Source organism: Cornus florida, unplaced genomic scaffold, assembly GCF_030987335.1.
Source record: "Cornus florida cultivar Cherokee Brave unplaced genomic scaffold, ASM3098733v1 CherokeeBrave_3.0.0_Hap2_Chr11, whole genome shotgun sequence".
In the NCBI taxonomy this organism is placed as follows: domain Eukaryota; kingdom Viridiplantae; phylum Streptophyta; class Magnoliopsida; order Cornales; family Cornaceae; genus Cornus; species Cornus florida.
The window spans coordinates 83,983,181-84,124,240 of record NW_026775581.1 but is presented as its reverse complement, the minus strand read 5'-3'; the positions used below and the strand labels follow the sequence as shown (position 1 = coordinate 84,124,240).

Below are 141,060 nucleotides of genomic sequence, written 5' to 3'. Positions count from 1 at the left end.
TGGCCAATTGTTGGGCCTGATATCATTTGGGCAATTAGGGAGTTCTTCACCACTAGCAAATTGCTTAAAGAAGTTAACTCCACATACCTCTCACTTATGCCCAAATCATCTAGCCCTTCAACCCCCCAATGATTTCGGACCTATATCTTGTTGTGCCACCATATACAAATGCATATCAAAACTTCTAGCCAACAAACTCAAGCCTACCTTACCATATATCATTGACCCTGCACAATCAGCATTTATACATGGTAGACAAATTGATGATAATATCATTCTTGCATAAAAGCTACTTAATGGTTACCACAGGCAATCAAACTCACCAAGGGGTGCCCTCAAAATTGACCTCAAGAAGGTCTTTGATCCTGTTTCATGGAATTCCTATTTGACTCCCTCAAACTGTTTGGGTCCCACCTACCTTCTTGAACTGGATACATGCTTGTGTTTCTACCCCCACCTTTACCATCTCAATTAATGGTGAAATTCAATGGGTATTTCAAGAGTTTAAGGGACTAAAGCAAGGTCTTGTCACCATTCCTATTTGTCATTGTAATGCAGTTCTTCTCACTCATTGTAAGCAAAGTTACTCAGGACCTGCCTTTCAAGTGATGTACGACAAATTTTAGTATTTTATTTATTTATTTTTTATTTTTATAGAGTTTTAATTTTAGGTAATTTTCTTTATATTTTTTAGTTTTTTATTATCATTAGGTTACCTTGTGTTTTTTATTTTCCTTTGGGAATTAATTTCCTTTACAATTTTAGGATTTTAATTTTATTATAAAAATATGGACTGTGATAGCAGATAAATTCAATCATTCAATTTTATCAATAATATTTTAATAGCATTGTAATTTTTTTAATTTTGTGGATTCAAAGTTACAACATTGTAGATTCAAGGTATCCTATCTTATGGATTCAAGATAACCCCGTTCCATGTGAACGTCTAATTGCTGCCGCCTCTTACTTCACAAAGAGTTATCCTTAACCCATCTAATTTTTGCTGACGACTTAATGCTCTTCTCACATGGCAGTCTACTCTCACAGTCTCACTACATGCATTAAAGCTTTTTCTTGATACCTTCTCTAGCATTTCTGGGCTTCAAATAAACCAAAACAAGAGCCAAGTATTTCTCTCGGGTGTCAATGAGCAGATGGAAGCTTCCATCCTCAATTTCCTTGGGTTTGAGAAAGGTGCCTTACCGGTAAGATATCTTGGTGTGCCACAACTTACCTCCATGTTGAAGCCAATGACTGCAGAGCTCTGATGACAAAATATCCTCTACAATTTGCCACTGGACTAACAAAAATTTGTCTTTTGCAGGTAGGCTTCATCTCATTAGGGTTGTACTCTTCTCAACACAAATGTATTGGAGCTCCAAATTTATACTACCAATGAGGCAATGAGCATTATACATGAGATGGAAGGCATCTTCAGATCCTTCCTATGGTCCGGTCCAGCACTGTTGTCTCCCTAGAAGAGCAGGTGGGCTTGGCCTTCCAAATCTATCAACCTGGAACGAGATTGCCATCGTAAAGCATTTTTGGAGAATTATTACATCAAAAGAAATTTATAGGTCAATTGGATTCACACATATCTACTAAAAGGTAGAAGCATTTAGGAGGTGAAAATACCTGGTCAATGTTCTTGGAGTTGGAAGAAGATCCTCAGCCTCAGGGAAACAATTCAGCCTCTTGTCAGGCTTGAAATTGGGAATGGAAATAGCTCCAATTTCTGGTTTGACAAATGGTGCCATCTAAGGCCACTAAATCAGCTGGCACTACCTCAACAAATCAATGGTTCACACCATGATGGCAAACCCAAATTGTGCTCATTCAATGTCAATTCCACATGGCCTTTCCCCACTCCATAACTAGCATACTACCACAGTTGCAAAATACCTCCACTCTCCTCACACCAAACCCACATAAATAGGACAAATACACTTGGTGCCCATCTCCCACTGGTGAGTTCTCCATTGCCAAAACAATGAAATACTTCAACCAACATTTGGCCTACTTGCCCTGGACCCACCTGGTATGGACTAAACCACCATACCAAAACTGAATCCCATGATCATCTACTGTTTAATTGCTCATTTGCCAAACCACTATTGACCTATTTGCAATCACGCTGTGGATTCCACATTCATCCATCTTCGTGGTTAGACCTAATTTATTGGGCATCCTACCACTGGAGAGGCAAATCCTAATTTCATAGCAATTCAATCTCAAAGATGAGTCTGGCATCACTGGTCTACAATGTCTGGAATGAATCGTCGAATCTTCAAGAAGAAAACACTTTCTGCAAACTCAATTCTACACCTCACAATTGAATATATCAGATCAAAGCTACATGCATCAACAATCTCTGATACAATGAATAGCAGAAGAATTGTAGAGGAATGGGAACTTCCTGAGTCCGTTATACGGTCGTCGGCGGAACCACCAGATGATCGATGAGGATGAAGAAGCGATGCGGTTGATGATGAATGAACATGATGTAGATGAAAAATAAGAGTCAATGATCTCCATGGTTTCCAGAATGATTATGTTGCCAGTAACGGCCATTTGTTTTGATTTGCTCATTTTGTTGGGTTGCTATGTTTCATGGGCCTAGATGATATCTTGGGCCTCTGGATGCTCTTTTCTCAGCCTATGGCTTATGGGCTATAAGGGCCTCTGTAATTATGTATTTATATATTGAAATTAAAAATTTACCTTTCGAAAAAAAAAAAACTTCTTTAATTCACCCATCAATATATATACCATTAATTATATATACCATTATAATATTATAATAATATGTATCATAATCTAATGGTATATATAATATGTACCATTAAATATTATTTATACTACATTTACATTTCCATTCAGCTTTCAGACCTATATAAATCTTAGTTTTTTCTTGAAATTTATGTGCTAATTTTTTTTTTTCAGAATTATATTATGCATTCATTTCTTAATTTTTATTAATTTTCATTTTTTACAGAATTGTTAAAAGGATTCATCTTCTACCTTTTTTTCCTTTTTTTATTTTTATTTTTTATTATATATACCTACATGTCTATAGTCTTCTTATCTTCTTTTCTTTTTTAAATAAAAAGTATATTCCTTCGATGTGACTAATGTGAACTTGATGATCATTATGACATTATTATGAAATTGTTTAATCCATGCTTTTACAAACAAAATAGAATTATCTTTCAATAAATAAAAGACTGCTTTCAAAACCTTATTTTTTTATCTCCTCAATAGTCTAAGTAAAATGTTTAACATATTAAAAAAATATATATTAGAAGTTTTAATTTCTATGAACAACATCATTTAGGTTTTTTAATAAAAATAATAATAATAATGAGACGCATCTACAAAGTAGATTTTCAAAAAGACCTAATGGGTATATAAGTTAATTTTTATTTTAGTTCCCTTTCAACTAACTTTTGTTAATTAAATCACCCCCTTTTGATAGTTGAGGGGTTTTTTGGCAAAAAAATAAAAAATAAAAATGGGTTTTGTGTAAAACGCAGATAGAAAAGGAAGTTTAATGCAGTTCACCTTATAATATTTAATGTGTATCTGTCAAACTTTTTGAGTTTTCATTTAATTAAAAAAATTGAGTTCTTAAATTTTTGTCCAATTTCACCAAATTCAATAGCATTTATGCAAAATTTGATTGATTTTATGCAAAATTTGATTCAATTTTTGTTAATCAGTAAAAAGTATCAAAACCATTTTTTAAAAAACATTCTGAATGGAATTTTAACAAAATTGACTACTTTGGATACGGAATTTTCAATATAACTACTTTGGATATGAAATTCATGTATAAAGTGGAAAAGTCATCAAGAGTTACCAACTCTTTTAAAAAGTGAAATCTAGAGTTGCAAATAAATCTAAGTTATTATATGATTGTTCAAAATCAATTCGTGTACTGAACTCTAATATAATTTTTAAGATCGTTTCATAAATGAGCCAACCTTGAACTTTAGAGTTTCTCTATAAAAAGAATATTTTGTGTATATAGTTGATGATTTTACAGAAAATTAAGTGAAAAAAAAGGGGTTGCCTTTTTTTGTTTTTTGTTTTTTTTTTTTTTCTAAAAATTAAGTTTAATTTTTTTAAAGTGTTTTAGACAAGTGAAGCAAAGGAAGCCTTCCTCCACATCAATTTTTATTTATCTAGAGTTCATAGGCCAGTCTTCCCAATTTTCTTCTACTTCATTTTGGCTTCAAACATTCCCCATACATCATCTCTCTTCTCTTTACCACTGTCAGTCATATATCTCTTTGTGCTACGGAAAATAAGTTCTATATTATTTTATTCAAGTTGCAATTTTGGTGGCATATGCTCCTCTGCAACAAAAATAAGATTAGATCATCTTTAATGGGTGGTTTAATTAGATCATCTTTAATGGGTGGTTTAAAAGATGCATAATGATGAAGATTTGTATATATATTTATTATACGAATATTTATAAAATTTGTAATATTTTTTAAATCTACAAATTACACATATGTAATTTCAAGATTTGATATATTGTCTTGTGTGAAGTAGACATCCGATCGCCTTCCACACTACACCGGCCCATGGTTAGTGAAGTAGATATCCAATTGCCTTCCACACTACACCGGCCCATGGTTATCTTTGATTAATACCATTAGTTTCCTCCTATATATCAAATATCAAATTGTATAATTGCAATTCATATCACTGTAAACTGACATTTGTTTGTTGGCGGAGTGAATGAAATAGCACATCTAGTTATAAAGTAATTAGAGTAGAGAAATACCCATATAAATGAGCAAAAACAACTCAATTCTCATGATTTTGACATTCTACATGCATTTTTATCAATAACTTTCTTAACATGCAATGCAACACTTATTTTGAATAAAAAATGGGCATTCATATATATATATATATATATATATATACAATTACAAATAAGTTTAATGTGAGAGTTAGATCTTTGTCATTCAATTTATTCTTTGATAAAAATGCATATTAATACAGCATTACTTTTTTACCCAACACAACAAAAATTATTAAAAATAATAATTAAAATGGCGGACTTAAACGTTTTTATTTTATTTTTTTTTATTTTTTTTAAGGTTAATAAGATTGTATTGAACGAGAAAACATTTGACAGATGAAGATAGTTAGCCCAGGCTAACTAAAGAACCAAGCCTATAATACAAGGCCTAAGACCCCAGACCCAGAGGAATCCAAAAGAACCCAAAAAATAGAACAAACAACCCAATGGTTGCCCAAGCCCTTAGGGAGCAAACAGAACCACAGTTATCCCACGCAGGATACAACACTATGCAGTGGCAAGAGGAGATGTCTCATCCACGAATTAGGGGTTATTTGGAGGCTTTGCCAGTAGTCGAATTACAGAGTTAGAGAGATCCCACTCTTCAATGATACGCCTGGAATGTGTTGAATCTTTGAATTTTGAGGACATGAGTTTCAGCCTGATAGTATCAATTGCTTGGTGAAGTATAGCATTTTAGGACAATGATGTCTTCTTAAACACCCTTCTGTTACGCTCCATCCATATGTTGTTCACAAGAGAAGCCAGTGCTAACTTTGCAATTGAGCTGCTGTAGGGACCAATGTTGCATTTCCAGTATTGGGATGCCCATGTGATGAGATTCTGCCATGATGATGGATGAATATAGAACCCACATTTTGCTTGAAAAAATTACCACAAAGGCCTTATGTAGTCACAATTGAAGAATAAGTTATTATGAGTTTCTAACTAGGAGGAGCTGCATAAGGTGCATAGAGTGGCATTGACGTGGGATGTACACCTCCTATTTAATGTAGGTAATCTCTGTTGGATAGCAACCCACAGAGTGAATGAGTGCTTTGGGATGCAATTCTTAGACCAGACTAAGTGAGTCCATGGGAGGCTTGGTAGGTGTTGGTTAATGTGGTTTAGTGTGTGAGCAATCGAGAAAGCTCCAGTTACAAATGGTATCCATTTCACTTTGTCACAGTTCTGTGGGATTGGCACTGGAGTGTTGTTGGCCTGTAGCAATTGGGGAAATAAATCGGTAATGTTATGTGGAAACATTCAGGTGGAATTGGCAATGAATGAGCTCAGTTTTGTTTTGGTGTCAAAGCCAGTATCAATAAGTTGTTGTAGGGTTAGAAGAAGGTGAAGTAGCCCTATGCTGCACCAATTGTCAAACCAGAAATTAGTGATTGCTCCATTACCAATTTCAAGCGTGACAAGAAGCTTGATAGATGACCTTAGGCTGAGAAGTATTCTACAACATATGCTTCTTTAAGCAAGTAGTAATTAATCCATTGGACCTACAACATTTGCTTGGAGCTGATGATATGCCAAAAATGCTTCATAACTGCAACCTCATTCCACATTGCAAGATTAGGTATGCTAAGCCCTCCTGCCCTCTTGGGAAGACAGCAAAGATCCCAAGCAACTTTGCAATCTGTCTTCTTGAAAAAGGGCCCAGACCAAAAGAAGGATCTAAATAAGCTATCTATTTCATGAATGATGGCTATTGGTAAGATGAACTTAGAGCTCCAATAAATTTGAGTTGAGAATAACACAGCTTTGATGAACTGCAATCTGCCAGTAAATGAGAGGTCTTTGCTGGACCAATAAATGATCCTCATGGTGATTTTGTCAATCAAGACTCTACAATCCCTTGCTCTTAACATAATTGTGATAAAAGGGACTCCTAGGTATCTCATAGGGAGCAACCCTTTCTCAAATCCAAGGAGTAACAGTACGTTGGCTTCTAACTGATCACTATACCCTGATTATAAGTTTTATATGATATGCCAGATTTTATGCAAACTGACCAAAGTTGTATAAATGATGCTAGTGTTATCAATTGCTTGATTTGAATAAGTCAAAAAGGGTATCATATTGAATTAAATAATCAGTGAAATGGGCAATTTGAGAACCCTAAAAATAATAAGCAAATTTTAGTTAAGAAGCATTGTGCTTATACCAATGTTGCTCAATTATTTTGTGCTAAGTGGATGTGTAGATCTTTATAAGTTTTAGATACACTGTTTCACAATTTAATCAAACAAAATCTATTTCCATTAGAGATATATATAGATGTTTGCATGCTATATATGCTTGAACTCCAATTTTCTGATCAACCAAACAACAACAACAACAACAACTAAATAATTAAAAAAAAAACATAGAGGCTCTAACAAATAAATGTATATTATGCATCCAAACAAGTTGAATCATCTCCACCGAACATATTATCTATTGTTTTATATTCAAGTTGGACCATTTTCTAAAAATTGTATATTTTGTCTTTGTTATGAGATAGTACAATCATGCAATTTGATAAAATAAATTTTTAATTTTTTTTAAAGCTCCATAGACAGTTCTGACCTAATAAACACACATTTCATCACCGCTGGTTTTTTTTTTTTGAAAGGTTAAATTTGATTTTATTGATATAAGAGGAAAAGATATACAGCCCAATGTGAAAAGGCCCAAGCAAAAAGATACATTGCAGCCCAACAAACTGCCAAGGATTCCAACTATAACAGAGAAATCAAAGCGAGAAAGACAAATTGCCAAACTCCACGATTCAGTGAGAGCAAGGAGATTAAATTCCGCAATCAGCGATTTGGTGGTTCTGCCGACGGACGAATGGGAGGCATGGGAAAGTCCTACTGCTTGGCAATTTGCTCCCCATTAATGGAGTTCAAGATGGGGAAGCTAGCAAACTTGACTCTGACCATATCAAGAGTGTGATAGAGGATAGAGTTCTGTGATAAGGATTTCTTCTTGAAAATCCTCTTGTTACGTTCGTTCCAAACATTATAGACAAAGGAAGAGAGCGCCAATCTAGAAATCAAGCTACTGTGATTGGGATTATCTCCTCTCCAATGGTGCGCGATCCATGAAACAAAGCTAACCCAATTTGGTGGTTGAATGTGGAACCCGCAACGTATTTAAAGAAATGTCCACAAAGGCTTGACACAGAGCAGTTAAAGAATAGGTGGTTGTGGCATTCAAGATCCTCATAACAAAGAACACAGATGGTTAAGTTAATGTGAGAAGTACAATCCTTATCTAAGGTTGGCAATCTCTGCTTGATAGCTACCCAGAGTGTGAAGGAGTGCTTAGGAATGACTGGTTTGAACCATACAAAATGTGTCCATAGTAAGGTAGGTAGATGATGGCTGATGTGTTTCATGGTGTGTGCAATTGAGAATTCACTATTTGGGGATGAGATCCAGCTGAGTTTGTCTTGCTTGTGGGGGGAAGGTAAGGGCAGTAAGTTGTGGTTTAGTAAATGAGGGAGTGCAGTGGTGATGGATGGTGGGAATGACTAGTTTAAGTTGGTGATGAAGAAACTAACTTTGGTAGTGCTATCATGTGGCAATTCAGTAAACTGTTGGGGAGAAATTAGTTAGTAAAGGGGGCCAAGGGAACACCAATTGTCAAACTAGAAATTGGAAGTCTTTCCATCCCCAATTTCTATCTTAATAAGAGTTCGTTAGCCTGAGCTGGAGGATTTTCCTCCAGTTCCATAAACACTGTTGCGGAATTTAGACCTCCCAAATACTCTTTCCCTTGAACAGATAGATGTGTACCCATTGGACCTAAATCATGTCCTTTAATCTAGCAAGATGCCAGAGATGTTTCATGACAGCAACTCTGTTCCAGATGTGTAAGTTTGGCAATCCTAAAACACCAATTTTTTTAGGGAGGCAACAGAACCTCCGAGCAACTTTGGTTTCAAGTTCTTTTGAGAGATGATCTAGACCATAGGAAGGCATTGAAGATGCTTGTTAGCTCTTTGATGATGCTTGATGGTAGGATAAATTTAGAACTCCAATACATTTGGGTGGAAAACAAAATTGCCCTAATAAGCTGCAGTCTCCCTGCAAAGGATAAGTTCCTGCTGGTCTAATGTGCTATTCTTGATGTAACCTTGTCAACTAAGGTTCTGCAGTCAATGGCTCTCAACATAAAAGTGATGAGAGGGATACCCAAATACCTCACATGTAGTTCTCTTTTCTCAAAATGAAGGAAGGAAATGATACTTTGCTCAACAACAGTGCTAACCCTTGAGAAGAAGGTGTTACTTTTGGACTGGTTGATATGTAAACCTGATAGCACTGAAAATGTATCTAAAGCAAGCTTGGGTGTTTTGATTTAGGGAAGGCTTCCATGTGAGAAAAGCATCAAGTCATCTATAAAGATAAGATAGGTGAGTGAAAGCTCTTTACATCTCCAATGGAATTTAAAGGGCCCTTCCTGTGTGATGTTGTTGACAATTGAAGAAAAAACTTGCATTACTAAGATAAACAGAAATATTGACAATGGGTCCCCTTGTCTGAGGCCCTTAATACTCTTGAAGTAACCAGTGAATTCTCCATTGAGAGAGATGGTGAATAATGGTATGGTGATACAGGCTTGTATCTATGAAATAAATAATGGTAGGAAGCCAAACTGTTTTAAGGTATTAAGGAGGAAGTCCTATGAGACAGAGTTAAAGGCTTTTCTAATGTCAATTTTGAGTGCACATCTAGGTGAGTTCCCTTGTCTTTGGTAACCAGTGAGAAGTTCTTGGACCATGAGGATGTTATCTTCAATAACTCTGCTTGGAATGAATGCTGATTGGCTGGGGTCTATTATGTGGGGGATAATGGGTTTAATTTTGTTGGCTAGAAGCTTAGATATACACTTGTATAAGGTAGAGTAATAGGATATTAGCCTGAAGTCATTCATGGATGATGGGTTGGGAATTTTTGGTACCAAGGATATGGATGTTGAGTTAACTTCCTTAAGTAGTTTCCCATTGACAAAAAATTCTTTGATGGCTAAGGTGGCATCGTTCCCAATAACAAACCAAGCTTTCTTAAAAAAAATAGGCATTGTAACCATCAGGTCCAGGTGCCTTGTCATTTCCTTATCACTTGGAATGGAGCAAGGTGGGATGGCATCTGTGGTAGTGTAAATGGAGTGGGGGAGGACATACTTGGGTATGGATGAAGGTTCATACCAAAAAGATTCTAGAAGTGGGAGACAGCTTCTTGTTTGATTGCCAATTCAGTGTCAAGGAGGATGCCAGATGGGGAGAGGAGAAAAGTCACCTTGTTCTTATTGTATCTTGAAGAGAGTGATTTATAAAAGAAGAAGGAGTTAGAATCACCCTCTTCGAGCCATAACACCCTAGATTTCTGCTTGTAGGTGGCTTCCTCAGCTTCCCTTAGACTGGTGTAATGGAGAATGAGTTGTTTTTCTTGGGCTCTTAGGGTAGGATTATTTGGAGCTTTATTAAGGGCAGATTGGCAGTTGGATAATTCATCCTTAGCTGACTTGACCTCTCCTTGTATGGTGCTGATTTTTTGGAGAATTCTAGTTTGAGGGCTTCCTTAAGAAGTTTGAGTTTGGTTGTAACTTGAAACTTGGTGTGACCATGGACATGAGAGCTCCATATGGCTTAGACTAATGGCAGAAATTTCTCACTGCTGCCCAACAATTGAAGAATCTGAAAGGCACCTTCTTCTTGGGCTTAAGGTTACCAAGTGTGATTACCATGGGACAACGATCAGAGATCCCAGGTGGTAAGAATGTGCAGTGGGATAATGGGAAGAAATAATTCCACATATCATTGATAAGGACCCTGTCAAACTTCTTAGAGGTGTTAGAGATACCAGGACTTTTGTTAGACCATGTATGGAAAAAGGCCTAAATAATTGAGATCTTCTAATTTAGCTTTGTAGAGACATTTCCTAAAATCAATAATTGGTTTTGATGTTTTCTTGGAACCGCCAAAATTTTCATCAGCAAATTTGATAACATTGAAGTCTCCTCTTAGGATCCAAGGTTGAGAGGATAAGGTGGAAGAGTGGTTGATAATATCAGCCCAGAGGTTTTCCCTATCCAAAGCATCATTGGCCCCATAGATAAATGAGATAAAGAATGAAGTTCTACAACTCAAGATTGTGGTATGACAGTGAATAACTTGCCTCAAGGAGCTAAGGATCTGAAGGTCGACTGAAGAGGGTTTCTAAAGGACCCAAATTCTGCCTAGTGGTGAGTGCTGGTAATTGTGTGCACAGTTCCAACCATTGGCAACGGAATTATGGACTGAGGTAACATTGTCCAACTGAATCTTAGTTTCAATGATAGCTGCAATGTCTATCGATCTTTCATTGAGAAGATTTTTAACTTTTTTTTGCTTTAAAGGGAAGTTGAGGCCACTTATATTCCAAATGGCTATTGATACCAATTGATATTGCTGAAAAAACTGCCACTTGGGAAAAAGTTCCCTCTTTGAGGAGTATAAAGTTTCTTGGTTGAGATCCTCTTCTTTGGTTTGCCATTGTTTTTGGCCTTCATGCTTGTGAGAACAGTTGGTAGGCTGCAGGTTGAGGCAGTATCAGATTCACTTGTGGAGCCTTCATCAGTGGATGGGAGGAGGTGGTTGGAAAAGTCACAGTTGAGATTGGCTGGGTTAGAGACTATTATGTGGTCAGGGATTACATCATCAAGGTAAGGATTCATTGTGGAGCAATCCATTTTGGATAGATGAAACCTACTAAGGTCAATAGTGAACCTTTCATTAGGCTTAAAATAGTGTGTAATTATGTTTTGTCCATATTGCACTGGTGCTGGGGTCTTTTTTGGTGGGATTTGGTTGGGGTTGGCTTTCAAGACGGAAGACTTCAGCGTAGAGAGTGATCTGCGTGGAAAGTGACCTGTGGTTTCAAACCCACAGGTCTCTTTCTTCTCATTTTTCTTTCCTTCATTTTCTGGCTTCAAACATTTCCCCTATACATCAACTCTATTCTCTCTACTATACATCTCTCTTCTTAATTTTCACATATCTCTTCTTAATTTTTTTCTGGATTTCAAACATTTTCCTTATACATCTCATCTTTCTTCTCTCTAATGTGGAGTCTCTCCTACATCTCTATTTGCCACTTACTTTGCATTAGGAAAATAACATCTAAATTATTTATACAAATTGCAATTCTTGTGCCATATGCTTTACCTAAGGTTAGATCATACTTGATCTTAACGAAGTCAAACAAAAAAAAAAAAATATTATTTGAGAGGGTCGTCATTGAACAACAATAAGATAAAGTTTTTCAAATAATAATAATAATAATAAATTTAAACATTAACTGATAATTTTATTGAGGATATCTACAAAAATTCTTAGACCAATCTTTTCATTTTAAAAACGTTGTATGATACCTTTATCAACTATGCTATTAAATATTTGTTTTTTCAACATGTACAATTAAGTGAGAGAGATAGTTTGATTAGTTGAGGATTCAAAAACATTAAGGGCAGCATAACTAAATACTGGTTTTTCTCAAAATATTAGTGGGGCAACTTGGTTTGGTGGGACCATCTCCAACCTATAAACCAAATCTATATTCTAATTTTATTTTTGTAATTTAAATATATTATATATGTTTCAAAATTATTTTCAGTTTTTCTCATTATCAACCTGTTGACATTTTAAATTAATTCATGAAATTTTAATTCTTTGGAGAATTAATATATTATACACATACATTTGCAATCCCCTTTTGACGGCTTTTACTCTTAAAACTAAATTAAATATATTGAACAACAAATATTAGCAGATCTCTAACCCTAGTTCATAGAATATGCATTTACTAACGTAATTCTTTTGAATTAGTTTCCTCCCCTGTCTTAAATAACAAAATGTAAATTTATAAATGATATATATATATAAGTTGTCTGATATGTAGGATGAATATATAAAACTAACAGGGATAAATTAATCATGTCCCTCCTAAAGTAAGTATGAGTAGAGAAATGCACAAATAAATGAGAAAAAAATAAGTCAATCTTCATGATTTTGACATTATTTATGCATTCTCTTAATAACTTTTCAGACATGCAATAGTTATTTTAGACAATTTATATATATATATATATATATATATGTTGACATGAATACGGGATGCTCAGCATGAAAGTTAGATGTTCAGCATGTGTGGAGGGAAAAAACGCCCTCCAATAAAAAGCGCACACGTCACCACTACCCATATCAACATTCCAAGGACATATAAGGCCCATCATGCTCAAGCCCAAGTTGAGGGTATTTATAGCCCAAGACCATTGTTATTTGTCCTCCAACTTCCATCAAGGCCGAATCAAGAAGTCATCAGCCCAGCTTATGACTATTTAACATCCGGCCTGTTATTCAAGCCCAGCCGGATCAAAATATATTCGGCCCAAGAATGCACAAGTCCTACCATATGAAGGATTTACTGTAGAAGGAAAATTCTATAGGAAGTTCTGTACAAGGCAAGTTCTATGTATGGAAAATTCGACAATGGAAAAAACCCTATTAGAAAAGAATGGTTATATAGAAAGAATTGGAGGGCAAGCAACGCGAGTCCTACCATAATCTTGTAATTTTTTGTATATAAATAGATGCTAAGACCTCCAATAAAGGATCAAGCAATTCTACGCTTCTCTACACACTGTTCTTATTTATTTTTATTGTTTTTGAGTGAGTTGTTTTATTTTTCTCAATCATTATTGGTTGGGCGAAATTTTGCACCTACACTTTGGCGCCGTTTGTGGGAAATGTATAGAAATATACTCCCACTTGTTCTTCAAATTAAATCCTTTAGTCGTGTCTGGAATGTCAAACGGAGAGTCGGCAATGAATCAACAGATAGAATTGATGCAAAAGATGCGAGAAGAGTTCTTGCACCAATTTGAGACACTCCGGCAAGCAAACGATACGAGTGTCGCCCAGATAGCTGCGCTTCAGCAGCAGACTCATACGCTGCACACGGCCATGGCCAGGCTAACGCCACAACCACCACCAGGCGATGCTGCGGCACCACCCCCCACACGGAATTTACCTCCGGTTTACGATCCTCCAGCCAACGAGACACCACCTAACGGGGCTCAACCTAGTGAGGTTCAGCAAAAGCAAGGGACGAGGTCCGAGGCGGTTGCTTCGGATAATCTCCCGCATCGCACACAGGACGAACAGGCCGAGTCCAGCCATAGGCTTACGGTATGGTCCAATGGCGTTCCAGATGGCGCACGTGTGCAAGATGCCTTCGACGAAAAGAAGCTCTTGAGAGTCCAGACACCAGCCGAGATGGCTAGAAAGCACAAGAACTCCTTGGTCAAGACCCCCTTTACTGACGAGGTGTACCTTGTGGAGAGACCGAAGAAGTTCACTATGCCATCCTTCACCCAGTTCGATGGGGCAGGAGACCCCTCTCGGCATCTCGATCATTATGCACAAAAGATGGCACTGGACGATCATAACGATCCGTGGATGTGTAAGGTTTTTCCTACCAATTTAACCGGAGCAGCGTTAGAATGGTTCAGGAATAGGCCACACAAGTCTATCCCTGACTATGAGACCTTGTGCATTATGTTCTTAGCCCAGTATTGCGGAAATAAGAAGCAGAAGAAAAGTATCGCCAGCCTTTTTACCATAAGGCAAAGGAAGGGAGAAACTTTGCAAGATTTTTTATCCAGGTTTAACATGGAGGCCTTGGAGATAGCAGATTGCCATCCTGCCACGGCAATCGAAACATTTAAGTTGGCAATGATCCAGGGAACCAAGTTTCACACATCCTTGGTCAAATATTCCCCCACGGATATGCAGACTTTGAACGCTAGGGCACAAATCTACATTCGGTTGGAGGAAAACGTAGCTCACCGTGCACAGCACGCTACCCTCATCACAGTGGAAAACAAGTCTCGAGAGAAAGCTGCGAGCACAAGGATGCAGAAGGTTCCTCATACCGCCACACAAGTCACCCAAGCGTCTGAGAAAAGGCGAAGGACAGAGGACAGGCTTACCCCTCTCCGTACTACCTTGGCACGCCTATTCCAAGAGAATAAGACGAGGTTCGCGACTCCTCAGCCCATGAAATAACCCTTGGAGCAGAGGGACAAAAGCAAACATTGTGCCTACCATAGAGATATGGGCATACCACCAATGACTGCGGGTCCCTACAGCGACAGGTAGAAAACTTGATAGCGAGAGGAGAATTGGTGGAGTATCTCGCCACGAAGGAGCACGTAAAACCTCGTGAGGTTAACCCTCGACGGGTAGAGGGCGGTCAGGTAAAGGTTATCCATGCTATACACGGAAGGTCAGAGGATGATGAAGAGTTTGAAGAGTTGTACAGATCCAGGCTGAGAGAGGCTCATAAGTTACGAAGATTATCTTCGGTAAACACGGTTGCACCAGGCAGCATCAACATTGGATTCGGTAACAATGATCTTTCTAGAGTCCAGCGCCCGCATAAGGACCTCTTGGTCATCAGCCTCCTGGTAGCGAATTACATGATCAGGAGAGTGCTGATAGATCCGGGAAGTAGCGCCAACATCATTACAAAAACAGCTTTTGATCAGTTGGGGGTTTCACCATCGTCCATCAGGCCAACTTTCGGCCCCCTAATGGGATTTGACGGTACTAAGGTGAATCCGCTTGGGGTGATCGATCTATTCGTTACTGCAGCAAAAAGAACTCTGAAGGAAAACTTCATCGTGACAGAGATTCATCCATCTTATAACCTCATTATGGGGAGAGGTTGGATCCATCGTATGAACGGAGTCCCCTCTACACTTCATCAAGTAATGAGGTGTTTATCCCCGGATGGCAGGGAGGTAATCGACCTCTGGGTGACCAGGTTGCTGCCAAAGAGTGTTACATGCTAACGTTACATGAAGCAAAGAAAGCGTCGAAATCACCTCAGTCAGAGGCGAATCCCAAAGACGCAATCAAATAGCAGTTACAGTATCCTCTGCCCAAGTATCTCAAGGCAGAGGAAGAAGCCGAAGCTGAAGCACCTACCGAGGAGTCCCTCGAAGCTATAGAGGTAGTCCTCGGAGACCCTCAAAAGATCACCTACATTGGCTCATCTTGCATAGCCGAAGAGAAGGAAGCATTGATCAGGGTCATTCGGTGCAATTCGGATGTCTTTGCCTAGGATCACTCGGACATGGTGGGGATCAATCCTACAGTCTCATGCCATAGTCTGAGGGTTAACCCAGAGTTCAGGCCAGTCAAGCAGAGGCACCGACGGTTCGCACCTGAACGGAATTGTATAATAGCCGAGGAAGTAAATAAACTATTACAAGCAGGATTCATTCGAGAGGTGCAATACCCACAATGGCTCTCAAATGTAGTAGTCGTTCAAAAGAAGAATGGAAAATGGAGGGTATGCGTAGATTATACCAACCTTAACAAAGCTTGCCCAAAAGATAGCTTTCCTCTGCCCAAGATTGATCAAATGGTGGATGCTAAGACGGGTTATGAAAGGCTCACATTCCTCGATGCATACTTCGGCTATAATCAGATTCCCATGAATCCTGAAGATGAGGAGAAAACCGCTTTCATCACAGAAATGGGCACTTACTGCTACAAAGTGATGCCCTTCGGTCTAAAGAATGCCGGAGCCACCTACTAGCGACTTGTCAATAAAATTTTCAATAATCTGCTGGGAAATACAGTTGAAGCCTATATCGATGATATGGTGGTCAAAAGTATACGGAAAGAGGACCACCCGAAGCACCTCCAGGAGGTCTTTGATATTTTCAAGAGATATAATATGAAGCTGAACCCCACCAAGTGCTCCTTCGCCATCTCGTCAGGACAGTTTCTTAGGCACGTCGTAAATAAAAGAGGAATAGAAGTAAGCCCAGCTCAGGCAAAGGCACTCATACAGAACCAGGAGCCGAAAACCGGCAGGGAAGTGCAAGTTCTAACCGGCCGAATTGCGGCTCTCAGCCGGTTCATATCCCGATTATCTGATAAGTATAAACCTTTCTTTGATGTTATTCGATCCAAAAACAAAGATATGTGGGGACCTCAGCAGCAGGAAGCTCTCAATCAATTGAAAAGCTACATGACAAAACCCCCAATCCTTTCTGCTCCAACGCCCGGAGACACTCTCATCCTGTACCTGGCAATATCAGCTGTAGCAACAAGTGCAGTGTTGATCAAAGAAGGAGGCAAGGTTCAGCACCCAATCTTTTACACAAGCAAAACGATGACGGATGCCGAGACACGGTACAGCAAGACAGAAAAGGTAATCCTGGCGTTAATTTATGCCAAGAGGAAACTTCGACATTACTTCGAGTCTCACAGCATAGTGATACTTACAAATCACCCTATACGGGCTATCCTAGCTAAACCAGACCTGTCTGGTCGAATTACAAAATGGGCTATTGAGCTTAGCTCTTTTGACATCACCTATGCACCGAAGGTATCTCACAAGGGGCAGTCGGTAGCGGATTTCCTACTAGAGTACGAAGATCAACCTGAGAAATCGACACTTCAAGAGCCATACTGGGAGTTACGAGTTGATGGCTCTTCCAACCGGAAAAGGGCCGGGGCCGGGATTGACATCACAACACTCGAGGGTACCAAGCTGCAGCAGTCAATTTTGCTAGATTTCCCATCTACCAATAACGAGGCCGAGTATGAGGCGATGCTCGTCGGACTTCGGCTAGCTAAACAGCTACAGGTACGATGTTTAAAAGTTTTTAGTGACTCACAGCTTGTGATCAATCAAGTGACAGGGCAATATTCTCCCAAGGAGGAACGTATGAAGTTGTACAAAGATGCTGTAGAGAGTGCTATCCGAAAGTTCGATCAAATCGAGTTCCATCAGGTACCACGAGATGAAAATGCCAAAGCAGATCGATTGGCTGCAGCCGCATCATCTTCAGATGAAGAGTTGGTTCGGCTTGTTCTAATCGATGTTCTCGAAGAGCCCAGCATTAATCCCCAGCAAGAGGTGATGGTGATCCCGGAAGTACCACGCGAGCCCTACTGGATTGATCCAATCGAGGCCTACCTCAAGGAAGGGGTTCTCCCGAATCAGAAAGCTGTGGCAAGGAAGCTCAGGCTTACCGCGGCTAAGTACGCAATCATCAATAACCAGTTGTACCGAAGGTCATTCTCCGGTCCCTATCTCAAGTGTTTAACCCCTACTGAGGCTCTCACAATTCTAAAACAAGTTCATGAAGGAGATTGTGGAAACCACTCCGGAGGAAGATCCCTTGCACATAAAATTCTAACCCAGGGGTATTTTTGGCCATACTTGGCTCGGAATGCCGAGGAATACTCAAGAAGATGTGACAAGTGTCAGCGCCATGGTCCAATAAAGCATCAACCTGCCGAAGGTTTGCACGCCATGGCTAATCCATGGCCGTTCGCCCAATGGGGGATTGATATAGTAGGACCGTTACCCAAAACTATGGAAAAAAAAGAGCATGTGCTTCTGGCTACGAATTACTTCACCAAGTGGGTGGAAGCTGAAGCCTTCTCTAGCGTCACCCACGAAGAAGTAAAGCATTTCATTTGGAGCAACATTATTTGCCGGTTTGGGGTACCAAAAGTCATCGTAATGGACAATGGTAAGAACCTCGATAACAGAAGTACAAGAAAGTTCTTTAGTGAACATGGAATCCTGCAAAAATTGGCTGCAGTTAGTCATCCACAAGGCAATGGGCAAGCTGAAATAACTAACCGCACGATATTCGGGTGCTTAAAGAAAAAATTGGAGAAATTGAAGACAAAGTGGTACGAGAATCTCCCTCAAGTGCTCTGGGCTTATCGAACCACTCCAAGACGGCCCACGGGAGAAAGCCCATTTGCTATGGCATATGGATCCGAAGCTGTCATTTCTACCGAGTCCATAATCCCAACCCTTCGGACATCTTTGGTATTGGAAGGGAACAATGAGCAACAACTCGAACATAGCCTTGATCTTGTGGACGAAAGGAGAGATGCGGCAGTAATTCGGCTCGCGGCATACCAACAGTAGGTGTGTAACAGTTATAACAAACGCGTCAGATTCAGGAGCTTTGTGGTAGGCGATTGGGTTTTGAAGCAGGAGACAGCTCATGTAAAGAAACTGGAACCTAATTGGACCGGACCCTACAGAGTTACCGAAGTAGTGGGGAAATGAGCATATCGTTTGGCCGAAGCTGGCGGACATCCCATTGCGCGTCCTTGGAACGTAATACACCTGAAAAGGTATTTCCATTAGTTAAGTTTGTCAATTTTGCTACAAGTTTTTCACAAATAAGGCTGAATATGTCCACAGTCAGCCACACTTTTCTATGTTTTTGTTTCTTTTTATAAAAATGGGGGGGGGGGGGGGGTCATACGACTCTATGATTACGCAACTTTTATGCGCATGTCAAGTCGCACTATGCGTTATAATCAATGATTTTTACAAAACAAACAAAAACAAACAAAAAACAACAAGCACACAAGACACAATACACATGACTTATGGCCTGTGCTTAAAACTTTCTATCCCACATCGATAAAACAGTATGTGCTACATTCTGTTATATATGGGAATATTCAAATAGTTAATTACGGTGTAAGGAGGGCCCACTGGTATTTAAGGCTGTCAAGCTCAATACCAGAGGCATTCCTTACACCGACTTTTTTGACAAAATTTAGTCTATGTCCCACATCGGATAGAAATAGAAAAGAAATGCGGTTCATATATGCGTGGTCCACAACATTTGGCTGCCAAGAAGGGAGTATCAGTGGAGGCAGGTATCTAAAGTCAACAAATGGAAAACTTCACAGCCACTGTTACTCGCTTTCTTGGCCCCCTATCATTTTTGAGTCATCGGCCTCATGATAAGTGGTTTGAGGAAAAATATAAAACAAACCTCCCCTCAGACTCAGCGCCGGGGAGTAATTCATTCACCTCGGACCTTAAGTGTCCAGTTCGGCACAACCTCCCTTCTGGTTCAGCACCGGGGAATGATTCATTTAAACCTCCCCTCAGACTCAGCGCCGGGGAGTAATTCATTCGCCTCGGACCTTAAGTGTCCGGTTCAGCACAACCTCCCCTCAGGCTCAGCGCCGGGGAGTAATTCATTCGCCTCGGACCTTAAGTGTCCGGTTCGGCACAACCTCCCCTCAGGCTCAGTGCCGCGGAGTAATTCATTCGCCTCGGACCTTAAGTGTCCGGTTCGGCACAACCTCCCCTCAGGCTCAGCGCCGGGGAGTAATTCATTCGCCTCGGACCTTAAGTGTCCGGCTCAGCAAAAACCTCCCATCAGGCTCAGCGTCGGAGAGTAGGTTATTCGCTTCAGACCCTAGGTATCTGGCTCGGCAAAAATCTCGCCTCGGACCATAAGTGTTTGGCTCGGCGACAACCTCACCTCGGACCCTAAGTGTTCGGCTCGGCGAAACCCTCCTCCGGCTCCACGCCAGGGAATGTATAATTCGCCTCGGATCCTAAGTATCCGAGACAGCTTCGGACCCTAAGTGTCCTACTCAGCAATATCCCTCCACACTCAGTGCCGAGGAGTAATTCGCTTTAGACCTCTGGTACCCGGATCATAACTCTTCCTACTAGACTCCAAGTGTTTAATACCCTGTGGATGCAGATATATCCTAAGTTCATCATACTCCACCTCACATCAGGAACACATGAAAAGGAAAGAGTATGTATACGCATACTACATGCAAGTAAAAGGCAAGGGTTCATTTAACAGTTAAATCATTGTCCATATGAATCATCCTGCGATATCAACTAAACTGTTAAAAGGATCTCCTTCCTCCCACAATCCTTGCGTTTTCACGGGTAGCATAAATCCGAAGCATAAAGACAATGTTTAGTGTTTAAACACATTACCAGACAGAGAAATATGAACAGTATTAAGAGCATACAGCAAAAACAAGTCAGGCAATTCTAAAACGAAAAATTATATTTATTATCCCAAAACAGGCTGTTCATAAAAACAAGATACATGGCTCTACTTCCTCTTCGGATCGAAGGGAGTAGATTCAAAAGCATCTACTACATTAGGATTTGAGGTAGGAGGAGTTGAAGCCGCAGGAGCAGGGGAGCTAGGAGTACCCTTCAGGTGTGCCTTCACTATCTCGGCAAAGCGGATTTCAGCTTCTAAAGCCTCTGGCCCTTCATCGTATGGGAAGTGCACCCCCACTTTCTTGTCAAAGGCGTCCGGATCCATCGTCTTAGGGCCTGAGCCCTGATTATAGCCAGACCGGAACGCTTTAGCACTAGCCAGGTGCGCCAGACAAGAGTAGCGCCCCTGCATTTGCTTCCCCGCCTTGAAGCAAGTAGTAAGAGCCTCGGTCAGGCGTTGAACCTCGGCCTGAAGAGAATCCACCTTAGCCTCAGAGGCTGACAACTGCCTCTTATACGCATCCTTGGCTTCAGAAGCTATCTTCAGATTGGTGGAGGCAGTAGTGGCTCTCTTCTCTGCATTATCAAGATCCTTTTCCAACTTCTTGATGGAGAGGGATTGAGCTTCAGCAGTGGCACAGAGGGCCATGGTGTGGTATAGACTCTGTTTAACAGGGAAGCAAATATAAGCATAAATAGAAACATAAGCAAGCAAGAGTAACTTAATTCTGAAAGAGCAATGCAAACCTCTATGGCCCGGACTGGGGCAGAGGGGAGTAGTTGCTCCAACCCCATTTGGCTGATGGCTTCCTCGTCCTTTGGGAGCCACATTCCTCGAGCCACCGCCAGTACAGCTGAAGGGTTTGTAATCACAGAATCCCCTGAGTGCAAGACTGACCTGTCAGCCCTGGTGAAGGAATGAGTCCAAGGAGCCCCAGTCTCGGCTAGAACAAAGGCCCTGACTTCATCTTCAGGTTCGGCCTCTCCAGCCTTTTTCCCTCTGCTTTTAGAAGGGACCTTGCCTTTGCCAGAGGATGAGGGGTTGAGGCGAGATTTCTTCAATGGTGGTCCCTCAACCTCCACTTCATCCTCAGTCGATCCAATGACGACCAAGGGTTGGGCATCTTCGGCTTTCTTTTTTAAAGTCTCAGCCCTATGTATCTCCTCCTCAGTCATGGGGAAACTGTCAAAGGATGGTAGAGACAGATCCATGAGGTCTGCAGCAACGGCACTGGAGGCAATGTCCTTGAGGTTTGAAGAAGTTAGCAGGTCCTCGATAGGCGAAGGGTCACTCCAGACTCGTTCCTCAAGAAAAGAAAGTCTGTTCCTTGCTGCGGAGGATGGGAATGTAGCTGAAAAAACACCAAGAAACTCATAAATACGGCGAAATATTAAGACTTGGCAAGGAAAACAGCCAGAACACTTGGTATGAAGGGAGGTTAAATATTCTATACCTAATTTCCCGAATTTGCGCGGGATAGGGAGCGCAATTAATTGGGACACAAACCATTTTCCTTTAACTACAACCATCCTTTCCTTCCATTTCTTTTCGGATGAAGGGAGGTTCGTGGATATCCTCTGATGAAGGGGAGAAGTAAAAAAGAAGCGACCAGGCTCGGTCCCGTGCTTAGATATATTGTAAGTAAGCAGAAGGTCGGCAAGGGTCAAATCCAGAGCCTCTAATTTTCGGCGCACTAACAGTGCCGAAAAGATGCGAAAGAAATTGGGATTTACCTGAAGGGGGGGCAAGACCTAGCTTATTGAAAACTAAATGATAGAAGGGATGAAGAGGGAATCGGAGGGCGTTAAGGTGCCCTACCGAAAGAAGCAACTCATCCTTCTCAATTCCCTCGCCGGAGGTGAAATCGGCACCCTCGGGATATTCTGCAATTTCTACTCCCTCAGGAATATCAAATTCTTCCATTACCGAAGCAATAGAGAACTTGATGCGGCGAATAGAGATGATTGCTTTCTTCTCTTCATGGGTAAGAACATAATCAGAGCCTGAGGTGGATGTTTCGGTTGGAAAAGAGGAAGTACCTAATGGATTCAACGAAGGGCGATCTGTGAAAACCCTAGGAGGGGGAGCCCTAATGCGAACGGGGGAAGATGAAGGTGTGGATTCAGAATCCCCAAGGTCTACACGTTCGGGAGTAGATGAAGTACTCATAATGAAATATTGAAGAGAAAGATACGAAACTAACCTGACAAAGCGAAGGAAGCGATGGAATGAAGGCGCAGAGGTGCAGCAAGGGCAAATGTAACTCTTGCAAAATCTTGTGTGACGGAGTAATAATGAAAGACCACGAACCGTTTCTGAAGCAAAGTAAAAACCGGTGTCAATTCCCTCTTTAATAGGAGCCGTCACTCAATTAAAAATGAAATTTGGGGCAAAGTGTGGAGGGAAAAAACGCCCTCCAATAAAAAGCGCACACGTCACCACTACCCATATCAACATTCCAAGGACATATAAGGCCCATCATGCTCAAGCCCAAGTTGAGGGTATTTATAGCCCAAGACCATTGTTATTTGTCCTCCAACTTCCATCAAGGCCGAATCAAGAAGTCATCAGCCCAGCTTATGACTATTTAACATCCGGCCTGTTACTCAAGCCCAGCCGGATCAAAATATATTCGGCCCAAGTATGCACAAGTCCTACCATATGAAGGATTTACTGTAGAAGGAAAATTCTATAGAAAGTTCTGTACAAGGCAAGTTCTATGTATGGAAAATTCGATAATGATAAAAACCCTATTAGAAAAGAATGGTTATATAGAAAGAATTGGAGGGCAAGCAACGCGAGTCATACCATAATCTTGCAATTTTTTGTATATAAATAGAGGCTAAGACCTCCAATAAAGGATCAAGCAATTCTACCCTTCTCTACACACTGTTCTTATTTATTTTTATTGTTTTTGAGTGAGTTGTTTTATTTTTCTCAATCATTATTGGTTGGGCGAAATTTTGCACCTACAGCATGAGAGTTAGATATTTATCCTTCACTAGTGTAAAAATACTTTGTTACTCAACACAACAAAATAAATTTGTGAGGAAAATGGAAATATTCATGAAATTTGATTATTTTGAAATTTCATATTGAACTGAACCATCAATTAAATGGACATGCAATTGTCATCACTTTTCATCAATTAAATGGACATGATTGTCATCAATTTTTTCCTTAAGATGGGTACATCGAATAGGCCTTGGGATTTAAAATTGAAAGAAATTTAATTTAAAATTTAAACTAAATTTTTTCAAATTTTAATTATAAGACGCTGATTCAATGTTTTTAAAAAATTTATCCATTTAGGATTTATAAACTCATTCCAACATTTAAGTTGCAAATAATATTAAATAGGTATTGCAAATTCGAACTGCGAAATAATATCATTGGTTTAGTTGTCAATTTTTACAAAACTAGGTGAAAATTTATAATTTCATAAAGTTGTTTTAATTTTTTTGTAAATTCAAAAAAATTAATTTAAATTTTTATAATTTTTGAAAAGTGTTTTAGGACAATTGAAACAAACGTACCCCTTCCTCATTTTATTTATCTAAAGTTGGAGCCACTCTTCTCAATTTTCTTTTCCTTTCATTTTCTCTTCAAACATTTCCTCCTGCATCATTCTCACAGCTTTGTGCCCAGAAAAATGATATCTACCCAGAGTTGTAGTTTAGCAGTCGATCCTAACTGAGGGAATAATAAATTCCTCCATAATATGGTTTAAAGCTTTTCAATTTAGATGGTATAATAGCTTCATTATCCATAATACTAAATATATATTTTTACTCTTTTAGCATGTACAATTAAATGAGATTGGTTGTCAATTAGTTGAGGATCCAAAAATATCAGGGATATAACTAACTATACATTGGGGTTTTAGCATTTGTTTACCCCTATAGTGGTGGAATGAAATAGCACATCAATTTATGTGATGAAATTAGTCATGTATCTTACCTTGGTAGGTGTAAAGAAATGCACAAATAAATAGGATAAGAATAATTCAATTTTCATGAAAATTATTCAATTTTTGTATCAAGGTAAGTATTGCATGTTAAGATATATGAGTGAAGTGTAAAAAATTCCTTTGATATGTGGGTTTGTGTAGAACTAGTCCCTATTTTTTGAAAATGTGCATGTTAGTCCATAAAATTGAAAAAAAATGTGCAAATAAGCCCATCTGAACACTTTTTGATAAAAACTAAATTTGAAAACCCTATTTTATCTTTTTTTATTCCCATTTTACCCTTTAAGCTAAATGAACGGAATGACTTACCCTTTAGGCTAAATGAGTGGAATGACTTACTGTAAATGAATGTTACACTTGAGGTTTTTTTATTCTTGTCCCAAACAAACATAATTTTACACAAATTGGACAATAGGGTCATTTTACATGGCCGGTATTTATAGTTATTAATTTATTCTAATGTGAGGGTATTATCGTCATTTTATACCACACGGGGCCTATGTGCATCAAATTAATAGTATATGGGTTTTTATACTACACAAGGACCTTTTTAAACTATATCGATAGTAGATAGAGTTTTTTGCACTTAACTCTCTCTCTCTCTCTCTCTCTATATATATATATATATATATATATTTTGAGAGAGAGTTAATGCTCATCTTCAACTTAAACGAAGTAAATATGCATCATTAATACAACAATACTTTTTCACTAACATAACAAAAATTCTAAGAAAAAATCGTTGACTTAAATGTTTATGAAGTTTGATTAAATAACATTTTTCTCATATTCCAAATTTTATGCAAACCAACCAAAATTGGTATGAATGATATTAGTGTCATCAATTAGTGTCATCAATTGCTTGTTCAATCTTGATATGAATCAATTAAAAATTATATCATATTGAACTGAACCATCAGTGAAATATACCTATTCGAGAAATATAAAAAATAAAAAGCAAATTTAATTTAAAATAAGTAATAAAAAAGCAAATTTTAATTTAATAAATGATAACGTCCTTTATCATTGGATTTTGAATCAAATAAAAGGAGAGAAAAAAAAGTACCATCTGTAAATATTGTAATTAGATAAATATCAATCTACTACACTTAAAGAAAAAATCAGCTTCACATAAAATTGACACTTCCTTATTTACAATTTTCAAATTTAATTAGGAGGTACATCATGACATTACAAAAAAATACTTTCCGAAAAATAATATTTAACAGTTGTTACTATTATTGTTAAGAAACCAAACAAGTTAGAATATTTTAGAGTCTCTAAAGATGTTCATCCAAATTTGTATCAATCAAACATTTTGAATTTTCATTAATTAAAGAAAAACCCGAGTTCTTAAATCTTTTACACAATTTCACTGCGTTCAACAGCTTTTAGGCAAATATTTTCTTAAACATTTTGAATTGATTTTTTTTTTTCTTAAAAAATAAAAAAATTGATCAACCCAATATTCTTATTTAATAAAATGCACATTCCAAAAACCTTGCTCAAACATACGGATCCAAGATGAAATCTCATTCCAAATTCCCAAAACACAACATAATCTCAAGCCTATACCCTCCCTAAGCCCCACAGAATATAGAAAATAGTTTGACATTTTGTTAGTTGCCAATTATACAAAAAAAAAAAAAAAAAAAAAAAAAAAAAGGAGAAAAAAAATTGTCTACTTTATTAAAACCATTTAAAAAAAATAAGTTTAATATTTGAAAAGATTGTTTTGAGACAGGTGAAGCAAACAAACTCTTCCTGCACCAGTTTTCCTTAAATTGTGATGGTTAGAATCGTTAGATTGATTGAAATCCAGAAAGAATATCATTTGTTTTCCCAAAACAGATTATTTAGTAAAAGAAATAATTAGATTTGAATTTGGGATATCTAATTACTATAATTTGCAACTTAAATGATGGAATAAGTGTATCAATAATTGCAAATGATGGATTAAATTTCTCGGCATCTATAATCTTGAAACTTTTCAACAGAAGTGTTCGAATGAATTTTATATTTGAAAGTAAATTGACACATTTGGAATTTAAAAAATTTAATTTAAATTTTGATCTAAATTTCCTTCAATTTTAAATTCAAGGCGCTCATTAAAAAAAAAAAAAAAAAAAAAAAAAAAAAAAAAAAAAAAGATTTTTCAATTTAGTGCATTTAATAATGCAATTTAAATATCACTTACAATACTTACCTTGATACAAAAATGAACATTAAACTGAATTCATATATATATATATGGGTTAAGTAACAAGACGGAATACTTAAAATCCCACACACACACACATATATATAATTGTTAATTAACAAATATCACTGATAACTTTAGCACTTAAAATTTAACTATTAAAAATTTTAATATTTAATTTCAATTTTATCAAATACAACCTTAATCTGCATATTATTATGAAATTATTATTTAGTATCTACCAAAGAACAAAGAATTATTATATAGTATGAGTTTTACAATGAGTATTTGATATATCTAAAAATACACAGACGATGTTCTCATTAAATGTCCACACACTTTATATATTTTGACATGTCTATTAATTTATTAATAATGTAATTTTACTACATAAGAAAAATCAACATCACATAAAAAGAACACTTACACTTTACCCCCCTTTATCAACCGCATATTCTTATTCAATAATAAAGGCATATTTTACAAAACTTGCTCAAACTGAGGGTTAATCACCGATCGAATCAATTCAATTTGAGAGAAAAGTTCAATTCAATTCGGTCCCCATGGATTAGTAAAATTTGAAATCGAATCGATTCGTGGGTACCTTCAATTCGAATCAAACCAATCCGTGAAACAACGGATCGAATCGGATCAATTTCCACGGAGCCCAATATGATTCACTTTATGGCCCATTAAAATTTCAAATTAGTAATTAAAAACCTGTAATGACTAATGACTTTTTTTTCTTCATAGTTACTCACACACACATGCCTCCATAGAAGCTTAAACCTTTGACCTCCCTTTGGAAAGTAAAGGTTTGATACCGCTAAGCCACTCTTCCGTTGGTGACTAATGATTTTGGTGACCTAGGGTTAACTTAAACGCTTAAATAATGAATAAAAAATATATATAGAAATACAGTAAGTATATATATATATATATATATATATATATATATATAATACATTAATATATAATTAAGGTAACTATTATAGGATTAGGCTCACCGTTTCGCTTTCATTTGCTACATTATGTCCATACGGAATTAAGGAATCTTATATATAAGGTAACGGATCGGTTAACGAATTGGATCACTTTTTTCAGGTCCAATCGGTTAATCGAATTGCGAATAGCGGATTGTTATTTTTCAAAACCATCACCGAACCATGAATTCTGAAAATCAAATCAAATCACACTGAGGATTGATTCGGACCGGATTGACGGATTATTTACTCACCCCTACTCAAACCCACATACCCAAGGTAAAATCCCATTAAGCCCAGTCACAAAAAGACCAGGATCCAAAAACATAAATAGAAGTGTAGAATATTCTGCTTATGTCTGGTTTATATAATAGTTTTCTACATGTAGAGAATAGAAAAATATGAAATAGTTTGAAATTTTGTTTAGTTGCCAATTATATGAAAAAAAAAAAAAAAAAAAAAAAAGTCTAATCGCATAAAACCATTTTTTTTTTAATTTCTAAAAAATACTTTTAATTTTTGAAAGTTTTGAAAAGACAAGTGAACCAAAACAAACCCTTCCTCCAAAAAAAAAATTCTCAAAAAGTTCGTAGGTCTCTCTTCTTAATTTTTTTATGAACTTCAAACATTTTCCTTATACATCATATCTTTCTTCTCTCTAATGTGGAGTCTCTCCTATTCCGTATATCTCTATTTGCCACCTACTTTGCGTTAGGAAAATAACATCTAAATTATTTATGCAAATTGCAATTCTCGTGTCTAAGATTAGATCATCTTTGATCTGAACGAAGTCAAACCAAAAAAAAATTGATAGGGGGCCATTAAACAACAATAAGTTAAAAGTTTTTCAAATAATAATAATTATAATAAATGTAAACATTAACTGATAATTTTATTGAGGATATCTACAAAAATCCTTAGACCATTTTTTATTTTTTTTTTAAAAACGTTCATCATACCTTTATTATCTATGCTATTAATTTTAATTTTTTTTTCAACATGTACAATTAAGTGGGAGAGGGTTTGATTAGTTGATGATTCAAAAACATTAAGGGCAGAACCATATACTGGGTTTTTTTTCTCAAAATATTAGTGGGAGCAACTTGGTTTGCTGGGTACCATCTCCAACCCATAAACCAAATCTATATTCTAATTTTGTTGTTATAATTTAAATATATTATATATGTTTCAAAATTATTTTAAGCCTTTCTCATCATATCCTCTTTTTATTGACATCTTAAATTGATTTAAATTCTTTGAAGAATTAATATTATACACATACATTTGCACCATTCGGAACTAAATTGAATATATTGAATAACAAATATGAGTAGATATCTAACCTATCCAATATGCATTTACTAACCTAATTGTCCTGATATTAGTTTCCTCCCCTATCTTAAATAACAAAATAACAGACAAATTAATCATACCCCTCCTAAAGTAAGTAGAGTAGAGAAATGCACAAATAAATGAGAAAAAACAAGTCAATCTTCATGATTTTGACATTATTTATATCTATACTATTCTAAAAGTGTAAGTAATTTCTTAACACTTTTAGATTTTTTTAAAATACAAAATAATTATATATATATATATATATATGATATTAAAAGAGAGTAATTAATTTAAAATTTAAATTCACTTTAAATATGAAGAGAATATTTAATATAAAAATTGAAGGACCAATTTTCAATTTCAAATTTTGCTCATTGTTCAAAGTTTCAATTTTTGTTCATTCTTTAAAGATAATGCAAGTCATCATTTATGATAAAATTAAATCAACAAATCTCCCAATAAGAAGGCTGTGTGATCTATACATTATATATCCCTTAATGGGTGGACCAAACCAAATTTGACTGTTTTTTTTTTTGGTATTTTGTTTTCTTGTTTTATACTGAAGTAGTTTATTTAGTCTCTTGTGATTTTAATTTTTTTTAAATTAAAATATATATAAAATAGTATTTAATATAGATTTTGAAGGGGCAACATTCCCAATTTCAGTTTTTATTCATTCTTTAAAGATGATACATCAATTGACCATTTTAATCATTCGCTTCACTATTCAAACTTAAGTTATATTTGAAAATTTAATTAATTTTATGATTGTATTTTCATTTCTAACTCATGCAATCTCCATTGCAAACCTTCATGTTGTTATTCATGGTTTATTTCCTTGGATCTTATATTTTATTTTGATTCTCTTGGACATAAATGTTGTCTTTATGACTAGCGGAAGGAAAAAACGATAGCAGTTTCACTGGAAGAGATAAAAATATCATGAGATAAGATTGAAATAATACAAAAAATACGAGAATCTCTTGCAAAGAGCTCGAAAAGGCTAGTTACTTTTGCTTCTATGTTGATACAATAATTTTTATTCACCAAAAAAAAAAAAAGAAGGTATTTTGTTGTTAATATTCTTTAATTTCCAAATTTTATTTATGAACCTCAACTCTTCATTTGATCCTTTTACATTTGGCTATGTTGCAACAATTACAATATTGCTTTTTGTGTATGTTTGTTTCCTTTCGTTTGTTTGCCGAGAATAAACAAGGTAAAAAGTTCAAAAACTAACACAAGATTTATTATTATATTTTTTTTTCCTTTTATAAATTAGGTCTTCTCCAGCCGTGTTAATTGGAAGCGCCACAAACGTCACACTGTGCTCCAACGCTTGTAACATTTTCCTATAAAGGTAACATTTTCCTATTAGGTAACTTTTTTCCTAGAGTAACTTTTTTTCCTGGTAAACATGAATACCTATTGCCACAATTACAATATTGCTTTTGACATTTTGTTTGTTTCCATTCTAAATCTCCTTCTTACTTCTACTACTATATTAATGTCAATAAAATTACATTTATTTATATATATATATATATATATATATATATATATATATATATATACATATTTGAATTTATAGATTCATTTATATTCATTATTATTATTTTTTCCCTCGCAATTATATCCATAGTGAAGTATGCGAATCAAATTAGTTCATGAATTATATTTAAACATATTTTATTTCATTTAGTTTTACATTTGTTGAAAATATGTCTGGTGAAACCAAAATTCATTCTCATTGAGTTTTTCACATCTTATCAAATATTTATATTGAATGGTTCAAGTCAAATTTCTAGAAAAAAAAGTAAATTTTTTTCTCTTAGCGTTAAAGATGTTTACTCATTTCATTTGGTTTAATTATTTTTATTTGTGTAGTATGTTATTATTTATTAGTTGTGTTAATAAAAATATATTTTTTCCAAAGATTTCATCATACAATTTTAAAATTTTAATCATGAATATATTTAAAAATATATTAAAATCAATAAATGTGTCAATATATTTAGCACTCCAAGAGATGTCCTTATAATACCAATGGGAAAAAATTATATTTAAAAACACAAATATTAATATGTTGTATGCTTTCAGTTCATTGCAACAATTTTACCATTGCATGCTGTTATTTTCGTGGGAGCCAGCACCTCATCTTATTTGTTCAACATTATTAAATGTCCAGTTCACTTAACCGTTATTCCTAACATTAACTATTATAATTCTTTTTTTATTATTTATTATATGGTGGACCTCATTTTTTTTTTTGTATTTTGTTAAAATGGATGTAAAAAAGACATATAAAAATATTTACATTTTTTCAATTTAATGACAAATTATACTCTATTTACTCACGTGCCGCACGTACACATTGACTAGTGTGTGTATATATATATATTGAAATGAATACGAGCAAGTTCAGCATGAGAGTTAGATATTTATCCTTCACTAGTATAGCAATACTTTGTTACTCAACACAACAAAATAAATTTTTGAGGAAAATGGAAATATTCAATCAGGTTAAATGTTTATGAAATTTGATTATTTTGATATTTCAAATCTTATAAAAAACAGCAAAAATTGTTATAAATGTTACTTAGTGTATTGCTTGTACCCTTGATTTGGATTAGTCAAAAACTGTATCATATTGAACTGATTCAACTGAACCATCAATTAAATGGACATGCATTTGTCACCAATTTTCATCAATTAAATGGACATGCAATTGTTATCAAATTTTTCCTTAAGATGGTTAAATTGAATAGGCGCTTAAGATTTGAAATTGGAGGTTTAGCTCAAAGTTTAAACTAAATTTTTCTAAATTTTAATTCTAAGACGCCAATTCAATGTTTTCAAATAATCTATTCCGGCATTTAGGATTTATAAACTCATTCCATCATTTAAGTTGCAAATAATATTAAATAGGTATTTCAAATTCGAACTGAGAAATAATATCATTTGTTTAGTTGTCAATTTTTATGAAACCAAGTGAAAAATTTTAATTTCATAAAGCTGTTTTTATTTTTTTATTTTTTTGTAAATTCAAAAAAATAATTTTAAGTATTATAATTTTTGAAAAGTGTTTTTGGACAAGTGAAACAAGCCCCTTCCTCATTTTATTTATCTAAAGTTGAAGCCTCTCTTCTCATTTTTCTTTTCCTCCATTTTGTCTTCAAACATTTTCCTCTTACATCATTCTCATAGCTTTGTGCTATGAAAAATGATATCAACTAACAGGCCAGTGGTCTAACGATACCAGACTCTTACTTTCCAAAGGAATATCATGAGTTCGAATCTCTGTAGAGGTATGTATGCGTGAGTAACTAAGAAAAAAAGAAAAAGAAAAATAATATCTACCAGAGTTGTAATTTAATAGTCAATCCTAATTTAATAAATTCCTCACAATATGGTTTAAAGCTATTCAATTTAGATGGTATAATAGCTTCATAATTCATCCTACTAAATATATATATATATACTTTTTTAGCATGTACATTTAAATGAGATTGGGTGTCAATTAGTTGAGGATCCAAAAATATCAGGGATATAACTAACTATACAATGTATACATTGGGGTTTTCCAAAATTTTAGGAGCATTTAAAAGATTTTACAAAATTATAGGTAAAAAATACAAAAAAAAAAAAAAAAAAAAAAACAAATAATAATAATAATAATAAATAAATAAAAATCAGTGACGGTATCTTCACTCGATCACTGAGTCCTTAAATCCTTTCCCGGATTGGATAACAAAATCATCCCCGTTTTAGTTTGAATTTGAAATCTAAATCAAGTTTGACGGTTGAAGAAATTTTTTATGTATGTGAATATGTGTGTATATTATATGCAAATGTAATTTTGAATTTTTTAGTGTATATGTTTATTATGTGAATATGTGTCAAATATGTGATGTAATTAAATATCAGGATCTCAAATATTACAGTTTTACGTGTAAATAAATTTAAATGAGTGATACAACAATATTAATTCTTTGTTGCAACTCGATTGGCCAACTTTATACTCAGAAGTAAAATCCACCTTTTAATTTTACTTTTTGTAATCTAAACTAATATATTATAGTAAAAATGATTCTTATACCGAATAATTGCAGTGAATTGTTAGATTCACTTAATTGTATTTGGTATAAATAATCAATTAAAAATTATTCGGTTAGACAGCTTACAGAAGTGTTTGGTGTGAGTATCACCACTTCAAAATAATTTTATACCTTTTCTTGTCATCAACCCCATTTTACTTAAAACTTAAATTTACTGTATATTAATTCTTTATTAATCCAATTCGAGAGAGTAATTAAATGAAGAACTTTTGAGAGTCTGTTGTCAAAAATTACTGCAATGCAATCTGTGAAGCTCTTGTTTCTACTCTAGGAATGGAGAAAATGACTCCAAAAAACACCTTGGTCAAAGAGAGTCTGGACCAAACTTGTCAACAAGTAAAAACAATATTAATTATTTACTGAGATCAAACAAAAAATTGGAGGTTATGTTATCCTTAACTTGGAAATTCCACCTATATGAATGATGGGCTAATTAGTTTACCTATAAAAGAATTATATACAAAATTTCAATTTTAACCTTTGTGAAATCATTTTAATTAATAAATTTATACGACCTGTTAACTGAAAAAAAAAATAGGAAAAATTATATTTTGGTGACTAAAATTAAACATAATTGCTCCATAGTGACTTTAAAGTCAAGAAAAGGTGAATAGTGATCAATGTTGAAACTTAATTGATATTAAGTGACTATTTGAGGAAAATTTGGTCAAAAACACTTAAAAGTTTAATAAACATTTTAAAAATAAATTTTAGATGACAAAATTGCCATCCAATATAAATAATAAGTATTGAATTCATCCTCCTCCTACTCTCTCTCTCTCTAATCCAACGTTTTCTTTTTTACCTTTTTAGTTTACAATTTACCAATTTAAAAAATTAAGATTTCTTTATCAACATTATCTATTTTTCACCCTTTATCTATTTTTCAAGGCTCTCAACCATCTCATATTTTCCTTTTTAGTTTATAATTTACTAATTTAAAAAATTAAAATTTCTTTATCAACATTATCTCTTTTCCACCCTTTATTTATTTTTCAAGACTCTCCATCATGAACGCTCATAACATTTACAATGACAAATCATACTTTTGAAACACCCTTTAACAGTTAGCAAAATTATGAAATTAATCAATAATAGTCATTATTTCTTGAACTATAACTAAGTAGTATTAAAGAATTCCTAAAAATTACAATCTTATATCTTAAGGAAGATCTCTCAGACAAATCAACTCATAAAGTATAATAACTATACCTTGAAAATAATGAATAAGAAGAAAATTTACAATTCACTCGTCATGTCTCTTAGAATCTTGAAGAAAACGATGTATAATATCCATCATCAGTTATCTCCAATCTTGATCTTCTCTTCAGAGACTCGTTCTAATAATATGTCGTCTTTTATAATATCCGTCATCAGTTCTCTCCCATCTTGATCTTTTCTTCAGAGACTCGCTCTAATAATTTATTGTTTATTTAGGTTAATGTAAAGGTAAATTTGTCTACTTACATAATAATATATTATAAAAGACTATTTAAGCAATAAACCATCAAATGGTCACTTAATATCAATTAAGTTTCAACATTGATCACTATTCACCTTTTCTCGACTTTAAGGTCACTATATAGCAATTATATTTAATTTTGGTCACCAAAATATAATTTTCCCAAAAAATTATTTATCCCTGAATTTCAATCTTGAGAATTTTATTCATAATTTACTCCATCCCCACATAGTGCACCCTAATTCATTAACAACCTTTCCTTATTTTTCTTAATGTAACTAATACCATTAGTTTCCTCCAATATCAATTGTGAGTGATATTTCTGTATGGTATATTTGTTTTCTGGTGGAATGGATGAAATAGCAAATCCGCAAATAGCTGCCTTAATGTTATGGAGTAAGGTTGGAGTAGGAAATACACAAATAAATGAAAAAAAATAATAATAAAAACTCAAAACCTATTTTTGATAATAAAATAAATAAATGGACATTGAAATGAACATATTATAGATATAAGTACAAAATGCATGATTAGTTACATGTCTTACAAAACAAAAGAATTTTTAGGGAAAAATGGAAAAATGGAAAAATTCAATTGCTCTAAATGATTATGAAGTTTGATTCTAACATTTTTTTGATATTTCAAATCTTATGCAAACCAACTAGGATTGGTATAAATGTTACTAGAGTCATCAATTGCTTCTATAACCTCCAATTTGGATCAGGCAAAATCTGTATAACTGAGCCATCAGTGAAAGGTATGGAATTTGAAAATTAAAAATAAAAGTCAAATTTATTATTATTTAAACAAAAAAAAAAAAGAAAAAAAAAAGAGACACCAATAATGCTTTTCATCATTGATTTCAAATGAAATAAAAGGGGAGAAAATGAAAGGAATTTTTTGGTTGATACAAGTAGTGTTTATTTCCATTGGAGAGATAAAAATGTTACCATGCTATATATGCTTGATCTGCAATTCTCTCATCAACCTAACAACAATCTAAAGAGAAGACACAGCTTCAAAAAATAAAATAATACTGTTCGGGAAAAAAAAAAAAGCTTTAAAAAATAAATATAATCAATATGCATCCAAACAAGTTAAACCATGTTTATGTGATGTCACCGGTGGTTTAAAAAACCCAATTCTGATTGGACGGGTTGGGATTGGATTAGAACAACTCCAACTCGAGGCCAACTCAAATTGGGTCCGGGGTAAAAAGTTTCAACTCGAGCTTCTAAAAATGCAAGCCTACCCAAAAATTTTCGAGTTGGGTTCAAGTTGGACCGGGCGAACCCGCCCAACTTGCACCCCTAATTTTAACCATATCATATCAAACTAAACCATAGCAGCGAAGCCTCAATAAGCTTGGGACTGCCCTCGAGCTCGCCCATAATTTATTTATTTACTTTTTTTTATGTAATTTTGTAATAATTTACAAAATAGCACTAACATTATAGAAATTTGGTAAACCTAAATATCGTCATCACAAGCTGACTAAGAATCTAATGTATTATTATTTTTTTTTTTAAAGTAACTAAGAATCCAATGTTCGCAAGGAAAGAAAGAGAAAAAAGTGAGACAACTCTTGGTACCCTGCTTTTTTTTTTTTTTCATTAAACAATGTGTATCCAAGGGAATATTGACCAGTGCAGCCTTTTCTTTTATTTGGTGATTATTTTAGAACTTCGATTATGACATATACATTTTATAATCACTCCTATTCAAGGCTATTGTTATTCAACTTATTCTACAATGCCATTGTTAAATAGAAGTCTTCGAATGTTGGTCCAACAATTTTTTATGCTGCATGAGTTTTGATTTCTAAATAAAATAAATAGAAGACAAAAATTATAGGGATATCTACATATAAGTGGTAGTAACAAAAGTATATTATCAATTCATGAACATAGTTTGCATATTTACTATATCATGAACCAAAAGTGAAGACCTTCAATTTGAACCCTTTTATAAGCTAAAATTATATTTTCACCCCTAAAATTTATTTTATGCAAAATTTAACCAAAGAAGAACTTTTAAGAATTCTAGAATATTTTCAAATAATGCTTAGAAACTATTACATTTCACAAGAACTCGGTAATACAACACATACCCTTCAACGAAAAATAGAAGATCTTAGATCTAGAATTATTCTTCTACAGAATATTTTAGAAGCTAGACGGCAAATATTTTAGCTTGGTTTATAAACAGAATAGATTTTAATCACCTAGACACATTGATAAAATGACTCAGAGAAAACCTAGATTATATTAAAATAATAGTTGAACAAAAGTCTAATCCCAAAAATTTAGATAATAAAATAATAATTTTCGCCATTAAAGATATAAATAGTGATATAAAAGATATTGCTGAAAATCAAAAAATAATTATAGACTATTTAAAATCATTAAAAGAAGATATTCAAAAGTTATTGCAATAATTTATGAGCACTAGTAATCTTGATTACCTTCAAGCACTAGCTGAGCTTTGTAAAATAGATAAAGAACCTATAGGATTTACAAATTTTACTACGGACGTAAAATCAACTAATATATATATTAGACAAAATAATTTTTTAATCCAATTATTACTCCAATTATCTGAAAAAGGTTAATAAACTTGAAGAAAAATTAGAAGTATTACAAGAAAGTATTCCAAGAGAATCTTCCATAGAAATAGCGGAACTCTCAGACAAAATAAAAGATTTAAAATTATCAACTAATCATTTCTCTACTAAAAGCACCAAGTGAATAAATCTATTACAACCATATAAAGAATGGCCATTATTCTTAGAAAAGCCAAAGAAATAATGCATGTAGAAGATTTATATGATAATGAATAAGATGCTAAAAATTATATAAAAAAAGGAATGAAGAAAGTATCTAACAAAGTTAATCTTTATTCCAATAATCTGATAGATTTCCAGAGTAAAATATATAATCATCTTAGCCAAAGAAGAATAAGTGTAATTAATAATCAAGTCGTATTAGATCTCATAACACCATAAGCTTATCATGAATTAGAAAAAACTAAATTAGATCTCATGCATTTAGGTGTTATAATGATAGGCGTAGTAGGATTAAATAGATCAGAGGTAGGAACCAAAACACTTGTTTATATTTATGATGATAGATGGACTAACCATCAACAAGCACAAATAGCCAGCGCAGAAGTAGATTTAGCAGTTAATGCAACCATTGCAGGATGTATTCCTAATTACATAATAACTACTAGATAATTTAGTAAACATATTAAGATAGTCATATCTACAAAAGGATATAATATGGCAGGTCAATATGAAAACCTATTAATTAATACTTTATTTATGGAAAAAACAGTTAATCAGTATAACCTAAAGTTTAAAGCTCAATTTGACGAAATAGTTAAACCATTTAGTAGTAAATATATTCAAATGATTGAAGCTAGGAAAAGTAGTGAAACCTACGAATGAACTGAATGGGAATTACCAAATCTCAATAAAACAATCCAAAAGATTCCAGAAAATAATAAAATATATGTAAAACATACCGGAGAAGCCAGTTTACGTTTCAGTAATTATAAAAGACAAGATAATTTAATAGATAATAATAACGAAGAAGATTTTATAACTACTCTAATAGAGATAAAATCTCTCGAAGAAATTAATGTTCTCTATGATAGATTAGAAGATGAAATTCTAGATAAAATCATGTATGATTTCGATAATTTAGAAATAAATGATCTAAATGATAAATATCCAGAACCTAAATATCAACTGTTAGAAAGCATTTACCTAGGACAGGGAAATAATGAAGATATTAAAAGAAATATTTTAACTGTAGAATTTGACTCCTTTTTACACAAGGAATGAATTAAACATCTTAAAAGAAGAATTAAATGTAATAGAACATAGAGAAGGAAAAGAAATAGTAGAAACATCAACCTCTCAAGGCCAACCTACAAGGTTAGTTGACCAAAAAATGCCTAAAGTCACAGGTAGTACTAATACCATAAGCGATAACTATAGCATTGGACAACGGTTAAATCACACACAAGAAACCTATGTAGAAAATAGAAATATACCAGACATGCACACATGGACACAAAATCGTAGACGTTATAATAATATACCAGCACAACAAGTAGGAATAATACTAGACATATCACGACACCATCCCAAGACTGGGCAAAAGTAATTGAAAATTGGGAATAAGATTGTATTAGGCAATTTATTCTAACCAATTTTGATAATAAAACACAAGCCCTAACTTATTGTGAAATTTTATTAAGGGGAACAATCTATGATTGGTAGCTATCCTACAAAGTAACTTATCCTAATGATTATCCCCTCCTACGTGATAATTTTACAATTCAAGGTTTTACCAACTTAATAAAAAAATGTGTTAGTCGGAGAAGATGGATTATTAGACAAAACCCAAGTAAAGCAAAACGAAGCTTTACGTAATCTAGAATTATTGCAGAATTGTGATTTTCGATATATAAGAGATTATACTAATAAGTTTTTCGAGTATTTCGCAGCCACCGGTAAAACAGGAGATAGAACATTAATCGATAGGTATCTTCAGAAATTACCATGAAGCGTAGGAACTAAGATATGAGAAATATGGTTAGAAAATCCCAGAAAAGATAGGCTGACCATAGGAGATAGAATAAATCATGTTTATAATATGTTAAAAGCAGAATGCAGACAACGTAAAAAATCTAAACAAATTAAAAAATAATTTTATTATACGTGTAGGCAAATAGACTTTCCACCACTGTATGATGTATGCCTCAAAAAAATTATAATTATAAGCGTAATAAATCTAAAAAATATAATCTACACAAAAGCAAGACCTACAAGAATTATCGTAAAAAAAACCTTATTTCAAAAATAAACCCAGATAATTCAGAAAGCGGCCTTGGTATAAAAGGCAAAAAATAAATAAAGATAATAATAAAAAGAATAATAAAGATAACAAGGATAATAAAGTTAACACACTATCCACAAAAGAAAGAAATTGCAAATGTTTTATTTGTGAAAACCCAGGTCAAGGCCAAATTGCCCCTATAGATACAAACAAAATCCTATCAAAAGAATACAAGAAAAAATCAATATACTTGAAGATATTGAAAAACAAATAGAAGAATTATATGAACTAGAAAGTATTTATGATTCCGAAGATAATAATGAAAGTATATATAGTATCGAAAACATAGATAGCGACTTCGATAATGATGAAAACTTTGACCAAGGACTTCATTCAATAGAAGATTTCGTTTACACTATAAGCAATCCATCATGTCAATACACTTTAGTTAATTTTCATTTTTCATCTTACAATTGTAAACAATGTAATACATCTATTAAAGAAGGTCATTACTGTAGCGACCATTGTAAAACTTTATTATGTCATAACTGTTACACAAAATATGAAGATAAGCAAAAAGATACTCTAGTCGAATCTTTAAATTCAATATATAAACTGTATAGTCTAATCCATTTCCCAGTAACGTTAGAATTTAAAGAAAAATTAGTTCAAACCTTAGCTATGTTAGATATTGGAGCATCTAAAAACATAATTCAAAACCATTTAGTTCCATAGGAATCATTAATAAATTAAACTATAATGTTAACATGAGTCAGTATAATAATATAAAAAAACTCCCAATAACTCATTGTGTTCAAAATATTCCTATATTAATTAACAATGAAAAAATTATTTTACCACAAACTTATGTAGTTAATAATATTCCTAGTACTTATGATTTTAATTTAGGATTAAATTTCATAAATTCACTCACCAAAGGATTCATGTATACTGTTACGGGTTTACAATTTTTTTAAAAAGAAACCTTTATTCCATCCAACCCACCTTATATTCCTCAGAAAGAAAAAGGAGATATTATGTATGTTAATACTTTACCTATAACAGAAGAAACTACAGAAAATTTATTTGATGTAACCGAATTTTGAGAAAATGTTTCTAAATCATTAATGTTTCTCAGTCATTTAGATGAATCAAAGATTTTCCTTAATAATAAAGTTATACTAAAAAATCCTAAATTAAATATAGATAATCTTTTAAGACTAGCTGAAACCACTAAGATTTTAGGAGAAGATCCCCAGAAACACTGGTATAAAAATAAAATCAAAACAAAATTAAATATAATAAATCATTTCATAACTATAAAAACTCAAGATAATCCTCATACCCTAGATGATCAAGAAGAGTTCAAAAAACAAATCAAAGAACTTCTATTACTAAAGGTAATACAAAAAATGTAATAAAAGGCATAGGAGTTTAACTTTTATGGTTAGAAATTATGCCGAAATAAAAAGAGGAAAAAATCGTATGGTTATAAATTATAAAAGATTAAACGATAATACTTATAATGATAGCTATAAAATCCCTAATAAAGATGTTTTAATAAATCGAATACAAGATAGAAAATGGTTTTCTAAATTTGACTGCAAATCGAAATTGGTAAATCCGTATGGCTGACGAATCCATTGAATGGACTGCATTCATTTGTCCAAAAGGACATTATGAATGGTTTGTTATACCTTTTGGACTGAAAAATGCACCATAAGAGTTCTAACGAAAAATGAATACTATATTCAATAAACATTCAAAATTTTGTTATGTTTACATAAATGATATTCTAGTCTTCAGTCAAACAAAAGAGGAACATAGAAAACATCTTGAAACTATACTAAACGAATTTATAACATAAGGACTCATTATAAGTAGTAAAAAGATGATATTAGAAAAATAAGAAATTTAATTCTTAAGCCTATTCATAAAAGGAGGAAAAGTAGAATTAAAATCACATATTGTTCAAAAGATTTTAAATTTTCCTGATAAATTAGAAGAAACCAAGTTATTACAAGCATTCTTAAGATTATTAAATTACGGTCGCAATGTTATTCCAAAATTAGGACAATTAGTAAGACCGTTGAGGAGGCCCCGGACGACATGGGCCGGATCCGACTCGCAAACACAACATTCAGTTCGTATAGCTGGGTCGGCCCATATAAAGACACTACCATATGGGCCGAACGGGAATAAGCCCATCAAAGGTGACCAGGGCTTATGGAGGAATAAGCCCAGATCCAGCAATCAGTAAATATCTTAAAAATATCTTGTAAATATCTGGTAAATATCTATAAATAGGATATGGAATGGAAAGGAGAGGGATTTTTTGGGTTGAGGTGTAAGAATTCTAGAGAGAGAAAGAGGAGAAGGAATTTCTTGCATCTTCAATTGGCGCCGTCTGTGGGAAACGCATGGAAGTTTGGGTGATCAATGAGGAATATCGAATGGATTCAAACCAATTCGGTTGATCGAGACTCGATCTTTGGGATTTGAATCCAGATCTGAGCGATTGTGACCTACTCTGGAGGAATTACAATTCTTGAAGCTTTGGCAGGAGTGACTTCAGATCTACGCAACAGCGAGTTGTTCGATTGTGGCAGGATCTGACGGATTTAGAGTTCAGACAATTCAGATCTCGTAAACAGTGAGCATAATTCGGAGAATTAGAAGCCAGATCTAAAAATTCCTACTCTCGAAGCTCGGATCTACTCGCGAACTTGAGATTAATGCCTTTACTCCGTTCGGGAATAATGATAGGTGAAAGCTCCAATCCGATGGAGACTGTCCAGCAAACAAAGCTTGAGGAGTTGATGAACTTGATTGAAGCTCTCAAAAAAGAGAATGCAGAATTGAAAGCTGGACTCCAACATCGGCAAATACCTGCGGTTTCGCATCCACTTCCAGTCGGAGAAGGAGGTGTTCAATCTAATATCGCGCATCAAGGCGAACAGGACGAGAACAATCAGTCAGCTCACCACCGTGATGAAAGGATGATGGACAATTTGCCGCCAAATGTTCGTCGAGTTGAAGATCACGAAGGATCGACTCACGTTGATCCGCAGCGGGAAAGGTTCGACCGAGAGGAAGTGATGGAGGCTGATCGCCGTCGAATAGCGTCGCCTTGGCAAAGAGAGTTCATAGAGGAACGGTCGTTCGATCCGTCTTACCGGCCCTCCATGGTTACTATCACTCATCACGGTTCGGAGGGCAGAACCGTAACTCACAGAGCTACCGCTGGACTCCAGAGAGAGAATGAAGCTCTCCGATCCGCAGCTCGGACGGTGGATTCACCATTCACCGACGAGATCTTGAATGCCCCGCATCCAAGGAAGTTTGCTATGCCAGTCTTTATCCTGTTCGACGGAACGACCGATCCGATCGATCATGTGTATCATATCCAGCTGAAAATGGCCCTGAATACGGAAAACGACTCTTTAATGTGCAAATGTTTCCCTACAAGCCTGGCCAGACCGGCGCTCAGCTGGTTCAAAAACTTGCCTAGGAGCTCCATTGGTAGTTTCAGAGACCTGTGCGATCGGTTCATAAACCAGTACTATGGGAACAAACGCCCGCCGAAGGACATCTCGAGCCTATTCACGATGAGGCAGCACAAGGATGAACGTCTCCAGGCCTTTCTTACCAGGTTTAATCTCACTAAGAGTATGGTGATCGAATGCCACCCTTCTACGGCAGTTCAAGCCTTCAAGTTAGCCATGACACGCGGAACTCCGTTTCACACCAGTCTGGTAGTGAACACGCCGACTACTATGGATGAACTCAATGAGAGAGCCGATGGCTTTGTGCGCCTAGAAGAAGAGGAGGCAGCTAATGCTCGGACAACGTCGCTTGTGTCGACCGAGGAAAAGTCCAAGGCAAAGATCAGGCAGAAGCAGGCTCAGCCGCAGCGTCAGACCTCTTGGAAGGCAGAAAAAAGGTCCAGGGAGGAAGAGTTGATTACTCCGCTGAAGGTCACTCTGGCGAGGCTGTATCAGGAGAACAAAGACAAGTTCCATCCACCACTGCCAATTAGGCAACCCCTCGAACAGAGGGATCAAACTAAACATTGTGCTTTTCATTCTGATTTCGGTCATCAGACTAACGAATGCAGGAACCTGAGGAGGCAAGTGGAGATGTTGATAGCTAGAGGGGAGTTCGCGAGTTATGTTCAAGGTTCGGCGATGGAGCAGAATCGACCGGTGGAACAAATCAAAAGGAGTCATAAACAAAGCTCCCACAATTCACAACCAGTTCGTATAATCAATGCTATCCATGGTCGACCCGAGCCTAGTGAAGAGTCAGATGAGCTGCTCCGGGTGCGCCTGCGGCAGGCGCAGATGAAGAAAAGGGTCGGCAATGTGACTACTCTACACCAGCAGAGCCCGTCGATGCAGATAAAGTTCGACTGGACAGACCTGCAGCGTGTTCAACTGCCTCATGACGACCCGTTGGTAGTCAGTTTGACGGTGGCAGATTGCTTGGTGCGCAGAGTTCTGATCGATCCTGGGAGCAGTGCGAATGTCATGCCGAGGGACAAATTTGACAGGCTCGACATTAAACCAGAGAGACTCAAGCCCACCGGAAATCCCTTGTTAGGGTTCGATGGGAAGAGGGTGGAACCCGTCGGGATGGTGGAAGTGGAAGTTCAAGCTGCAGAACGAGCTCTTATGGAAACTTTTGTGGTTGTGGAAATTCACCCCTCGTATAATCTCCTGATGGGAAGAGGATGGATCCACAGAGTCCGAGGTGTACCCTCAACTCTGCATCAGGTCATGAGGTGCCTCGGGCCCGATGGAGATAAAGTGATAGACATTCGGGGGGATCAGGTCGCAGCCAAGGAGTGTTATTCCGTCACACTAAAGCATGCTGGGAAAGGAAAGGCGCCCGTCCGTTCGGCAAGCCCCAGATAGCAATTACAGGAACCTCCGCTCGAGCAGAATAGGGTGGAGGAGTCAGTCGAATTGACCGAGGAGCCCCTTCTGGATGTGCAGATCGATCAGTCCAGGCCAGAACGAACTACCAGAGTAGGTATAAGACTGACCAGAGAAGAGCAGCAAGAGCTAGTGGATTTCTTGTCCCGCCATGCCTACGTATTTGCATGGAGTCACCTAGACATGCCTGGAATTAGTCCCTCCGTATCCTGTCATTCCCTGAATGTCAATCCCAATTTCAAACCAGTGAAACAGAAGCAGCGAAGATTTGCTCCAGAACGTAATCAGATCATAGCGGAAGAAGTCGATAGGCTGCTTGATGCGGGATTTATCAGAGAGGTGCACTACCCTGAGTGGTTGTCCAACGTCGTTGTTGTGCAGAAGAAGAATGGGAAATGGCGAGTATGCATTGATTTCACCAATTTGAACAAAGCCTGTCCGAAGGACAGCTTCCCGTTGCCTAAGATTGATCAAATGGTGGATGCCACCACTGGATATGAGCGTTTAACCTTTCTGGACGCATATTCAGGTTATAATCAGATTCTTATGGACCCCGCAGATGAAGAAAAAACTTCTTTTGTCACCGAGCGAGGAACATACTGCTACAAAGTTATGCCTTTCGGGCTAAAGAATGCGGGAGTAACTTATCAAAGACTTGTTAGCAAAGTTTTTAAGAATCAAATGGGTAAGATTGTGGAGGCCTATATTGATGATATGGTGGTAAAGAGTAGGAAAAAGGATGATCATCTGAAGCATCTGCAAGATGTATTTGATGTACTAAAGCGATATGGGATGAGGCTCAATCCGACCAAGTGCTCGTTCGGTGTGAGTTCCGGACAGTTTCTGGGACACGTGGTCAACCGCAGGGGTATCGAAGTTAGCCCCGCTCAAGCAGAGGCTTTGATTAAGAATGCCGAGCCAAAAACGATCAGAGAGGTGCAAGCCCTCACAGGACGAGTAGCTGCATTAAGTCGATTTATTTCAAAATTGTCAGATCACTGCAAACCATTCTTTGACACGATTCGGAACCATGGAAGGCAGGTCTGGGGGGATGAGCAACGACAAGCATTGACTTATTTGAAGGAATATATGCAGAATCCACCAGTCCTGTCAGCCCCAGAACCGGAAGAAAAGTTATTTCTATATCTTGGAGTATCTGGTGTCGCGACGAGTGCCGTTCTGATTCGTTGCAAGGAAGGGGTGCAATACCCGGTATTTTATGTAAGCAAAACACTGACGGAGGCAGAAAGAAGATACTCAAAGGCCGAACGGGTGGTACTTGCCCTTGTAAATGCAAAAAGAAAGTTAAGGCATTATTTTGAATCCCACCCCATAGCTGTTCTAACAACTTTCCCAATCAGAACGCTTATGCACAAGCCAGAGCTCTCGGGCAGAATGACAAAGTGGGCCATAGAGTTGAGTTCATTTGACATAACGTATGAGCCGAGAACAGCTGTTAAGGGGCAAGCGGTAGCTGATTTCCTACTAGAATGTGACACCGAAGACACGGAAGAGGACCTTAGATGCGGCTCTTGGAAACTTTTTGTGGATGGCTCCTCTAACCAGATGGGGGCTGGGATTGGGATCAAACTGCAAACCCCAGAGGGTACTTCCTTGAGCCAAGCACTCAGACTTGAATTCCGAGCCACCAATAATGAAGCGGAATATGAGGCGTTGCTAAATGGATTAAAGTTGGCCAGAGAGCTACAGATCAAAAGTTTGACAGTGTATAGTGACTCGCAGCTGATTGTTCGACAGGTAAATGGTGAGTACGCGACCAAGGATGACACGATGGGGGCATATCGTTCTGCCGTTCTGCATAGAGCCAAGGACTTTACAAAGATCGAATTCATACAGCTCTCGAGGGAACAGAATGCAGATGCAGACCGTTTAGCATGCAGTGCTTCGAGTTGCGGTGAAACATTGGCGAGGGTGATTCCAGTAGGAATAGTGACCCAGCCCTCTATTTTCGAAGAACCGTTGGACTCTGACCCTTGGCAAGTCAACATCATACCGTATGAACCGAGTTGGATTGACCCCATCATTACCTATATTCGAGATGGCATTTTGCCTATGCAAAGGGATGAAGCTAGGAGACTCAAAAAGAATGCTGCCAAGTACGCCATCGTGCGGAACCAGCTGTACAGACGGTCCTACTCTGGCCCATACTTGAAATGTGTCACCCCTGCGGAGTCGCAGCAGGTATTGCGAGCTATTCATGAGGGTGTGTGTGGCAATCATTCTGGGGGGCGATCGTTAGCGCATAAAGCAATGACACAAGGGTATTTCTGGCCAAACATGTCAAGAGATGCGGAGGAGTTCTCTCGAAGGTGCGATAAATGCCAATGATATGGACCATTGATCCACCAACCACCTGAGGAATTGCACGTAATGGCCTCGCCATGGCCTTTCGCGCAATGGGGGATGGATGTGGTCGGTCCTCTGCCAACTGCAAGAGCTCAGAACAAGTATGTGTTACTGGCCACGGATTACTTCACTAAATGGGTGGAGGCAGAACCGTATCCTAACGTGACTCAGACTCATGTGAGACGATTTATTTGGAATAATGTTATCTGCCGTTTCGGTGTTCCCAGATCAATAGTCATGGACAATGGCACAAACCTCGACAGCAGGCAAGTAAGAAAGCTGCTGGAGGAGTATGGAATCAACCAGAAGTTGGCTGCAGTAAGTCATCCTCAGGCCAACGGACAAGCAGAAATCACAAACAGAACCATTTTCGCCTGCATTAAGAAGAAGCTGGAAGATCATAAGGGGAAGTGGTTGGATGAACTCCCGAACGTTCTATGGGCTTACAGAACCACCCCAAGGCGGCCGACTGGGGAGAGCCCGTTCGCAATGGCGTATGGCACCGAGGCAGTTATACCGGTTGAGCATTTAGTCCCCACTATCAGAAGCTTAGCATGGAGTCGAGATCAGAACGACAAGATGTTAAGATTGAACCTCGATATGATAGACGAAAGAAGGGACGCAGCGGCTATAAGGCTAGCATCGTATCAGCAAGTGCTGGCGAATAGTCACAACAAGAGAGTAAAACACAGGGATTTTGCCCCAGGCGATCTGGTTCTGAAAAGAAAGGTGGGGATGGTCAAAAAAATGATGCCACCCTGGGAAGGCCCATACAGAATTGCAGAAGTCATTGGCAAGGGGGCATATACGTTGGAAACCATGGCGGGAAGGTTGGTCAGCAAGCCCTGGAACGCCACGTCTCTGAAGAGGTACTACCAATAAAAGCTAAGTTCCGGCTTCAATTGGATGTTGTTTGTTGTCAATCAAATACATATGAATGAGCAAGTTACTGAAATTTACAAAAAAAGAATTTTCTTTTCCAACGGTCTACTATAAAGACTTAAAGCCAAGTGGCAAGTGGCATTCTAGCCGAGCGCCAGGCACTTGAGCAAGATAAGTGGCAGCTGGCACTATAAGCCGAACGCCAGACACTTGCTAAAAACTTAAAGCCAAGTGGCAAATGGCATTCTAGCCGAGCGCCAGGCACTTAAGCAAGATAAGTGGCAGCTGGCACTATAAGCCGAACGCCAGACACTTGCTAAAAACTTAAAGCCAAGTGGCAAGTGGCATTCTAGCCGAGCGCCAGGCACTTAAGCAAGATAAGTGGCAGCTGGCACTATAAGCCGAACGCCAGACACTTGCTAAAAACTTAAAGCCAAGTGGCAAGTGGCATCCTAGCCGAGCGCCAGGCACTTGCCATAAACAAACACACGGCAAAGCTAATATAAAAGAAAAAGAGAGAAGAGATATGTATGTATTGAAGATAAGTTGAATAGAGCACAACACATAGGGAAAAAGAGTTCTGTCGTTTCATTAATATTGAGCATTGAGTCTACAAAAGAGAGATGTCCATCATTACAAAAGATATGGAATGGAAGAATTCAAAGGAGCCCTAGCTAGACGCCTCAGTACCAACAGCATCCTGGTCGTGCCGACTAGCCTCCTCGGCCCCAACAGCCGTCTCACCTTCATGAGGTGGGGAATCAAGGTGAATGACTGAATCGTTCGGCTGGGGTTCAGCGTCAGCAGTGGCTATGGAAGGAACCACGGTTGACGATTGAGGAGCGGTCAGTGGCAGAGCGGTAGGAGGAGCTGTGATGATCCTGGAGGAAGCAATGTCCTGGCACTCATCAAATATACGCTCCGCTTCGGTGGGTTCTGGGTCGACACAGACCCCCAGAGGTTCGATCCCCAGGTCCTTGTCTACCTCATCCGGAGTGGAGCTGGTCTGTCCCTCATCCGGAACCCGGTCGGCGAAACCCTCCCGGAATCCTTGAGCATACCTAAGAGCACCGACCCTTGAGAACCGAGCGTGAAGGGCCAGCATCCCACCACCCACTCTGCTGATCACGTCGATCAGAGCGGTACGCTCGTCCAGAGCTCTTTTTTCAAAAGCCATCCGAGCAGACTGTTCATCAGCTAGAAAGCGCTGGAGTTCTGCCTTCTCTTCTCTAATTGATTCCCGCTCGGTCTGCCGGACGCTCTTCTCAAGCTGGAGGGCGTCCTTCTCATCCTGAAGGGAATCATTCTCCTTCTTCAGGACATCTTTCTCTTGCTCGGTTTTGTCAAGCCGAGCCAGTACCTCGGTATTCTTCATGGCGAGGAGGTCGTTTTCTTTATTAGCCACCTCCAGGCTGTTAGAAAACTTACGGGCCCTGGCGTTCCCCATCTCCACCTGCTTCTGCATAGCCATCATTCCGAACAATGTCTGCATAGGTGCACATTAAAAACGGTTAAGCCAATAGTCAGGTCGGGCGAAGGCAAGACCAAATAATATGAGAGAATGCATGAGTTAGAAAATAAAAGTCACCTCCATAGCAGATTGGGGAAAGCGGCTGAACACATCCTTCTGGGAAAGGCCCTTTGCCGCCTCAAGGTCCTTCGGAGTCCACATGCTTCTGTAGTAGGCCATAGCGGTCTGACCATCCTTCAGCATGGTCTCGTTCGGTTTCACGAACGTCCCATCCGTTCGGGTGTACCGAGGGGCCCATGGCGGTAAGGTGGGGATAGAAGAGGGGCCTGAAGCAGAAGCAGAGCCACCAGCTGCAGCAGGCCCAGAGGCAGCAGGAGCTCTGACCGCTCGGTGCAAGAGAGCACCCGGCCCAGAGACCCGGGTCCTTCTAATGAGGGGCTCCTCCTCAGGATCGACTTCACTATCAGGATGAGGCCTTTTGCCTCGTTCTTTGTCCCGACCGCCCCCCGCAGCAGCAGGAGCTATGGTAGCTGGGGGGGACGCGTTCTGGTTGGCAGCAGGGGCGCTGGCAACAGGGTTAACAGCCACTGCGCTCGGGGCAGTGTCAGATATGGTGGCTGAGGAAGAAGCTGACGCTAGAGAGGAGGTCGCCCCAGCAGCAGGAGTGGCTGGGGGAGTATTTTTCTTCCTGCCAAAAGAAGGAATCTGAAGTCTGCTCATGTTGTAGCCGAGTGATGAGAGCGCTAAGAGGTTGTCTGAAGTGAGGAGGTCTGAGCAGGAAGGAATATCGTTCAGAACGTATTTCTTCAAGTAGTTACTCCTATCCCTGCAAACACTATAGCTCAAGTCATCACAAGGTATTCCCAAGGAACGGCATAAGAAAGTGCAAAAACGAGGAACGCATGTTTCGCAGGGGCAGTCATGTTTATGAGATTTGAATTTCTTATAGGAGGAGACGGAACAGACACCAAAGGCGCTCGGGATTGGGTAATCCTCTGCAGCCGGCGAAGACCAAGCCCCACTAATGCCCACTATGCTATCCCTCCAACCCTTCTCAGATTTTATTGTGTCCGTACATATGGACATCTTCTCGAACGGGTAGAGGTGGTAGAAGGGTTCGTTAGTACAGATCTTACTGACCTTATAGCACAGAAGGAGGTCTATGAGGTCGAGGTCCAGATTTCTGTCACGCATCAACAAGAGCATAACAGATATGATTCTAAAGAAGTTGGGGTTGACCTGCAGAGGGGATATCCCCAATCTATTGAAGACATAACTAAAGAAAGGGTGCAGAGGGAACCTAACAACATTCAATTGAAGGTTCGTGAATAAGACTTCGCCGAGCAGGAGGCCGGCGCCGGTCATAATGTTAACATCCTAGGGGCAAACCCTAACTTCGATGTTGTCAGGAAGTCTAAGTCTCATACGAAGAACATCCAGATCTACAACCATGGTGGAAGTGCTAGAAGAATCTAAAAGGGGGTAAATGGAAGCCTACCGAAAGTAAAAAGAACGAAACTAACCTCGGAGGACTGCAAGATCGCTAGAAGAATGACTCTTGAAGGATTTCACCAGAAAAAGCTTAGCACTGTTCTAGAAGGAGAGAGACTTGGCTGATGATGGAGACGGTAAAGGGAAGTGAAGTGGAATTCTAGAGCATTATAGAGGCGAGGGGGCCCGAGGGCCGAAGCGTCGGGAAGGCGAGAAATTCCTCGAGCCCTGGAACATTGATTCTGGATCTGATCGTCCGCTCCCCCACGTGGTTATCTCGAGCCGTCAACATCATGATGAGACGCCATCAATAATTACCCCTTATTAAATAAGGGGCAATTATGGGGGCAGTTGAGGAGGCCCCGGACGACATGGGCCGGATCCGACTCGCAAACACAACATTCAGTTCGTGTAGCTGGGTCGGCCCATATAAAGACACTGCCATATGGGCCGAACGGGAATAAGCCCATCAAAGGTGACCAGGGCTTATGGAGGAATAGGCCCAGATCCAGCAATCAGTAAATATCTTAAAAATATCTTGTAAATATCTGGTAAATATCTATAAATAGGATATGGAATGGAAAGGAGAGGGATTTTTTGGGTTGAGGTGTAAGAATTCTAGAGAGAGAAAGAGGAGAAGGAATTTCTTGCATCTTCAACCATTATACTCTAAATTAGGAAAAATGGTCAAAAATATTTTAATACTCAAGACATAGAACTAGTTAAGAAAATTAAATCTTTAATCACTCAGTTAGAACCTTTATAACTCCCACTTAAAAATAGTTACAAAATAATTCAAACAGACACTTCAGCACAAGGATAGGCATGTTTACTTCTTCAGAGACCTACAAAAGAATCTTCTCAAGAAGAAGAACAAATTTGTCGCCATGCAAGCAGAACCTTTAATAAAACACAATCTACTTTATCATCAAAAGATCTAGAAATTTTTGGAATAATTAACTCTATTGAAAAATTTCAGATATTACTTAACAAAGAATTTCTTATAAAAACAGATTGTGATAATATAGTTAAATTTGCAAACAAAGTAAAATAAAAGTGGATGTCTACAAAAAGATGGATTTTCTTTATTAACTGTATTACTGGAGAGGTTTTAAACCCATATTTGAACATGTCAAAGGAAAAGACAATTATTTAGCAGATATTCTATCTCGTTTACTAATTGATTGTTAAATTTTACAGGTATGAAAAAAAGTAACAACAGCATCTATAGCCTTATACCAGGCACTTCTAACCCTCTTCTAATTATCCAAAACCCAGCTCAACAGTTCCGCGCTAGACATAATCTTTTTCCAGACCAAAAACTTATTTTAGATAATCTTTGGTTTAAAATAAATCCACCCGATAGATCCATCATTAGAAATTTAAATACTTTAAGTGAATATTTTACAGCATCTAACCAAGCATATCATAATCTCCAGCAAGAACACCAGATTCTTATCTCTCATTTTAAAAAAGTTGAATTTAGCTTATCAAAATGCGACAACAAACTCCACAGCTGAACTAACCTTTTCTAAACAAATGATTAATGAAGATGAGAATCTTTAGAAAGTTCAATTTCTACAAGGACAAACAAAGTTGCCAACCTACTACCCATTTTCTCCCCGACTTACAGATAAATCCTTAGACAACAAGTTGAGCTCTTTCCTGAAAACATAAAAGAATTAATCCTTAAAGAAGCAAAGTCTGATGAATTCAAAGAATGGGTTAATATCAAAAACTACCTCAGAAACAACAATCCACCTAAAGGATCTCGTTACCATTATCTTTCTCTACGCCTTGTTCAAAATTATGACATTCTTTCCATAGTTTGGTTAGATAAAGACGTTGTTTTTATTGTCCAGTTGATATCATCAGAAAAACATGCTTCTCAACAAAAACCATCTGTTGCTCCGCAAGTAAACTCCTAGAATTAGAAATGGTCAATAGCATTACCATACCCAAAGACATGCCTTTAGAAGTTTTAGAAGCTTTTAATTTTCCCGATCGCTTAAACAAGCCATTCTTTTTGAACAATCTCATTGGCACCAAAACCAAAGGCAAAACGGAAGCGATTATAAAATTTCTGGAGTGTAACCACATGATATTTCACCAAATCAATAACTGGCGTATTTATAAAAGATTTCATACCTTTGGACAATTGATTAATCGTCAACACTTTGAGAATAATAGTGAATTAGATTGGTCTTCCTTTGGCCTTGAACACCAGTAAACCTTCACCTCTATATCGATCCCCAGAATACACAAGTTTGTGGAAACCCTATATCTCGCACTCTCATTATTCTGTATTCTGTAAGATTGTGTGTGAATTACCGAATAATCAACCTGTGAAATATATCGTGTATATAGATGGGCTGGAGATGAGGATCAAAGGGGATTTTTATCCTAACTCCAATTAGATAGAGATAGAGTTATCTTATAACTCTGTCTTATCTAATTAATTACAATAAGCACCACAATAATATTGTAATTACACTCTAGGATTTAGAAATTACAACAAGGCCCTGTTATACTAAATAACTGCATATAAGTCCCTCCACTACCGAATATCCATAAGTAGTCCCAAGGAAAATAAATACTGTCCCACCTAAGGCATGCTTACTCTTACATTCCTTGAGTAACCAATTTAATCTTTATGATCACTGAATTTCTTTTATAAAAGAATTTTTCAAAATAAATATTTTTCTAAATAAATAATAGAAAAATAATGTAGTCAACATTTTACTAAAATGCCCTAGCCAGGTTCTCATGATCAAACTTATTAAAATTGTATCAAAGGGATATTCTAACTCCTATAATGAGTGTGGATTCCATGTTGAGCATTTATGTTCCCAGAGCTCCAGCATTAGCCACCCAAGATACCGTAGTATTAACCTTACAAGATCTCACACGTTAGTAAGTCAAAATGACTTATACTGAAACTTTAGTCCATTAAACCTCTCAGGATTTAGAGCTTAATGCATTTACTAGATAAGAATCACACCAAAATAATAGCAGTAATTTGTATAGTGTGATCTTATGGTGATTCAATTCAATATACTCCAAGCACACTAACACACTGCCTTAGAGTCAACTACCTCAATGGTCGAGACAAACCATCATATCTTATATAGGTCAAGTGTGTTACAGTCTTACAGATAAAAGTGCCCCAACTTTTATCACTAACTACGAACAATGTCAAGATGCAAGAAACCAGTGAACCTAAATCTCCTACGTGTAAATCTCATTTACACACTTAAGTCACATATAATGCAACTTGAGGACAATAATGCATCTCATGCAAATATATGCAAAGCCCAATGCATGAATATCACATTTATTAATAAAATATCAAATTAAGAATAAATAATTGTCTTGTAGGACATATAATCCCAACAAAAACTATATGCCAGAAAGTCCAATTCTCCTTCAAATCCATAGCAGTTCCCCAGAATGGGTAAAAGATGGAGCTATAATTCTTGGACAATATTAGATCTATATTAATTCCGAACCAATTGAAGTTCAAAACCAGTTACAACATACCTCTTATGTTAATGATTTTCGTAACCATATAGAACCAATAACATTTGATCATTTAACGTACTATAAAGCATACTGACAGCTTAACCCAAGTTATAACCATGGTTTCAGATTTCTAAATCATAATATTAATATGGAGATTTTTATCAAAACCAGAATCCCATATATCGTCAAATCTCCCCCAGAAATTGAAATATCACTAGAAATTGTTGCTATAATGGATAAGGAAGTAGAATGCGTCAGAGGATTACATGCTCAGTTAGATAATCCGTCAAAAGGAAATAACAGCTCTCCAGACAACACTGAAGAAAGAAATCTGTTTAATTTGCTAAAAGTGTAATAATTTCGCTAGATGAATCCAAAGAGCACTCCAAAGTTAAAAAGTCCATAGTAGAATTCACTTTCAGAGACCAGTTGTAGATAAGATTATATATATATATATATATATATATATATATATATATATATATATATATAAAACAGATTTTGAAGATAAGAATCTACCAAAAAGCAGATTCTGATGCCACAAATTTCTAAAAGACAACAGTTTAAAGATAAGGATGTCCCACAATAATTCAGTGAACCTTATCTTCAAAGCATCTTACATCTCAGCCATTTATGCAGCATCTGCAATCTCAAGCATTGATCTATCTCTCAGATCACTCTATAAAAGGATGCCTTCAACTTAAGAGAAGATTATCAAGTTTAGAGCCATCAAGCATTCCAACCTTCAGCCATAGCTTTCTAGTGTGTTTCTTTTTGTAAAATATTGTGTGAGAGTGTATCCATGTATAAACAGTATGTATCCATGTATTTATTTCCCATGAAATAAATCATTCAGTTTGCCCTTATTCAGAAATTCCTTTTCCTTATTTAATATTTTCAGTATTTTCGGGTAAAAGACTTCGGTCGACAAAAAGATAAAATATATAGATTTTATTTAGCCAGACAGTGTACATTCCAAAATTTTCTTAAATCCAACCAGTATAAGTAGCCTTAATTTTAATTTAGCAATTTCTTCTGTGAATTGACTCAAACTGTTGGTTTGTTTGCCCGTTCTTGCCGGTGTTCAGGCGTTTTTACAGGGCGTTATCAGAGCGTTATCAGGTTCGGCAATCATTTCTGTAATTTAATTATTAATTTTATCTCTATGTTATTGCATGCTTTTATCCGATTCAATTGAATTTAATTTTGGTATCAGAGCTATACTATTTCGTTAAATTTAATTTATATATAAGGTCTTTTGTCTAAATAAATCTATAAGTCCATATTAATCTACTGTGAAATTTTAAATTATTGTGAAGATTTTAAAAGGTTAGAAAAATATTAAACAGTTTGTTCAAGGATCTTTCCGTATATTTATTTCATGTGTTTAAGACTTGTATGTTATAATAACATATTGTTTTGGGTCATTATAATAATATAGATTGTTGTGTAGTTCAAAATAGAAAATAAGTTCATTTTATAGAAATAAGTTGTGTGGTCCTTCTATATTTGTATAATAGTTTGTGTGGTCCCCCCATTTTATTATTGTTTCAAGACTTTGACCTTATTATATTGTAGTATTTGGGCTTTAAGCCCATGTATCGGTAAAAATCTCAAAATTATATTTGTTTGGGTTTGAGGTTCTCTCTTAATTTATTGTTGATTAAGAGAGAGATTCTAAAATGAGGACTAAAGCATAATGGATAAAAGAAATATCCAATAAATACATTTTTTTTTATTTTTTATTTTCAGTAGCGTCATTCATTTCATAGAGGCTCATTCTGAATTGAAAATAACTTATGATGCAAAGTTCACAGTTGGCTGTCATGACTCATTTAATTTTTCATTCATTTTTACTTTTTTCAATATTACGGAAGAATTGTCTAATTTTTTGAGATTTTTGTCTGAAATGAATTTAGATTGAACTAATTTTTTGATGTTATCTTTAGGGCAATCTACAATGACCTCCCTTCAGATTTGGACTAATTGCTACTAAACTAAAGGTTTGCTATTTTGTTGCAACGTGACCCCTTGAGGTTTTCCCCATTTTGCAATTACCTCCCCTTCGTACAAAAAATAATATTTTTTTATCAAAAAATTTGTTTGAAATGACTAAAATACCCATCAACAAAATAAAAAGACGCTATTACCCTTATAATGTAAACCAATGACAATAAAATTTGAGGTTAATTTCACTGAGACCCCCTCAAGTTTGACCAAATATCACCTTCAAATATCTTTTGAAAATAACTATCACTCACACTACAAACTTTTGCTCCGTTTTTCACTCACACCCCAACCGTTAGTGGAATGAATCTAACATGATATAAAATGACTTAAATACCCTTTGAATTTGTCAAAACAACCTTAAGCCTAAATAATTAAATTAAAAGACTAAAATACCCCTAAAAATTTGTAAATTTACAAATCACATATATAAATATACATATATATATATATATATATATATATATATATATATACACATATATTTAGATATACACACAGACATAGATACACACAGATAATGATATATTTAAAATGGATAGTACTTAGTTACCAAATAAAAGATAATGATGTATGTCTTTAATTATCAAATCAAGAGGAATGATTTAAGTATTTTCCATTTAAAATAATGTTATAATATTTTTATCAATTTGTTTAACAAGTAAGTTTGAACTTTATTTGCACACTGAGTTCAAAATTATTCAAAATCAATGAAATTTTAAATAAAATTAAATTAATGAGATTTGAAATCTCAAATATAGCAACTTCTAATCCCATCTAAAATGGTAAAGTTTGGTTTTAACTCACTAAGATAAGATTTCAATTCTGATTACTAAAAATAGAAGAATATACATATATGTATCATATATGTAAATTTACAAATCACATATATAGATATACACATAGACATAGATACACATAACCCTAGCCGCCATCGCTGCTGCCCACACAACCCCAGCCGCCATCGCCAATACATATATACACAGACATAGATATAAATAGAGCATCCGCAATCTCCGCCGCTCACACAATTCCAGGCCATCACCAATATATACACACAGAGCATCCGTTATCGCCGTCGTTGCCGCCGCTGCCCATACAATCCCAACCCATCACCAATCGCCGCCGCCTCCACCCACACAATCCAAATCCCAAACCATCACCATTCGTGCCACCACCCACACAATCCCAATCGCTGCCGCCGCCACCCACACAAACCCATCACCAATCGCTGCCGCCACCACAACCACCACTGTCTTAACCCATCACCAATCTCGTTGCCATAATCTGCAAGACTCATTGAACTTTTCTTTTAGCATCTTCAACTCTAGTTTAAGAATCTCGCTTTCTTGGCCGCCGAGGTCTATGACACCTTTTAGTTTTGTGTCTACCCAAACATTGTTTTTATCATATGTCTCCGGAATCTGCAAGACCTATCCGCAGCCATCACAACCACCACTGGCAACACCATCTATCGTCGAATTCTGCGAAACCCATCCGTCATAGTCCTTGGATTGTCATCGAAATCTACAAATGTCAAAGTCAGAGTTGTGAGTCTCTGTTAAACCAGCGGTGGCCGTCCTCGAAGTGTTTGTCGCTGCATCGTCGGAATTGGACGCGGGGCTGTTCTATCAATCTAATCCAACAAAGATTGACATGGTAATCTATGACTTCTCCTTCTCTGTTTCCTATAATTATGGAGGCGTGGAGGGACAAGAGAGAAAGAGAGCTAAGTGTGTATGCGTGGGTCACTGGGTTGTGGTGGTTAGTGGGTAAAATAATAAGGGGGTATATATGATAATCTGATAATTGAGATTAAAAAATTAGAAGTAAAAATGTCTTTTACATATTTTTAATTGATTTTGTGACGGAAAAGTGAGAATGGACCTAACTGATAATTATTTTCGAAAGATATTTGAAAGTGATATTTGGCAAACTCGAGGAGATGTGAGTGAAATTAACCCTAAAATTTATGTTAAGTTGACCAAATTACCCTTAAACCACTTATTCACCATTGTCTCTCTCTAGCCCACCTTCACCACTTCACTGCCACCGTCCTTCTGCGAAATCCATATGCAACACCCAAATCAAATAATGTGTTTTGTGTGCAAAATTCACACACACATATAATACATATATGGTTACAAATTCATACATATATATATATATATATATATATATATATATATATATATATATATAAACAAAGATTAGACCAATCCGATCCGAACCAGTCACGCAGTCCGTCACCGCCGCTGAGCTTCCGAACCAGTCACGGCAGCCATCACATTGCCCAGATCCTTGCTCGCCGTGAATTTGTCACCACCGCCGGCCGTCCATTACGGCCGAAACATCTGAGCCCCGCAGCCGAGACCGTCTTCATCCTCGCCGGTCCGTCACCGACGCTGCACCACCCGCCAGATCCGCCGGCCATATCACACTTCTCTCCACAGCCGAGCTTCTCCAAATCCGCAAGCTCACAACCGAGCTTCTTCTAATCTGCAAGCTCACAGCCGAGCACTGCCACAAATCATCCGAAGCCGCTGCTCACCGCCACATTTCACCGCCGATTCCGTCCATCCCATTCGTCACCGCACCGAATCGAAGGATGTAATCATCAGCGACGACAAAATTTGTGTAAAACCCTTAAATTTCGTATAGTATATTTTATTATTTATTAATTATTATTTGAATGTTAAATTAAAGATATTAGAGTTTTTAAAATTTAAATTTCAAAAAGGAATCCTAAACTATCTCAACCACAGTTATAATTATCTTTTATAACTCACGCCGTATCAGTTCTATAGAGATATTATTTGTAAAACAAAAAAAGAAAGAAAAGAAGAGAGAAGCGTGAGATATAGAGAGTGATATTTAAAGTTGACGTCTGTGGTAGCCAGAAGGTAGACGGTGACCGAGAAATTGCCTAGAGAAGAAGGAGAAATTATATTTCAATAGTCGAGTCTAGAAAGGAAGGTGAAACGATATTTGAGGCAAGTTAATCTTGCATTGTACTCTTATATATATTTGGAACTTGCTTTTGATGAATTTTGTATGTTTTAATAAATAGTAGGAAAAAAATATATATATATATACTTAATGATAGTTATGATTAGGATAATATAGTTGTATAGGTTGTTGTCTTGAATTTAATTGGACGAGAATTATTTATTACTAAAGATTAGATAAAAATTCAATTGTAGAAACTTTGGTTATTGGTTTTGTTAAATTTGTAAAGATTGGTTATGTTATTATTATTTTAGTAAATTGATATATAAGGTTACAAGTTACGATTTATTGATCTCACCCAAACAATCAGAATGATTATTAATATTTAGTTATTGTTATGAACTATTTGTCTGATGTAATCTATGAGATATGGTTGGAGGACTAGATCATAGAATTATAAATTGTGTATTATGTATATAAACTCTGGATCTATATATATACATATATACATGTATGTATAATTCTTGTAGGCATGTACATGAAAGCAAGCATCTTTATATGGATATATGTATATATGTTTAGATACGAACATGTGAATTAGGAACTGAGCCATGTCTACTAGTTGGCAGTACTATTGTAACATGATTAGGATATTTATATGATTTAATATTAACCAAATTGAATACTCTTACTTTTTGGTCCTTCATACCTCTATATATATATAACTTGCGAAAATTGAGTTTAGAGACTTTGTCTGTCTGTGATTGATATATATATATATAAAGTATTGCATTGTATACATGATTACTTTGGTTCATGTTAATCATGTAGCAGGACTGGGTAATGTGTGCATCAATGGCATATGTTTATACATATGTTTATTTGATATATTATACATGTGAGTTTAGTCCCTAATTACAGTGACTTGTACGCACGTGATGGCTAGATTGCAAGTTACTCTTCTGTTTTTTTTCATATTTCGTTGATATTGAAAACAGATTGAAATAAAATACTATTTGATTAAAGGAAATAAAATAGAATACTATTTCTTTATATTTTATTATTATTCTTTTAAATTGATTTTTAAACTAAAGGAAATAAGGAAAAATAGTATTATTATTCTAAAAATATTGGGGTATGTCCAGAATTTGGTACTCTAAGTGGTTGGGTCATTAGAGTTCTGTTTTTAAATTAAAAGTGTATTTGGGTGCATTAACTATTAATTTGAATTATTAATTAATGATATCTCTCATAATTCACTATAATTAATAATGATGAGTTTGGATTAGTCGGAGGGCAGTCAGGGACTGACCCTACGATGACTCTTGGGTATGGTCAGGGACCTACCTATTTGGGAGTGCACTACGCTTTTGTTATGGCCATGGGTCTAATGAGCCCTTATTATGTGGACGTGATCAGGGATCATCTGGGGAGTAGACGTACAATCCAGCCACACGTGTGTTTTTGGTAGTCAGGGACTATACGATTCACACCATTTTATTGGACGGGAGCCTGGGGCTCATGTGAGATATGTCGATTTATTAAAAAAATTAAAAGATGGTTATTTATTAAGTTTATAATTAACTGGGTTATACACATTTGAATAATGAACTTATTCGAGTTGCTTATATATACAGGAATATAAGGTAAGGTTAATTTGCTGAACGATGATTGTGTTTAGCATTTATTGCTGAGCTTGTGAGCTCACCCCATTATCACATTTCAGGTACACGTTGAGTAGGAACGTGATGAGATTACATGATGGTGATGGATTTTGGCTTGTTTGTCGCATTCTTTGGTTTAGTTCAATTTTCGCATTGTAATAAGAATGACGATATGTTTTTTTTTAGAGTTAGTTCATTTTGTCTAGTTATCATGGATTATTTTTGACAAGGTTGTTTGATATTATGGTTGTATCGATTGAATAAATTAGAGAGTGGTTTTCATCTACTTCTTTATTTAATTATTTTTATTGTAAAGTTGTGGTTGTGTAAGGAAAGTCATGTCAAATCTTAATACAAGATAAGAGTTCATGTATTTAGGATTTTGGGGTGTGACAATTTGAGCTGCGTGGAGGTGGGATCGGTTATGTATAAGCACCCGGCGGTGAGTGAGGCCGCAGTGGAAGACGGCGGAGAGAAAAGATTCACCGATGTCGAATACCGGCGGTGACGCGAGGCACAGCACGGCGCCGATCTGCGAAGTTTGCTCCTGTTCGATGACAAGAGGATGGACGTGAAGAGAGGTTTGGTGATATGAGAGGCGATGGCGGCGAGGCATAGAAGAGGGCCGGAGAGAAGTTCAGTGATAGGGTCACGAAGGCGTCGAATGACGGGGGAGGGAGAATTGCCTCAATAAATCTGGTCCAAAAAATCTAGAATGCTGAAGGGTGTATTGGTAAATGTTAGTGGGCAAAAGGGTCATTAGTTATTTTTAAATATTTTAATTTTTTAATAATATAATAATAAGGGTAAATTAATATATTTACTTATATGACATTGGGAGGTCTTTACAATAAAATGACAAATCTCATATTTACTTATTTAGTTGTATATCGTCATTGTAGTTTGCACTACTTCTTCTTCTTCTTCTTCTTCTTCTTATTATTATTATTATTATTATTATTATTTTTGTGTTTTATAGGCTATTGTCAAATAAGTCGTTTTTAGGGTTTTATGTTCTACTATAACTAATTGTAGTTTTAGAGGTTTTATTATTTATTAATAAATGACAGAACAATAGCTTTTCCCTAAACTTTTTGGTTTCAAAATTGTTCAATTCCCTTCTTATTAAGCTTGCGCTTCAATTATACAACTCAAAATTGTGTATCGCTTTGCTGTTTTGTATAGCTTTTGTTTAATTTATGTCTGATATCAATGTTGCTCAGATGTGTTTTGCCAAGCTTTGGTTTGCATTTGCTGTATGTGGTTATTATTTTGTTATTGTTGCAGTCAGATTTGTGCTCTGTTAGACTGTTATGTATGGTACAATTTCATAAAATTGGTTTTTTATTTTTTTGTAAATTTCTAAAAAGTAAGTTTAATTAAAAAAATTTAAATTAATAAGTTCAAAGAATGGTGAATGAAAGATTTCTGTATATGGGAATATCAAAAATTGAATCCGACTCCCAGCCCTACTTTTTATAATTTAAATATATTATATATATTTCAAATTTTTCATCAACTTCTTTTTTCTAACTTTGATTTTTTTTTTTTTTTAATGTTGAATATTAATAAATTAATATTTAAAAAATATATTTGAAACTAACCTTTCAAAATTAAAATTTAGATTAAGTGCACAATTTGAAGTAGTTGGTCATCAAAATTTATACATTGCAACTAATGATATATATGATAATCTGTTTCACTCTTACTTCTTTCACTCCTTCACACCTCATATTTTTTTTTATCAATATTATTGTAAATGTCTACTATATATAAGTTGTCTGGTGGAAAGATTGAATGAAATAGTTAAATAGGTGGGAGCAGATAAGAAACGCACAAATAAATGAGAAAAAAACTCAAACTTTATGATTAATTTTGGCATTCTCTATACATGTTCTCATTAATTTTTTTGACATGCTATACTCATTTATGATTAATTTTTATGTAATTTTTCACGTACCTCCTTTAATGGAGGCGGCCGTCCCACTGGCCACAACATAAATCCATCCTTGACCAAACGGGACATTAAAGCAGTAAGTTGTTGCTGGAGTTTTCCAGGGTGCACCTTCTCTCACTTCCTCACTCAAATTGGTGATTTATGTAAAGGTGATCCACAATGAAGGCGCCATTTATTGGACTCTGTTTCTCAATCCGGGCTGAATTGAAGAGTTTGATGCATGTTTTTAACCTTATTTTTTGGGACTAGACAGCAAATGTGTGTACTTATGAAAAGCTCCCACACATTCATAGAATAAGATGTCAATTCCAATATGTATTGGCCTCACTTTTTATTTCTATTATTTTTGTCTTTTTATATATAAGTAATAATGTTTTTCTTACCGTTGATATATTGATTATCGTATTAATGTGACACATGTTAATATTATAAAGGACATTCTTATGTAGTTGAATTATGCAGTCTTGAGTAAAAAATTGTGGAATATTATAGAGAGAAAATGAAAGATTTTAAAATATTGGAAAGTTTTAAAAGAAATTTGAAGATTAGAAAGAATTCTAAACAACTATAGTCTGTAAATATATAGATATTTTGTTGTGGAAGTTCTAAGGAATAGATCTTCTTCTATTGGATAATATCTATATAAGAGTTGGAGATTTTATTTATAGTCATCAATTACAATAGGTAAATTTAGACCTGAGAGGGCAGTTAATAAAATCGAAATTGCCCTCTCCCCTCCCATGGTCTAGAAGAGTCCTACCATTACAAATAAAAAGTTGTAAAATTATGGTATGCTAGCATTTATATGTCTATTATATATAAGTTGCCTGCTAGAAAGATTGAATGAAATAGTTAAATAGGTGGGAGCAGATAAGAAATGCACAAATAAATGAGAAAAAAACTCAAACTTTATGATTAAATTTGGCCTTCTGTATGCATGTTCTCATTGACATTGAAATGAACATATAGGGGGAGAAGTAGGAAGAAGTTTAGTGTGAGAGTTAGGTTTTTGCCCTTCAACATATTTTCAGTAAAAATGTATGACGAAATTGCAGAGAAAAATAGAAATTCTTTGATTATAACATTTTTCTGATATTCCAAATCTCAAGCAAAACGGCCAAAATAGGTACAATTGGTATTATGATTCGCTTGTTCAACCATCAATTTGAATATTTTTAATTTGCATAAATAATCAAAGTGACCAATAAAAAATTTAGAAGTGACCAATCAAAACTAATAGGTGATAATTCACTTGAGAGTTGGGTCTAACAATCATTATATTTAAATATAAATATATATCCACGTCACTGGCTAAGAATCTAATGCGTTGGTAGGTCTGCCACCAAGAATTATCAATTACCTAATCTTAAACATCTAGAACAATTTCAAATAATTAAAATTATTAGTATTTGTTAACATAATTCAAGCTTGACAATTGCAAAATATTAGTGCCTTTTTAAAAAGAATTGAATTCATGACATCCAAATTTACCATTAACCTTAAAAGTCCCCGTATCCATTGGACCACTTGTGCGGCTCTGCAGGTTAATACCCCTTCTGTTATGTTGGGCTGTTTGCGTGGTTTATGTCTGGTCTCTATGTTGTTGATGTATAAAGGCTAAGCTTTAGTTTGCATTTGCTATATTTTGTTTTTGCTGAATTTTTATTCGGATGGCATGTTTAGCTTTATTTTCATAATATTATCTTCTTAATAAAGCTTGTTTATCAATAAATAAATAAATAAATAAAAACCTCTATTCCAAGCAACCAAAACAAACGATTTAACCTAAGGAGGAGTAGGTTGGGCCCACGTGAGATTTAAATTGGTGGAGGATGTTTTTTAGTAAGACAAAAAGGTTGCTTCAATCTCTTGTATAGTTGTATGTCAGCAGTAGAAATAGTCTCACTTAACTTTTCTAGGGGTGGGACTAATTCTGTCACGTATACTCTAAATATTTAAATACATGAAAATTTTTATTTTAGCCAACATTTTTTAAGAGTTATTAAAAGCCTTGATTTTATATAATAGTTTTTTTTTTTTTTTTTGTAATTTATTAATACTATTTTATATGTTCAGTGTTATTATTATAAATTATTTTCAGAAATTTGAATTAAATGCATACATAGTAAATGATTTATTCAGTGCATGCCTTTTGTTTTATTTGATTGATTATTTTAGAACTTAGATTATGATATATACATTTTATAATCACTCCTATTCGGGTAGGTTATTGTTAATCTACAATACCGTTGTACACAGAAGTCTTCAAATGTTGGTCCAAACCTCGAAGAGCAAGAAGACTGACCATTTTTTTTTATGCAGCATGAGCTTTGATTTCTATATATATATAAATAAAAAAAAGTTGACAAAAATTATACATTATATTTGTTTGGGTTTGAGGTTCACTGTCCAGTGGGATGAATTATAGTTAAGGTAGATTAAGAGAGAGATTCTAAAATGAGGATGGTTAGCATAATGGATAAAAGTATTATACAATAAATTTTCTTTTTCTTCTTTTTTATTTTATTTTATTTTATTTAATGACTATAGATGACATGTAAGTTTTGACATTGAACAAATGACTAATGCCTATATGGACATCCTGCTAGGTTGACATGGAGTAGCCTGATTCATTTTATAGAGTCTCATTCTGGATTGAAAATGAAAACAACGTGCAAAATTCACAGTCGATGGTCGTAACTCATATAATTTTTCATTCATTTTCACTTTGTTCAATATTACAAAAGCGCTGTTTAATTTTTTAAAATTTTTGTTTGGGATTGAAACGAATTCAGATTGAATTAATTTATTTGGTGTTATTTACAAATTATCCCTATTTTTATTTTATTTAGTATTATTATTATTATTTGTGAGTTTTATAGACCATTGTCAAATAAGTCATTTTTAGGATTTTATGTCCTTAGAGGTTTTATTATTTATTAATAAATAACAGAACAATAGCTTTTGGATTCTAAATTGTTCAATTCCTTTCTTATTAAGCTTGCGCTTCAAGTATGCAACTCAAAATTGTGCATCGCTTTTGATATCCTTATGATGTTTTGTATAGCTTTTGTTTAATTTATGTCTGCTCTCAATGTTGCTCATTTCTAAAAGGTAAGTTGAATTTAAAATTTCTAAATTAATTAAGTTTAAGGATGGTGGATGACGATTTCTGTATAGGGGAATATCAAAAGCTGAATCCGAGTTCTAATTTACTTTTTATAATTTAAATATATTATATATATTTCAAAATTGTCATCAACTTTTTTTTTTTTCTAAGTTGATTTTCCTTTTCTTTTTTTTTTTCTTTTTTTGTAAATCTTGAATATTAATGATGGGTCTGAGATTGAAAATTTTGACGGAAGAAAAATGGTTTTTTCTACTTGGCTTTGCCAGCTTGTGCAGGAACTAGATAGTTGTGCTGAGATTGTATGCTTGTGGCCTTGTTGTTCGACTCATTACAACATGGTATGATATTGTTCGTTTTGGGTCTGAGTTCGCACGATTTTGTTCTTGAACTTTACCCCAAAAGACCTCATATCAATTGGAATGACATACCTACATATAAGTACTTTACTTTTCTCTTTCCTAGAGGATGTAGAATTGTTCACCCGTAACTCGCCAATGTGGTAGTCTGTCAGTATCTCGCATCCGCCCACGGCACACCAGTCCACAGGGTCATCTCACACCTAACATAATCATTATATTTAAATATTAAAAAATTATTAATATAATTTTCTTTTATTTTATCACTAATTTTGTTTTGAAAACAGAGTTTTATCACGACATAATACTTTGTTACACCCTTACTCAATTCTAATTTTCATACTCCTTTGTTCCCAGCAAAGAAAACATATTATCTTTAGTTTCCTCAAATACATCAAATAAAAATTGGAAAAATTATGAATTATTTAAAGTAAAATTGGAAAAATTATGAATTATTTAAAGTAGGTTGACATTTGTTTGTCTATTATATATAAGTTGCTGGAAGATTGAATGAAATAGTTAAATAGATAGCAGCAAGAGAAATACACAAATATATAATAAAAAACAATTCAAACTTCATGATTAATTTTGGCATCATTTTCTCAGAACAAGTGTTTGGTGTGAGAGTTAGATACTTCTCCTCCAACTTATTTTCAGCAGTACAATAGGAGTTTCTTACTCAACAAAAGAAAAAATTATAGAGAAAAATAAAAATATTTTGATTATAACATTTTTCTGATATTCCAAATCTCAAGCAAACCAACCAAACTTAGTACAATTGCTACCTTTGGGCATCATGATTGGCTTGTTGAACCATCGATTTGAATATTTTGTAATATTTTTACAAAATGCCTCTAAAATTAGCCTTTTCTATTTCTAAAATAAAAAAAATTTTGGTTGATACAAATAGTGTCTATTCCCAAGGGAGAGATAATCGATCTTCAATTGTCTCACCAACCAAACAATCAAAAAGAGAACATAAAGCTTTGAGAAATAAATAAATAAATGCAATGTTGTTGATGTATAAAGGCTAAGCTTTAATTTGCATTTGCTATATTTGGTGGTTGATTTGTTATTGGTGTAGTCGGCTTTGTGTTTTGTTGCTGTTTTCATTGCTTTGTATTGAAGTTTGTGTTGGCTTGCTAACTTTTGGTTTTGGTTGAATTTTTATTTGGATGGCATGTTTAGCTTTTTTGCTTTGTTTATATAATAATATTGGCTCTGTTTGGTTGAGCTTCCTGAGGGTTTCAAGTGGGCTTCTAAGTCCAAAAAGGCATTCTTAAAAAAAAATGGGTGTTTGGTGGCATTAATAAAATGGGCTTTTAACAAAAGTAGAAGCCACTAAAAGCCCGTTAAGCAAAGTTACAAATACCCGTTTCCAATATAGGTTTCTCAAAACATGCGAAACATGGGTTGTTGGAATATATTGGAATATTATAAGATTACTATTTTATCCTTAAATATTGATTACATTGCCTATATTAACCTTTATTATTTATTAAATTACAAACAACACCCTATTTCAGGAGTCCCTCATCTTCTTTCCTCTCTCTTATATCCCAGTTTCTTTGCCGGCATCGTTAAAATTGATGGTGACTGCTATGGCGCTACCACCCCCAGCCGATTGGTGGAGGTTCTAAAAAATTAATACAATGCAACCTTATTCGGATTTAGGCGTTAAGTTTTCTTTATTGGCACCACCAGCCGATTGGTGACACACCACCTCTGTGCGTCGCCATGGATTCCGTTGACCAGAAAATAAAGAATCATATTTAGATTTATTTATTTATTTATTATTATTTCTTTTTTGTTGGGTGTGAACGTGTGCTTTGCTTGATTTTCCCTTTTTTAGCCTCTTTGATGAAAAAAAAAAAAAAAACTTAGAAATGTAGGAGTCAATATATATATATATATGGGTTTGAACTAACACAAGTGTGTTTTATGGTAATGGTGCATTTATATGACTATGGTGTAAGCTGTGACCCGAAAGAGATAGTTTTGAAGTCATTTTTTCTTTTGAGATAGACTTGCACCAAATTAAGATTAACATGGAGATGAATAATCATGGAGTTGTCCAAATCTAGTGGATAATGATTAATTGTGTATTTTTATATGTATATACTTGTATCTTATAATTGGTAATATTGTATATACTTTCTCTCATAATTGGTTCTCTAATGCATGGTGTTCTTCAGGAAATGTGAGGATAACTTTGTCACTTTAAAAATATTAAATTATGTGATTGAAATTATTTCTTAATTCAAAAGGACTTTAAAAATTAAATATACCAAACATATTTTTTGATTTAAATTCCTTTTATCGAAAGTTCTTCTTCAAGGACTGTCTTCCCCAAACAGGGCCATTATCTTCTTAATAAAGCTTGTTTACCAAAAAAAAAAAAAAAAAAAAAAAAAAACCCTTCCAAGCGACCAAAACAAACGATTAACTTAAGGAGGATGGGCCCCACGTGAGATATAAATTGGGGGAGGATTTTTTTTAGCAGCAAGGCAAGAAGGTAGAGTCAAATAGGAATGGTAAAATCTCTGCATGTCAAGACAATACAACGACCTCAGCAGCAGTAGAAATAGTCTCACTTTTCTATGGGGCAAGTTTTGTTTGAAGAGAAATGAGAAATGAAATAAACTATTAAAATTCTTTTGTTTAATAGTTTTAAAATTAAGTTAAAAAAGATGTATTTTAAGAGAACGTTGTTTCTACAATTATGTAAAAAATGTAGCTTCTTACAAACTATTTTTTGTAAAATTGAATCAAACATGCTATTTCTTTTTGCAAATTTTTTGGGTTGGCTAGGGGTGGGACTAATTCTGTAATGCATACACTAAATATTCATGCATGAAAAAATTTATTTTAGCCAACATTTTTTAAGAGTTATTAAAAGCCTTGATTTTATATAATAGTTTTTTGTAATTTATTAATACTATTTTATATGTTCAGTGTTATTATAAATTATTTTCCGAAATTTGAATTAAACGCATACATAGTTGCTTTTAAATTGTTAACAAATATATCCTTTCAATAACTTGAACCTCGTGACCTTACTATTCATGACAGACACAATCAAAGAAAGTATTTCAAGATATTGTTATTTTTAGATTTATAGACTACAAGTTATATTTATTTGGGCAAATTGCAAAAAAACCTCATCAACTATCACTCACTTACAAAAAAACCCTTTAAGAATATTTTTAGCAAGAAACCCCCCAACTATAGGGGGGTATTTTAACTTAAAACCGTTTAATGATTTTTTGAAGTAATTTTTTAGATATTGTGAATTAGGTCATTGTTCAGTCCTCTATTAAATTCGGTGAACACCAAATTTAGTCCAATCTAAATTTTCTAACGATTTTCATCTACCTAAACAATACTAAAATTTTGGGCTTCTTGATTTCTAAATTATGTATTGTAACAATACAAATGAAAAATAACTTCGTACAAGTTTTTCCAAAAATGGTTGTCAATGCATTTTTTTCCCCCCGAAAACAGAATTGGACGAAGTTGGGTCCAAATTTGTCAACTGCGAAGTCAACTGCACAGCGGATGTCGTCCTCTATGGTGATATCACAGTGGAAAAAACATGTATTCAGGTTGCCATCAAGGGCTTCGCATAGATGCTGACCGAGTTCGTCTTTAATGTCAACACACAAATGCACATTGTTCAGTCCTCTAAACCCGGTCTCGTCGGCATGGCACCTCGCGGCTCCAGTCCAGTTAGCAAACATTTAGAGAAAGTGAATCAGTGTTTTGCAGAAAAGACTAAAAGGTATTTAATTTTCACAACCTCCGAGCTGACTGACCACCACCCATCTCACTTCACTGGTAGTGTTCTCAAACCCTAGAAATATAAAACACAAATATACAAGTGGAGTAATTGGGTTCATCTAACAAACCCTAGAGAGAGAAAGTTAGCAATACACAAGGCATAGTCCCAGAATCTCAGCTCAAACCCAAATCGACTATGGTGCCTTTTTCCCCTTCCAGGTATTTCACAGCCCTTTCTTTACTCATTCTCTACTTCAAAACCCTATCTGCATACCCAAATTCGTCCTTTTCTTTCAAGAATTTCAATAAAGATTCGAACTTTAAGTCCTAACTCGCTCTATATGGTGATGCCAAGATCGATAATGGTGGTTCGTCCGTATCACTGGGTCGTTGAGTTCAAGCGTTGGGCGACTCATTTACAAGAAACCCATCAAGCTGGGGGAAGGAAACCCAAAGGGAATGGTGTCTTTTTCGAGTTATTTCTCGTTTTCGATTTTGCCGAAAAATGGTAATGGTTTAGCTTTTGTTATGTTTCCAATTGGTTTCCTTTGAATGTATTTGATGGTAGCTCATTTGGGCTGTTGGTTGAGAGGAATTTTAGTGTTGTTTGGGAAGATAAAAATCGTCAGAAAATTTGGGTTTGACTAAATTTGGTGCTCACATAATTTAATGGATAACTTAATAATGACCCAATTCATAATGTTGAGTGGTAATTTGGTCCAAAAAATTACCTCAAAAAATCATTATATAGTGTTTAGTTAAAATACCTCCTCAGTATAGTTGATGGGAGGTTTTTTTGCTAAAAATATTCATTAGGGGTGTTTTTTGCAAGTGAGTAATAGTCATGGGAGGTTTTTTGCAATTCACCCTATTTATTTTTGTATGCTTTTGTGTATTTATACTTTATTTTTTCACACTTAACTTGATTCTTCAATTTAAAAAAAAAAATATTCACCCAAAATAAGTATTTATTTTTGAAAAGTACAAGTTTTTAAGAGAATATGAAATTAATACATAAATATATATATATATATATATATATATATATATAATCAAGTTTAATTTTTTTTTTAGAACTTCAAAAATATTTATGGGAAGATGTAAAATACCTTGTATAACCTACAATATTTTGAGACATTAAAAATAAAAGATGTACATTTATTTTGGAAGGAGGGAGTAGCATAATTTCCTCTTAAAGTGTTACATCTTTCAATACTTGCTATACAATTATTACCAGGTTTGCTGTACAATTATATCTTCTTACTTTAAAAAATGGAAGGTTAAGTGTTTTAAGTATTGGTGGGAAATAAAAAATGGGTGAGTGAAATTTTCTTTTTATATACTCCCTCCATAAATAAATAAAAAATAAAAAATAAAACCTTTTCATTTTTGGCCGTTTCTCTCAATTCAAAATTTATTGTACTATTTTTAATATTCATAATTTACCCTTCTTGTCTTTAAGTTATAAAAACATATTATCTCACAATAAAAGGGTATGTTTGAAAATTCATTCTCTATCACTGTAATAATAATAAATAAATAAAACATTAAAAATTGCACTCAATTTCTAAAAATGACACTTTTCATGGGACGGAAGTGTTTCATGTTGTTTTAGAACCAAAGCTCTCATGGGAAGTAGTATTATTGTAAGTGTGAATGACAATATATAAAATAAAAAAAAAATTTATTTTATTTTAATAATTACCTTTTATTGTTAAAATATCTGGTAATGATAAAATTAAATATGAAAACTAAAAATAGAGTGGGGTGATTTTATATTTTAAAAAAATGATATAGGTAAGTTTAAAAACTGACCGTTAAATCTGACGGGCTTGATTTTCTTTTCTATGATAAATAAGAGAGCAGGACTATATATATATTTTAAAGTAAAGCAATAAAGACACCACCACAATTATATATATTTTAAAGTAAAACAATAAAGACACCACCACAGCTATTGAGAGAGTACTGAGCAGTGTGTGGACCATTGTGGTGAGACCTACACTCTTGTCTCATGCGGAGTCATGGCCGGTTGGGCAAGTGTAGAGTGATTCATAATTCAATGATCTCTCCCCCAAAAAATATTTATTAGCTAATGATACCTCCTTTGTGGAAAAAAAAAAAATATATATATATATATATATACACTAAGGACAATTTTGCAGTTTCCTCCAAAAGTAATGGTGGGATTCGGTAATATATAGAAAAATTGAGGGCATTTAGTCACACGATAATCAACATGTGAAGAATCCATCCTATCGAGCGGCTTTTTGAATTTCAAATGACCAAACGGCTCATTCCAGATTAGACAACGCAGCACCACCAAAAGGTCCAAAACCAACACCCTCTCTCTATCCCTGAAGCTCTAGCAGCTGAAGAATCTCTCCCTCTCTCTTTCTCTCTCTGTTTTTTTAGTTCTACAGGCTTCCCCTAACTAAGTTTTGTTTCTGAATATTTGGATCTGTATTTGCTGAAGAATCACACCTCTTTTTCTCTCTGTATCATTCTATCTTTAAAAAAGCTATTTGTTTTTCAGTTCTTCAGAGCCTCTAATCCTTGAGAAATCAAAGTTTTTGTTGAGAATCTAGAGCTCTGATCTGATCAATCAAAGCTTATCTCAAATGGGTGCTTCTGGGAAATGGATAAAAACATTGATAGGTCTCAAAAAGCCAGAAAAGGACAACCATGTAAGCTTAGATTTTTCCACGATGAATATATATACACACATATATCTTTTCTCTTTCTTCATTGTAACTGTTATAGTTTCTCTTTCTCTAGGAAAAAGTTGGAAAGAGCAAGAAATGGAAGCTGTGGAGGAGTTCTTCAGGGGATTTGGGATCCTCTTGGAAGGGTTTCAAAGGGAATCATAGAGCTGTTGTTGCATCGGACGGCTCTGATTCTTCTTCAGTGAGTCATGATGCTTTTACAGCTGCTGTGGCTACTGTTGTTCGAGCTCCTCCTAAAGATTTCAGGGTTGTGAGGCAAGAATGGGCCTCAATCCGGATTCAAACTGCGTTTCGGGGCTTCTTGGTAAATGGGTTCACCTGTTTTTTTCCCACATTCGTATCTGTTTGGTTGATAAGAAAATTTAGACAAGAAAATAAAAAAAAAAAAATTCTTTTCTTTTCTTTGAATCTTTAGATTTGTTTTCTAATAATGGGCTTCTGGAAAGTAAATGTTCCACTCATTTAAATTTTTTAACCGCCTTTGGTTGCTGAGAAAATTTAGGAAAAAAAAACATTTTTTTTTTTTTTAATTTTTTATTTGGGATCTTTAGATTTGTTTTCTAATTGGCTTCTGGAAATTAATTGTTCCACTCATCTAAACTTCATTAAAAACAAATCTTGGGTTTGCATATAGATATTCTATTTTGACATTTAACTCTATCTAGCCTCATTAAAAGCAACTATTTTACCATGCGATTTATTTTTCACTTTTTCCATGCCTTGGTTTATCACTTAATTCATTTATCACTTCTTATTTTCCTCTTCTCATACATTTTCTCATCAAACAAACTGAGCCCTTTTCTATTTTCAAGAGTGAATGGATATATCAACAGCACTACAATGATTGGATAATAAAAGACCACTTGAACTGCTACAATACCATGGGAGAGACTAAGCTAATTAACTCAGATTTAAATTTTTCAGCAGATGTGGATGGCTAATTCAAAACTAAAAAACAACAGATCTTGTTCTTAGTTTATTTTATGCAATATGCAGTAATGAGAAATTAATCTTATCAAATCTGGTGTCAAATTAACATTTCCAATTCAGAAAACTCTAGATCTGAGTGCCTATGATTTTCAACCCTTCATTGCAAAATTATAGTTTCATTCAATATACTTTTTTAGCTTCTAAGCATGCATTTAATATATCTTCTTCTGTTCACCCATGTTGTATGTATTGATTTCTCTCACTCATTTGATATCTACCAACTTTTGGATTCAACCTTATAGTTCAGAATGTAGATTGCTGTTTGCAAATTTGATTTTGTTTTGAGAATGTTGTAATCATTTAGTGGGTGTTGTGTGATGATTGTAGGCAAGAAGGGCTTTGAGGGCCTTGAAAGGAGTGGTAAGGCTTCAAGCTTTAGTTCGCGGGCGGCAAGTGAGGAAGCAGGCTGCTGTGACCCTGAGGTGCATGCAGGCCCTTGTTCGAGTTCAAGCGCGAGTCAGGGCTCGTCGTGTGCGTATGTCCGAAGAGGGGCAGGCCGTGCAGAAGATACTGGACGAGCACCGCACCCAGGCTGATCTCTTAAGACAAGCTGAGGTATTTGTTTTGCTTGTTGGCACATTGATACATTTCTTTTGTTTTCAATAAATTGGCTACAAACCAATTCAACCAACCCTTAGTTCTCTTTTTGTACACTAGATATTGGCACTATGAGCATTGTCCTTTCTCCTTGAAACTAACAGAAATTTCCAATGTCCTGTCATTAAAAATTCTCAGGAAGGATGGTGTGATAGTATAGGGACATTGGAAGAGGTTAAAGCAAAACTACAAATGAGGCAAGAGGGAGCCTTCAAGAGAGAAAGAGCACTTGCATATTCTCTTGCTCAAAAGGTATTGTGTTTATGAAGTTGAAAACTTTTTGTAACTTTTTGTGTCTCTGTCAATTGAACAACATGATTAAATTGTTCATATTTCTAGCAATGGAAATCAACCCACAATTCAGATTACAGAACAAATGTCTCCTTTTCATCTCTCAAAAATCAAGAGCTCGACAAGAACAGCTGGGGGTGGAGTTGGTTAGAACGTTGGATGGCAGCGAAGCCATGGGAGAACAGATTGATGGAACAATCGCATAACGAATCATTGGAGCTTACTCCGCCTTCTAAAACCTGTGTAGATTCCCTCAAGGGCATCCGGTCCAAATCTTCTGAACTGGGCTCAGTGAAGATCAGGAGAAACAATGTTAGCACCAGGATTTCTGCGAAACCCCCCCTGATTGGACAAGTTACTCGATCATCTTCAAGTCCAAGTTCTGAATTTCGATTTGATGAGAGCTCAGGTTCATCTTCAATATGCACATCTGCAACTCCTATTTCTGGAAATACTGTCTTGGCTTCAGATAGAACAGATGAGAGGAACAACACTAGGCCAAGTTATATGAACTTGACCGAATCAACCAAGGCTAAGCAGAGAAATTTATCTTCCAGAATTCTAAGGCAGTCCATGGATGAGTTTCAGTTTGTTAAGAAGTCAGTGGCATTTGCCAATGGGGATTCTAAAAGCAGTGCTGGTTCTGATCCTTCTTCAGTTAACATGTCTAAGCCAATTTGGCCATCTACCCGGATGGACAAAAATGCCATGAAATTGATGGGGAGAGAAAATTGTCTTGATGAATAGAAGATGAGTTCATGTTTGCTGCAAAGGTCAACAGCTTGTTGTTCTGTATGATTGAGAAATTGTATCAAGTTTAAAAGGATTTGTGCTATGAACTGATTGGTGCTTGAGTTGTGGTTAAAGGGTTCCCCATTTTCTAAAATTGTATTAAGTTAGTGTTTTGGAATTAAACATTGCATTTTCTCTTCCATCTGAAAAATGTACAACTAGGGTAGCAATTCTTGATCAACATTACATTTTCAAAGTCATGGGTACCCTGAAATGCTGCTATCAATATGACAAATTTAAACTACATTATATCATTTAGTATATAAAAAGGATACATGATTTAGAAGATGGCTCAGCCATGTTTAACAAATTTCATGCTCGTTTGATGGCTCTAACCTTGACACCATGTTTGAAATTAAGAACGACGCCATACTCAAGTGCCAAAGGTTCTTCCATGTTGGGGGAATGTCGAAATACATACTTCCGGTACAGATGAATCAACGAGAGTTTAATTTCTTGCAAGGAGAATTTTTGCCCAATGCATGCTCGAGGACCAATACCGAAGGGGATGTGTGCATAAGGATGCCTTTGCTTTTCTTCTTCACAATTTGGGTCGAACCTCTCTGGCTTAAACTTGTCTGGTTCAGGAAAATTCTTCGGGTCTTTCGCTAGCACTCCAAGAGCTAACCACACCCATGTTCCCTGCATAGTCATAAAAAGATCAAGTAGAATATATAAACTGTTTCATTGAATATACTAATCCACACATAAATGTGACATATATGTAACTGCTTTCAAATATAAAACATATATATACCTTTGGGAGAATGTAACCTCCAATCTCCACTTGTTCTGATGTTTCTCTTGCAACTAATGGGGAAACAGTATAGAACCTCATTGACTCTTTAATCACCTGCATCAAACAACCAAGAAATGAATGGAATCCATTGCTACGTCATGGATATCTTCGGGATCAAAAGCAAATCTGATACAGCAATGTAGTAGTTAAGATGATTTAGAAAACATTGAATCAAACAAACTTAGTGGGTTTTGTATGGTTATTTGTAAATCTTTCGAGTTTAAGGAGACTTGCCTGATCAAGATAGGGAAAATTGTGTTGAAGATCATGGGCCGTTGGCATCTGATCATGTGGACCAAACCCATCAATCTCTTCGAGCAACTTACTCTCAACTGCTGGATGCCCAGCAACCAGATAGACAATTGAAGACAATGTAAAAGCTGTGGTTGCTGATCCAGCAAGTAGGTGCTCATAAGTTACTGCACTAATGTAGTCCATGGTGAAAATGTTCCTTGACACCGTCTCTGACTCTCTTGCACTCAGTATCAGAGACAAGAAGTCCTTTGAACCTCGGTCCTTCTCTTTCATTCTCTTTGCAACGATGTCATCAAGCTGGCTACTCAAATTATCGTTTGTTCGTTCTGCTTTCCAGTCCATAGTGCCCGGTATTCTTTTGAGAATCTGGCGAAATGGCTCCTGGAGTATGGGGACAAGTAGGCCTAATATGATTGAAAAGGAACCTGATAAGTCCATCTTAAGCATTGTTGTGGAGTAGATGTGTTGCTTGATGAAGTCTTGGACTTCACCACCATTATGTTTTGGATTGTTTACTGTGTCATCGCCTGATTGTGGCTTAGAGAGCCCAAAGTCGACACCAAATGCAGCCTGTCCAATCACATCTGTGGCCAATTTGATGGACAGGTCGGAGAAAGTGAGGTCCTCTTCTTTGTTGGAGTGGAGATTTTCGCTTGCAGACTCGATGAATGTTTGCATTGTTGGCACCAACTTGGCTAGGTGAGATGGTTGGTAGACTGATATTATTGTGTTTCGCATGGTAGACCATCTTGAATCCCTGCAAGCCAGTTGGATTACACAACTTTGTTGTCATGACATGTATAATATTTGCCCTACTTACCCGAGGTTCCTAATGGGTTGAAGGACAGGTCTTCTGATTAGAGGGATCTTGTCCCACATTAGATCCAGATGGAGAAAAGATTGGGCATATGTGGATAGATATGCAATATTACTAAATAACTTGAGTTTTTGGGTTAGAAGACAAGTGGTGCGAATTTCAAAGACAAAAAATAATTAAAAACATTGGGTCCAAGTCGTCTGAACCAAATGATCAAAGGAAAGCAAAAGTCTGGCTGGTTGAGAGTGCTTGTTTTTGTTGGTTCAAGACATCATGTATTACTATGGAATATACATGATTTTAAAGTAAAATAAGCACATAAATCAATTATATTTCTACCATGGTAATACCTGGAGAAAAAGAGACCTTTTTGATGAAGTGGGGTACTTAAGATTGGAGAGGGAATGCTTCTGTTTGGAATGTATTTGAATTTCTTAATTCCAACTTCTCTACAAAGCTCTGCATCTGCTATAATCACCAATGGTTGTCTACCCATATGAAACCTGCTCCACAAAACAATATAACTATGTGGACCTTGAGAGAGAAAAATAGGAGAAATTGATACAATCCATGCTTCCTTTTCTTTTACTGCATTAGCAATTTAGGAGATAGATATTGAATCGTCTACGATGAACGTCACCATGTTGTAGATGTGTTCAACACAATTAAATTTAGTTTCAATACATTATTTCATGTTTTAAAAATAATGTGTTGAAATACAATTTAGTTGCGTTGAGTACATACAACAGATGACAACAGAATAAATGGTTAAGGTTATATGACTAACATCATGATGTCAAATCATGTCTAACATCACCATGTAGGTGCGTTCAACACAATTAAATTTAGTTTCAATATATTACTTCATATTTAAAAAATAATGTGTTAAAATACGATTTAATTGCGTTGAAATACGATTTAGTTGCATTGAATACATACAATAAATGACATCAGAATACATGGTTAAGGTTAAACGACTAACATCGTGATGTCAAATCATGTCAGTTGCACAGTATATTTTGGGAGGGGCCTGTCCATGATCATAAATATCTCAGCTGTTATAAATGGTAGTTGTTCTTCCTCATGATCAAGATTGTATCAGACATGACTATTGGATAAGCTTTTAATCGCATTTGGATAAGTGGGAGAAAAAGCAAATGAAATGAGAGGGGGTCATACTAGTAGGAGGAAGAAAGAAAAAGGAAATGGAATAATAGTTTTAATATGCGCTCCTGTTTGGATCCAACAAAATAAATCCAAGGAATGATAGTGAGAGCCATTAATCTTATTTAATAAACGAGAGAAAAAAAAGGGGATGGATCAAGAGGTATAAAATAGTGAGATGTCTCATAAGGTCAGTACTTTATACAATAATGATTAATAAAGTCAAATGAAAGAAGCAAAATTAAATTATAAAATATCAAATTTGTCATATATTTTCCCTTTAATTCCACTTTTTTACTAAAATAGTACTATTATTGTTAAGGGCAAAAATGTAAAATCAGGCTCTGAGTACTGTTCATTTGAAATGTCTGACATGAGAGGTTTGTGTCATTTTTGAAGCAACAAAGGAAGCTTGAATAAATTAACCGTTCCCAAAAAAATAAATAAATTATGCTATGTCTTAGAGAAGGTGATTGAAACTTACCCAAGAAAAAAATATTTTATTTTGGGGAAAATAGGTAATCTTATTCGTGGATCTAGGGTGGGCTTGGGTATAAAATATAAAATAGAATAAAATAAAATTTATTCTATCTAATTTTAGTCCAGCCAAAGAAAGAAAAAAATATTACTATTATTAGTACACTAAATATTAGTCCACCCCATTAATAATTTCTCCATTCGCAATAAATTCTTGAACTCCTTCATAATTTTCTTTGGATTCTCTACAAAACTTATTTTATATATATATATATATATATATATATATATATATATTTCTCACACCCTCTTTAAAATTGATAATACTAAGTGCGTTGTTAGATAGACTGAAGGTACTAGGGATTTGAAATTTCTCTTTTATACATATTGGGTAACAAAAAAGAACTTTTTGGTTGTTGAGATTTTGTCTAAGCGGAGCTTTTAGCCAAAGCTAAAAATTGTACCTTTTGGCAAGTATAGTTAATAAATAAATAATGTCTATTATGAAAACAAATATTTATAAAAAGTGTCTCACATATATATACTTACATCACCAAACACTATTTGGACCCTTTTTTTTTTCATTGTTTATTACATCAAGACAAACTGACCCTGGGTCTTTCATCACACACACACATATATATATTACCAAATTCGCACTTGTTACGCACGCTTTACAGTCTACACAGATCCTTATATTATTTTTTGTTTTTATTTCTAGATAAGTATAACAATTATTAAAAGAACAATATATTTAGAATCGTGTTACACTTGCCATCACACGACAACTCGTTATGAGATATTGGTGTGGACTCCACCAGAGAGCAGTCCACGCCCATTCCTCACGGAATCTGTTGTTTTATGTCAGCAAGTCGAGAGTTTTCCAAACTTGCAATGCCCAAATGGAGAATATGTGAGATTCCAAAGGATCAACAAATCATCGTTACGTTTATATAATGGGAAAAACTTCAAACTCATGTACTCAGCTATATAATATTTTGTATATTTCAATTATTAGACCACACTTTTGTTGTTGCTTAATTGTGTGATTATAGAGAAAATCCAGGAAGTGAAAGGAAAGAGAGAGAAAGGTTAGAAATGTAACCTGAAAATAGGTCCATAGCGTTTGGCAAGGACAGAGAAGACGTCAGTGCTATACTTAGCAAGCAAGGGCAGGTGTCCCACGAAGGGCATGGCGGGAGGACCAGGTACCTTTCTCACACCCCAATAGGGTCCATAGAAGTACCCCAAAACTCCGGCTACTATGGCCAATATGGTGCACAGACCTGATACCGCGGGTGTCCGTATTAAGGGCAGTCCTAACTCCGTCAATTGCTGCAGAGTTTCACCCACTAAATCCATCTTAGAGAGAGAGAGAGAGACAGATGGACAGACAGAATCGTTGGAGGGGGTTCGCAATAGGAGTTTGTTTCAATTTCTTATGGAATGGTGGGAATATATAGAAGGGGCAGTAAGTGCCGGATCACTAAAGCATCTTCACCATTGAGCATCTTGCTCGGGTGTTTTTGTCTGTATTCAATGCTTTTTCTTTGGAAAGTCTGTCGTTTCGAATGATGATATTCTGATAATGGTGGGTCCCATTTTTATTATATTGTTTTTGGGTGGTGATTTTTTTTTTTTTTTTTTAACAAAATTTGCTTTTCTATATATATATATATATATATTGGTCTTCTTTTTATACCATTTCCCTGCCAAGTACTAGCATAGCATGTTATTGTGAGATAACACTATAGTCTTCAGATTCTCCACGTCTAAAAAAAACTTTTTAAGGGGCAAATAATTAATACATTGTCTCTTAAAATTATCATATTAAGTTGATTTTTTATTTTATTTTTTAAGTTAAAAGGTAAGGATGGTAAGATTTAATGTATTTTTGTTTTTACGTTTTAAAAGAGAGAAATATTTTGAGACAATCTAAAAGAGGAAGATAAATTTATTCATATGAGAAGAGGATTTAATAATAAGTGTCCTATGCTTCTTTAATGTATCATAATTTTACATGTATAAATTGGTCATATATTTGATAATAAACACCCCATCTAACAAATTTTAAATTCTAAAATACTCCATCTTCTATGTTGGTGGTATATCTTTTTATTTAGAGATATCTAAATTAGTTGTCACATTTGAAAAGTGAAAGCATAAAAATGTCATCTTTTTATAATTACCCTTTAATTTTTTTAAAATTTCTCAATTCGATAACATACATATATTTAGGGTCACGTGCAAAAAAACACCCATATAATATGATTATAGTGCATATCACACCCCTCAGGTGCAAAAAACACCCATATAGTTTTTAATTTGTGCAAATAAATCCATCTTGACATATTTAAATTATACTTGACTAAATTGCCCTCACTGAGTAATTTTATAAAATATACTTCCTCCGTCCCATAATAGTTGTCCATCTTTCCTTTTTGGATTGTCCCAAAATACTTGTCCACCTACCAAATTTAAACAATATATTTCACATCTTTCCATAAAATACCCTTAAAATTTTAAAAAATTTCAAACTTGATTATATATATATTTTAACTTGAAATGGTAACTTTGTAATTTTTAAAGGGGACAATGCAATAATTACATGTCCCCTTAAAAAGTTTTACTCCCCATAAAGAATATCTATTATGAGACGGAGGGAGTATAAAAATATTTTACTTTGTGAAATGATCGAATAGGATAAAAATATCAACCTTTGTTTTCAAGACCCAAGTAACCCAAACCCTAACCCGTGGAATCAACAACTCAAGGTTTCCATAATTATTCTTCTTCTTCTTCATCATCATCATCGTCCTCTGTCTCCAAAGGAACGCTCTCCTCCTTCTCCCTCTACTGCCTCTTTAGCCGCAGACAGCGTTGTCAGACAATCGCCACCAAAACAGTAATCAGAATATCGAGTCAGATCGGCCTCTTCCTCTTCTACAACATCTGCGAAGACAACGACCCACCGTCAAACCCTAGTGAGTCCACTGGGGTAGTAGTGGATTCTGCAGTCAGAGCCTCAGTTGCGGCGGTGACAATGACGAGAAAGGTGATTGAGAGATGACCCTTGCCTCCGCCGATGTTTTCTTAGGTTTGGTCCTCTTCGACTCTGGCGACGTGTTAGCGATCTAGGTTTTCGATTTTGGGGATCAAAACCGTAATTGTGATTATGGGAAGAATAATTACTGATCTGCACCATGAATTATTTCATGGATTTTGGCTCAATTTACAAATTGTTAAAGACATTATATTAATTAATTACAGTAGTTCTTCCAATGACGACTGTTGGGGGAGAAATCCACGCAGTCCGATACGACACCGTTTTCCTGCAAAGAAGAGAGTAGAAGATCGATGAATCTTGACGGCACCGGTGTGGTGCCTGCCAAGAGCTCTCCGACGATCAAGTCAGTCACCGGAGGTCTAAAAGAAAGGTAGGGATTTAATAATCATTTTTTGTCGTACCTTTATTGACTGGTAGGATCTCCTTCTTATAGTTGTTCTCCCTCAGTTCATTTGCGGGATCAGAGGAGGTACGCTTGTGCAAGATCAGAAGAGATCCGTTTGTTCCAGATTTGTCGGGGATATAATTTACCCCTTTGACTTTCTCAAATTGTGCCAAGGTTATCCTTACCCTGTTGAACCATGTCATATTTCATTATCCTTGATAATAAAATATTATCATTCTTATCCAATGGAAATATCATCATTCGAAAGTCGAATAGGTCTGGCGACTGGTCAACACTTAGTTGCCTCTGTCGTTAAGTCAAGGTAGGTCAGGTTTATTTTTTCCTATTAGTTGCCCCCCATTCCTAAGCTTGCTCGTCTAGCTTTGGGAATGTGATTTTTTTTTTTTTTTGCCCTGGGCACTGTTCCATCAGGAATAGTGCCCGCGGGTACTGTTCACTTGAACAGTAATTTTTATAATAATTTTTTTTTTTTTTTTTTTTTGCCCAGGGCACTGTTCCTGATGGAACAGTGCCCAGGGCAAAAAAAAAAAAAATCACATTCCCAAAGCTAGACGAGCAAGCTTAGGAATGGGGGGCAACTAATAGGAAAAAATAAACCTGACCTACCTTGACTTAACGACAGAGGCAACTAAGTGTTGACCAGTCGCCAGACCTATTCGACTTTCGAATGATGATATTTCCATTGGATAAGAATGATAATATTTTATTATCAAGGATAATGAAATATGACATGGTTCAACAGGGTAAGGATAACCTTGGCACAATTTGAGAAAGTCAAAGGGGTAAATTATATCCCCGACAAATCTGGAACAAACGGATCTCTTCTGATCTTGCACAAGCGTACCTCCTCTGATCCCGCAAATGAACTGAGGGAGAACAACTATAAGAAGGAGATCCTACCAGTCAATAAAGGTACGACAAAAAATGATTATTAAATCCCTACCTTTCTTTTAGACCTCCGGTGACTGACTTGATCGTCGGAGAGCTCTTGGCAGGCACCACACCGGTGCCGTCAAGATTCATCGATCTTCTACTCTCTTCTTTGCAGGAAAACGGTGTCGTATCGGACTGCGTGGATTTCTCCCCCAACAGTCGTCATTGGAAGAACTACTGTAATTAATTAATATAATGTCTTTAACAATTTGTAAATTGAGCCAAAATCCATGAAATAATTCATGGTGCAGATCAGTAATTATTCTTCCCATAATCACAATTACGGTTTTGATCCCCAAAATCGAAAACCTAGATCGCTAACACGTCGCCAGAGTCGAAGAGGACCAAACCTAAGAAAACATCGGCGGAGGCAAGGGTCATCTCTCAATCACCTTTCTCGTCATTGTCACCGCCGCAACTGAGGCTCTGACTGCAGAATCCACTACTACCCCAGTGGACTCACTAGGGTTTGACGGTGCCCTGCGGGGTACTGTTCACTTGAACAATAATTTTTTATAATTTTTTTTTTTTTTTGCCCTGGGCACTGTTCACTTGAACAATAATAATTTTATTTTTTTTTACCTTTGGCACTGTTCCCTCTGGAATAGTGCTGCGGGTACTGTTCTCTCTGGAATAGTAAATTTTTTTTTTTTTTTTGATACCCTTGGGTAATCTTCCTAATGGTGGAATTACTACAGATACCAAATCAAGGTTCTGTTCCCTTGGGTACTATTCTCAATGGTGTAATTAATACAGATACCAAATCAAGGTTTTATTTTAGAAGGGCATGGATTCAAACCCATGGTCAATGACTCTTACTGATGCAAAGTTGGATTTTTCTTTTGAAAATCTAATATACTAGTTGTAAACTTTGTAGGTTTCAATCAACCCATCCCTTTTGCAAGGGAATAAATTTGACGAGCTTCACTCAGCTCGTTACTCCTTTAATAAGGGAACGAGTTTTACTCAGCTCGTCCTTTTAGTAAGAGAATTAAATTTTACAAGTTTCTCTCAGCTCATCCCTTTAGTAAGGGAATTAGGTTTTACGAACTTCACTCAGCTTGTCCCTTTAGTAAGGGAATTAGATTTTTGTCGAGCTTCGGGAATGCCAAGTCCTACTAAGCTAAGCATGCTTGATGATTACTTTCTTGCCTTTTAATAAGGGAAGTAGATTTGCTCAAGCATTGTGAGCTCACCCTTTAATAAGGGAGTAGTTAACGGAAGAAGATGAAGTTGACCCTTCGTTCCTTTACAGGGGAAAGAGATGTAGTTTGAAGGAGGGTGACCCTTTTAATACGAGAGGTAGTCATTCTGTCTTTCTAGTAAATGAAGGAAGCTTTAATTATCTCACCCTTCTGTGTAGAAGGAGGAGTCGGATTCTTGTCCCTTTAATGAGGGAAGAATGTGTTGTTGGCCCTTGGTCCCTTTAATAAGAAAACCTTTAATAAGGTGTAATCGGCCTCTCGTCTCTTTAATAAGATAAGTATGTTACTATGAGCTTAATATTATCACATAGGTAGGTAACTGAAAACGTAATATTTTATTGCGTAAAAATTAAGGGTCATCCATCTCATTGGTGATGGTAACTTTATTGGAAAATAAAATAACATGTGAGGGAGCTACCCTCCATTTAAAATGATGAACTGAGATGCCCCCAGTCTTTATTTTGAATGACTTGATAAGGCTAATTCCAGCTGTGAGACAATTGATAGTCGGTATGCTTATCTGAGTCCTTCTCACGATATGTCCTATCGCTTTGGCTGAAGAATGATCTCTTATAGTTGGTATCATTTTCATCCCTGGTGAGAGGGGCTGACCTCTTCTTGTCCTTTTCTTCCTTTCCCTTCAGTGCATTCATGACGTTTTTAGCGTTCATGTGTTTCCGCGCTCTAATCAACAACTCTGCCATGCTGGTGGGAGGTTCTTTTAATAAGGAAAACAAGAATCTGGAGGTTTAGAGTCCTCCTATGAAAGCGGTCAAAGCCACCTTGTCGTCCTCTCTTATATCTGCAACATCTCTGTGTTGAATCGGGTGATGTATTCCCAGATCGACTCTCCCTTCTGTTGTTTTACAGTAAGTAGGTAGGTGGCCGGCCTCCTATGCCTCTGACCTGCAATGCAGTGGCTCACAAATTGCTTACTCAGTTCTTTGAATGTGTTGATGGTTCCTGGCTTTAGCTTGTTGAACCAAACTCTTGCCGATCCCTTAAGTGTAGTGAGAAAAGCTCAGCACATGATTTCATCTGGCACGGCGTGTAAATGTATAAGAGCTTGAAAGGTCTCCAGGTGATCGAGGGGATCTTTGATCCCATCGAAGCTTTCGAACGAAGGCATCCTGAACTTGCTAGGCATGGGGCATTTCATAACGGCGGGGCTGAATGGTAAGTTGGTCCTCTGCACCAGGTCATCTATGGCGGCAGGACCTTTCCCTTTCATAGCTTGCATTATATTTTTCATTTTCGCCTTAAGATCCTCGATCTGTAAGTCGAAATAGGTAACTTTCTCTGTCTTTTCCTTAACACAGAAGGTTGTGCCTGTTTGAGGCTGGGGATTTTGCGGAGGCGGGGAAGGAGGTTCTCTGTATCGATTTTTGACTTGGCTTTGTTCTGCCTCGAACTTGCGAGGAGGATTGTTTTCTCGGTCCTCTTCGTGTTATCCCCCATCATTTAGATTGGGAGGATATGGGTCGGACAATTCTTGTTGAGGTGGTGGTCCCGCTGGATAAGATGTTGCAGGATCTCTGCATTTTGTTGGATCAACTGGTCCATACCTTGATTCAGAGTTTGGATCTGTAGTTCTAACGCTGCAAGCCGTTCCTGGTCATTCGGGACGTCTGGGTGTTCACCCGACCATTCTCTTTGATTGGATCCCTGCAACGATGTTTCTGTTCCAGTTACCATACCGGACCGCAAGTGCATATGGGTGCCGAGTAATTTATTGATTTAAGGGAATCGTCGTTTTCCACAAACGGTGCCAACTGTTGGGGGAGAAATCCATGCGGTTCAATACGACATCGTTTTCCTGCAAAGAAGAGAGTAGAAGATCGAAGAATCTTGACGGCACCGGTGTGGTGCCTACTAAGAGCTCTCCGATGATCAAGTCAGTCACCGGAAGTCTAAAAGAAAGGTAAGGATTTAATAATCATTTTTTGTCGTACCTTTATTGACTGGTAGAATCTTCTTCTTATAGTCGCTCTCCTTCAGTTCATTTGCGGGATCAGAGGAGATCCGCTTATGCAAGATCAGAGAAGATCCGTTTGTTGTCAGATTTGTCGGGGATATGATTTACCCCTTTGATTTTCTCAAATTGTGCCAAGGTTATCCTTACCCTGTTGAACCACGTTATATTTCATTATCCTTGATAATGAAATATTATTATTCTTATCCAATAGAAATTTCGTCGTTCGAAAGTCGAAGAGGTCTGGCTACTGGTCAACACTTAGTTGCCCCTGTCGTTAGGTCAATGTAGGTTAGGTTTATTTTTCCCTATCAGTGACGATGATGATAAAATCTTACAACCCTTTTAATTTATGAAGCCAAATTGTTTAAGTATGGAATGTGCAAAGACTAAACCAATTACTATTATAGTGGTGCACATATACGGGCAAAGCCATCTCTGCTTACGACTATATTTGAGAAGTTTTGGAGGATCCCTAACTTGAAATCAACCCATAAATGACAATTCTTCTATATTCCTTATCCTTGTTTTGTTTAGCGAATACTTTCTGTTTTAGTGAGTTTGAGTTCCATCATATTGACTTTGAATATCCCATGACAAATGAGATATTACATTCAACCATTGGATTCTTAACTAAAAACTCTAGTTGTTCGTTTCTAGACAAAGTTCTTCTCTACTAGTGCGAAACTCAAAGCTCTCTTTACTTATTTCCTTGAGCCGCAGTGTACAGTTATATAGGTAAAGTGCATAAAACACCCCTCAGGCATTTTTGGAATAATAAAAGGGTAAAGTGGGCATTATAATATAATTTTATGTCAGATTTACTATTAAGGGGTGTTTTCGCACAATGTGAAAAGAATAAGGATGTTTTCTGCATGCTTTTTCAAATAGGGGGTTAAAGCGCTACAGAAAGTATACATTAGGAGTGTTTTCTGCACTTCACCTATATATTTAAACTAAAAATGATAACTTGATAATCTTAAACGGGACAATTCATTAATTGTATTTTCTATTAAAAAGTTATAATGACAAATAATATTGGAAGTAGGTAGTATAACTTTTTCAAATACTACATATATTATTATAATATAACCGTAAAATTGTAAAAAATATCTCAAGTGAGCACAATATGCTCATATGGTATAAAAGTAATCAAGTTAGTCTACTAATTTCAAAAGTGAGCAACTTGTCTTCTTGCATTTCACCTTCGACCATTTTTCATCTGATGTCATTGTATATTTACCAAACTACCCCTTATAACTAACTTTTTTTAATAAAAAATTTAAAAAAAAGATAAAATATCTTAAATGCCCTCTATAATAAACCAAGGCTTACATAACCCTAAATTGACTTAAGTGTTGTAACTCTTTATGTGGGTCTCTACCTGGTTTATATGGACTCAGGCCGAATAAGTTTCCTACTCTTTTTTTCTATAGAATTGGAGAACACGTATCCATTAACTTTTTCCTCATCTGTATTTTTTTTTTTTTTTTTTCCAGTAACGCTTCCTCATTTGTATTCATGGCCTGATTCAGTAAAGAGGAAAAGACGAAAAATCATCGTTCAGAGCACAAAACTAACTAGCAACTTATTTAAATTTCAAACAAATGAAATCCCTTAGAGCTATTTTAAGGTGAGGAATGAGGAAAGCTTTGAGGCCAAAAAAGGATTTACGGACCCACATTTCAAATCATATGTAAAAGGGGCTTTGTCTACTTACCTTTCATGATTGAATTATATTCTCAACTACATTACAGACTATTTGATATAGTTTAGTTCCCAAAACTCTTATAATAGTTAGAAAAGACGGAATGAAAGAAGTACACATGCACATTTATATATATATATATGTTCTAACAATAATATAATATATAAATACACATGAACATTTATATATATATGGTCTAACAATAATATATGTGTGTGCATATATATATATATATATATATATATATATATATATAAATGTTTAAATGAATCGGAAGGAAAGCATAGGGAATAGATGCAAATGAAAAGAAGAGAGAAAAATATGTTTGATTGGAGCAAAAATGAGTTGACTTCAAGTTTGGGAGCCAAAACCAAAAATGAGTTGACTTCAAGTTTGGGAGCCAAAACCAAGCCTAGCTCATACGCCTAATTTAAATTCGATTGAAGGTCAGGTCATGGTGAAACACTTATTTAATTTGACAATTTCAAATCTGAATAGCAAGAGTTGACTTAACTCGATTCATATTTAATTTGACAATTTCAAATCTGAATAGCAAGAGTTGACTTAACTCGATTCAATTGCAATCTTTAAGACTCCGTTTGGTTAGATGGAAATAAGCAAGAAAAGAAATGAAATGAAAAATGAAAGAAAAGTGAGGTGAATGAAAAAAAAGAATTTGTTTTCTAACATTCATTTGGTTAGAATGAAAATTTATTCAAGAAAATTGTAAAAAAAAAATAATTTGTTATTATGGATAGCATGAAAGTGAAAAAAAAGAAAAAAAATCGATTGAAGATACCAAATTTACACTTATAATTTTAAATACTAATAAATAAATAAATTTGTATTTGTTGATGTATATTTTTAGCAAGAAAATAGTAAAATAATGGATTATTAAATTTAATAATATAATTTCTTTATATTTAAAATAATACTTCATAATATTTTCTGAGCTAGAAGTAGAACTAGAGAAACGAAACCTAAAAAAAATATGGAGATGTATTGATGGCAATACCAAATTTTTTTTTAGAGAGATTTGATTGTATTTTGTTGTTGCGAGTTATTATTTATGAACTTGTGGAAAAATAAAGAAAGGTGAAAAAAAAAAAAAGAAGTTGTTTTACAGAGAACTTGGCTCTTAGAAATCTAGTACAAAGATAAAGGAAGAAATTATTTTTCACGATTAAGTTAATGGATAAAAGAGGAATGTCAAATAAAAAAGTAAACATTTCATGCGAAAAAATTAATTCCCTATGTTTTGTGCATGAAAATTTTTGAGAGAAAATAAATAAGTATGGAAACAAAATTTTCTATTAGTTTTTTCTTTTTATCTATCTAAACTCTAAAAAAAATTAAAAAAATTTTGTTTACTTTTTTTTAAGCAGTTTCCAACTAGCCAAACAAAGTCTAAAGTACAATTGCAAAAATAAATCAACAAATATTTTTTATTTTAAAAATGATTAGACAAAGAATATGTACAAAATGTGTCTCTCCTCTAAAATAATGCCATTTAATTATGTCATACAATCATATCAAGCCATTGGATGGTTTCTGGGCCAATAAGGCTTGGCCAAATACTTTGATAATGTATAAAACTCATTGGCACTTTTGATGGTACCAAAGAACATCTGGCGTGCAACGTACTAACAATTTTATAAAGGTCCCTTTCTCATTTAATAAACAAATTTGTTTCTTCTCTCTCTCTCTCTCCATATGTACGCGCGTGTGTGTGTATATATATTATATTATATTAGTTTTCAGTTTTAGAGAAAAAAAAAAAAATGTTGCTAACTGGTAAGCTAGAAACAATTGGTCAGGTTCCTTGTCGAAAAATAATTTTAAAAAATTTGGTCAGATTTTGTAATGGGGTTAGGTTCATCTCCAACCAAAGGTTTTTACCATATACTTTGGTGATGATGTTACAGACTTTGCAATCATGGGGCTGACACATTGTCATTGTTTACAAACATGGATTCGTACCTAATATTCAGGCTGTCTACTCCTTTCCAGAGATGCCTTCCGAGTGTCTTCTTGACCAAGAAAAATATGATATATTAAAGGGGGGGTAAAATCACAAAAAAAAACCCCTCTACTATTAAATTGATACAAGAAATCCCCCATTAAAATTAAAACACCCCTTAAATCATAAAATGTTTTTTTAGTTAAAATTAAACCATAAAATGTTATCAAGTTATTAGTCTCATATTCATAACCCACATGTTGATTTGGTTATGAAATGGCAAAATTAATTTTACTATTTAATATTAAATTAAAAATTAATATTTATTATTATAAAATTAAAAAAATATTCGTGGTCTTCTTCATCCTCTTCACCCCCCTCTTTATCTCTCTAAAACTTTAACCTTTCTCTCTCTAAAACCAGACTCATCACCACCAATAATCAGCCAATAACTTGGTAGCATCGATTCCACCACAACCCAACACCCAAACCAAACCCAATACCACCAACAACCAGTTACAGTACGAATTTCACCACTATCTAAACCAAAATCAGACCCATCACGGCCACCAACATCCACGTATCCCACCACCACCCAAACCAAACCCAACAACCACTTACAACACGAATTCAACCAATACCCAAACCAAAATAAGACCCGTCAACTCCACCAACACCCAAACTAGCTGCAGCACGGCATCGAATCGCTCGTATCACGATCACTTGTTTAAAACCGTATTTTTTTGTTTGGGTTCGGTGCCAAAAAAACTCCATCATATCGGTATAGTGATAAAAAATTCTCCTATATTATCAATTTGATGCAAATAAGTCCCTCTGTGATGTAAAAAGACGATAATACCTTCACTTTAATTGAATAAATTAATAATTAAAAATACCAATCATGTAAAATGACTCTTTTATTTAAATTTGTGTAAAATTATGTTTGTTTGACAGAAAGATAAATTAAATCTCAAATGGTATAAAATACAAATAACCTAAACATGAATATAATTAAAACTAAAACCACACATTCCCAGCCTCTATTACCATCACCCATCACCGCCGAGAGTAACCACAATCACCCTTTGCAACACACTGATCGGAGCGTCAATTCAAACCCCAGACCCACTGTTCGCCGCCACCGTGCTTTTACCTTCACCGAAATTGCAGATCATTTCTCGCCGATGAGTTTTGCCGGAATATTTGTCGTTCTGTACCCTCATCACTGCTGTCTCCTGCTGTGTTGTCCCAGGAATATTCTGTCACTGCCTCTGCCGAAATCTTCTCTAGCCATCATCAACGTCACCACCACCGTACCTTCACCAAAATTGTGACATCCTTACAGTCATCGTCATATCATTTTTGCTTGAGTAGTTGTTGGTTCGGTCCTCTTTGCTCACCGATTCAGTCACGCCACTAATAGATGCTCATCGTTGCTGCCTCTTGTTGCATCATTGTCGTAATATTCATTCTCTGGTCGTTGTTGTGAAGCTCTCTCTAGTCGCCGGCGTTGAATTTTCTCTGGTTGTATGTTATAGAGCTTTTTGTTTGGGGTCTGTAATCATAATCAAACCCAGATAAAAAATAATAATAAAAGGTCCCAATTGTCATCCCACTGTCCTTGGCTCTGTTGACAGCTGCTTGGATCCTATCTCTCAAACCTTTAAGATCATTCACTTCTTTTAACAAATTCTAAATATTTTCTTTGTATTTAACCAAATAACCAATTTGACGCCCAATTGATGCGACCAAATAACAGAAATGAAGATGCTGCCTCCTCCCCACCATGGCCATCTTCTCCTCCCACCTCCTCCCCACCATGCCGCCGCCTCTTCCCTACTATGGCCGTCGCCTTTTCCCCACCCATAATCACACATAGGGTGACCATTGTGTTTACCCTAATATAATTTTAATTTTAATTTTAATTTATGTGTCTATTGAATTGATCCTTAGCTTCCCTTCGTCTCAAAGCTCTGTGTTGTCAACTTCCTCAATGATACAGAACTCATCTTTGCCCTTGGAGATTGAAGGTCAACAGGGTAAAACCCCCTCTACGCCAGAGCCTTAGATGCTGTTAAGGAAAGGGGTTGCGGAATCTTGTGAAAGGTCGGATTAAAAGGCATAAAGAATTTATATATATATATATATCATTTTCTAACTCGAGAGAGAGAGAGAGAGAGGCAGAGGAGAGAGAAATGGGCATTGTTTTTCTTTTTGGGGGAAGGGGGGAAGGAAATTAAAAAAAGTAAAATAAGGTTTTCAGTTTTAGTTTTTGTAAAAAAATGGTTAGAGGGATTTATTTGTATTTTTTTTTTTTAAAAATTTGTGAACTAATATGTACATTTTAAAAAATAGGAACTAATTTTACACAAAATCTAAATATTAAGAAAGTTTTTTTGCACTTAAAACTAATTTTTTTTTTTAGTGTAACAATGAATACTCCCCCTCCAATTGCACTTTTGAATGTTATGAGCGGTGACCAACTTGAGACAATTAATTTAATATCCATATTTTGAATCTTTTAGGTGATATGAGTGAATAAGAAAAAATGGAAACGTAACATATTTCAATCAAGAAACAGTAGAAAGGAGAGAGGTACTTGATTCTGAAACAACCCTAAATTGAGAGGATGAACGAAAGCCCACATGAGCTAGAATCTGCTTGGTCATCATGGTCCTAGTTTCCACCTCATATTAGGTCAAGGTATCTTGGAAGTTCTTATCCACAATGCATCATGATATTTATAAAAATTGTTCTTCGATCCAAGACATTGGAATTTGGGAACCTTTTATTTGTCCAATCTATGTTAATCGGCTACTCATTTTCTTGTTTTTCATTGTGAAGGAATCTTCAAGTGTGTTTGTCTTCTTAGGAATGTGGGGGGAAATTTTCTTGATTCTTTTTGTTTGAAAGTCTATTGATATTTTTGTTTAAAATTGCTTGGAGTACCATTTCGATTACCTTTTTTTTTTTTTTTTCAAGCTAAAATAAAGCAATTCAAATTAAATGAATTCTAAAAAGAATAATGTATATTTATAAAATTTATGATTTAAAAAGAAAAATAGAAATTACAAACTCACAAATTTGATATGATTAATTTTAGATTTTTTTTTTCAAAAATCAAGATGTCAATTGAAGACAATGGTAAGAAGTCCAACATATCATTAAAAATTTAGTTGATTATGGAAATGATAAATAAATGGGAAACTACACTTGCATCAAGTTAGGAGTCCTAAATAATAAATGAAAAATGATTCTTGTATTGAATCTAGATTTATTCTTTTGATTGATCAATTATGTAACAAAAAAGAAAATAGAGCCCTCTATTTAATTATATTTGATCGTGTGAGTATCACTACTCATAATAAATTGATTTATTTTTAAATTCTATTTTTCACTTTGATTAAATTTAACAAAATAATATGCATTGATAATCATTGTACAAGTCCAAAATGCCCTCCAAACTCTTATTTCAAATTACCAAATTATCCTTCTTAAATCAAATAATTTTTTCAATCAAAAAATTTAGTAAACATGAAATTTAATTAGTATATTGTGACATAAAACCAACTCAAGTTGAATAGACAAGCACATAATATCTTTCCGGCTTTCTTTCTTTTCCTTTTTTAATATTTACGTTCTTCCTTACCTTTTTTTAAAAAAATTTCCCTCTTCTTTTAGACAGAAAAACTTCGAGTGTTGGATGATTTTGCCTATTCAACATCTATTTCTAAAGAGATTTAATTGTCGCTTATACAATGTAAAATTATTTGGCACATTACAATTAGGGGTGACAATTCGTGTTCGTATCATATTGATGTAAATGTATCATACTAAATAGGTAAATTCAAACCCAACTCATTTAATAATCATGTCAAAAATCTTCAATACTAACCCAACCCGTTTATTAAATAGGTAAACATGTTAACCCGTTTATGATCTGTTTATCAAAATGAGACATTTAATATTTAATCAAATACTAAATAATAGAAAAAATTTGTCCTAATTAACTCAAATATTCAAAATAAAAAGAAAAATCATAAAGCAGACAAAATTTATGTTGAAATAACTTAACTATCAATAGTAATTGGGTTTAAACAGGTAACATATTGTATATGTCATATTTACAATTATAACATGTTGAATTAAATAGGTCATAAATAGGTTACACAGGTTGAACCCCTCAATCCTAACCCGACACGATTAAGTAAACGGGTTAATCGTGTTGACCCTTTTATGACCCAAACCCATTTATGCCAAACCCAAATCTCTTTAACTCGTGTCGCGTTCGTGTCGTAATTTGACACCCCTAATTACAATATACGCCTTTAATTGAATGCTAATATCTTTAACATACGTATTTTATTCACGGAAATAATAATACATGCATGCATTTTAGTTATAGATACTGAAACTGAAAGTGGTAGAGAGCCTATGATGGAGGATTGAACGAACATAAAATAGGAAAAAAAAAAAAATAGAAGAATGGAAAACGATTAATCGGTTATGTAATCATTTTTAATTTACCATTGATTCATTATGTATAAATTAATATTTTACACTTGGGTTATAATTAGTGTTACACTTGAAACCAACTACATTAATTTTATTTTTCATTATCTCCGGCGAAACCTATGGTGTAAGAAGGATAATTTGGTGAAGGAATGATTTTTTCTGAATTTCTTAAGTAAAAGAATTACTTGATTTAAAAAATAATAATTTTATATTTTGAAATAAGAGTTGATTCTCCATACATATGTAATTATTTTGTTTAATTATACCAAAGTGAAAAATAACTTCTAAAATAGACCAATTTGTTATTCAAGACTCCTAATTAGATTTATGTGTATTTTTTTCTAAAATAAATTTAAAGAGAGATAGGTAAACAAACTAGAATCTTTAATCTTGTCCACATAGAGAGGGAGTTGTGAGCAATTGTGTGAGAGGGGGTGATAGTGTAATTTTATAATAATTTTAGTGGGGGTGATAGTGTAATTTTGTGGGTGTATATATCAAAATAAATGAATTAATAGGATATATTATTTATTAAAAAAAATCAGGCGGCGATCGCAAAAAAGTATATAAAAAAAAAAGAAAAAAAAGAAAAAAAAAACAGAGAAGTCTCGGTATGGATTCAAATGTTTATATGGCATTTTTTGCGGTGTAGGGTATGTACTCCAAATGATGACGCAATTGGTCTTTATGAGAAAAATGAAAGAAATTTGATATAATAGGGGTTTGTTGGTCTATGGACAGCATACACCCACGTAGACCGTGTCGAATTGGGTATGGAGTTGTTCAAAAGCATGAGCTCCAATAATTGTTTGACGCAATGTGATTGCTTGTATTGCCGTCAAACATTTTTGTTCAATTATGTAATCATATTCATTTTCACGGCCGAAGGAGCACTTATTTGGTGCTTTTCGTTGTCTTCAATGCTCTACCAATAAACAAATTTTTTAATTTTTTTTAAATTCTTGGATGGATGATTGAACTGATATGCCTTTTGGGTCCATTAATTATGCAATGATTAAAGGAAGGAGGGAAGGGGAGACATTGAGATTAATTTAGAGAGAGAAAGAAGAGAGGAGATTTTGAGAGGGAAAAGAGAGCTGAATGATGGTTAACGGTTAGGATTTGTGAAATTAGGGCTAATTCTGTCATTTTATAATTTTCTCCATTCCACCCGTGCAAAGGAAAAAACAAAAAAATTTGCAAAATAATGAATAAAGGAGGAATACAAACCCAATTTTGGGCCAAGATACAGGACTAACACAAGAATATGGTGGTCTAAGTACAAGTCAGCCCATGGCATATAAAGCCACCCTAGACAAACATTGTCAATATAACAAGCCCATACGACAAGCCATATGCAGAGCACCAAGGGCCTTGTGGCCCAGAGTTCAAGTTCCCATAGAGGCAAATGAGTATGTGAGGGTTCAAGTTTTTATAGGGACAAATGGGTATGTCTCTTGCCCCAAAAAAAAAAAAAAAAAAAAAAAAAAAAAAAATTTAAATCTGATTTGGTACTCTCAATCAACTTAGGATGGTGTCTCCCTCTCTTTTTATTTGTTTGAATAAAAGAAATAATAGAAATGATAGAAGGGGTGACCCGTTTTTTTGTTTTGTTGGGAGGAAATGAATAAGAGTTTTTATATATTTTTACCAATATATCCTTATAATGTATGGATGTCAATTTTTACCGCCCCGTTGCCCCCGAGGGCGTAGCTGTGATGGTTGGAGCTCGGCGCAACGTTTGAAATGGCCAGTGTTCGACTCTTCCCAAGCCATCTATTCCTCTCGATTTACTGCTGCGCGTGTTGAGGGGCCAGTGCGCATAGCACAGGTTTGTAAAAATTTTTACCGCCCCGTTAATAACGAATATGAGAGCACTTTTTATACCGTTGGGCCGGACATGGATACAAATTTTGTATCTGTCGCGGGTCACCGGGGGGGTAAGGGTTCATTCAGTATACATATCGTAGGGACCCCGCCCAGTCCCGCTTAGCATATAATAATATATAATATATATATATAATATTAATAACTTATTTTAGCGGTTTACTTAATTACCCATCTCTTACAATCCTAATTTAGGATGTAAATTTGGTATTAAATTTGCTTTTATTTTGGTTATCGTGGAAGTTGGAGCTTAGAACTTCTTGTTATTTGATTGTATTAAACTTTTATTTTTGTTTATTATGTTATGTGAATTATGTTATGTGCATGTTATTTTTTTTTATTTTTATTGGGATACATAATTTTATTTATGTTGTGTCATTCCCAGGCTTTCCACATTTAAATAGAAGGAGCTTAAGTTCTAAAAAGTGGGAGAAAAAAATTTGTTAGTGGGGCGGGCATAAGGGCACAGTATTTCTCAACTGGGCGGAACTGAACATGAAAATCCAACCCGTCGTGGGTCTCGAGACAGGCATGGACTTGACAAAAATTAAAAGGGAAGAGGCGAAATTTAGAAAAATCCGCTTCACACTCGCCCAGTTGCCATTCCTATTATTATATAAAATTTTAAAAACAAGTTTTCTTTTTTAAAATAGAAAAAAAAAAAAAAAGAAGTTAAAATTAGTATTATGTTTGTATAGGTTATTCTCTTTTATCCTCGACGGATTACAATCATAAAGTACGAGGAATGCTTCCTCCTTCTCTTCTTTTTCGTCCAACCAAACATAAGCATATATGTCCACTAATATGCTCCTCCACAAATTTATATAAGGTAATAGAACCTACTATAGACATAGGCTGTGCTGGGCAGAGATCTAGCTGTTGAGCGTGCTATGAATTGGGCTGCCACACTCCTTACCTAAACACCAACAGCTTGATAAAATAAACTCAAGACAAAATGGCAAATGAAGCTTCTTTCTTTTTTTGCCTAATCAATATAAATAATATTAGTTCTCAACTCAATGAAATGAAACACACATCAAACACATCATTGACACCTAGTTTAAGTTTGAAGAGAGAACAATCAAGAGAGCAATACCCAGTCAGGATGTTTTATGGCCAAAACATCATTGATCGGAAAAGAAAAACTTTTAATGCACCGGGAATACTAATAATACGATATCACTCACTAACTAAATATACTTACACATGATGATAGAAACCATTGAAACATAAGCTTTTTATTTATGTGACAAGATAAAAGTTGTTGATAACATCATACTACTGGAACAAAGAAAATTTTCTCCAATTGGTCACTTGCTAACAAGCTTAGCTACAAAATTCAAAGCAAACAAATGAGAGAAATGAATCAAACGGACTAAAATAAGAACTTCATACTGATATATTCACAGTATCTCATATTAAGTCTCTCATGCACTTGTATAGAAGCTGAAATTTATATTGAGAGGAAGTAAAATACACAGGCAAGAGAAACAGCACAGAGTCTTCACAAATGGATCAAGGATTCAGAACCCTCCACAGAGTACTCCGCTGGCGACTCCGCCTGAAAAATGAAACCAGGAAAAGAATGATCACAAACAAGTAAAAAGACCTCAAATTTAACAAAAATAAATAAAAATCAAATTACTAGATAACCAAACATCATCAAGAAATAAGGATACAATCAAAGGATACGGAATATCAGAAGCATTTCTTGGCCTCCTTGCAACTTTCAGTATTCCCTGTCATACGAGAGACAAATACTGCATTAGCCTTAACACACGCACACTGAAATACATCGACAACATAAGTTTTAATTCATGACCCATGCCCAATATTAGGAACAGGTTTAGAGTTGCAGAGACCAACTAACACACCAAAGAACAACATCAAACACTACATCTTGGCTAAGTGAGTCTTCAGGTTTTTGACCTGAGATACCCCATTTGATCAACAAGATCTTGCAGACCCTTCGCCCAATCTGGAGTTTCTGCAACCAAGTCCTCGACCTCAACATCAACTTCGTATTCATCACCCACCAAAACTTCCTCCTCTTCATTGCCAGCTATAAGCCCTTCACTGAGTAACTCCTCCCAAGTGGCCTCAGTAATGTAATCCATGTTAGCACCGCTAGTTGCAAGAATGGACACCCCATTTAGGTCCTCGAATTCACTACTTGATTCTTTGTCCAATAATGCATTTGAGAACAATGTGTCCATCTCTAATGCGATAGTTGCTTCCTCGTCTCGCTCTTGGCTTGCATAGTTCAGCACTGGGTCAGTACCTATATCCACCGGTACCACTTCCTCTTGCAGATTCTCCAAACTGGGGCTTAGACTTATTCTCCGTTTACGCCCAATCTTGATACCTTTCTGTTCCCTGCTATGAATATACTGCTTGATAAATGAAGGGTTCCTGAAGGCTTTGGCGAGGAAGCTCATCATCTGTCGTTGCTTCGTTTCCGTGTTTCGTATCCTGTCCTCCATTGCAGTGACCAGATCTCTTGAATTCTGCTGTTGTTGTCTAAGCTTCACAATTTCAGCCATTAATATATTTCGGTCCCTCTGTAGTCTTTCAAGCTCTTCTTCCATGCCATATTGGCCTAATTCAACACAGGAACCTCCTCCTTGTTCAACACAAGGGCCTCCTCCTTGCTGTTGAATGCCATTTGAGACATTCCTTCTCCTCCTGATGGTCTTCAAGAGATGCTTTTGCCCTCCTAAAAACCTTTCGTTCGCGAATTCCCACCGGTCAGGATCAACTTTTTTAAAACCCTGTCTCAGTTGCAGATATTTAGCCTCATCAGAACCACAGTAATTGAAGGAACACATAATAATAAATAAAAAAAAAAAAAAAAAAAATCCCTAAATGAAATGGGATAAGAAGGTCCCATTAAATTTCATAAATCCCAAACAACAAAGCTTGATCTTCCAAAATTATTGATGAAAATACTAAGATTTATCATGTGTAAACTCTAGGTTTATCTTGACATTATCATCAAATTAACCTAATGAATTATAGTTCATAATAGTGAAACCACGACATTAACCGGATTGAACAAATAAACCACAAATGAATTATTGTTGAATAAAAAATTTCAAGAACTGTAAGACGGATGAAAATACTAAAAATCCAGATGATTCTACCAAACTAAAGAAAATTGAAAATGATCATAGCAGAACAATAGAAACATCATAGCCCATAAAAAACTACAAATTAGGAACACCCAGGAAAGTTCTTATATTAGTAATTTTTTCAGAAATCAAGAGGTCAAAAATGCAATCTAAAAACAGAAGTATGAAAAACCAACAAGTCATATCAATCTTCAAAAAATTAAATAAGAAAAATAGAGCGGCATAATACTATGACCCGTGCAAACATTCAAAATCATCAAATTAACAGCAACTAGCAAATCCTCAGAATGCGTAGATCACAATTGACTCTCACTAGGATCAGAATTTCAATTTTAAAATTGACAAGAAATTAATATAACATTGTGAACATAGTGATCAAAATCTAAAATTTTGATAAACCCAAAACAGAGAGAGCTATTTGAAAACAAATAAAATCAACCCATTTAAATTCAACACAATTAAAAGCAAAAAAACACTTGAAAGTTAACATTTTGGTGGAATTGAGAGACTTACATATGTGTTGAGCTGTCGAACGAAGCTCGAAAAATTGTTGTGCTTGAAGTACCTGGGAAGCATAGTGGTTGAGAACTTGTGAGAGTCCCAAACAATGAAGCTGTTGCGAGCTCTGCTCCAAGACACCACAGAATCGGTTGCTGGGTCTTCCACCATTTCGAAGGTCTTGGTGAGGAATGGAGGTGGACCCAATTCATGAAGCCCCTCCATTGGCTGTGGTGATGTTGATGATGAAGATGATGAACCTGCAGTGCACGATATCACTGTCACCTCTTCCTCTTTCACATTCAACCTTTCCATTCCCTTCTTGTTAATCACTCTGGTTCTTTGAGAGCTTTTGGGGGTAGTGTAGTTTGTGTGTGATTTGGAGGAGAGAGAAAGAGGATGTGATTATATGGAGGTGGAGAAGAAGGTTCTGGAGAAAATGGAAAGTTGGTATTTTGTACTGATGTACTTTTCTTGGAAGTTTCTTAAATTTGTCTATGCAGTTGAAGATTAGTGGGTGCGCAGGATATTGTGGTCTGTGGTCTGTGGTCTCTTGTCTCCACACAATTATAAGTTTCTAGAAAGTTCACGTTCTTTATTTTTTTTTTCGAAAGTTAGAAAGTTCTCGTTCTTTCGAGGCAGTAAGTGTGATGATGGCTGAGAAAAGGCTAAGGTGGAGAGCTCTGGGTCGTTGGATCACAGCTAAGGCAAGCCAAACAAATTCGATCTAATCCGGTTTAGTACCAATTAAATTGGTTCGGTTCAAAAGTTCTCTTCGGTCTCGTTTAGAATTTGTAATCCGATTATTTTTTATTAGGTTAAATTAAACCAATATTTTTAGAAAATTGGATAAATTATATATGATAGACTTGTTACTTTAATTTCTCATAAAATTTTGTGTGTATTGACATTCACACTTTTTTTTTTTTTGATAAATTTATTAAAATAAAATTTAGTAATTTTTTTTATTATAAAATAATAATATATTTCTTACCTTATACAAAATGTAATATAATATATTGTTATAATATAAGAATATTAATAATTTTTTATATTTAAAAACACTTTTCAAAGCCAAAACACAAGTATGAAAAAGTTAAAAGATCAGTCTAATTTATCCTTTTTAATTTACATGTAATCTGATATTTGTACATGTGAATCCTTAAATCAACTTTGGTTCGTAAAAATACTTTATTTATTTATTTTGGATTTTTACATTTTGTCGTGGGCCTCATTAAAAGATTGTTATATGTGAATCATCAAATAATTATACATTTGAGATTGTGTAACTTTTGTATGCAACCTCTAAATTTAAAGGACCAAAAAAAAAAAAAAAAAAAAATCATGGGCTGGCAGGCATAATCCGACTTTCATGGACACTTTGACTGGTGATACCTGATTGTTGGACCCTAGCCCAATGGACCATGGTCTCCTTCAGCCACTCATTTTGAACATTTGCTGTCGAGAACAAAAGATATTTCCTATGGGCTATTATCATGTGAAATAGGAATCCAGACCTATGTGTTTATTGTTGTTCCAACCTAGTGCCTATATGTAACGGGTAGACGTTTGCCTATTTACCTAAAAGGTCAAACTGTTAGGTAATATTGCATATCCACTCATTTATACTTAAATCACTTTTCCATTCGGATCCGATGTGGGATAAATGACCCCTTGTAACATTCTCCCCCACCCGAACTCGCAACGCCCTCATTGCGATCGGGTCACCCTGCTTATCCGGGGTGGCTCACCTGAATGTCTTTTAGGCCAAGCACCAAATTAAGAATTGGATCTGACTCTGATACTAACGGTAAATGATAGGTACGTATACCCACTCATTTATACCCAATCACTTTTTCATCCGAATCTGATATGAAATAAATGACTCCTTATAACAACATATCTATAGTATAATTTTAGGGTAACCAAATGCTAGGGTTCAAATTCCATGATAGCTTTTTTTATTTCTTTTTTTCTTTTTCTCTGTTTGGTAGATTTAAAAATTATAGTAAAGTCACACAGCCTAAAAATAGGGTACTTAATAAGTTAGTTGACTTTGAGAAAGGAGGCTGTGACATCAATTTCAACCATCCAAACGCCCTCCATAAATAAAGAAATGGGTTTGGGTATTCAATGTACGTGCTTCTATTTTGTCAATGAATTTAGTCGGTGGCGGATTGAAAAGGGGGCTCGGGTGGGCTTGAACCCCACAAAAAAATAAAAAATAAAAAATAATAATAATAGTATAGGAATATTTAGTTCCATGTTTTAAAAAAGAAAAAATTAGTAGTAGTATTATCTTTTCAATTTTAACTCATCCAAACAAACTCAATATTTAAGTCATAATTTTAAAACAAAAGTACAACCAAATATGTTCAAGACAAATAAGTTCTAAACAATCACTAAGTCAAAGTACAGAGAACTCCTGAATTCATAATTTTGTACAAATCAGAGAGCTCACTCCTTCGCTTCTTCTAAAGTCTAATTCTATTTCTTTTAAAATTTTTTAACTCTTTAATCTTTCGATTCTTAATTTTTTCTTATTTAATATTAACCCTCTATTAATAATTTTTAAATTCGTCCTTATTTAGCGCCGTGAAGAGTTTTCTCTGTATCATTAAGCTTTGTCAAGAAAAAAATTTAACAATCGATACCGAAAGTTATTTGAGTGTGAGAGGGAGGGAGGCTTTCCACATCACGTTGATGGCTTTCCACCAAGCTGGTGACCACCTCATTACTTATTATGCGTCACAAATGACCAACTACATCCCCAAAGCAAACATGCCTTAATAAAAAGGTCTTTAATTAACTCAAAGTTGGTAGTGTACTATTAGTTGTCGTGGCACTATAAGGAATTCAAACGATTGTCGATGTCATGTAACATAATGATATCGATTATTATAGTCGTAAATTCATTTTTGTTTTTTAATTTGTAGTTAATTAATTCAAGCTTCGTTATATCAATTACAGTATTAGTGTGTCATGTTACGGTATCAAATATTATAAACGCATATCAATTTTAGCCTTTTCATTTTATAGATAATTAACTCAAACTGCATAGTATCAATTACAATACTAGTGTAATTTTAGAGCCGGAATGGAAGAGACAATATGTAGGTAACAATTTGGATAATAAATGTACGTAACATAAATATATATATATATATATATATATATATATAAGCTATACATACATATATAAATATAAATATATATACATATATAAATATAAATATATATATATATACACATATATATATGGAAGGCGGTTCTAAGACGCCACAGTGTACAATTCGCTTCATATAATTGCAGTAGTGACTCTTCTTAATAAGCTATACATACATATATAAATATAAATATACATACATATATAAATATAAATATGGAAGGCGGTTCTAAGACGCCACAGTGTACAATTCGCTTCATATAATTGCAGTAGTGACTCTTCTTAATCTTCGTCCCCATGGGCCATTGTCTCTATCTTCTGTGGTTTAGAAAAAACCTCTCACCAAATTGTCGTCTATTCATGGAGTTGGACCTGTGGGGTCTACTGGCATGCCACAATTCTTCCAGCTGACGCAACATTAAGATTCAGTGCCGCGTGTACGGTCCATAATTGTTGTTGTTCCCATGTGGGACGCTTATGATGTATTAAAAGTCCAAACTTTTGAGAAAAGCATCATAATAGAGGAACTGCATTAAAGAACCGACATGGATTCAGATTATGACGTCATCGTTGGTCCCACACTGTAACTCCGTTCCATCGTTTTCTTGCGTCACCCCGCTTGGCCCCCATGGTATGTTACGCCAACAGTAATAAAAGCATACAACCTAAACATTGTGCCCATGCTATGTTTTAGATCACAAGTCAAGTGCTTGTACTTTGTACCATATATTTTAATTAATTAATTAATTATTTATTATTAAGTTCAAACAAGCACAATAATATGTATTTCAGTATTTGTGACACATAATGCAGTGAGTTACTCTGGTTAAGTAGTATATATGAGTTCACTGATTAATTCTACTTCAAAATTTGCTTGAGCAATTAAAACCCTTTATGTTTGGAACTATTAAAATTAAATAAAATTTACTTCAATGATATTAATTATCAAAGTTATTATACAAATTCTCTTATCTTAATTAAATATAAATCGAGTTGAAGGTACTGAACGTTCCAAAATTAATCAAACGGAAACAAAAATTATTGAGTAGCATAGGTATCTATATCCAATAATTAGCGTTCGTATCTAATCATTAGACTATTTTCTTTATTTATAGAGAATAATAATCACTTATTAGATGGTGTATTCATTCATATTCATATTCAAATTACTATCAATCCATATGAGTTCCTAACTTCCTCTCCTCCTCGACGAGCCCTATTATCATCATACTGTTCCACTCATACATACGTATCAAGATAGGAACATCAAATGTGCACGTGGCTGCTTGTTGAAACAAATACTTCAATTTACACTATTTTCAAAAAATGGGAATAAAAGTTTCTCAATTAATGACATATTTAAAAATTTTATTATCATCATACTTGTCAACTGATCAACTCTCCGAGTGTTCAACTATGATTATTCCACATGAACTTTTGCACGATGACCACCAGTGCTAGCACACAAACATAATCCAGTAATTTTTTTTTTTCAATTACACTATCTACAAATAAAAAAAATAATTGTTATAGGGAGTATTAAATTAAGTCCTTATTTTTAACTATATATATCATTTAAAAATATATATATATTTTAAACAAACATAATCTTTCAAAATAATTTTTTATTTTCTGAGTGTCAAATCAGAGCCGCCTTGTTTTACAAATAAGTTTGATCAATACTCTGTTGAACACTATTCCTCTCGTGGAACTCAATATCTAACACCACGAACGGTCCACCGAAATGCATTACTAACTTTAATCCACGATGATGGGAGTCACACTCCACCATGGATAATTACTTATGATTGCAGTCGAAAACCATACGCTGAATTTCTATTGGTGGTGGTTCCAATTTAGAGCCAAATAAAAGGTAGTGGGCCATGCATTTTATCTCCAAAGCCTACAAATGTGGGAGTGGGAATTGGTTGGGCGGCGTAATAGATCATTTCACACAACGATAATGGTACTCAGTGTGTCCAGTGCATAAAAAATATCAAAATTATTGGTTCACAATATGTGCGAGAATGGATAACTCTGAATATTCAGTACACTTAGAATACCTAATACATTCTCTAATAGGAGGTAATTTTGTACCTTTATTATGTGACATATGTAAATTGCTAATGTAACACATTACATTATAATATAGCATTTCATAAAAAATATTTATTATTACATAATTAATGTTATGTAATTGCCACATAAATGATATAAAATTGTTACATAAATAATTGTATTCCTTTTTTCATTATATATCCATATATTTCATTTTTAAAAAGTTGAACAAATTATTTGAGTAATATAATATTCTATTAAAGAAATTTTCAACCAAAAAGAAACGTGCTTTAGCATAATATTGGAACTATGTCTATAAAAGAAATGTTCTATAATTGTAATAATATATTAGAGGATGTTGCAAAACCAGTAATATGATGCCACCAAAAAGTAAAACATATGCTTTTTTTTTTTTCTTTTTTTTCTTTTTTTTTTTTCATAAAACATATACTTCAAACCTGTCCTTAATATATGTATCACAATTGGAATTAAAAGTCTATAAAGCTTATGAATAGACTTATACTTTGGGTTAGAATAAATTTTGTCCATATTCGTTCCAAATGAATTTGAATTCTCAAATTTGAACTTAAGTTCGAAAGCTCAAACACGTGGCCCCATGTTTGCAAAAATTATCAAACTGCAAATATTGTACTTCGCCTAGCTGTAAGTTTTTTCAATGCATTTATTTATTTATTTCTCGGATTAAATCTATCTACTTTTAACTATATTTAAAGCATTGAAAAATAAAATTAACAATAAATTACACTGACCTCTTATGAGATTTCATCAATATACATTAACCTTCTTTCTTATTTATCAAATTATACTTAGATTTGTGTATAAACAAAAAAATACCTCCCCTTCATTAATCGTCAACGAAAAATGTCAGCAACTTTATAACATTCAAATTCCAATTATATTCTTTAAATACATGTTTATCACAATAAAATACTCCGTAATATATATATTATGAGCAAGTTTCCGCCCAAAAAGGAAAAATTGTTGGAATTGATAAAACTCTTTTAATCCAAGGTGTATCGGGTGGGAATCCACTGTTTATATGATTCTTTGATAAAAATTAATCACAAAAAGGGTATGTTGCTGCCATTTTGAAAGGATTAAGGATCGCCAAAGTAATGTCTAAACCTAATGAGTCAAAACAAAGATAAAAGATCCCCAGAACAAAGAAACGCGGTTTGAGTTGTCTCAATAACTGGATCAGAATGAAGAATTTAAATTGTTTTTAAATGAGACAAACAAAAAAAGGGGTTAGAGACTACTCAATAAATGAAATAAATGTCTAAAGATTTTTCGACTTCCTATGAGGTTTCATCAATATACATGAACTTTCTTTCTTATTTACCAAATTATACTTACTTCTATTGAGATTTGTATATAAACAATATACAAATCTGATAAACAATTTGACTGAAGGATCTATGAAATTTGATAAACAAGAAGAAAATCAATGTGTATTGACGAAACTTATTTATCCTTAAAATTAGTATGTTAAAACAATTACAATGGGCACATTATTGAGATACCTGGTTAAAATTTTCCTTACTTTCCATCCAGAAATTTTTAGATGGTCTTGGGGCCATTGGTCTCGCTAAGACAAATTGTTTGTAACGGAGAATTATTACATTTTATTCGGAACTCATCATTAATAACAATACTATTTTTTTTTTCACCGCTTTTACCATTCACTTTGGAAGGTAAATGAGATGTTAAAAAAAAAAAAAAAAAGGAGGGAGGGGGGGGAGGGTTTCAGATTTTTAATGGGTCTCATTTTCTGTAATTACCCTATTGTCCTCCTACCCTCTTCCCAAAAAAGGAAAACCATCCATATTTTTGCATCATTTTCCATGGTATATTGAGAGAATCTGTTACTTGCATTTTGAAGTATGAACTCGTTAAAAAGAAATAAGAAAAAATTAATAATTTACAACCAAAAGGTGTTGTGATTATCAAGTTTTAGTCAAAGCTTTTAATGGAAATCAATTGTGGCAACGTAGTTCTTAAGCAAAACACTGCTGAAATTGGGCAACACAATAGAGTTTGATTAGAGAGACCATAACCAAAAGAAAAAGAAGGGATACATGAATTTTCATCTATATTTTTTTTTAATCTAAAAAACCAGAGCTATTCTTGGAATACAAAGACTATGGATTAGAAAAAATTAGATCCGAAGAGAAACGAAGCTGAAAGTTAGTTTTTTTAAGAGAGAGAAAAGGACTGATACAAGAAAACCAAATTATACTTTTTTCATCTGATTTTTATTATTATTTTTTTTCACTTGAAAAACGACCGAATATTTTGAAATAGAGATTAGGGATCTGAAAAAATTAGATTTAAATATCAAAATTGAACTTCGAGTAAAGAAAATTTTAGAGACATAATCAGATTATAGTAATTTTTTTTACCTAATTATTTATTTATTTTTTTTAAGAATACAGATTTGAAAAAAAATTCAGATTTGAACTTCCAACATTTAAATATGAATTTTTGAGAGAAAATTCCTGCGAATGATTTCTCAGTTTTTTTCTAAAAGTAAAAAACTATTATAATAATACATAACGAGAGACCCAAGAAAAAGTTAGCATATAAAAAATAATTAATTATCAAGAAAAAAAATATATAAAAATGTGGTTAGCATCCCGCATAAAAAAATATACTTAACCCTATCGAAAATGTGTAAATTTTTTTAAATTTTTACTTACATATTTAATGATAATTAATTAGACCAATAAATCTAGAATCATCTAAAAATTTCTTCCCCAAATACCTTTTCCCTTCCGTCTTACATGTCTTCCGAAGGAAGTGGAAAAGAAATGGCCACGTGTCCATAAATAATGTTTGATACACGTCAGCTGAGAGCTTCCATTTCGCATTCATCAGCATTCAAATCCCGACAATTCCACGTTGGAGTGACCTGACGTCATAGTCATTAATAAGAGACACCCCATGTGATTGGGCAATGACAGGAGCAGGCAATTATCCCTTGTATTCCGCCTACGATATTACGTTAAGGGACATAACAATTTCACGCGCCTCTATAGTTAAAGTCACACACAGTGGCTGTGCCTGTATATAATTATATATATATACTACGATATTACGTTAAGGGACAAAACAATTTCACGCGCCTCTATAGTTAAAGTCACACACAGTGGCTGTGCCTGTATATAATTATATATATATATACACGCTATTCACTCTCGTTCCTAATTTAGTACTGTAATTTAATATTAGACTATTTTTATGTAATGAAATTAGAGTATTTATAGATAAAGCTCTCTTGATCAGCCTATTTCTTCCATTTTTATATATTTCAAGAATTGACTTCTCTCAACAAACGACGTTAAGCTTTTCAACATCACAGGATCTAACACTGTCACCGATTTACCATCAAAACCTTCAATGTTACTCCATATCCAACAGTCCACCACAAAATCCCAATGACTGAACATTTTAATTGAGAGAGAAATTAAAAAATAAAATAGACAAATCTATTAGTTCAAAGCTCTAGTAAAACTGATTGATTTTAGAGAGAGATGTGGATAAGATCTTTAAAAACACTAGATAAAATTAATTAATATGCTATGAATTCTGAAAATGTAAATTGTTTAGACACAGATCATTTCTATGGCCACCCAAAAAGTATTTACTTCAATAAATAAAATGAATACATTCAGCGAGAACAATATTAAAATTTTATAAATATATAATTCAAGAAAAGAAAATGTACTACTATATAATACAGGCCCATAACTGATTAAGAGATTAAGAAAAACTATTACAAGGTTTGTTTATATATTGAAACATTTATAGCACATCCTTTGGAAGAATTTTAACAATTAAAGGACTATATTTTAACATATGTCAAACTCAAGTGCGAAAATAAGATTTTAAAAGAGATATTTTATCTACAAATACAATTAGGGGTGCGGCAAAAGGATTCCGTTTGATCCAATTTAAAATGAATCAGAACTAAACAAGTTCCTAAGGTTCTAAAAATATTAGAATTGAATTGCTAAAAGTAGTGAAAACCAATGAGAACGAAAATGATAGATTTGGTTTGGTGGCAAAATAAAATAGGAAATAAAGAGCATAAAGAGCTTGTTTAAAAATAATTAGGGTTAAGGGCAAAAAATCTCATAAACTATTGTTCTTTTGCAAATAACTATCCAAAACTAAAATTTATTGATTTATTGTAATTAAGGACAAATTCATCACAAAATACTATTTTACCCTTCCTCAATAAAATTTTTATTTTTTATTTAATTATTTTTATTATCTTTTCTCTTATGTAAATATTAATTATATTATTTACCTTATTTTTATTTTTAGTATCAATTTGTCATAAAAATAAATAAATAAATAGATCTGTAACTACTATTTTTTAAATTGATTAACTTATTATTAAAATATTATTATTTATAATAAAACGTACTATAACCAATTTAAACATTTTTATCGTAAAAAAATATTATTTTCTCATACAATATATTGATAAAAAATTAATAAAATACTTTTGAAAAAATTACCTTCTTTTCATATAATATATTCATTAAAAATTTAAAAATTAATTATTTTTTTTAAAAATTATGCTAAAATTTTTAATTTAAATATTTAATTAAAAAATTTAAAGGTAAATTTATGCAAATTTAATGAAAAATATCTCATCAAATTAGTATGATTTTTTTCTTAATTTATTTAGATAAGAAAAATATATTAAATGTAATTTAATAAGAAAGAGTATTATGGTCATTTAATGAAATATAGTATAATCTTTGCGGTATGTTGTAACAAAATGAGATAGTTTAATTAAAGGAGTTATTTACAAATTCAAACATAATTCAAGTAGGTTTTTTACATTTTACCCTTAATCATATTATGTTACATAAAAAATATATATTTATTTAGTGGGTTGTGTCATGTGTCAATATTTAATTAATTCATGATACAATGTAATCAAAATAATTGGAGAATTAAAGTATTTTCTGTCAAAAAGAATTTTAAAAATCAGATTTAAAAAGATTGAGAGAAAAAAAAAAGTGAATTTGATAACGTGGCATTGTACAAGGAATAGTACTAGTTTAATACGAAGTAGTTGTGGTATCAGATCCTACGTAATATGTTACTTCACGGTGCATCAAATCACACCTCCTTCCCACTTATAAAACCCCACGCTACGATCCATACTCCTCCGTTGACAAAGCCTCTCTCTCTCACTCTCTCTCTCGCTCTCTCTCTCTCTCTATATATAATTATATATATAATCGGCGATGCAAGGCGTCCATAGTCAATTATCCGATGGAGGCATCCGCCTAGAACTAGCTCCAGCCACGAACTGTCCGCTGTCGATGGACGTGACCGAGTCAGCTGAGATGAGGATCCCACGGCTGATATCCGAGAACCCTGTGATCATCTTCAGCCGTTCATCCTGCTGCATGTGCCTCGTCATGAGGCGCTTGCTGTCCACCTTGGGGGTCCACCCCACCGTCATCGAATTGGAGGAGGGCGAGTTAGGGGCGCTCGCCGCTCACAATAGCAATTCCGCCTCCGGCGACAGGGCACCGGCGGTGTTCATCGGCGGAACACGTGTCGGCGGATTGGAGAGCCTCATGGCTCTCCACCTCAGTGGCCACCTTGTCCCCAAGCTCGTAGAAGTTGGTGCTCTTCGGTATGATATTTTTTAGTAATTAGATGTCAATTTGGGTTATTATTGTAATTCAGGCAAATATTAGAAAAGAAAAAGAAAAAGAAAAAGAAAATAATAATATATATATAAACTACTACTTTTTATTTCTGGGCCTGGTAAGTTTGTAGTACTATACTATGAACAGATGTGAATTGTAGATTAGTGTGAACCTTTTTTTTTTTTATTTTTTTCTTTGTAATTGAAAATGTATCACTTATCAAGTGATCAGAGCCGTTAAATCTGTAGATTTGATAAGTGGGTTCCACTTTGTGAATGGTTATGATCATATCATGCAATTTAAGTTTCCTTCAAAATTTGACTCCTTAGGATCAATTTTTATTTATTTATCAAACTTAGGTAAATAAAGATTAATCTTGTAGTTGCTAATAGTATTTTTTATTGAATTTTGGTTTCGATAATTTAATTTTTGAATTTAATGTTCTCTAAATCCATCTATATATTGATCAATATCTCAATATTAAATAATTATAAATTTAGTGTTGTCACGTTTAAAATTACATTTTAGTATTTTACATTAGTTCAATGGTCATTGAAATATTATATACATATTTTATAAATTTCATAAAGTTGAAAAGTTTCATGAAGCTGAAGTTTTTAGGATTCAATTTTGTTTCTCGGTGATGTCATTCAAATTAAAGTATTAAAGGGATATGCCTTATTACTCCACTTTATTTGATTTACTAAACCTACTAAAATTTCATACATGTGACCCACCCCCACCAAGGGAATTGTGTACTTTATTTTTTATTTTTTATTTTTCTCATAATTATTGTGTACTTTATTATTTATTATTATTACTATTACTATTGTTTTACTAAAACCATACACGTTGAATGCATTACAAATTTATGGTGTTTTTAAAGTTGTTTATTGTCGTGTAACAAAGTATGGTAGATTCAGAATTCTTGTGGCTCGAGTTCTGTGAGTGGTGGTGTCATTTTTTCCACCAATTCAACTAAAAAATTGGAGTTCTGTAAGCGGTGGTGCTATATTTTCCACCAATTCAATTAAGAAATTCAAAAATTGATGAACATACGCATGATAAAAATAGATAATAGTAAAAAATTGAAAAACACTTGACAAAATATATATTTTCTTCTTCCTAACAAAAATGTTGAGAAACTTGTTTAAAAAAATATAAATCTGTTTAGTTTGTCACTCAAAAATATAGTTATTAAGAATTTAGAAAATAAAAAATTATTTTAAAATAATTATGAGAGACTATTCTCGAAAAACACAAAATTTTTTTATAATCGAGTTGTTGAATTTTTGTACAACATTTTGATTTTATTTTATCAACATAAAACAGTTTTGTGTGATATCTAAGACTTTTTAATATTTAATTAGAAAGTCAAGAATGTGGGAAAAGAAAAAAAAGAAAAAACTATAAATATAAAATTTGCATAATGAGAAAAATATTTCAAAATCCATTGAAATTATAAATATTAGATTGTTTGATGTGTAAAAAGTTGTGTATGGTAACTTTATGCCAAGCACATGGTAAAGTAAAGATTAGATGGGACGCTTACCAAAAAAAAACACAAAAAAGAAGATGGGGATGGGAAAGGCCATTATGGGATTAGGAGATTGAGCCCCACTTCACTTCATGTCAATGCTTTTATTTCCTTTAGTTTTGGAGAGGACAACTAGCTCAGTGATGACAACAGCAACAACTATCTACTCCAAAGAGTGTGTGCGGAATCACACGTGGCAGGCACGTAAAGCTTTGATTCAAAAATTGTAGGCCCCACCTAGAATCTTTATGGTCTTACCTTCGAAAGAAGAATATCCTAGTCATTTTTTTTTTCAATATTCCAAAAAGATAGCTTACTAGAACACATTCAACAATGTAATCATGCAAAACAGCATGTAGTGGTTAAAATTAGAATTTGGCAACCCAATTAAGTAGCCCACTCCCAGATTCCTTAACTATAATGGTCAGTTTATATTCTTTCTATAGCTTTGGTCTAAAGTTCTACATACCTCTATTAAGTACTTTATACCATGTATACATATTCTTTTCCTCTTTCAAATCTATACTTGATTTTAATTGGTGGATTAAGAATTTCATTTTTTTTTCATAAGCATTAAATTATTTAAGAGTTTAAAATGGATAGAAGCTTAAACTCTTAGAGAAGATGTAACTTCAATATTTAAATTCTCTAATAATAACTTTTTCCATGGAGTATTAGAATTTTGTTTAAGAGTTTAAGCTATCACCCATTAACAAATACTATTTACTTAAAAAGCAAGCTTAAACGGTCAAAGAATGTACAACTAATATGTAAAGATCGACTAAAATTGTTATAATTTGGAGTTCTGGAAAGAGAAGCAATTGAATTTGTTAAATTAATCCTGAAAAGCACTCAAATTAATTAACATGGCGCATGGATGGTGAATGATTAATCCAAGCCACTACTTTATTGCCTAGTTTTTTGCATTAGGCCTCCTTATTTAATTAATCAAAGTATGGCTGATGCTAAAAACAAGATAATCACCCCATTAAGATTAGATAAAAATGTAAAGATAAAGATGGTCTTTAATTTGCAAAGATAAAGATGCTCCTTTTCATTTATGCAGAGTAATCAACTAGTCATTCATGGGGCATCTCATGATTTCTAGTCTTAAATAAATCTACTGTATTAAACTTTGTCAATGAGCAGCATTTTTTTTTTTTTTTTTCAGGGATTATTACATATAAATGGAGTTAATGATCCATATTTATCATTTGATGGGGTTAAAGTTTCATAATTCCAAAAAAATAAAATCATAAAAAAATACTGTTTACCCTCACACAGGTACAACATTTAGGTACATTAGGTACCACTTTTTGTGCTGCACAAGAAAATGGTACTTGATGCACAAAAAGTAGTATTTACGTCAATAAAAATTGTACCTCTATGCCAAAAACAAAAGTGGTACCTGATGCATAAAAAGTGATAACCGCGCATACAAAAAATGGTATTATGTGCCTAAAAGTGACACCTCTGTGAGAGTGAACAATATTTTTTCATATCCACATCAGTATTTTGGTCAACTTCATTTTTTTAAAACTATGATACTTAACTCCATCAAATAATAAATATAGGCAATTAACACCATTTATATGTAAAAATCTTTCTTATTTATTTATTTATTTATTTTTAAGATCCCAATGGCTGCTATCTTATCTTATGATTTGTAGTCTAAATATTATACCTTATGATTTCTAGTCTAAATATTAAGGGTGTGTCCGTTATGAACTTGTATCAAGTTTGGGGAGATTAAAAAACGGATTGATTATCTTGTCTATATTTAAAAATAGGTTATAAATTGATTCACTGTAGAACTCTATAATTTTGGACATAACCAGAGACTCAGTTGGTAGAGTGCTCTACTCTCTAAGTATGGTGTGCCAATGTTTGAGTTTACAAAGAAATCTGCCAATTTTCAGCGACCAATTCTTGAAGTTATGTTCTTCTTAATTGATTGGTGGCTTCCTTCTTTTCTGAATAGGAACAATTTGAGCTTTCTTCATGCTCCAACCACTAAGGCTTAAGATTTTAACACTCTGACTTCCATTGTTAAATACATAAAGGTGAGCTTCTTCACCAATAGCCAAACTGGGATAAACCCTAGCTGTGATGCAAGTCCTCCCTTCTCCACCAAAGCTCTCAACTATTGAATGATCAATCTGTAAAGAGATTTAAAACCAATTCCAAATACATCAATCAAAAGAGGAAAAATACCAACAAAAAATTTAAGACAGTAAGAAGATGGTAAGGAAGTTCTAAAGTAGCATTTGTCATGCATTTTCCCAGTAAATTTAAAAGTTCAAAAGCATCAATTGAAATTATGTGAATGGTCTATGAATTATTATCCAAAACCCACACATTACAATCTCGTGATAGTTCCATTATTTAGGTTTTGATAGGAAACCATTTTAAAAAATTTGATTTTCATTCAAGCAGGGGTATTGAGCAATATAAAATGTCCTTCATTAAAGAACTTCTTAGTGAAATCTTGAGAGCAACATACCAAGCTTCTTAGTGAAATCTTCTCACGAAGAGGGTCTAAATCGACAAAAGCTCCATAGGTGGTTTTGTCAAGATCTGGTATCAAAGAAGACCTGGTCGAAAACATTGATTCCAAATCAATAATCATAGCAATTGAATGACTTGAAAAGTGCCAAGGGTTAGAAACTAACCTGCTTTGATCACTACACATGAGCACAGCATATTTTCCTTGGCTTTTAAATATCCTAAAGAAGATTGCAGTTTGTTCTGTTAAGTCATTTGAGGCGAGAGCCAGCAAACCAAATGGCCCGATAACCCCTTTGTTGTATGCAGTTTTTTGGCTACAGAGGAGCTGGGGATTAGCCAAATTCAGGTCCATGAACTCGGCCTCTTGAAGATTTGGCAAATCAAATGAGACTTCCACGTCCGCCTTCAAAGGAAATAATCATCAATTAAGAAACATAAAACTGATCTGAAGGCATGAGACTAGTTGATAAGTGGGTTAAATTAGTCACCTGTGAAGCTGTAATTCCCACAACTTCAAACACAGAGCCACCCTCAAGCTCTTTGTTATGGATATTCACTTGTTTTCCATGTAGTTTTTCGATTTCTTTGATCGGCCATTGTACTAATTGCCTCCCATTTTTACCAAGCCAAATACTTCTAGGAATTGACTGCAAAAAAGAAAACATATCATCCCTTCTGCTAGAAGTGACCATACTTGGCTAAAAACAATTGTTGAATACTATCAAGTGTATTTGCTATTGAGCCAATTAATCCCAAAAACAGAAAGCCTTATTTGACAAAGGTAAGAAAGTAATGCAAAGAATTTATTTTCATGTGTTTGCAAGAATTCATGTCAGCAGATAGAAGTTGAGCACAAAGATTGAACCCTGGATTACCTGAAGCCCTGACCATCCTTTCTTGATATCATCTGATTCACGATCAGACTCATTTATCCATCCCCACAATATCCTCCTCTGTTTCGCGGAATCATAAAATGTCTTGGAAGCATAAAATTTCCCATAATCATATCTCAATGGCGGCTGAGTACCATCCATGAAGTCGGTGACAACCAGATACTGATCTGTTTTGGGCTCATAGTTTCCCACTACGTAGTAGTCACTCGAATTGAAGCTTGCCTTAAGCACATGCTTGGTAGCCGTAGCTCCCCCTTGCATTGATGTATCAACTCCATTCTTGCCATGAATATTAACCGGGTAGAAATCCGGACATTCCCACATTATAGTTTTATTCGAAGAATGGAGAGGCTTCTGACTCCTAGTCCAAGTAACAAAATCTAGACTTTGATATAGTAGTGCAGTTCCATGACCATTTATCTGGCTTCCAATGATAACGCGCCATTTTCTGTCAGGCCCTTGCCAAGCAGTTGTTGGATCTCTGAAGAAGTTCGGATCAATGCCATCAATAGGAGTCATTAAGGGATTTTGATTTGATTTTACCCATTCTCTTAGAAGAGGGTCAGATAGATTCTTGGGCACTGCCAAGTTCTGAACTTGATTTTTCTTAGTGTCTGCTCCGGTGTAAAGAATGGCTGGTTTGTCCCCGGGAAGGATTGTGACAGAGCCAGACCAGCAGCCATTGATGTCAAAAGGGTCAGATGGATAAATAGCATGATCAAGATGAACCCAATTGATGAGATCATATGATATTGAATGTCCCCATACAATGTTACCCCATAATGCACCATATGGATTGTATTGATAGAACAGATGGTAAACTCCTTTGTAGTACATTGGTCCTGTGATGGATGAATCATCCATATCAAATCAAAATGCATAAAAAATGTCTCACTAAAATTGTCTTAAGAAATTGCTGTGGCTTCGTCTAAACGAACCCCAAATTCAAATTTCAAGGGGGGAAAAGACAGGAGGACTCTTCTACCTTCGCCCTAGTGGCTTTAGGGCTTAACTCTAAAAGTCCTAGGTCAAGGTTTCGAGAGACCGGTAGATAAAAGAAAGAGAGAGTCAATCTCATCTTGGTTATTTCCAAGCAAATTATAAACAAAATTATTTGGTTAAACCATAAACCCCTAATTAGATTTTCATGACAAGTATGGGTTTGTATTTCTGGTGAAAACACAGAAGGTTCATCTATAGACTAAATTAGATTTTTATGGTAACAATAGAAACATGAATCTAGCTAACAAAGAAGGAAGTATAAAATGAATCTACAACATACCATTAGGATCTGCATGTTTATCAACACCCATAAAGCCATTTTCACCGACACAAGCATATTCATGACAGGAAAAGAGATTGTGAGAAGAAAATCTGAACAAAATGTATAAATTTTGTAGAGAAAAACAGAGAAAGACGAGTAAAAAAATGGAGTTGGGAATTGAGAAGAGTGAAGAAGATGTACCATTCATCCAGTTTTTGGGAGGCTGGAAGTGGTAGGCTGTCCTGTAAGGCTGCTCTATTTGAGGAGATTGAAGATTTCTTGCTTCAACTTCAAATCCATAGAAAACCGGCACAAAGTAGATTCCGAGAATCCAAACAACAGAAATCTCCATGCTACTTTCTTTTTCTGGTACATACACAGCTCAACAATACTTATATCACACACACTCCTCACAGAAGAAGTACTGCAACATTGATGATAATTGAACAGATCTGCTATGGTTGGAGTTGACCAAGTTGTCTTGTTTTGGTCATGTGAACTGTGAAATCTTATGTATCAAGCAAAAATCAAATGTAGAGTTTACGTTTACAATGAAGATAAAAAAATAAAAATAAAATAAAAACTTTCACTAAAGAGAGGAGAAAAAAAAAAAAAAAACTAAAAAAATTAGGTGTTTCTCAAAAATAAACTAAAAAAATTAGGAGTTTCTCAAAACCTTACCCCAGTACACTTATTCAACCTCTATCTCCTCCTCTGTCTCGATTTTCAGTGTTCCATTTTTAAAAAATAATATTAGTGTCGATTGGTTTAAAACTGGAGTTGTTAATAACATGTGTACCCAACTTGCATTATATTTTAAACATAATGCAATTTTATATTTAACATTCAACTTGCATTTTATAATTACAGAAACAGAAATATATATATAGGCTCACAAGACAAATACATAATGACAGCTATTTGATTTTAATATATGTTTCATTCTGATGGGAAAAAAATATTAAAGTCTAGAGACCATGTGATAGATCCCATAGCAGTTCACGAAAAATAAACTTAATTAATGATTCTAGTTGATAACAAAAAAACTAGTAGAAGTCCATATGAGATGCATGAAAAAAAGAAAAGAAAGGAATAATAATAAAAAAAATAAATAGATAAATAAAAAAATTAACAATATAGAGGATGTGGTCATTTTCTCAAGCATCTAAAGCGGCATGAAGAAGAATGTATGATCTATACTCTATCTTTGAAGAGGTTTTGCTCAGTATTTTTTTTTATTTTATTATTTTTTTAAAATTATAAATTCTTACCATAGATACTGCCAATGAAAATTGGGCAAATTGCATAAAACCCCTCTATTTTTAATTTTTGGCAAGATACCCCTAAAAAAAAAAGTTGACATAAACCCCCAAGTATTAAATTTGTTACATAAGGAATGTTATAATGATGCAAATACCTTTTAATGTAATTTTTTTTTTTTAATAAAAAAACCTTTTTTAATTTTTTTAAAAAATAAAACTTTAAGAAAATTTTAAAAAATACACACCATTAAATTAAGTTATAATATGTGTTGGGGTTGAAATTCGCCGCGGCCTGGTACGACACCGTTTCTTGTAAAATAAAGATGTCTGAGTCAGACATAGGTGTGGTACCGACCGTAGACCCTACGATAATCAACTTAGTGGGGGTTAGAGAGAGAGAATTAAATTGAAATAGGATTTTTTTTGTATATCTCACTTCATTCCATTGTCCCTTGTATTTATGGTGTTTTGTCAATGGAGACTGTTGAATATAATCACGGTTGTAGAGATTCTGTTTATGATTAATAACCACTTCCAATATCGTCATTAACTGAATGTCGTCATCCTTATCGTAGACCCGTCATCATACGAAAGTTGAAAAGATCTGACGGCTAGTCAACACTTGGTTACTTCTATCATTAGGTCAAAGTAGGTCTTATTTTACCCAATCAATATGAAAATGCCCCTTAATGTAAATTTAAGAAAAATTAGGTTGTCTTAAAATATTTTTCATTTTAGGTTTTTCTTTTCTTTTTAATTTTTTCTAAAAAAGTTAAGAAAATTTTATAAATTGTTCCAAAATATTTTCATTTTTTTTATAGATGCACCATTAAATAAAGTTTGGAAAAATTTTAACACCAATATGCAGAATGAGTTATTTATATTAATTTTAAATTTATATTAAGGAAAACCATTTTTTTTAAAAAAATTATATTAAAGGCATTTTCGTCATTCTAACATACCTTTGCAACAAATTGGATACGCAGATGGTTTTATACATATATATTTTTTTCCGCAGATGTTTTCTTGCCATAAATTGAAAGGAGTGGAAGTTTTACGGCAATTTGTCCTTAAAAATTGTAGGACATAGGAGAAGCACAAGAGGAAAATATGCTCATTTTCTCATGCAATGGAAAACAAAGTAACCTCTTTTCAAATTGATACACAGAATTTGATTTTATGGCATAATAAACCATGTGACAAATATTTTAATTCTGTCTCACGAGAATGAAAATAGTAACAATTAATAATAAAAGGATAAGATCTCAATGAACCTTTTAGGACCAATCAAATGGGTAAAAGCTTATATATAAAGAAGTATCTAAATGACAATGAAGTTACAAGCCTTACGGGCTCAAATCATTATGTGGTTTATCATTTTCCCACCATTTTTTAATTATGATTCCCTATTGTCTTAAACTCTCTGTTCAACTAATCTGAGTACCTTTAACTCAAGAATTGATGAGGAAAAATAAAAATAAAAAATTACACAACAAAGATTTACATGATTCGATTTATAATCTAGTCTATGGTGAAATCATTTTATGCTCATCTAGAATTTATCGTGAGGAAAGTTCATGATGTAGGTAAGAAAATTGAAAGTTTCAGTTTAGAAAATAGTACGTTCCTATCACGGCACATGAGAGCCACACATACCTGCTCGGTCTTCAAGTATCTGAAAGTAGATAGCAGCTTCTGTGTCAAATATGTGGAAGCCAAAACTGAAAAAATAAAAAATGAAAAAAGGGTTAACTCTGCTATTAATTGTTGCTAGATATTTTTTGTACTTCACATCAGTTGAGAGTCAACCCAATTGGGGTCAAGTTCTTATCAGTACTTCTAATTTTGGCAATTCAATAGTGACCCTCGCTAGTGAAATATTTATCAGAATACAGAAACTTCAATAACAGTTTTACCAACAGGCAGAGGTTACAAGAAATGTGGTGCAAAACAGAATTCATTATTGTGTGGAGTGCTAAGCATAGTCGCGCAGTCTGTGAGCCCCATTATTGGATCCACAAGATTGCATGGCAATTATTCTTAGCATTTTCTCTTATGACTGGCGCTGAGGAATCAATATCTGACTTAATATAATTTTATCTGAATGCAAATCTATTCAAATCACACTTGTTGTATAAACTACATTTAACCCATACAAACTTACTTTCAGAGCATCCAAGCAGCAGACTAATCAGGGCCTTTTCAATTCATGTCCAAAAGACCGAGTTGATTAGAACCACCTTCTTTCAACGCAAAACTTTCTAACTAGGATCAACTCAGTGTGTAGAGATTGAATCTGATACCAATTTATGAGTCGTACACAGCGAAATATTTAGAAAGTTTTGTATTTTTGAAAACCGATCTTTGTCTTTTCCAACTTTTCTTATTTTAGTAACTAAACAATTAATCACATGCATATAAAATAAAGTAAAACATAAAGTTAGAGATAACACCAGGATAAAATATGTCAACTGTTTGCGTGAGAAAAATCTCGTGGACTGTGCAATTCAAAGTAAACCGATCCACTATGTTTAAAACAAAGTACATTGAACTTTGACTCTGGCTCACACCTTATCTCTAATGACCTGAACCCGAGGGTCTGAATCGCTAACCAAGTCCTTACCTGAACTCAAGGTTGTCTAAGGGCACTACGGTCAATTCCAAGGTCGATACATAACATACGCCTCGCCCCAAGGCTTATAAAAAACATAATAATAGTAATAAAAAAATTGAAATCATAGCTACAAAATATGCCAAAACAAACCACTAACCCATCAAAACTTGTAGAGAAGCGTCGTCCGCCACTTCCTTCCCATGTCCTGAAAAAAAATATTAAAAGGGTGAGCATAATGTCACGAAGTGATTCCTAAGACGCTCGGAGGATGGAAGACACGCATGCTGGTTGGCAAAAAGCAAAGTTTGACTGGGAATGGTTCCAGGGAAGGGGCGTGCAGGAGCACATGATGGTATCTCTTCAGAGTTCAGGCAGGTTGACTCGGTTGAGTGCGAGGAGTTTGTCGCTGGTCGTGGACTTGACTATGAAGAAGGGAGTTCGCCATCCCTGAACAAATTGGTCGGGAGCTGGAGCCGTTCCCCTAACGAGGCCATGGCAGGCAGAAACCAGTCAGTATGTATCCATGGGAGGGCAGGTCGTGGTGGCTGACCAGGGCGCTTGCGCTAGCTGAAGCAACGCCTTGGTGCCGCACGGGCCGTGCCGCTGCGCCAAATCTCTAGGCCCGTGACAAATGGTATCAGAGCAGGACTTGGGGTAAAGCACGGTGGGGTGCCCCTTTATCGATCTGGGAGGGGTCTGAGGATGAAGACGGTGCATTAAAGTTACGTCTATGTGGAGGAATCAATGCAATTGGGGGGAGAGCCTCCATTTCCCTAGGAAGAGGCTTCCGTTGAAGTTGCGCACTGGAGGGCCGAAGGGCCGCGCGCACCAAAGTTCGTGATTAGTCCTTGGGTGATGCAAACCGTGGTGAAGGGCGAGCATCAAGTCGGCAGGAGGCCCTTGCTTGCTTGGGATGTCGCGGAGGCGGCATGACGGAGAAGAGTCATGTCCTTGAGGAGTGGACGTCCCCTTGGTCCAAGGCCTATCATTGGGCGAGTGCAGTGCAGGGAGCTGCACAAGGAAGCGATGGTGGGAAGGCGAGCATACCTCTTGGAGGCAGACTTTGGAAGGGAGTGGACGCAGTAGTGAAGCGCCGCATTGCGATGAGGGCGTCGCAGGATTTGGGTGGGGGAGAATGTCACGAAGTGATTCCTAAGACGCTTGGAGGATGGAAGACACGCATGCTGGTTGGCAAAGAGCAGAGTTTGACTGGGAATGGTTCCAAGAAAGGGGCGTGCAGGAGCACAGGATGGTACCTCTTCAGAGTTCAGGCAGGTCGACTTGGTTGAGTGTGAGGAGCTTGTTGCTGGTCGTGGACTTGACTATGAAGAAGGGAGTTGGCCATCCCTGCACAAACTAGTCGGGAGTTGGAGCCATTCCCCTGATGAGGCCATGGCAGGCCGAAACCAGTAAGCATGTATCCATGGGAGGGCAGGTCGTGGTGGCTGATCAGGGCGCTTGCGCTAGCTGAAGTAACGCCTTGGTGCCGCACGGGCCGTGCCGTTACGCCAAATCTCTAGGCCCGTGATAATAAGCTCAATAGGAATTGTCTAACACACACTTCTTATGATCCTGTAAATTCACATAAGGAATATAGTACAAGTAAGTGGGGTCATGCCTCGGGAAAAACAAGCAAAACAACGATAATACCAACAATGCATACTCAAGTCGTTTAACCACCAAATGTACAATATATACCAATGCAATGTCATGCCATGCAACGTCGCTCCTCATTTCCGAAACGATACCGTTTCAATCCTCCAAATCGTTAATGCAATCCGACCCAAGGCACCTCCAAGGCGTCAAGAAGGAAGGGTTGGCTAGCTTTCCCCGACCACATGGCACCTCCATGGCATCGTCTGGGCCTAGGTAACTCAACCACACTAGAGTCTCTCTTTAACCCCCCCTCTAGATCACACTAACACTACGGACCACTAGGCGCCTCTTAGGCGTCCGGGTTTTCACAACACTTTTCAAAAAAATTTCCCCAAAAATAATTTCATTTGTTTTTAAAACAAACTTTTCCCTTTTTACTTTCCCAATAATAAAGCATGAACTATGCAAATTCTTTAATGCCATGACAATATAGAAATTTCCTACATTCATCAACATCATTCAAGCATACTTAAAATATGAATTCCCACACAATATCACATTCTCATACTTTCTAAATCATGACATTTTGCATACTTTCAATTAGCAAATCCAACAACTTAAATAGATAAAGCATAAAATATAATAATTCATTTTCATAATTACTACATCACTTTTCATAACAATTTGAAAACATAAGCATATAATACATCAACACTAAATATGTTTATTCACCATAAAAGGTTTAATCATATTTCTAAACTCACTTAACACATAGCATGCCTTTATCACTTAAATACCAACAACCACAACAAACATAATCAAGAAAAATTAAATTTAAGCATGCTTAAAGTCTAATTAAAAGAAAACTTTACAAGAAATCTAAGAAATTATATATTAGAGCACCCCTACCTCAAAGGATGCAAAAACCCCAATTCCAAGCCTAATTTTTGAAAATTCTATGGTTGGCCAAAAATGAAATTGCTTACATCAACTTGAAGATTTCGCCGAGCTTTCCGTTTTGCTGCAAACGGCACCAAAAATCTCTCAAAAATGAGAGAGAAAACAAAGTCTCAAGCTTGAAGTAAAAAGAAAAAGAAAAAGAAATGAAAATGAGGGAGATGGAGCTTTTACGGGGAAAGAGAAATAAAAGATCAAATGGCCTCTTGGCCATACAAATGTGCATTAGTGGTGGGTCTCACCAAGAAAAATCCAACTTTGACTTTTTTTTTTCTTTTTTTTTTTTTAAAAAAAAAAATTACTACAACACATATATATATAAATTTATAAAAATCACAAACATTACATTATCGTTCTACCAAACACCAATTGCTGACAATCCTCTAACTTTGCGACTCCCCGTCCAACAACAACTTGACCTCAGATTTATGCTTGATATCTGTAGAAGAGTAGCAAGTAGATCAGACAACACTCCTTGAATGCTCCAACCCTTTCAAAATGTGATCGCTTTTACTTCTGTTCTTCAATATATGAATTCGATGTAGAAGTAGATCTGATTTTTTCTGATCGTCGTAGATGCAACTATATGATCACGATCAAGATTTTGAACATCACAACTCTAAACTCACTATGTATTTATGTGTATGTGTTCTAGAGAGATAACAGATAAATCTCTTGGATTTTCTGCAAGAATAATCTTCCTAAGGCTTTTACGAATAATGAATTTGTAATGCTAAAGCCATGAATAACCTAAATGTGTATCAAGGTTTATACAGAGGTTTTCAAAGTCCTATTCCTTCTGAAAATAAATGAAATTTCGTGTATAGGACTTGGAAGGAAATTGGAATAAAAAAAGAAACAATCAGAAACAGGAAACTGAAAGTTCAAATGCTGTCAGGACATCTGGAACCGGTTTTGAATATGCGGTCCCAATTTCCAAAGTACAAAATTGTTTTCTCTCGAATCTTAGCTTCTTGAACCAGTTCCCACATCTAAGTACCAGTTCTCACTTGACATAATCCAATTTGGACTTGGATTTTCTGTTTTTGGTAATTCTTGAAAATATATCTTATAGGTATTTGTATCCTAAATGGGAAACAATTTTCTAATGTGTTGTTCTTTTCTTTTCGACTTCTGAACAATCTTGCAGTCGATATCGATCTTGATATAGTAACTTGAAATTACAACTTGATTAGGACTTGTTTTGTTACCGAAATTAACTAATTACAAAAATATATCTCACAATGTCCTTTAATGTATTTTTTTTTTAATAAAAAAACCTTTTTAATTTTTTTAAAATAGAACTTTAAGAAATTTTTTTTAAATACACACCATTAAATTAAGTTATAATATGAACATGCTCCTTAATGAAAATTTAAGGAAAATTAGGTTGTCTTAAAATGATTTTCATTTTAGGTTTTTCTTTTCTTCTTAATATTTTTCTAAAAAAGTTAAGAAAATTTTATAAATTGTTTCAAAATATTTTCATTTTTTTATAGATGCACCATTAAATAAAGTTTGGAAAAATTTTAACACCACTATGCCGAATGAGTTATTTGTATTAATTTTAATTTTTTATTAAGGAAAATCATTTAAAAAAAAATTATATTAAGGGCATTTTCATCATTCTAACATAACTTTGCAACAAATTGGATACTTAGATGGTATTATATCTTCTTCTTCTTTTCTCTATTTTTTTTTTCCTGCAGATGTTTTCTTGCCATAAATTGAAAGTAGATTTTACGCAATTTGCCCTTAAAAATTGTAGGATATAGGAGAAGCACAACTGAGGAAAATATGCTCATTTTCTGATGTAATGGAAAATAAAATAACCTCTTTTCAAATTGATACACAGTTTCATTTTATGGCAAAATAAACCATGTGACGAATATTTTAATTCTGTCTCACGAGAATGAAAATAGTAACACTTAATAATAAAAGCATAAGATCACAATGAACCTTTTAGGACCAATCAAATGGTTAAAAGCTTATACATGAAGAAGTATCTAAATGACAATGAAGTTACAAGCAGTATTGCATTTGTCTTATGGGCTCACATCATTATGTGGTTTATCATTTTCCCACCATTTTTTAATTATGATTCCCTGTTGTCTTAAACTCTCTGTTCAACTAATCTGAGTATCCTCCTTTAAACTCAATAACTGACTAAGAAAAAAAAAAAAAAAAAAACTATCACAACAAAGATTTACGTGATTCCACTTATAATCTAAATCTATGGTAAAGATGGTGAAAAGTTTTCATTGTGAACTTGTGAAGAAGAAACTGAGATTATTGTGATACTCCTCGATTCTAGAGTCACGGGTAATCAAGTCCGAGCACAGACTCGAGGAATACCAAACAATCAATATGTAAACAAATAGGAATAAAATAAAAATAAAAACTGCATTAATAATAAAGAATTAGTGGACCCCTAATAATTCCAATTGATAAATAAATTTACAGAATAAAAATCCAAAACTAAAATAAGAAAAGAAATCCTATGTAGTCGGAAGAGTGAGTGTCTGTATTTGCATCAACACGATCCAACTCTAAGCCTGGTACTGTCGAACACCTGAAAAATAATAGAGTGGGTCAGGCCCACATGCAAGTCCTGATCTACTACGATCCAAACAGTAATCCGATACGCAGATACATCCTAGAAAGACTCAACAATATCTAGAGTAGTCCATATATGTATATATAGTACACACTATAGGACGCTCGCTAGTCCAGTAGGTCTGTCTCAGCCTGAATAGAAGGTAACATGCAAATATGCACCCTAAGGTGGGCATGAGTACCTAGACCTATCAGGGAACAACACCTATGTCCAGTTATCCATCCTAGGCGATATACGCGCCCTAACCATGGTCCTAAGACTCAAGCTCATACCATTGCACATATAATAAATATATAAAGTCCGTACTCCTCCTAATACAGAATATCATCCATCTGTGTAGTGGTCTGATATTTGTATAAAAATAAATCCATTCTAAAACCATAGTAGATCATTCAATTCACAATTGATATGACACATGTAGGTGATGGACTTAACCTTTATGGTTAATCTATACCTGAATCCAAATTGGGTCAGACTTAGTGTTTTGAACTAATCCATTCCCATTATAGGTAGGTTTTAGTGTTTTGAACTAAGCCATCCCTAATATGACACCGTCCCATACCGGTTCATATACATCCATATAAGTGGGACTTAACCTTTTTATGGTTAATCCAACTCATTCCAAATTAGGTAGGACTTAGTGCTTGAACTAATCCTTACCTAGTATGTCACCGTCCCATACCGGTACATACAATCCTCCAGTTAACATAGTTGATAAATCAATATTAAATAACCATCAACCATTATACATAATATGCACAAGACAAGTTAATTCATGTACATAAATATTAGACATTTAATGCAGAGCCTAAAATCCAACTCCAATAATGTAAATTGATATATAATTTGCACACATTTACATTCTCCAACATAATCCCTGAATTGATACATTTTAGTACCATTTAAGTATCAAATAAATTCAAATTAAGCATAAGGAAAATTAGTTAATTCCCAATACTTCAAATACTATAGAAATATGATTTATATGTATATTTAAATCATACATAACAACCTTGCCAAGCTCCGGTATATAAACCTACCAAATCCTCCAATATAATCTATAAATTGATACAGTTAATAGAAATTTAAGTATCAATTAAACCCAACCTAAGTATAGTTGATTTCTAATTAATTCACCATACTTAACACTGTGGAAAAATACAATTTTACCCAATTAAATCATCCATACGACTTGTTAAGTTCCAGTGGATACAACAGTGTACACTACACTAAGTTTCCCTTAGACTTTTTATTTCTCCCTCAATTAATCCCAGTTTAAATTAATGTTCCTAAAGACTAAGTTTAGGTTTAAAATAGTTCCATACAGTGTTTAAAATAATTTAAACGAAGTCCTAATACACTGCACAGTCAAAACACGTACAAAATCACACAGTAATGCAATTTCTGGGCAAGAGCAGGCTCCAAAATTTGAGAGCCTGCTCTATTTAAAGGGAGAGCCGGCTCTAGGGCTGCAAGAGCCGGCTCCCCCATCCTTGGGAGCCGGCTCTAAGAGTAGGAGGAGCCTGCTCTTCCTCTCTTAGATGCCGTCGTCTGTTTTTGCATCTTCTTCTCCAACTCCGGTGATTACAGAGCCTCTGTGGTATGTTCTAATTCTTATTCCAGGTTCAATATTAGTCCTAAACAAGTTTAAACCACTAAGATCCAACCCTAACATGTGTAGGAACACAAGTTCTAAAGCAACAACTACAACACCTCTGTTAACCAATTTTAAGCAAGCTGCGACAGATTTAATTCAGATTAATTTGATGCAATTAAATATTGTTCTAAGCACCTGTTCTAGAGTTCAAACTCAGTCCTAGATTAATTACTAGGCAACCATACGAATCGTTGATCTCAATTAAACAAGAAAAATAAACATGTTATAAGAGAAACCAACTAACAGAAACCTAAAGAATTTTGGTATAACAGTTCCATGCAACGAAGTTAATTATCAGTTTAAACATGCATAATAGATTGTTTAAGCATTAGTTTAATCCCTGGAGTCTTTCTAAGCATGCACAGAACACGAATTAACGGGAAAGAATAGAACAAAACTTGCCTTTGAAACTTAAACTTGCAAAGCTAATCCCACGTCTCTGAGTGTTAAACCACCCTTGCTGCTCCTATTGTAGTCTAGTAACACATACCAAACTTCCCTCTGTGATTCTGTTTTGTGAACCACCCAACCTCCCACTCCGGTTCTCCCTGTATCTCTCTGGTTTTCACTACCAATTTAGGGCTCTGTTTGTGGTTTACAGAACGTAGTTTATTTTGTTCTTCAAACCCTAAACCATATCTTGCTTTATATTTATAGGTGTATATGAATACCTTAGTCCACGAATAATCAGAGACTAAGCCCTAATCCCCATCCTAATCGGCCCATGAACTATCTCAGTTCTAATTTACGGCGGCTCACTATACAACCTTCGTAACCCTATTGTTTAACTAACGTATTGTTTTAAAACAATTCATTTACTTAATTTCCATAATTAAATAACTACATCAAATAACTTAAGTCAAATAAAACGAAGATGCAACTAAACCAAAAAGAAGCCAATTAATTCAAATAAAACAATTAACTCAATCAAATTATTCAAGTAATTAATTAAAACAAATTTAAGTAAATCATTTATTTAAAAATAAATACACACAAATTCACACTTAATCAATTAAACAAATCAAAACACATAGCTCACATATTAAAAATGCAATAAAACTCAAAATTATCAAAATTAAATTCCCATTCTATCCTTTTGGAAACTAGGGGTATTACAATTATGGTTTTCGAAACTCTCATATAATGGAAAGGATTATCTGAAAAAATTGAAGGCAAACCCTTTTAAAAAAATTTTATGAAATCATTTGATGCCAATCTAGATATTTTTTTATACTTTATATTGAAAGAAACTATCGAGTCCAAAGAGATCGTATTACCTCCAGCCATGAAATCAGTTTGATTAATGCCTGCAAAACAAATTTGGAAATCCTAATGATGTTCACGCCTATAAAAATCTTTATGCGTGTACTTGATGGAGACAACACAGACTGCTTTTGTTAGGCATGGGACCTCTATAAGGATTCTGTATGAATGAAACGAGATAGAGCAATCCATCATGCTAACCTTGTTTTAAACTAATCAGATGATAACCACCATCAACTTCCCACAACCACGTTGTTGTAACTTCCCACAACGTGTAACGTTGTGTCAGACGCAGTGGATTAGAACATAAATGTATTGTGGCAATATAGGCCACACACGTGTTATAAATATACGTGTCTAACATTCTCCCACTTGGTCAATATTGACACACTTACTTTCTTTATAGGTTTGAGAACTAAAACTTTATCTAAAGAATTTAAGTGTATAAAATCATGGCGGAAATCACACTCTATATATGAGTGTTACCTTCCATGTATCATTATATCACTGTCTTTCTTTAGATAAATATCTTTATGTTGTAGTACTTTATAAATAGTTATTTCAAGAAAAACTATTCAAAGAAGTTAACTTTATTGTCCCAATGGACTATCTGTATGAATAAGCTCCTATAAGCCTATTCTGAGGTCCTACTTTATTATCCAAAAAGATAATTTGTCATTTATAAACTTTATGTATACTTCCTTAAAAATGACAAATAAATACTAAGAATCATCAGAACATAAATGCAATTGCAAACTTTAAAGTGTCTTAGTAAATCAAACACAAGATATATCAATAAGCCCCATATGTCCTACACTTCCTTATACAATTTGGGTGGCAAACCCTTTGTCATAGGATCTGCGACCATTGACCTTGTTCCTATGTAATCTACTAACACTTGATAATTCTGAAATTTTTCTTTAACAACAAGGAACTTTATGTCAATCCACCTGTTTAAACTCCCACTTGTATTGTTGTTGCAGAAACGAACCGCAGCGGAATTATCATAATAGATTCTCAATGGCTTAGAGATGGAATCCACAATTTTAAGACCTGTGATAAAATTTCGTAACCATAAGGCTTGTCTTGTAGCCTCATGACATGCTACGTACTTCGCCTCCATAGTAGATGAAATAATTGATTTCTGTTTTAAGCTTTTCCACGAGATATCTCCTCCTGTAAAGAGGAATACATATCCTGATGTTGACTTTCGAAAGTCAATCCATCCTCCAAAATCAGAATTAGAATATCCAACCACTTCCAAAAGATCTGATCTTTTATATGTCAGCATGTAATCCTTTGTCCTTTGTAGATATCACATCACTTTCTTTGCAGCTCGCCAATGATCCATTCCTGAATTACTTTGGTATCTGCCTAACATTCCTACTGCAAATGCAATGTCTGGTCTAGTGCATACTTGTACATACATTAGATGTCCTACTGCAGATGCATAAGGAATGACTTCCATCTCTTCCCTTTCTAAATCATTTCTTGGGCACTGATTTAGATTGAATTTGTCACCCTTGACAATAGGAGCAACACTTGAAACACAATCCAACTTTCAAAATCTTTCTAAAACTTTATTGATATAGGCCTTTTGGGATAATCCAATCAATCCTTAGGATCTATCCCTATAAATTTCTATGCCAATGACATAGGATGCTTCACCCATATCTTTCATATCAAAATTTTTAGAGAAAAATTCTTTAACTTCATGTAGCAACCCTAAGTTGCTACTAGCAAGCAAAATATCATCCACATATAGGATCAAAAGAATAAACTTACTCCCACTAACCTTAAGGTATATACATTGATCAACGATGTTCTCTTTAAACCCAAAAGAAGAGATAGCATCATGAAATTTGTAATACCACTGACGTGAAGCTTGTTTCAACCCATATATGGATTTCTTGAGTTTGCAAACCATATTGTTTTCTTTATCCGAATGAAAACCTTCAGGTTGTTTCATGTATATCTCCTCATTTAAGTCCCCATTAAGAAATGTCGTTTTCACATCCATTTGATGTAACTCTAAATCAAAATGAGCTACCAATGTCATGATAATACGAAGAGAATCCTTTGTAGAAATGGGAGAAAATATATCATGGTAATCAATGCCTTCCCTTTGGGTATACCCTTTGGCTACAAGTCTGGCTTTATATCGTTCAATCTTGCCTTTTGGGTCTCTTTTAGTCTTATAAACCCATTTACAGCCAACTGCATTAGCCCCTTCTGGCAATTGAACCAAATCCCAGACTTGATTTTTAGCCATATATTCTAGTTCCTTTACATGCATCATACCATAACCTTGAATTTTCTCCACTCATGACTTGTGAAAACGTAATTGGGTCTTTATCAATTCCAATATCATGGTCAATTTCTTGTAGATATACAACATAATCTAAGGGGATTGCAGGTTTTCTTACTCTTGAGGACTTTCTTAACTCTATATGTTCATTTATAACAGGTTCATTAACAACAGGATTCTCGTGGGTAGCAACTTCTTAATTTACTTGTTATTCCATAATAACATCTTGAGAAATGTCTTGAAATACAAGTAAAGGTTCTTTAGTCACAAGTCTAACAACCAAATCCCGTGTTTCCTCAAAAATTAAATTTCGAGGTTGTCCACTCCCATTAATGTCAACATCCTCAAGAAACCTAGCATTTCTCGCCTCAACAATAATGGGTTTATGCGAAGGACAATAAAACTTGAACCCCTTGGACTTTTCTGCATAACCAATAAAAAACTCACTTATTGTCTTTAAGTCTAACTTTTTCTCTATAGGATTGTACACCCTGACCTCAACTAGACAACCCCATATGTGTAAGTGTCCTAAACTTGGTTTCCAACCATTCCATAACTCAAAGGGTGTTTTTGGAACCGATTTGGTTGGAACCCTGTTTAAGATATACACAGTGGTTTTTAAGGCCTCACTCCATAAAGATAAAAGGAGAGAAGAATTACTAATCATACTTCTTACCATGTCCATTAGCGTTCGATTCCTTCTTTATGCTACATCATTTTGTTCTGGTATGTCTGGCATCGAATATTGTGCTATAATGCCATTCTCCATAAGGATTTTTGCAAATGGACCTGGTCTTTGTCCTTGTTTTGTATATCTACCATAATATTCTCCTCCTCTATCCGATCACACTATCTTGATTTGTTTTTTCCTTTTTTTCTTTACCTCCACCTTATATGATTTAAAAGCATCAAGTGCTTCACTTTTATCATTTAGAAGGTAAAGATACATAAAACGTGTGCAATCGTCAATAAAGGTGACAAAATATTTTTGACCATTGAAACATAAAATTTGAAAAGGTTCACATATATCAGTGTGTATGATCTCTAAAACTTGAGAATTCCTTCTGGCACCCTTATTGGTTTTGTTAGTCTGCTTACCCTTTATGCAGTCCACACAAATACCAAAATCAGAAAAATCAAGAGTATCAAGTACTCCATCATTTACTAATCTTTTAATTCTTTGTAAGGAGATATGTCCTAATCTCCTGCGCCATAATGAAGAAGATTTCGCTGTTTTAGCCTTACGCTTGATGCCAATATTTCCATGCAAGGTTAAGTGGTTATGGTCAATATTAAGGTTTAAATCTAATTTATATAAACCATCAACCAAAATACCATTACCAATAACAACAAAATCTTTTACAATACTTAAAGAAGTATTAAAGAAATTAAAACTAAAACAAAATCCAACAAGTTTCGAAATAGAATTCAAAATTTTTAAAAAAGTTGGAAAATAAAAAGTTCTTTCAAGTTCTAATGTAGAGCCAGATGGTAATGTGAGTCTGTAGGTTCTAACCGCCTCCATATGTGAACTCATCTTGTTTCTCGAATAGATGAAACATTCACTTTTCGTCGGTCTCTTTAGGTTGATTGAACCCTACATGGTATTGGCAATGTGAATTGTAGAACCAGAATCAATCCACCAAGCATCATTAAATGTATTAACTACATTTGATTCATAACACACAAAGGAAAAGAGATTACCCTTTTTAAGTAGCCAAGCCTTATACTTTGGACATTCCTTTTTCATGTGCCCTTTCTTTTTGCAGAAGAAGCATTTGATGGTACCCTTATCGTCAACTTTGCTAGTTGATGCATTCCCCTTCTTCTTAAATTGCACACCCTTTTTGATATATCCCTTTCCATGAGTCGCTAGATGAACACTTTCTAAGTCCTCCTGATTTAATCTCCCCTCATCTTGAACACACATGGTAAACAATTCATTAACTGACCATTTTTCCTTATATGTGTTATAAGAAATCTTGAATGGCCCATATTCAGCAGGCAGGGAGTTGAGTATAAATTGGACAAGGAATGTCTCTGAAAAGGTAAACTCCAATTAGTTCATTTTGGTAGCTATATCTCTCATTTCCATAATATGTTCACGAACCCCTTTATCACCCAAATGCTTCATTGTTGATAATTTGGTCATTAGGGTGCCAGCCAATGCTTTATCGGAACTTACAAACTGTTGTTCAATTGCTGTCATGTATTCTTTTGCCTTAGTACATTCATGAATTGAACTCCTTATGTTTTTCCCAATATGACTTTTAATGAGACATATACTTAAGCGATTTGATCGCTCCGACCTCTCATAAGAAGCCCTTTCACTTGGCGTACTTGATTCCGTGGGGATGGGTGGTTCATCCACACGAAGTGCCAAATTAATGTCCATACACCCCAATGTTAGAAGGATTTTCTCCTTCTAATCCGAATAATTATCACTAGTTAAAAATGGAATATGAGATGAACCAATATTAACAGAACCAGATATAATTACTGCAAAAAGAAAACATGCCAAACATTACTCTACTATACAATAAACTTTATTGAAATTCTTAACCCACGTTAAAAATTTCATATCAAAACAATGTGTCATTATAACCTTCCTGTGGGTAGAGATTTTAATACACTAAAGTTTTGAAAAATATAACCATAATGGAATAAAATATTCTTTACTGGCATTAAACTGATAATGATATAGTCCTGTGGGCATTTGTATTCATTGCCAGTTTAATTCCATATCCCCTGTTTTTTTTTTTTTTTTTGTTTATCCACGTTCATTCATAAACAATGATTATTTCCCTGTTTGGCAAAATAAAACACTTTTTATGAATGAACTATAACCTTTTAATGCATAATCTTTATGTGATATATATATCATATATTAAAACTTTTTTTATTTTTTTATTTTTATTTTATATCACAAAATCAACAACCAAAGGTGCTGTGGCTACTCTCTGGTTAAAAAATACACATTAAAATAGTAGTAATACTCATACTTTAATAAACTGCATGTATGAAAATATATTGGACATGAAATTTTTTAAAAAAGCAGTAACTGTACAATTCTGGAGTATTCTTCATTTGTATAGAAATTTTCAAAACTATACAACTCTAAAGTATTCTGTATAAATACAAATTCATTATAAAACAAATCTTTATGGTCTTATGATGAGATTCACCCTTTTTTAAAGCAGTCATGAAACCGCTCGGGTCTGAATCACTTTTACCATAAAAAAGGCCAACGTTGTTCCCATTGTATAAATTCACGATGACATTCTCCCATATTTAAAGCAGTCGTTAAACCGTTCGGGTCTGAACACTTTATTCATCGCAATCCTTATGGGTGTAGTATTTTACCACTTCATTCCCGCCAACGTAACCAAATGATAAAACAGTACCGGAAAGATATTGCAGACAGAAACACACCAAAAATAATACAGAACAAATAGAACACAAATAAAATATTACAGGCCAAAAAGACAATGGCGACATAGCCGCTAAACAAATATTTCATTTTGGCCTGTAATATACGTAGATTTGATACGTGTTATGTTTTAAGTTACTTTATAATTTTATGGTAACTTAAGTATTATTGGATAATCCATTAATAAATAATGGCATGGGTATAATTTATTTATTTAATAAAGATATACATAAATTATATACGTAACAGATTTTACTTACCTTTTTAATATTTTAATATATATATATTTTTAAGTTGACTTGGATTGGGAAAAGGGTTAGGGTTATTTAATTTATCCTATAAATATATAGTTATAGGTTGTAAAAGGGAGTTAGAAATATTCACGTGATATATTCTAGAGAGAGAGAGTTAGAGAGGGAAAGAGGAAAAAAAACCCTGTAGAGAGAAGATCAAGGAAGAAGAAATTTAACTTTCTATCCGAAAATTTAAGGCAAGTTCTTCTTCTATCTCTTTTCCTTTGATTCGTGTTTCTATGCATGCCTAGGAAATTCCATGATTTATTAAACACATAAAATTAAATAATTAGGCATGTTTAATTGGATTAGAACATAGGTTTTATGAAATTGGTTTATATCTGTTCTTGTGTTATGAATTGATAAATGCATGATTTTGATTTGATTTCCGGTGTGAATTTTATATTTTTACATTATGTATTTTTTTCATATTTGTGAAATGATGGAACGTAGAAACATGCCTAGGATTCCTGAACATTAAATAGGAACTAGGTTTGGCTTTAAATAAATTTAAATAGACTCAATCATAATGATGCTTGTTATTTGAATGTTTTAAACAAACGAATGAATTTAATCTTTTAATATGTTTTAGCAATTGAGATTAAATGTGTAGGATGAATTGAATATGGAGAATGCTTATTTGACGGTATAATAAAATATCATCATATGTATAAGATTCAGTTTATGTAGGACATATGATATAGGAAACTTAAATAAATAATAAGTCATTCCTATTTTGTGATAACTTGATATCATATTATCATAGTTATTTCTGGATTGTTTGATGTATTTCCTTAATCGTTACATTAATTATTGGATTGTGTGGTTTAATGCACCGGTATGGGACGGTGGCATTCTAGGGACGGATTAATTTATCAGTTAAGTCCTACCTATTTTATATAAGGGAATGGATTAACTAAAATGTTAAGTCCTACTTATATTCAAGTCAGGTCAGCTGAACAAGTTGAATGACTTATGGAGGATTAATTTATTATATAAGGGAATTGATTAACTAAAATGTTAAGTCCTACTTATATTCAAGTCAGGTCAGCTGAACAAGTTGAATGACTTATGGAGGATTAATTTATACTGAATAGGATAGTTACTAGATTATATATATATAAGTATGATGCCATGATATGAGCTTGAGTCTCAGGATCAGTGGTTAGGGTGTGTATATCGCCAGGGATGTGTAGCTAGATATAGTGTAGTTGTGTACCCTGGTAGGTCTAGGTACTCATGCACACTATATGTGCGTTTTGCATGTTGCCTACTATTCAGTTTGAGATAACCCTATAGTCTAGTGAGGTTCCTTTAGTGTGTATATATATATATACGGATTACTAGTTACTGTTGGATTGACTAGGATGTATACGTGTATCAGATCTCTGCTTGGACTGTAGTAGAGTAGAACTTGTTTGTGGGCCTGACTCACCATTATTTTTCAGGTGTTCGTCAGGAGTAGAGATTGTTCGTGCTGAGCGGGGATCAGTCTACTTCATTCTTCCGATGCTACATAGGAGTTCCTTTATGATTCAGTTTCCTGATTTAGACAGTTATTGCTGTCATTTGTTTAGTTTGGATTTTCTAGGGGTCCACACAGTATGGATTCCCGAGTTGTATTTTGGAGGATCAGTTGTATCAGAAAAGTTTATTAATTAATGGAAATATATTTTGAGGTTTATTATTAGATTATCATTTTAGTTTCTTGTCAGCATTTTATTTATTCTTCTTTATTCTTTTGTACTCTGTGTTCGTTTATTATCAATTTGTTTTGATATCCTCGGGTATTCGGGCGTGGGCCTGGTCAACTTGCATTCGGAAATCCGAGGGTATCACAGTTGGTATCAGAGCCTGACCCAGCCGGAAGTGTGCCGACGGGGATGTCGGGCCTCCAAGGGGGGTGGATTGTGATGACCTTGTGGGCGGGTGTGTCGTGGGCATTACAAATGGTATCAGAGCCTGACCCAGCCGGAAGTGTGTCGACGGGGACGTCGGGCCTCCAAGGGGGGTAGATTGTGATGACCTTGTGGGCGGGTGTGCCGTGGGCGGGTGCGAGAGACACTGTCAGGCTATCACACTGGCGAGCTACGGGTGCACAGACCCATATCGCCTGGGTAGAGAAAATGTGAAGTGCTTATATGTAAGTGTGTCATCTTCAATTGGTATGAGGCCTTTTGGGGTAAAGCTCAAGAGCAAAACCGTGAGGGCTCAGGCCCAAAGCGAACAATATCATACCATGTGGTGGAGTGGGTCGTTACATCGTATTACCTCCAGCCATGAAATCAGTTTGATTAATGCCTGCAAAACAAATTTGGAAATCCTAATGATGTTCACGCCTATACAAATCTTTATGCGTGTACTTGATGGAGACAACACAGACTACTTTTGTTAGGCATGGGACCTCTGTAAGGATTTTGTATGAATGAAACGAGAGAGAGCAATCCATCATGCTAACCCTTATTTTAAACTAATCAGATGATAACCACCATCAACTTCCCACAACCACGCTGCTGTAACTTCCCACAACGTGTAACGTTGTGTCAAACGCAGTGGATTAGAATATAAATGTATTGTGGCAATATAGGCCACACACGTGTTATAAATATACATGTCTAACATATATCAGTTGAGAGTCAACCGAATTGGGTTCATGTTCTCATCAGTACTTCTAATTTTGGCAATTCAATAGTGACCCTCATTATTGAAATAGTTATCAGAATAGAAACTTCAATAACAGTTTTACCACTAAGGCAGAGGTTACAAGAAATTGGGTGCAAAACAAAATTCATTATTATGAGGAGTGCTAAGCATAGTCGCGCAACCTGTGAACCCCATTGTTGGATCCATAAGATTGCACAATGGCGATTATTCTTAGCATTTTCTCTTATGACTGAAGCTGAGGATGTTGAGATTTTATCTCATAGTACAGCTGTAGGATTGAATTATTTACTCATTGATTTAGGGCTAATTGGTAGGTAATTAGTTACCTATTTTAGTTAAATTCGATTCTATAAATTGAGTATAACACCGTCAATGAATGGATCGAATACAGTTTTTAATTCTCATATTCTATCTATCGTTGAATTTTAAGATGGTATTTTTGAATCTCTTTGAATTTTTATGTGAATTCACAGACCCATACACCCATACATTCACATACCCATGCACATACACATATACATACATTCAGACCCATACCCAAACACATACAATCACCATAAACCCGATTCACAGACCCATACCCGTTGTTGAACCGCTGCCGGAGAACCATTGACTCTTGCAGCTATCCTAGATCTGTTGAACCGCTGCCGGTGATCTTCCATCGACGACGACGCTGCCGAACCGCTGCACCGTCCATTGCCATTCGCCGATCTGAATTGGATTTGGACCCACGGCACCGATATGCGGACGACCCATCATGTTCGTTAACTTCGTTGCTGCCGTCGCCGGATCTGCAGTCGTTATCACTGCCGTCGTTCATCAGTCGGCTGTTTATAGCAGCCCATCACGGCCGAAGCCGCGATTCAGCCACCGCCCGCCATTGTAATCACAGCCGAACCAGTCACCTCTCTGCTACCGAACCGAACCGAGCCTCCTCTCCGCTACCGCGTCTGCACCGCTGCACCAGATTCATCGTCGCCGGTAGGTTGTTTGATAATTCCTGATTCATCGTCACTACAAGCCGCTGCTCTCACCCATTTTCCTTGCTTCACCAGAGACACATCACCCTGTTAAGGCCTTCGGATTGGCAGCTAAAAACACATCTGGTGTCCTCTCTCCATTTAAATTATCCAGAAGGGCCGCGGCTAAGAAAGACGTGGTGTTCAAAGTGTTGTACTGTGGGATTTGTCACTTCGATCTTCACTGTGTTAAGAGAGACATCAATTGCCATTTTCATTGCTTTGGTAGAGTGAAAAACGGGTGGTAATGGCGAAATCACCAGAGACATAGTCCCTTACGGATCAAGAACCAAAAGTTCATCGGTCACTGCAGCCCGACTAATAGTCCCTTAACAGAGATGCGGTTCTTTGATTTTTTTATAACAATATATAAAATAATATATATATATATATATATATATATATATATATATATATATATTTATTTATTTAAAAAAAAAATGAGTGGAAATTTTTTTGAGTCATTCGGAGCAGACAAGTCTACCTACAAATGCACTCATTGCAACCAGACTGGTTATACCTACAGTCGTTGTTTTAAACTTGTGGGATATTCGGAATGGTGGAAGAAAAATTCAACTAAGACCTCAACTGTAGCAATTGTTAAGACAATAGATATTGGTGGTAAGTTTTTCAATATTTCTACACCTGTTGCTAATAGTGCATGGATAATTGATTCTGGTGCTACAGATCATCTGACATTTGATCTTAGACATGTCTCACCTCTTAATTCATCCTCACACAAATTTGTTTCTACTGCCAATAAGACTTCAACCCCAGTTATTGGGGAAGGATATTTGACACTCACTGATAATCTACATTTAGATTCTGTTTTAGTTGTTCCATCTTTAGATTCTAATCTTTTGTCAGTTTCCCAAATAACTACAACTTTATCTTGTGTCGTCATTTTTTGGCCTGATTTTTGTGTGTTTAAGGACATCCAAACAAAGCAGACGATTGGTTGTGGTATTAGGCGAGAGAAACTATATTACTTGGACTTGATGTCCAAAAGTTCCAACAAGCTACGACAAGTATTGACAGTGGATGGTTCTGAGGGGGAGAAAAAGAAATCTAAAATCTGGCTGTGGCATCGACGTCTAGGGCATGCTTCCTTTGGTTATTTGAAAAAATTATTTCCTAGTTTGTTTGCAAAATTTGATGTTTCTAGTTTCCGTTATGATGTTTGTGAACTAGCAAAGAGCCATCGTGTTTCGTATCCATTATGTTTGCATAAAGGTCCACTTCCTTTTATGATTATACATTTTGATGTTTAGGGTCTGTCCAAAGTCCCTACTTTAGGTGGAGCCCATTGGTTTGTTACTTTTATTGATGACTATACCAAGATGACTTGGTTATGCTTGATGAAGTCCAAAGTTGAAGTGAACTTATTGTTTCAGAAGTTTCATAAAATGATTGAAACTCAATACGATGCACATGTTCAGGTTCTCCGTAGTGACAATGGTGGAGAATATCAGAGTTTTGACCTTCAGCAGTATTTGGAAGCACATGGAACTATTTCACAATTTTTCCATCCAACTTATCTTTAATGAAGAATCTATCTATTTTGACATGTTTCGTACGATCATGTTGAATTGGATTATGGGCAATATCATATGCTGCTTTATTATCACAATATAGTCGAATCGATTGTCCAAGTAGATAACCCAAATCCCGCAAGAGAAGTCTTAACCACAAAGTTTCACAAAGTCCAAACGCTATACATCTGAATTCAGCTTCTGCACTCGAGCGAGCAACTCTATGCACCAATTTGAGGGGGAGTATTGAGATTTTATCTCATAGTACAACTATAGGATTGAATTATTTACTCATTGATTTAGGGCTAATTGGTAGGTAATTAGTTACCTATTTTAACTAAATTCGATTCTATAAATTGAGTGTAACACCATCAATGAATGGATCAAATACAGTTTTTAATTCTCATATTCTA

The 141,060-nt window shown here is 34.9% G+C and overlaps 5 protein-coding genes across 7 annotated transcripts; 2 read left to right on the top strand and 3 right to left on the bottom strand.

The window, feature by feature from the left end:
• The first annotated feature begins 72,404 nt into the window (after positions 1 to 72,404).
• Positions 72,405 to 75,607, top strand: LOC132282798 (protein IQ-DOMAIN 6). Its single transcript, XM_059784586.1, has 5 exons — positions 72,405 to 72,804; positions 72,896 to 73,147; positions 74,161 to 74,388; positions 74,569 to 74,682; positions 74,770 to 75,607. Exons 1-5 carry the CDS (start codon positions 72,739 to 72,741, stop codon positions 75,466 to 75,468), a joined length of 1,359 nt encoding a protein of 452 aa, XP_059640569.1. The 5' UTR covers positions 72,405 to 72,738; the 3' UTR covers positions 75,469 to 75,607.
• Positions 75,608 to 75,741: 134 nt separating this feature from the next.
• LOC132282797 (cytochrome P450 711A1) lies at positions 75,742 to 80,555 on the bottom strand. Its single transcript, XM_059784585.1, has 5 exons — positions 80,131 to 80,555; positions 77,735 to 77,887; positions 76,547 to 77,324; positions 76,271 to 76,366; positions 75,742 to 76,155 (listed from the first exon to the last, which is right to left on the bottom strand). The coding sequence occupies exons 1-5, from the start codon at positions 80,385 to 80,387 to the stop codon at positions 75,826 to 75,828; spliced, it is 1,614 nt and encodes a 537-aa protein (XP_059640568.1). The 5' UTR covers positions 80,388 to 80,555; the 3' UTR covers positions 75,742 to 75,825.
• A 17,286-nt stretch (positions 80,556 to 97,841) lies between these two features.
• On the bottom strand, positions 97,842 to 100,787 carry LOC132285430 (heat shock factor protein HSF30). Of its 3 annotated transcripts, none has more exons than XM_059787623.1 (3): positions 100,323 to 100,787; positions 98,553 to 99,449; positions 97,842 to 98,417 (listed from the first exon to the last, which is right to left on the bottom strand). In XM_059787623.1, the coding sequence occupies exons 1-2, from the start codon at positions 100,620 to 100,622 to the stop codon at positions 98,595 to 98,597; spliced, it is 1,155 nt and encodes a 384-aa protein (XP_059643606.1). In that variant the 5' UTR covers positions 100,623 to 100,787; the 3' UTR covers positions 97,842 to 98,417; positions 98,553 to 98,594. The 3 variants fall into 3 exon arrangements, with proteins under 3 accessions (XP_059643606.1, XP_059643607.1, XP_059643605.1); XM_059787624.1 differs by having other exon boundaries at positions 98,608 to 99,449; XM_059787622.1 differs by having other exon boundaries at positions 97,842 to 99,449.
• A 9,934-nt stretch (positions 100,788 to 110,721) lies between these two features.
• Positions 110,722 to 111,549, top strand: LOC132285682 (glutaredoxin-C6). The gene has a single exon (XM_059787875.1). It carries the CDS (start codon positions 110,820 to 110,822, stop codon positions 111,231 to 111,233), a length of 414 nt encoding a protein of 137 aa, XP_059643858.1. The 5' UTR covers positions 110,722 to 110,819; the 3' UTR covers positions 111,234 to 111,549.
• A 2,861-nt stretch (positions 111,550 to 114,410) lies between these two features.
• Positions 114,411 to 118,233, bottom strand: LOC132286593 (beta-fructofuranosidase, insoluble isoenzyme CWINV1). Its single transcript, XM_059788951.1, has 7 exons — positions 117,637 to 118,233; positions 117,454 to 117,462; positions 116,154 to 117,013; positions 115,767 to 115,925; positions 115,443 to 115,681; positions 115,274 to 115,364; positions 114,411 to 114,929 (listed from the first exon to the last, which is right to left on the bottom strand). Exons 1-7 carry the CDS (start codon positions 117,785 to 117,787, stop codon positions 114,717 to 114,719), a joined length of 1,722 nt encoding a protein of 573 aa, XP_059644934.1. The 5' UTR covers positions 117,788 to 118,233; the 3' UTR covers positions 114,411 to 114,716.
• Positions 118,234 to 141,060: the final 22,827 nt, after the last annotated feature.

Excerpts from the sequence above, each read along its gene's own strand:
- LOC132282798 (XM_059784586.1), top strand. The coding sequence starts at position 72,739 with ATGGGTGCTTCTGGGAAATGGATAAAAACATTGATAGGTCTCAAAAAG. Across the intron at positions 72,805-72,895 it reads AGCCAGAAAAGGACAACCAT|GAAAAAGTTGGAAAGAGCAA; the intron begins GTAAGCTTAGAT and ends CTCTTTCTCTAG. Across the intron at positions 74,683-74,769 it reads CATATTCTCTTGCTCAAAAG|CAATGGAAATCAACCCACAA; the intron begins GTATTGTGTTTA and ends TCATATTTCTAG.
- LOC132282797 (XM_059784585.1), bottom strand. The coding sequence starts at position 80,387 with ATGGATTTAGTGGGTGAAACTCTGCAGCAATTGACGGAGTTAGGACTG. Across the intron at positions 77,888-80,130 it reads CGCTATGGACCTATTTTCAG|GTTTCATATGGGTAGACAAC; the intron begins GTTACATTTCTA and ends TTTGTGGAGCAG. Across the intron at positions 77,325-77,734 it reads AAAGGTCTCTTTTTCTCCAG|GGATTCAAGATGGTCTACCA; the intron begins GTATTACCATGG and ends ACTGGCTTGCAG.
- LOC132285430 (XM_059787622.1), bottom strand. The coding sequence starts at position 100,622 with ATGGAAAGGTTGAATGTGAAAGAGGAAGAGGTGACAGTGATATCGTGC. Across the intron at positions 99,450-100,322 it reads TTCGACAGCTCAACACATAT|GGTTTTAAAAAAGTTGATCC; the intron begins GTAAGTCTCTCA and ends CAACTGAGACAG.
- LOC132285682 (XM_059787875.1), top strand. The coding sequence starts at position 110,820 with ATGCAAGGCGTCCATAGTCAATTATCCGATGGAGGCATCCGCCTAGAA.
- LOC132286593 (XM_059788951.1), bottom strand. The coding sequence starts at position 117,787 with ATGGAGATTTCTGTTGTTTGGATTCTCGGAATCTACTTTGTGCCGGTT. Across the intron at positions 115,365-115,442 it reads ATGTGTAGTGATCAAAGCAG|GTCTTCTTTGATACCAGATC; the intron begins GTTAGTTTCTAA and ends GTTTTCGACCAG. Across the intron at positions 114,930-115,273 it reads AGATTTCACTAAGAAGCTTG|ATTGATCATTCAATAGTTGA; the intron begins GTATGTTGCTCT and ends ATCTCTTTACAG.